Raw genomic sequence first — 122399 nt, 5'->3', positions numbered from 1 at the left:
GACCATCGTGCAGCCTCTCTAGAACATAATGCAGCATCTCTGGACCATCATGTAGCCCCTCTAGACCATTATGCAGTCTCTCTAAACCATCATGCACCCCCACTAGATCATTCTTCAGCCTCTCTAAACCATCATGCACCACCACTAGATCATTCTTCAGCTTCTCAAAACCATCATGCACCCCCACTAGACCATCATGCAGCCTCTCTAAACCATCATGCCGCCTCTCTAGACCATCCTACAGCCTCTCTAAACCATCATGCCGCCTCTCTAGACCATCCTACAGCCTCTCTAAACCATCTTGCCGCCTCTCTAGACCATCCTACAGCCTCTCTAAACCATCATGCCGCCTCTCTGGACCATCATGTCTAGCCTCTCTAAACCATCATGTAGCCTCTCCAGACCACGATGCAGCCTCTCTAGACGGGCGGCGCGTGGCCGCGGCGCACGCGCGCCAATACAGGGCCGCGCCAATGCTACACGTACGCACGGCGGAGGAAAAGGAGGAAGAGGGGCGGGGAAGACCGCAGGGAAGACGAGGCGGACGGACGAACAACTCGTCAGAAAATAAAGTTATTTGGAGGAGGAAATGCGGCGTGATGTAATGTTGCGTGTGAACAGCGAGCAGCGCAGTGCGGGGCAGTGAACTTGAAAACCGCTGGCGGCACTTTCAGGGCGTGTGCAGTGCAGTGGAAGGCGAACGCACTCCGCCCTGCGGTCCAGTCGCTCCAGTCGCTCCAGCCGCCGGATTCCGAAGGACCGTTTCGTCGCTCTGTCTCTCTCGCACCTTCACGGAACACCCGACGAGTGCGAGAGAGACAGAACGGTCCTCCGGAATCGGGCGGCTGTCATCCGGGAGTCCGAGGCTTTAATTTCTGTTTCGTGTTGTTTCTCATTTCGAGGGGCCGGGCGGGCCGGTGCAGCAGGTGTAATGTCTTGACGAGCAGATTCCCACAGGCTGCCCTCGCTGACCGCCGGACGCGCGCTCCTCCTTGTCGCTGGCCGTCGCTCTGTCTCTCTCGCTCCCATGGGGCGTCCCGAAGGGGTGCGAGAGAGACAGAGCGACGGTCCTCGGCCTGCAGGACGGCGAGGGCGGGGCGGCCGGCCATACCGCGGGGCGGGGTCCGCGGCGGGAGGGGCAAGCGGCGGGGCGGGGCGGGGCGGGTCTGGCCGCGTGGCGTAGCGGCCCAGTCTACCCATCAGGAACTCGCGCTATATAACGAAGGTGCAGCCGCCACCGCCGCAGTCCGCTCGAATCATTTGACCGGCCAGCACCGCGCCACTGCCGTCACTGCGTGCGTCGCCGCAGCGCGCCCAGTGCAAGCAGAGCGAGCAGAGCAAGAACTAGCAGTGCACCGCCACAAAGGGGATTAACGCCACCACCATGCTCGCCGTAAGTGTCCACGCGACCTGCCTGCTACGCGGTTGCGAGTGTGTGTGTGTGTGTGTGTGTGTGTGTGTGTGGTGTGTGTGTGTGTGTGTTGTGATCTTCTTGTGTTTGGATCGGAACCCCCGCCATTGCGAACAACAGTGAAAAACAAAGGATCGACCCTTAAAAGGATTAAGGGTAGGTTGAGGTAGAAAAGTTCACCCCTTCTGCTCAAAATCCATTTAACAAGGATCTCGCTCTCAAATTTGTATGTTAAATTTGAATAAAAAATGAAATATTTGATCGATGATCAAAAAGCCAGGATATCAGCTCCATAAGGGTTGTATTGTACTTTTGCAACCCTGCATTTTTTTCCCCACCTTCCCCCTGTGGAGGTGGGGCGGTGACTGCGTTTTTCTTTATCAACTCTTATTTATAGTTGAACCAATAACATTATGAATTCACTAGTTTCATAGGCTTAACTTTTTTCATTTTTTTTATTTTTAATGATTTCCAATGATTTTTTTTATGATTCAGGATTTTTGTTGTTTTGATTCACGCCAATTACCGGTGGCGAAACGAGCGTATCTCCCCCCCCCCAATCGCCCAAAAAATCCCCTGGATATTCGCATGGCGTGCTCACCGTCCTCCTAATTCCCAATCTGGACCTCTCAGCGCCGGGAGCTTCGGCGCGCCGTCCTCGGAACCATTGAACCACCCCTTGTCGCGTCCCGTCTCGCCTCTCTCTCTCTCTCTCTCCCCTCCCCCCCCCCCCCCCCCCCCCCCTTGTAGGAGGATCTTCCATCATTACCTCCAGATTATCGTCTTTCTAAGCCGCCGCGTCTGCTTCCTGGCGCGTATTGGCACTGCAGGCAGTCCCCGCGGCAGCACTGCAAAATCCCGCCAAGCCGCGTCAAGCCATAACGGACCACCACACCGTTAAAGCCGAGACAAAAGACGATCGCGTCGTCTGCTCGATCCGCTTCACAATACGCCGGCCTTCGCGAACCCGCCGCTCCTCGATTCGGAGGGGCCGTGCCGTGGTGTGCCGTGCCGTGGCGTGCCGTACCACGCCGTGCCGTCGTGCCGCGCCGTGCCCTGCCGTTCGGCGAAACGTCTTTGAGGCGAAAAGTAAAAGGGGGTCCTTGAAGGTCCTTGGGACGGTCCGGTCAGCCAATCGGCCGCTGGAAAGTGAATTGGACGGTGTCATCCCCGCACCACGCCACGCCACGCCACGCCGCGCCGTGGGGTCGCGACTCGCGACGCGAGGTGAGCGGACGGCGGCCTGTCACCCGCCACCCGCGGCCCGGCCGGCCAGCTACACGACGGTCTACACGACGGCCAGGACGGGCACGACGCCGCGGGGGTCAAAGTGCGTGCCGCGTCGGCCGCGGACCGGCCGGAGTGGTCGCCGACGCCGGTCTCTCCACTCCAGGGCTATTCGCTCGTTTTCGCGCGGACTATCTCGACCGAGAGCAGAACACTGATGAAACTTGAAGCGCGCTTGTGTGCTTCATTCGAGCATACAACTACGCTTGAAGACGGTTTAGGTCAAGCGTAGAAGAAATTCTCCCATGATGGAGGAGCGGAACGGGAGGCTCGAAGCCGAGCATACTAGCATACACGCTTAAAACCTTACGAAGTATTTTGAGCATACATATAACAAACTAATTTACTTTGTTATACGAAGAAATAGTTCGTAAATTACGATCAAGTATTTTCTTTGTAAGCTTATGCTCAAAATACTTTGTTTCAACAAACTGATTGCCTTTGTAAGGCCCAAAATAGTTTGTAAGGTTTTCTCGGTGTAGCAACCACTCAGCTTGGAGAGAGGCATAAAGGTATCGCTCTAGTTCTGCCGGTGAATTTCGAAATTTTGAACACCAACAAAGTTTCGCGTGCCCATTATTTTCATGTTCGCACCAAGGCACCGAAAAAAAAAATAGTTTTCGTTTCAATCTTTGAAAATTGACGGTCTCGTTTCAATTTTCGCGTCGGCGCGGCCGTGAAAGCGAGGCTGGCCGCAAACACAGTCATCGCGCGCATCCTCGCGCTCCGCTCGCGCGCCCGGAATGGCCGGACGGGCCGAACGCAGCTCAGCTGCTTTCGTCGCTCTGTCTCTCTCGCACCCACGGGGCGGGCCGTGTCGGTGCGAGAGAGACAGAGCGACGAAAAAGGTGCGTTGAGGCTGCCGCCGCGTACTCGCTCCGCGGCCCCGCGTACTCGTGGACCGCGCCGTGGGCCACGCCCCCTCGTTGCCGCCTCGCCTCGCCGCCCCGTGATTGAGTGCGGTGTCTTCGTGAAGCGCGGCCACTCTGCTTAGCAGGCCTTGGCTCGCCTTGGTCCGTTTTTGGGCGCGGCGCGGCGTGGCGTGCGATTCGGATTGAGGTTCAAATTGGCTGGGCTGGCCGCGCCAGGCCGCGTCGAGGACGGACACCGCGGGACTCCGCGGCGACGGCCTTTCTGTGTGCTCCAGCAGACTGATTCCGAGAGTCGTTTTCGCCGCTCTGTCTCTCTCGCACCTGAAGGGTGTGTGTGAGTGCGGGAGGGACGGGGCGACGAAAACGACTCTCGGAATCAGTCTGCAGCGCCCGAGCCAAGCCCAGCCGCCGCGGCCTGCAGCCCCTCGGGGCACCCGCAACCCGCACTCGATCGCGTCAACGTGACCAAGGCCCCCAGTAATGTCTTCGAGTCGTCCTCCGCATCCTCCGCGCCGCCCGCCTGGAGTCCGCTGCTGTCTCTCTCGCACCCCTACGTGCCGCGTCGTGGGTGCGAGGGAGACAGAGCGACGACATCGCTGTCTCTCTCGCACCCTTATGGGGACGCGCCTTGCGTGCGAGAGAGACAGAGCGACGACGTGGCCGTCTGTCACACCCCTCGGCAGTTGGGTGAAAGGCTGGCGTGATCCTTACCGGCCGCCACAGGCCACCATTAAGCCTCTGGAACCCGCTGACCGGCCACCGGCCGGACTAGACTCCTGCACACTGATTCCGAGAGTCGTTTTCGTCGCTCCGTCTCTCTCGCACCTACACGGGACGCCCCATGAGTGCGAGAGAGACAGAGCGACGAAAACGACTCTCGGAATCAGTGTGCAGCCCCACGGCGCGACGCGACACACCGCGTGTCGTACACGGCGCTACTTGTTAGCACACGCTTTTTACGAGAAATTCCGCGGCCTGCCTTTTCTCTCGCCCCCGCCAACGCCGCCGTCAAACCCAAAAGGCGCTACACTGTGTTCGCGCTTTCGGATTTCGGGCGTCGCGTCACGCGTCGACGGCGATGGATGTGTGAACGGTTTCTCTCTCTCTCTCTCGCTCTCTCTCTCTTTCTCTCTCTCTCTCTCCCTCTCTCTCTCTCCCTCTCTCTCCCGCGACAACGCCGCGGGCGACCGTGGGGCGGCGTGGTCGCTTCCTGCCACACTTTTGTCTCCGCGTTCCTTTCTTTCTGTCCGCGCGTCAGCCGGCATGGATCCGGGAATCCGGGATAAGAGCACCGCCCGCCAAAGTTGTTTGCTTTTATTGTTGTTGTTGTTGGTTCGCGGACCCACTGCACTGCAAAGTGGTCCGGACTGCCCCTTGTAGGGGTGCCGGCGCACCGTTGTTGTTGTTGTTGCGTCCGCGGCCAAGTTGCAGTGCAGTCTCGGCGTGACACGCGGCCCGGTTTGGTGTGCACTAAACGCCCCCACCGCACGGCGGCGCCAGAAGACTGATTCCGAGCGTCGTCGCTCTGTCTCTCTCGCACTCATGGGGCGCTCCGTATAGGTGCGAGAGAGACAGAGCGACGAAAACGACTCTCGGAATCAGTGTGCTGGCTGTAAGGACTCGCGACCGGCCGGCCGGCCGGGCGGATCGAGCCACCCCTGTCCCACGATGTTGTACAACGCCGCTATCGTTCCATCTGCAGAGATGCTCGGCGTGCGACGCGACTGTTTTACGACCCCCCTCCCCTTTCTCTCTTGTTGCTCTCTTGTTGTTGTTGTTTGTAATTTCTAGAGTCTCATTATTGCCAGGGCGCTACGGGCAGGGGCGCGCGGCCGGTCTCGGGGGTGTTTTATTGGGCCTGCCTTGGCCAGGTCGGCCTATGGCTGGCCCACAGTGCAGCGCGCGTGCGACGGCCCGAGCGAGCCTTGCAAGCGTTGCAATCGCGCCACAATCGCGGTGCAATCGGCCGGCATTGCGCGAGAACAACCGGACCAGATTTGCGCACGACGGACATGTGAGCGGCCGTCTGCGTGCGGTCGTGGCGGGTCGTGGGTTCGAGTGCGGCTACCTGCAAAAGTGTTGTGGCGTTTTCGGTTTCTCGCCGGTTGCTTTCCGCGGCGGTGCCGGCGAAGGAAGGTGTGACGCTGCATCAATGTGTCGCCCCGCGGCGCTGCGCTCTCTGAGCCCGAGAGTCGTTTTCGTCGCCCCGTCTCTCCCGCACTCATGCGGCGCTTCGTGTGGGTGAGAGAGACAGAGCGACGAAAACGACTCTCGGAATCAGTCTGCTGGGCGGGGTCGGTCGGGTCCAGCTGGACCACCGGGCCCTGGGAAAGAGACGGCCAGGATAAGAAGGCACCAGTGGGGCGGCGACGGCCACCTTCGCCCGCTCCTCTAACAAGCTCATTCATGAGGCTAAACTGGGCCACCCCCACCCCCGGCTCTCTTCAGGTGCTAACGGTGTGCGAAACTTCCAAGTCCCCCAGAGCGCCGAAGCGGCGCGCGCGCCGCCCTGCGGGGGACAGTCGTCGCTCTGTCTCTCTCGCACTCATGAGGCGAACCCTATGGGTGCGAGAGAGACAGAGCGACGGTGCTCGGAATCAGTCTCCGGCACGGCAATCACGAGCCGAAAACGAAAACGAAAGGAGTGCGCGTACTTGAACCGAGGACCCGGGACCCTGGAAGGACGAGGGCGAGGACGCGCGCGGCAAGGCACGCAGGGCCTGACTCCTTTCAGTCTCGTCCGCAGGGTCCTCTCTCCGAATCGCGTGCGACCTTGGCCGTGCCCTGGAGTCCAACTGGAGTCGCCCCTGTCCCCCCGTGCGTCCACTCCGCTCCAGTCGGCCCGCCGCCAGCCCGCTCCAGCGGACTGATTCCGAGAGTCGTTTTCGTCGCTCTGTCTCTCTCGCACTCATAGGGCGTCCCGTTTCGACGTGAGGGAGGCAAAACCGGGCAGGACGAACTCAGTCTTGCAGTAAGTTAGCTCGGCCGCGCGCCCTGGATTTGTTTGAACACGGAGTGCACACTGTGTGCGTGCCGCGTCCTCCAGCCCTGAGGCCGGAACCCTCCGCGCTGCTCCAGGGACCTCCAGCAGGCTGATTCCGAGAGTCGTTCTCGTCGCTCTGTCTCTCTCGCACCCGTACGGGGCATCCCATGAGTGCGAGAGAGACAGAGCGACGTAAACAACTCTCTGGAATCAACCCCGGCCGCGCTGGAACGCGAGACAGACGCGAGGCGGCAGATGTAACCAGTTGTTAGCGGCGTCTTTTTTCCAGCCGCCTCCGAAGGCCTGTGGCCGCACTCATCGCCCGCGCTCCTCCCTCTGTCTCTCTCGCTCTTGCGGAGTGTGTCGTTGAGGTGCGAGAGAGACAGAGCGAGGAGTGCGGGCGGCGGCACCGCTCGACTGGTCGGTACGCGCCGAGTGAAGGGACGGATGACTCGCCGATAATTACCAGCCGGCTGCAGTCGTCTTCGTCGCTCTGTCTCTCTCGCACCTATACGGGACGCCCCATGAGTGCGAGAGAGACAGAGCGACGAGAACGACTGACTGGTCGCCTGTCGCCCTGCAACACGCCCTGCATGACAAGCTGCGCGTTGAACGGGCTTCGCTGCAGTCGCCGTGGATTTGCATGTTCGGCGAGTTTCTCGGTGATATTCCAAGTTTTGGCGCCTCGCGCGCTGCAACTAACTTGGGCGTCGCGCAGTCACGGAGTTGTGCGCAGGGAAAGGGGGAGTAGGGGAGGGGGGGGAGGGAGAAATCCGATTATTCGGGGGCTAGTTTGCGAAGCGCGGTTCCCACACACCTGCTAGGCCCTTCCCCTCTCCCCCTCCCCTCCCCTCTCCCGCACCTTTTCGGCGGTGGCGGCTGCTGGTGGGATTCGAACCCGCAGCCCGCACCGCCGCCACTCTCCCCCGCCCGCGCCGCCCGCGCCCTGGGCCATCACGTGCGCATGCGTCTCTGTCTGGGAATTAAATTGGAGGGATCCGAATCGACGAGCAGAATCGGCGGGGCGGGGCGCGTGTGGGTGGAGCGGTATGCAGTAGTCGTGGCGTAATGCGTGTGTGTGTGTGTGTGTGTGTGTCTAGATTGAGACAATGACCCAATTCCCGTGCTACGAGCGGTCCGAGGATTATTGGAGGCGATCAGTACGCCACACATGTGTGCGTGTGTTCCTTTTTATTACATGAGTTTATTTATCTATCCCTTCTGTTTCTCTCTCTCTCTCTTTCTCTCTCTCTCTCTCTCTCTCTCTCTCTCTCTCTCTCTCTCTCTCTCTCTCTCTCTCTCGCTGACGGACTGCTGCTAATGTGGCTGTCCCCGTTTACCTGTGCGGGTTGTGCATCGTTAGCGAGGCGTTGCAGTAAATCCGAACGTACACACGTGCTCCCTATTTGTTTTGGTAGCCCGTTGATCATCGTGTCCAGCGCTACTTTACACTAACGCGAACACACATGCGCACTCACAGACACACACACACACACCACACACACACACACACACACACACACACACACGGGCGAGAGGCGTGACGTGCCCCGGGACGGTAGCGCCGCCCCCCGCTGCGCCCGGCCGGCCTGGCCGCTCGCCGCACTTGTTCCACGGTGCCCCACACTGGACGACGAATAATCATAATTATTCCCGTCGAGCTGGGCTATAGGCTGGCCAGGCTGCGCAGACCGATTCCGAGAGTCGTTTTCGTCGCTCTGTCTCTCTCGCACCCTTACGGGACGCCCCATGAGTGCGAGAGAGACAGAGCGACGAAAGCGACTCTCGGAATCAGTCTGCTGGCCTGCCGCTTGACCCTCCCGTCCCCTCGCCGCTGCAACCACCGACTAGATCGCGGACACTTTGAGCAGGCGCCCCCGCGGCCGCGCCGCGCCTGCGGGCTGGTACTTTATTCCAAACACACGCCGCTGTCGTCGCTCTGTCTCTCTCGCACCCGCGGGGCGTCCCGTAAGGGTGCGAGAGAGACAGAGCGGCGAGCCCCCGCCGGCTGACCCCGCGGCGAGCGTGGCGCATTGGAAACTCGTTGAAAACGCGCGTGACATCGCCGGCAAAATGATGATCGTCATCGACGCTGGGTTGGCGGCGGCAATCCCTCCACGGTGTGCAGTGCAGAGCCTTTGCAGTGCAGTGCCTCCCAGTGCAGTGCCTCGCAGTGTAGCGACGGCGTGGCCGTTAGTTTGAGACTTAGACACGCTACCGCCCCGCCAGTGCCGCAGCCTGCAGCGTGCTCCCGGGGCAGAAGACTGAACGGGGGTCGCTCTGTCTCTCTCGCACCCATTCGGCGTGCCCCACGAGTGCGAGAGAGACAGAGCGACGAAAACGACTCTCGGAATCGGTGTACAGGTCGAGCAGGGCGCTCTCCCAGCCATCCTCCTTCAGCAGGGCTGCCGAGCGATTCCGAACAGTCGCTCTATCTCTCTCGCACCCCTACGGAACGCCATATAAGTGCGACAGAGACAGAACGACGCTCCGGCATCAGTCTGCCGCCGCTGCTGTTCTGTCTAATGAACATGCCCCTATAATTCGATCGCTCGACGCCGAGCTCGCCGTCGTCGCTGTCCAGGTCGCCGACGACGCCGTGACGGACGAGACTAGGCCTCTCCAGCCCCCTAGACAAGACGAGCCGCGCCCTGTTCTTCCACGCTCCACGACTAGGAAAACAGTTCCGCTACTGTTTCTTTTTCCCTTCGCATATTTATTTTTTCCATTTGCGAACGTAATCGCTCCGGTGCGTTTTGCGTGCACGCCGCGCGCTTGGCAGCGACCATTGTTGCCGCCGTGATTAATTTGGGGCGCGTGGCGCTCGATCTGTTTTACGGTGCCGTATCACTGTCGGACAGAGTCTACTCCGTCATGCGCCATGCCGGCAACACAGTGCTGCACGTCCGGAGTCTTATTCTAATGTGTGTTTGTGTGTGTGTGTGTGTGTGTGTGTGTGTGTGTGTGTGTGTGTGTGTGTGCGTGCCATATTGCTTTCGGGCCGCACGGCATTCCATATCAATTTCGAAAACGGGTGCGTGTGTGAGTGTGTGTGCGTGTGTGCCCAGCGGGTACGCAATGTTGGTGGCCTGGCACACCTTAGACACGACAGCCGGTCAGTAGGGCGGGGGGCAGGGGGGGGCAGGGCGGGGCAGTGCGGTTGCAGGGCGAGGGGCAGTGCGGGGGCGGGGCGCTGGACAGGGGGATTCCAAAGCACAGTGGGCCAGAAGACCGGTGGAGGCGGCCAAAACTCTAGACGCGTTTTGAGCTCCAGAGTCGCTAAACAGGGCTCGAACGGAACGTGTGACCCCACAAATGAATTCCTCGTTCGGAGAGCAATCCATTGGTGGGGTCACACGTTCGGTTCGAGTCCAATTCAGCGACTCCGGAGCTCAAAACGCGTCTAGAGTTTTGGCCGCCTCCACTGGTCTTCTGGCCCACTGTGCAAAGCCTCGTTTCGTCGCTCTGTCTCTGTCGCACTCACAGGGCAGCCCGCAGGGTGAGAAGGAGACCGAGCGACGATTCGGAATTGCCCCGCATGGTGTGGCGGGGGCGGGCCGGCTGCCTGATGGATACGCCCTGGCCAGGCCTTGCCCGGCCGGGCGAGGCGGTCCTCAGCACGATCCACATTGCATGCCCATTACCCCTAATGCGGGCAGAGTGGCGCGGCTTTGGCGTGCCTAGCGTGCCTTAGCGCCCGACGGCCGCGGGGTGGGCCGGCCCGCCGAACCGGGCTGTACCGCGTGGTGGCCTACCCTCTGTTCGTCAGGCGCTCCGCCGCGCGCCGCCCCGCCCGGCCACGCCCGGGACGGCAGCGCTCACCAGGCTGTGTCGCGCTGCTCGCAGCGCGTCTCTAGATCCCCCCCCCCCCTCTCTCTCCCTCTGCCCACGGGTATGTGTAACACGCGTCTCTCTCTGTCTACAGGCATGGGCCCTCCTGCTGGCCGCGGCCGCGGGGCTCGCGTCCGCCGACCGTCTGGAGAACACGTACCTGCCGCCCGCCAACGCCGCCACCGCCGGGGGCTCCGGGCTCGCCCCGCCTTCTTACAGGCCGCCTTCTCCTCCTCAGAACTCGTACCTTCCCCCGAGGAACAACCCCCCACCACCCCCTCAGAACTCCTACCTTCCCCCTAGAAACAACCCCCCGCCACCCCCGCAGAACTCGTACCTGCCCCCCAGGAGAAACAACCCTCCTCCCCCGCCCCCGTCCCCTCCGCGTAGACCCATCAGCTCGTACCTGCCCCCCAACAGGGCGCCTACCCCTTCATACGGACCCCCCGCCGCGCCGCCCCCACCTCCCCCACCCCCGCCAAGGCGGCCCGCCCCCGCCCCCACCAACAGCTACCTGCCCCCGACCTCCGGCGGCAACGGCGGCTACAGCAGCAACGGCGGCTACAGCAGCGGCGGCGGCGGCGGTTTCAGCAGCGGCGGCGGTAGCTTCGGCGGCAGCGGCGGCGGCTACAACGGCGGCGGCTTCGGCGGCGGCAACGGAGGGTCCGGCGGACGGCCCGTCGCCATCATCAAGCAGGTCAACGAGAACAACGGCGACGGCACCTACACCTTCAGGTACGACTCGCACTTCTCTTGTCGACGGTCGCTGCAGACTGATTCCGAAAGTCGTTTTCGTCGCTCTGTCTCTCTCGCGCCTATACGGGGTGCGCATGAGTGCGAGAGAGACAGAGCGACGAAAACGACTCTCGGAATCAGCCTCCTGATCGGGCGGTAGCGCGCCGCGTTCGCCTCGCCGCGCGCGGGTATGACGAACGGGCCACGCCGGGCCACGCTGGGCCGCTGCCAGGATTCGTTGTTAGCTAAGAGCCGCGAACAAAAGCTTCATTTGAACGAGTTTGGCGCGGCGCGGCGAGGCGGTGCACTTGCGCGCCCCCGCTGCGTCCAGCACTCGATGCAACACTCGTGCGGCGAGCAGCAGGACGGTGCCAATTGCTCCTCGCGCGCCCGCAGGCTGATTCCGAGAGTCGTTCTCTGTCTCTCTCGCACCCTTGCGGGACGCACCGCGAGTGCGAGAGAGACAGGGCGACAGTTCGGAATCAGTCTCCTTGCGCGGGCGCCCCGCGTGCTCGCCTCGCCACCACACTGGGCACATCGCGGCGCCGCGACGCCGCGGGCGAGGACGCGCGAGACGCTCCCGCAGGACGTAGTGCAGTCCGATAGCGCGGCCGGCAGGCCGAGTCCGAAAAACTGTCGCTCTGTCTCTCTCGCACTCACACAAGGGTGTGAGTATGAGTGCGAGGGGGACAGACAGAGCGGTGGAATGGAGCGTTCGGAACCGGCGTGCGGTGCGTGCGCGCGGCGCGCGGCAAAGGTGATGCGGTCCAATTAGAAGCAGGTGGCGCGGCGCGGTGCGGTCCCTCGCAAGGCCGCGGTCTGCAGCCGCAGCAGACCGATTCCGAGCGTCGTCCCCGTCGCTCTGTCTCTCTCGCACCTTTATGGAACGCCCCATGAGTGCGAGAGAGACAGAGCGACGAAAACGACTCTCGGAGTCAGTCTGCTTAGTGCGGCGCCATCTCGCGGCTTTGTACCGCACCGCGAGGGATGGGATGGGCCGCGCGTCCGCGGTCCCCTTATCCCCTTATCGCGTTTATGACTGCCGTCAGGCCGGCCAGGTTGCGGCCCTGATTTATTTAACGGCCCTGACGCCTCTTATACCCCGCGGCCAAGGAGGTCAGCAGAGCGCCGACCATGCCGAATAATTGGACTAATTCTCGCGTATAGCGCTTGTTGTTGTTGTTGTTAGTGATGTTAGTGCTGTTGTTGTTGCTGCTGCTTTTTTCGCAGTGCCCTTTCGGTGTGCATTCCGGGCCGTCGTCGCTTTGTGGCGCCCAGTGACTGGGCCCCAGTCGACCCTCGGCCGCCATAGGCGCGGCTGGGGCGTGTACGTCTTTGCGCCTTATGCCAGTGCAGTGCGCAGCGCGCGCATATTTGAACATTTGAACTTTTCCCGCGCGCGCGCGCGAGTCTCGGTCGCTCGGCCGCGGAGTCCAGTTGTTCCTTGGCAGCGTCCCAGGCCATCCGTCATGTCAACAAGTCGAGCTGGGGGGGGGGGGGTCATGCGGGCGGGCTACGCGGAGGGGCGTAAGAGCAAGAGCTGCTTTGTCGCAGAGTGTTGGCTTTGCTGGACGGAGGAAAAAAAGAAAGGGTGTAGTGGAGCGAAGGCGGAAGCCCTGCGCCTATTAGTGTGCTGGCTTGCAGGGCAGTGCCTCTGTCTCTCTCGCACTCACGGGGCGTGCCGCAAGGGCGCACGGGTGCGAGAGAGACAGCGCGCTGCTTCTGTCCAGCGCGGAGATGAATGGACGAGATCGGCGTCAGCGCTGCCCGCTGCCCGTTACCGCAGCGTAAGCGTGCCCCACGCCAGGCACCGCCGCTCCGTCTCTCTCGCGGCCCAGCGGCACGCCCCGCGAGTGCGAGAGAGACAGAGGCTCTGTTTGGCGTCGAGCTGCGGGCAGTGCGGGCCTCCCCTCCCAGTCCATTAGCAGGCAGGACGGCCGGGTCACGAGAGCGGCCCGGAGTAGGGCAAACACACACAGACACACGTCCACCTGTCAAAACGCCGCGCGATTCGCTTATATTTAGACCGGCTTGGCTCGCGGCCGCCAGCGTTAGTAATTCACGGTTTCTACCCGGCAAAAACAAAACGCCGACCAGGACTCGAACCGGGAACCTTAATATCAGCATGCAGATGCGCTGTGCGCTCGGCTAATGTGACATCGCCTTTTTCATGCCGCAGCTACGAGACCGACAACGGCATCCAGGCCGAGGAGCGCGGCGAGCTGAAGCCCGACGGCGGCGAGGGCATCCAGAGCGCCCAGGGCTCCTTCTCCTTCACGGCGCCCGACGACGGCCAGCGCTACTCCGTGCAGTACACCGCCGACGAGCGCGGCTTCCTGGCGTACGGCGACCACCTGCCCACGCCGCCGCCCATCCCCGAGGCCATCCAGCGCGCCCTGGCGCAGAACGCGGCGGACGAGGCCAACGGTGTGGTGGACGACGGCAGCTACAACGGCATCGGCGCGGGCGGCGGTAACGGCGGCTACCCGTCCGGCCCGGCCGGCGGCGGCAACGGCGGCTACCCCTCCGGCCGCCCCAGCAACGGCGGCTACCAGTACTGAGCACCACCGACTGACTGTTCGTTGGGCTGCAGTGTAGGTCCGGGTGGGTGCGCCTCCAGGGCCTCGCAGGGAGGGAGACGACGACGCGGTGACGTCAGCGCGCTCTCATTGGATGGATCAGCCGCCTCAGCACTGTGATTGGCAGTGGCGGATCCAGAGTCGACCTGAGGGGAGGTTTAAGTAGCATCTTCTGCCTACTTCCAGGGGCAAAGTGTGGCTCTTTGCCTACTTCCAGGGGCAAAGCGTGGCTCTTTGCCTACTTCCAGGGGCAAAGCGTGGCTCTTTGCCTACTTCCAGGGGCAAAGCGTGGCTCTTTGCCTACTTCCAGGGGCAAAGTGTGGCTCTTTGCCTACTTCCAGGGGCGAAGCGTGGCTCTTTGCCTACCTTTCTGGCGACCTGTCTAGAGGCCATAAGGGGCGGAGGGGTCAATTGTCCTTTCGCCCTACACTGGATCCGCGCCTGATGATTCGATGTTTCCGCCAAAGCCTGCCGAGTTGTCACCTCTCTCCCTGCGAGTCTCTCTGCTCCGGGTGCCCCAAGTGGGGGCGTCGGAGCCTGCCTGAGAAATGGCTTCCCGAACACGGCGCCCGCGTCGGTATGAAAAATCGCTGCGATGCCAAACGCCATTACTCGTTCGGGCATTTCCGCTCGGCTCGGCCGCACTGGACGCGAGCAGCCTTGAAGCGGGGCTTACGCCTCAATCTTATCTCTCTCTCTCTCCCCGCGCAACGACTCGCCCCGACACGACTTTCCACTTTGTCATAGAAAGTTGTCATCTTCGGTTTTGTAATTGCGAAAGCGAGTTGTCGAAACGGACCAACATTATTCGCGGGGGAGGCGATCCATTTCGGCCGAGAAGCTCCGAGTGGCGCGCTGCAGCCGCGATGGCGGATCTCAAGAAGCAGAAAAGTTACCATTTTTTTGTGAAATGTCTGTCCTTAGCCTTAGTCATAGTGTCGTTGGCGCTATCAGACGAGTATCTAAAGCTTGGCAGACCTTGGCACTGTGTTCAAATCCCTGTACATTCCGTTTTATAATGTGTTCATCGGAGGCCGTCGGAGGGTCTGATAGTGTTAATTTATTCGATTGTTACCTGACGCCGGAGTTACCAGCCTACAAATAAGAGCTCAATAAAGACGTAATTTTTTTTGTATAATTGGCCACGCTCTTATGTTTGCATTCCCTGCTTACCCTGCACCGCACTGTACTGATCCCTCAATTTATAAACTGGACGGTTTGTTCAACTATCACCATTCCCAAACAACACTCCATTCTCTGGACCCAACTCAAGAAATGCCCTCGTTTCTCGGACCCTATTCAAGCTCCCCGACAAAACGTTCAAGTTAGATGGACCAAAACGAAGGTGGTCGAGAGACCAAAAAGGCTGAGGTCAGCAATCGGAAGGACCGGCGTTCGATGCACAGCGTTTCTTTACCTTTACCTACTCCCTCCCACCTCTCCGCCCCCTCATGATACGCTCGAAGTAAAACAAAGTCCTAGTTCAAATGAAAGGCAGACCTCCCCCCCCTCTCTTCCTTTATGATGTGTGCGATCCGAATAGCTCGGACTAACAACCCGTGCGAACAAACCCTCTTACGTATCGCCTTTTCTCGGAGCCCATCTCTGCAGACCAATCCTGAGAGTCGTCGCTCTGTCTCTCTCGCACCCATGGAGGGTCCGTTCAGGTGCGAGAGAGACAGAGCGACGTAAACGACTCTCGGAATCAGTCCGCTGTCTTGCTTTACGCCCGGCCGATTATCTGATGAGTGCCTGAAAAGCCCCACCGCAACGGTTCCCGCGATTCCCCGACCTTATAGGCGGCCTCCCCGCGTGGAGAAATCATTAGAGAAGATTCCCGTATTTTTCATATTTCCGCACTTCATTCATTCCAACGTATTGCTCCTTCAAACTTAGTGGGCAATTAGTTCTAAGTCCTACCCTAGAGCGAAAGACCATTTCAGTCGTCGTCAAGAGAAGGAAAACCGTGATCAAAAATCGGGAACTGGCAGCGCGCCACCTGGCGGCCCGCACTGTAAACTGCCCTAATCTGAAGTTTGGTTTGGAAGACGTTCACAGCAACGGCCGCGCTGCTGGTTTCTTCTGTTTGATCCTTCTGTTTTGACGAAGAAAAGGTTTCATTCGTAACATCGTGTTCGTCGCTCTGTCTCTCTCGCACTCACGGGCGTCCCGTTGGGTTGCGAGAGAGACCGAGCGACGAGGCGCTGTGTGTGCGGAATCAGGCGCCCGTACACTGTAACAGGGAGGAGCCGAGGGAGTGGTCTGCGCGGTGGAGCCGAACGGACGGCGATAGCGCTGCGGCAGCCGTCTGATTCCGAGCACTGCTTTCGTCGCTCTGTCTCTCTCGCACTCATGTGGCGGTCCGTAGGGGTGCGAGAGAGACAGAGCGACGAAGCAGTGTTCGGAATCAGACGGCAGCTTGTTGAGGTTAGAACGGCCGCGTCTCGTCTCGCCGCGTCCAGGCGGTCGACGTCGTCGTCGTCGTCGTCAGCCATCACGGATCGCGGACCACCGGCGAGCTGCAGCGCGGCAGGCCGGCACCGCGCACTGCTTTCATCGCTCCGTCTCTCTCGCACTCGAGGGGCGTCCCGTAAGGGAGCGAGAGAGACAGCGAGACCTGCGTTCGGAATCAGCCCGCAGCAGCGTACGCCGCACTACTACGACTTTGTGAGCTAAGCTCCGATACAAAGTCTCCACTGCGCTGTAAACTGAGCCAACGGCTCGGCTGATTTACCGGCGTTTTACTTTAATAACAGCGTAGTGGACGCCAGACGCACACTGGTGCGGCGCGAGGCCTCCACGACGTGGACCTCGTCGTCTCCGCGGGGGGCAGCCCCCTTGGCCCCCTAGGCCGTGGCTTGCTTGGTGGTGACACTGTCACTGGTATGGGTCACGGCGGCGCCCAGTGGGCCAGCGGAAGACTGGAGGAGGCGGTCAAAATCCCGGACGCTTTTTGAGCTCCTGAATCCCCAAATGGGGACTCGAACAGAGCGTGTGACCCCACCAATGGGTAGCTCTCCGAACGAGGAGTCCATTGGTGGGGTCACACGCTCGGTTCGAGTCCTGTTTAGCGACTCTGGAGCTCAAAACGCTTGCAGCCGCCTGCGCTCTTGGCACTGTGCGACGTCGCTCGGATGACTGATCCAGGATGATTTCGACGCTGCTTTGGCCATTCGGATGCGCCATGAGTGTGGTAGAGACAGAGCGATGAAAGCAGTACTCGGAATCAGGCTGCTGACGGCGCTCGTCGCGTGAAGTTCAGTCGCGAGGATCTAGTCCCCTTCGAAAGAAAATTAATCAGGTCCAGTTACGTTTATTAAGCGTATTGAGCACTCCCGTTTTCGGCGGGACACCGACAATAAATTACTCCACCGCGGCGCCCTCAGTAGCGGTAGCCGCCGTTGGCGGGCGCGGGCCCGCTGGGCGGCCCGCCCTGGGGGTAGCCCGCGCCGTCGCCGCCGTCGTCGGACGCGCCGCCGCCGGCAGCCTCCTCGGCGGCGTTCTGCGCGAGGGCCTTGAGGATGGCCTCCGGGATGGGGGGCGGCGTGGGCAGGTGGGCGCCCTTGGGCACGAAGCCGTTCTCGTCGGCGGTGTAGGAGAGCTCGATGCGCTGGCCGTCGGGGGCGGTGTACGAGAAGGAGCCCACGGCGCTCTGGATGCCCTCGCCGCCCTCGCCGCCCGGCTTCAGCTCGCCCTTCTCCTCGGCCTGGATGCCGTTCTCCGTCTCGTAGCTGCAAGTGTCCAGGACGCGTTAGTTGGGTGCCGAACCACGGCCGAAGTTAACACTACACAGTGGGTCAGCGAACACCGGCGCCAAAAACTCTGGACGCGTTTTGAGCTCCAGAGTCGCCAAACAGCACCCGAACCGAACGCGTGACCCCACCAATGGATTCCTCGTTCGGAGAGCAAGCCATTGGTGGGGTCACAGGTTCAGTTCGAGCCCCATTAGCGACTCTGGAGCTCAAAACGCGTCCGGGATTTTGGCCGCCTCCACCGGTCTTCTGGTCCACTGGGCTCTGCACAGCAGACTGATTCCGAGATACGTTTTCGTCGCTCTGTCACTCCGGCACCCATACAGCGGACGCCCCATGATTGCGAGAGATGCGTACAGAGCGATGAAACGAATCTGGGAATCAGGTCTTCTGTTCCGCTTTCTTTCAAACCTGAACATGTAGGAGCCGTCGCCGTTGTTGACGTTCTCCAGCTTGATGATGCCGATGGGCTTGGCGTTGCCGCCGCCCGGCGCCGCGCCGCCGCCGTTGCTGCCTGCGAGGTTGGCCCCGCCGTTGTAGCCGCCGACTCCTCCACCGCCGCCACCACCACCGCCACCGTTCCTGGACGGGGGCAGGTAGCTGTTCTGCGGGGGCGGCGCGGGGGCGGCCAGGTTGGCGCCGCCGGCGGTGCCTGCGCTGGCGGGCGGCAGGTAGGTCTGGTCCAGCTTGGCGGGGGCGGCGCTGGCGCAGCCCGCCAGCACGATGCAGGCGGCGAGCTGCGAATAGCCAAAGCGAGTCAATCCAGGGCTGCAGTGCAGACTGATTCCGAGAGTCGTCGCTCTGTCTCTCTCGCACCTGCACGGGACGCCCCATGAGTGCGAGAGAGACAGAGCGACGATGACGACTCTTGGAATCAGTCCGCCGGCCGCTCATCACCTCACCTTGGACGGCCTTGGTCGCAATGCGCCCGGTGCGCGAGGGAGACTACCGGTCGCGGGCCGCGGGGCGCATAGCGTTGCGCAGCGCGTCGACGCGGTACGGCACTGCAAGGCACCCACACTGTGCGTCCAGCGCCGCCATATAAGGCAGCGCGCCTCCAGCCGCCTCATTCCGAGGGATCCGTTTCGTCGCTCTGTCTCTGTCGCACCCATGGGGCGGCCCGTAGGGGTGCGAGAGAGACAGAGCGACGAAACGAGCCTCCGGCACGAGGCCCGCCAGGTGCGTGGCCGAGCCGTCCGCCGTCCGTCCGCACCGGTTCAATTCATTCCCAGACGACGCGCGGCCATCCATCTTCACTCTTCTTTTACGAGTGTGCTCGCGCCGCCAATCCGAATCCCAATCCGAACGCGAGCCACGCGCTTCGAAGCGGCCCGAAGGCTGCCGATGATGCCTTTGCGGGCCTCCGTCAAGAGACTCGACGCGACCCCACTGGGAAAACTACAGCGTGATGCTTCGTTTCGATTGATTTCCATAGACCCGAGTGCTTTGGAAGTGCCCCGCACCTGTCGAGGAGAGCGTGGTGAGGCGTCTGCCGCCGGTCCACCCTGACCCTGAAGACTGATTCCGAGAGTGGCTTTCGTCGCTCTGTCTCTCTCCCACACCTGTAAGTTCTGTAAGTAACGCCCTGTGAGTGCGGGCCGGTGCGGGCGAGACACAGCGACGGGCATGACTCACAGTGGGCCAGAAACCGGCGAAGGCGGCCAAAATTCTAGACGCGTTTTGAGCTCCAGAGTCGCTAAATGGGACTCGAACCGACCGTGTGGCCTCACCAATGGATTGCTCTCAGGACGAGGAATCCATTGGTGGGGTCACACGTTCGGTTCGAGTCCTATTTAGTGACTCGGGAGCTCAAAACGCGTCTAGAATTTTGGCCGCCTTCGCCGGTTTCTGGCCCACTGTGCGTCTCTCGGAATCAGTATACTGGTGCGCCGCGCGGGTGGGCAACCAAGCGGGCGGCCGCGCCTGACGGGAGGCATCGCGCAGCCGCAGGCGCTCGCCCCGGACGGCAACGGACTGATTCCGAGAGTCGTTTCCGTTGATCTGTCTCTTTCGCACTCATGGGGCGTCCCGTATAGGAGTGAGAGTGACAGAGCGACGAAAATGACTCTCGGAATCAGATTTCTGGTCTGTCTAGGGAGTCTCGGAGAGAGAGAGAGAGAGAGAGAGAGAGAGAGAGAGAGAGAGAGAGAGAGAGAGAGAGAGAGAGAGAGAGAGAGACAGAGACAGAGACAGAGAGAGAGACATGGAGGGAGGGAGAGAGAGAGAGGGGGGGGGGGAGACAACTCAGTGACTTGAGCGCGCTATCATTGGATGGTTCATCCGTGAGCGCTGTGACCGCAATAGTTCAGCCCGGTTCAGCCAAAGCCTGTCTCCGATTGTCACCTCTCTCCCTACGAGTCTCTCTCCTGGCTGTGCTTGAAGAAAACTGATAAGGGAATTCCATGAAGTGACAAAGTCACTAACCACCAGGCGATAGTGACGGGTTTTGCACAAGAATTCGGGGAAACTTGACTTTTTTTCTCAGCGGGTCCTACTTTGTACTCGGGTCCTGTGGACAGCTGCTAGTTTGGTAGAAAGGTAAAAGTGTGTCCATCAATGCGAAAAGGCAAGTGATTCTGCTGTCTTCCGCATGCCTCTTGTCCTGGACTTGTGCCTCTCAATCTCGATATACGAAAAAAAAACACAACATGAAGGTCGCGGAGTACTTTATGAGCCTTTGGATTGTTCTTTGGACCCATCTGATCCTTCCGTCGAATTTAGCGAGTATATTCGCCGAGAGAGACATAGGACAGATCAACATCGGTTTCGACCTGAAAATATTTTTCTTTCCGGACCCTTCTTATAAATAAAAACAAATCAAAAACTAAAATTTACTTGAAATTTAAAATTTGATTATTTTTTTAAAGTTTGAACTTAATATTAAATTTGAATTGTGTTTTTGACTGGAATTGGGAAACTCCATCGTTGCTCGACTTTTGAAAGCGTGAGGCGATAGATCTAAAGAATGGAAGTATACAAAATTCAGAAACCAGCAGCACTGTGAAAATTTGTTGTCACTTTATGACTAAAACGCGGATGACATTTTCATCACTTTCAAATCATGGTAATCTCATCACAAATTGATGACATTTTCATCAAAGCTCCTATACTTATTGCATGGGCGTGACAACAATGTCATCAATTTTTTTGATGACATTGTTGTAAGGAAAATTAGCCTTTTAACTGTCATCAAGTGACGACTCAAATTTTCACAGTGCGGGGCACACAGGTTTCAGCTTTTGACCGTTCACACTAACGGCCGAAACTGGCTCCTCGCTTTTTTGATCACTTTTGTTCTTCACTGGGCCACGGGTGAAAGGGTTCTGCGTCGCGGTTTCCGATGCGAATGGGGCGATACACTGGCGCTCACTGGAGAGCCCCGCGAGTGTCACTTCACTTCAATTTTTCAATCTAGGTCACTAGCACTCACCAGTCTCATGGCGCGGGGGGAAGTGCTGTCGAATGGATGTGCAATGATACTGGTATCATCCCGCCGGAGGCTGCCTTTAAATAGAGGTACATGTGGCGCACCGCACCGCGCCGCACCGCGCAACCCCCACCACCCTTCCAGTCGCCGTAGAGTCTTCCAGTGTGTCGGTCGTCGGGGCTCCTCGGCCTTCCCTCCTCCGCTCCAGAGGACTCCAGGGGACTTCAGGACAGAAGCATCCAGGTGACTTATGCTCCTAGACACACAGACACACTCTCTCACACACAGACACACATTCATACGCACCACACACACACACACACACACACACACACACACACACACACACACACACACACACAACTGAGGCGCTCCTCTCGCGGCGACGAACGGTGCATATACAGCACCCGTGAACGCCGACTTGACACGAAATTTCACAACGAGAAATGGAATCAAAATGCGCACAACGTAGTGTTGCAGGAGGGCGAGGAGGGTCACGAGCGGGCCGGGGTGTCAACGAGGGGAAGGGGTGGGGGGTAATGGCTTCGGGACGGCACGGGACGGGGCATCTTTCTGGAAGAGAAACATATCTAAGCCGCGAGCCGGGCAACCCGCCAGGCACGCGTCGTTTCTTTTTTATTCGGGAGAGGGAGAGAGAAAGAGAGAGAGAGAGAGAGAGAGAGAGAGAGAGAGAGGTGTTGTTTTCGTTCGTTCTATAACGCCGTTCGTTGCGGGGTTGTATGTTCAGATGCGGGCTTCACGTGGGAAGTGTGACAAATTTGGTATGCAGCTGCTTGGGTGCCTGAGCACCGCCCGGTGCAGCAAGACGATCCGAGAGGTGGCGCTGCTGCAGGAGCATAGAGACGACATGAGGGCGAGGAGGATTTCGCGCAACCGGATCAGCTTGCGGGCACGTAGGAGGTAATGGAAGGGTCGCGGACTAGGAATGTGCAGTCAAGGCTCGCGTAAGAAGGGGCCGCGGGTCACCGCCCCGCGGCGGTACTGATTCCGAGATGTCTTTCGTCGTCCTTCTCTCTGCATCCTTAGAACGCCCCATGAGTGCGAGAGAGACAGAGCGATGAACATCTCGGATCTTGCTGCACCTGCGCCGAGGACCAAGCAAGCCTGCGCGTCGGGACAGGCGAACGGGCACGTTGCGTCGGAGTGCAGCGGGACGGGCCAAGTCAGCCCGATTATGACGCCGCCTACCTTTTCGCTGTGTCTATTCGTAGGACGAGAACGCCATGAGGCGAGCAGAGAAGAGGAGTGAGACGGCAGTGGCCGCTGGTGGTTTCTCTCACTCTCGCGCGCGGGAAAGGCTGCCTTGCTGCGTGGGAAGGGAAGGTGCACGTGCGTACGGGTCCTTTCAGTCGTCGCCAGTGAAGAACAAAAGCAGTCAAAAAGTGAGGAGCCGGCAGCGCGCCACCTCGCGGCAGTTACAGTAAACTGTAAACAGCTGAGCGCTGATTGGTCAGGAAGAAGTTGAGCGCAGTGGCCGCTAGGTGGCGCGTTCTCGTCCCAGCGGTGTGACCCAGGTTTGATCACTTTTGTTCCTTCACTCGGCGAAGACTGAATGGTTCATTGACAGTGAAGAAGAAAGATTTGCGACACTTTGCCCTTGAATAGCACCAGTGCTACTTTGCCCCCATCCGATTGTGGAGCTGCAATTGGCCAGCGCGACATTGACCCTGGTAGCCGAAAGCAACACTTTACACGTAAGTATGGACCAAAAACAGACCCTGCGGTCTAGCGCGGTCCGAGGGCACCTGCAATCTCCAGCGGCAAAAGCAACACTTTCCCTGTAGTAGCAAAGGCTACTTACGTTTCTGGTCAGAGTATAGGCAAAAGGCGACACTGTGCCCCTGCATGCAGGCAAAACGCACCGCTTCGCCCCTCCCCCACGCCGTGTCTGGATCCGCCCTTGCGGCGCGGCGGTCTTAATGGCCTCCTGCATGTTTTCCCGGTGCGCGTACTGCGTACTCCCGTCCCGGCCCGTCCCGGCCCCGGCCTGCTATATGGTCATGAGTCGCACATAAACGTCGTCTCGATTCCAAGATCGCCGCGCGCGAAAACCGAACGGCCGGCCGGCCGGACAACCCCGCGGCCCGCGGGTCGGGCTTCGGGTCGGCAGGGTCGGACGCCTGGGGTCGGGATCGCGGCGGGTCGGCCTGGGCCGAGGCCTGGGCCGTTTGAGGAATAGGGGACGTTGCTGCCGACAAGGTCCTTCTCCACGCCACGCCACGCCATGCCACGCCACGCCACGCCACGCCACGCCACGCTCGGCCGCGGATCGCGATGCCAGGCGGAGCGCATGACCGACGTGTTTACCTCCTAGGCCGCATCATTGACTGCAACTCCACTTATGAAATTTGCTCGTGATGGAAGCGCATCTGCAGCGGGGCGGCGGGGCGGCGGGGCGGCGCGACGCGGACCTCGCCTTGGCGGCGGCCTGGGTCAGTCTTCTTCCGGCCGGCCGCCCGGAAGATTTGCCAAACCGCGGAACCTCCGCTCGACGAAGGTTCGTCTTTGCCTCGTGCCAACATTTTTTTATGTTTCAGTTTTGACGTTGCTAAAGCGCGGGGCGCCGGGTGGGCGCGCAGTGACCGCGGGAAGGCTGACGTCGACCTAGGCCCAGCGGTCCACGCGGTCAGCTTCTGCTGCCGAAGGATGTTTTCATCGCTCTGTCTCTCTCGCACCTCTACGGACCGTCCCATGAGTGCGAGAGAGACAGAGCGACGAAACCTTCCTTCGGATTCTGGCTGCTGCTGGTCGTGGTCCTGGCGGAGGTCACGGGTTGTGGGTGGCCCGGCCGACGGCCCGGCGGGCATGGCGGCTGGGCCGGCCGGCGGGTGTCGCCGCGAGTCAGGGCCCTCTGAGGACACGCTCCGGCTCGAGCATAGGGTTGCGTCCTCTTTCCTCTGTGCCAACAGGCTTTTTTACTTCAGTTTTAGACGTTGCAAAAAGAGCGAGGAACTGCCGGGATGGGCGACGCAGTAGTGACCGCGGGAGGCTGTGCGTGCGTACCTAGGTGCCCAGCGATCGTGACGCGGGTCAGTTTCTGAACTTGCCGACATGATGGCTCGTGACTGTGGTCATACTTGACGTCTGGTGAATGGGATGAGTGCGAGGAGATGACGGCGATGAAGTATCATCGTGATTCGGTGTGTTGGTCATGGGTGAGTCGACGGGTGTGGTGTCCGGCTCGACGGCATGGCGGCAGGCGGCTGGGCGGGACCGGCGGGTGTGCCGCGATGCGTGATCCCTGTGGCACGAGCTCCAGCCGAGCCACTCCGAGGAGTCGTGGCGTCGCTCTGCCTCTGTCGCACTCACGGGCCTTCCGTAGGGGTGCGAGAGAGACAGAGCGAAGCAACGAAACCTGCCGGGCACATGGCGACCAAGGCCCTGCCCTGGGCTGTGTCGTGCCTCGCTTTGGTGCGGACCACGATGATGGCGATGACGTCGTCGGGCGTTGTCAGTGATGATGGTGACGACGACGATGACGGTGATGAAGGCGATGATGGTGATGACGGTGATGACGGTGATGATGGTGATGATGGTGATGATGGTGATGACGGCGATGATGGTGATGATGGTGATGACGGTGATGATGGTGATGATGGTGATGACGGTGATGATGGTGATCGGCGATGACGGCGATGGCGGCGAAAGCGGTGATGATGGTGATGATGGTGACGATGGTGATGACGGCGATGATGGCGATGATGGTGATGTCGGCGACGACAGCGATGACGGCACAGCGAGCCGCTCCGCGGAAAGCTGCTGAGGAAGGATCGAAGCCAGCCGGCCCCGCGGCTCCGCAGCCCCGACAGGGCACCCGCGGCCCCGTCCCGTCCCGTCCCGCTCGAAACCACATCTTGGAGAGGAGAGCACTCAACATGACTCGTCGCCCCGCCGCTCCGCACCATGCCACTCGGTGACCATGGCAGGGGCTCGCTACCGGCTAATAGACGTATGTTGCCTGCACTGCCCTGCCCCCGCCTTCGGCCCCTTGAGGGCACGGCCAGGCCGAGGACCAGGAGCCCAAGGACGGGGACCCCAGTTGATTCTTTTATTGTCATTTCTCACCAGTGTCTCACGTTTGTTTGTCACTGCGGCCGAGGGCGCTGAGGAGTCAACTTTTAACCAGGACAAGTTTTTCAGCCTCACCCACCATTTCCATTCATTCTTCAACAGGCTCGTGCAAGTGTGATTTGGTCCCGGTGACAAACACCCCACATCACTGGTCAAGATCTCGTTGAGGACGTAGCCGTGGTTCCACTGTCCTGGGTACAGTAGCGGATCCAGAGACAGGTTCAGAGGAGGACATTTCGTCTTTCGAGGATACTCGAATGGCAGCGCAGCCATTCTCCCTCGAGGACCCAACGGGCCTAGGTGGCCTTGCCAGGTGCGGATCCAGTGTGTGTCTGTGTGCAGGGGGGATGGATTGGCTTCTCTTTTGCCTCAGAACCACGCATACGATCATGTGTGGTCTAGCCCTTAATGGTAATGGTAACGAAGGTCGGCCAAAAGTCACACTGTAAATGGGCAAAACGCACTACTTTGCCGCCCCTCCCTCAGGCCTGCTCTGGATCCGACACAGGGCCTAGCCCGGGTGCGGCAGGAACCGGAACCGGCAGGCTGGGCGCAGTGCAGGCACCTTGGCGACGGCGGCTTAGCCGGCGCGATAAGCCGAAAATAAAAACAACAACAAAACGGCGGCCCTTAATGATCGATTGCAGCGCGCGTCCTTATCAGTGGCTCGGCAGGACAGCGCGTCGCTGCAGCCTGTACCTCGGCGAGCCCTGCGCCGTACTCGGCGGCACCGCGCAGCACAGGACAGTGTGTGTCGGCGCCGAGCCGCGAGACGACAGGCCGCGACCGCCGCGACCAGCCGACCCGACCCGTGAGGCCCGTGGGGGAGGCCCAGAGACACTGACGAGCGGAGCGCGGGCGACGACCGAGCGCAGCCGGGCCATGGGGTCGACGCGGCCGCTCGGCGGGACGACGCCGCCGGTGCCCTCGACGAGGCCCTCGATGTGGGGCGTCGCGGCCGCGCTGCTGTGCCTGACGGCGGCCTCCGACGCCAAGCCACACGACGACGTCGAAGACGACCTGGCCAGCTTTTTCGGTGAGGGACATGGACTTGAGGCCCGCCGCGGTCGCCCCCCGGCACCTCTGGGAACACGCCCCGGCTCAGTGCGCGAGTGCCGGGAGTGGACAGTGGACCAGAAGGCGGGCGTAGGCGGCCGAAACGCGTTTTGAGCTTCAGAGTCGCTGAATGGGACTCGAACTGAGCGTGTGACCCCACCAATGGATTGCTCTTCGAACGAGGAGTCGATTGGTGGGGTCACACGTTCGGTTCGAGTCCCATTTAGCGACTCTGGAGCTCAAAACCCGTCAGGGATTTTGACCACCTCCGCCTCCACACTGGTCTTCTGGGCCCACTGTGCGAAGGGAGGGGACGGACACCTGTGTCACTGGGGCCGTACAGGACTCTGCAGACTGAGAGTCGCTTTCGTCGCTCTGTCTTACTCGCACCTAAACGGGGCGCCCCGCGAGTGCGAGAGAGACAGAGCGAGGACTCTCCGAGGGACGACGACCCAGCCTACCACACCGGATGCAAGTCCGCACTGTTTGGCAGCCTTAGGGACGGACACGGCGCGTGGGTCTACGGATTGGCTCGCCTGTCTTCGGCCGCAGATAGCGCCTATCGGACAGCAGGCGGCAGGGAATGACAGGACTAGACACATTTGGCCACATGATGTAACTCTTGCGAACGACTGGCACCTTTCTTCTTCCGCGCGGAGTTGTTGTTGTTGTTGTGATGATGAGTACTAATCCCTATGCTGACGCTTCGGAATCGAAAACATCGTCCACTTTACGGAGGCAAAACTAAGGCGTGACGTTACAACACTTTCTTCAAGCGGCCAGGAGCGTTACCACCCTTTTCCTCCTATCTAAATGCACGGGGAAGTTTCCTCTGTACGTACACTTCAAGAAAGGAGCACGACCGACCAGTACGCCCTTCTCGGAGCGTAATGTTACGCATTAGTTAGTTTTACCAGGAAGCGCGGTGACTCTAGGCGGACTAGAGCGCACAGTGCAGGGGCTTGATGCGGGGTGCACGAGCCCCGCAGCGTTGGACTGCCTTCGAACGGCCCGCCGAGGGAATCCCCGCCACTGCCGCCACCGCACTGCAAACTGGAACAACAAACGCAGCGACCTGCTCGAAGACGGAGAAGGCGAAGGCAGGCGGCCGTCTTTGTTTTGAGATTAAGCGTAATGACTTGACTGATAAAGTAACCGCTGACGTGCCGCACGGTGCGGGGCGAGGTGGGGCGGGGCGGGGCGGGGCGCTGGCGGAGGGGGGAGTCGGCCGTCCTCACGGGCGTGTCACACGTTTTGCCTTCTTACAGGTGGACTGCACTGTTGGTTGCCTATCTTCATCCCAGGTAACTTCTGCAATCCAGTGCGATGAGTGTCAGTTCGGGCGCCTTGCAGCAAGTGCTGCGCTCTGGTGCTGCGGTGGCTCGGTTGCTTGAGGTCATGACGGCCACGAAAACATCATGTGTTCAAATCCCGCCATGATTAATATTTTTCCCAGTTTACCTCTCAAATATCGTACCATTATTCTAAAATTGGCGGACTTTCATATCGAGTGTCTGTTATTGTCCTGATTTGGTGCGTCATCAATCAAAGAATTCTGGTATATGTTCAACGGACTTGAACGACGGCTCTATGCGCCGACTGTGGACGACACAGCGTAGCCGCTGTTGGCCCTACAGGATTTTCGGTACTGACGTCACAACAATAGCAAGAACAAGAACAAAACCAGTGCCAGTCTTGGCCGCTCAGTTCACCCCCGCTGGCGTAGCCCTGGAGCATCTCTCATGCTGCAAGAGAACAGTCACGGAGCGCTGCGGAGCGCTGCCCCCCACCGACAATGGTTCAAAATTACACTCGTGGACTACAACTCCTCTGGAGCAAACTGGGGACACCCCAAACTGGCCGGTCCACGGGGCAGACCCGCGAGCGGCCGACCACAAGGCACTCGCAGCGCCATCTGCCGTGCTCGATGTCGAAGCTGCCCTCTAGGCCAGGCAAGGGCCAGCTGATTCCGAGAGTCGTTTTCGTCTTTCTGTCTCTCTCGCACTGATGGGGCGTCCCGTAGAAGTGCGAGAGAGACATGTCTCTGCAGCTCTGCAAACTCAAGTGTGTGCCAGGCATGCACTTCCTGGTGCATGCCTGCAGGCACACACTTCCTGGTGCATGCCTGCAGGCACACACTTGCCGTCGCTTGTGCGTGTATACAAGCACGTGTGTGCCTGAGGCATGCACCAGGAAGTGTGTGCCTGCAGGCATGCACCAAGAAGTGCATGCCTGGCACACACTTGAGTTTGCAGAGAGAGCGACGAATACAACTCTCGGAATCTAGTTGTTGACGAGTGGGCTTCTTTTGGCAGGCTGGAGACTGGACTACGACCTCTGCGAGGGGCACGCCGAGTGCCTGGCCCGCCGCCCCTGCGAGTGGAGGTCCGACTGCGACGTCCTGCAGGACTGCGTCAACGGCTTCTGCGCCTGCGACTACCCCCTGCCGACCAACTACAAGTGCTACATTCCTACAGGTACGCCCCCAAAACGTGAATCTCTACCCTCCTCTCTCGCATCAAAAATCTCGACGCGCCTTGGAAAATCTCACAGACCTAACTTGGGGTTTGTTTTGCAGATAATGGGACGTTCGAAGAATATTCTTGCGAAGATGGGTAAGTACATTGTGGGGGTGATGCCACAGGTTGGCGCCCTGTCGGGCGTGTGTGTGTATGTGTGTGTGTGTGCGTGCGTGCGGGCGGGCGCGGGCGCTTGTGGGGGGGGGGAGGAGGAGGAGGTGTACCTGAACAAATGTAGGCGCTATACTTCACCCTTAGTAGACAAAAAGTGCTACTCCATCTCCACCCTACCGATCGAGTCCTCCCTCCTCCGGCCCACAGTGGAGGCGACCCTACCAATGGATTGCTCTCGGAACGAGGAATCCATTGGTGGGGTCACAAGTTCGGTTCGAGTCCTGTGCAGCGACTCTGGAGCTCAAGACGCGTCTAGAGTTTTGGCCGCGTCCTCTACGCAGATAATCCGCGATTTCTTTCCACCAAGTTGGCAGGACTTGAGTTCGTCCTTGCTCGCGTCCGCGTTGTGCACGACGCGGCCCTTTCCTCGTGTGACGTCACGCCACCGCGGCCGGCATTAATAATCTTATCGACGTTGCGATTATTGGCGGGCGGCCCTGCGGGGCGGTCGGACTCGCGGGGAGATGGCCGCTCCAAAAAAACAGGTGCAAAACGCACTGCCACTTTTCACCGCGTTTTTTCGTTGTTGTATTCCAGGACGTGCTCTCTCAAGCCCAGCCCCATGGCCGAGCTCATGCCGCTGGCCCTCACCATCGGCGTGTGCTTCGTGGTCGCGGTGACGGCCATGCTGGCCTGCAAGATGCTCATCAAGTAAGCCACCTCACTGCACAGAGGGCGAGAAGACCGGCGCAGACGGCCAGAAATCTCTAGACGCGTTTTGAGCTCCAGAGTCACCAAACAGGGCTCGAACCAAACTTGTGGCCCCACCAATGCACCCAAAATTGAAAGGCGGTACACATGGCGTTACAAAGGCAGTAAAAAAAATTACCGCCCTCTACGGGCGGAATCCATTTTTTACCGCCTTTCCAAGTGCGGTAAAAAATTACCACCCTTTTTAAAGGCGGTTAATTTACCATCTTTCACAGCTGTACCACCTTAAATGTTCCCTCCAAAAGGAATATTCAAGGCGATACAACTGTGAAAGGTGGTAAATTTACTGCCTTCAAAGGGTGGTAATTTTTGTACCGCCCTTGGAAAGGTGGTAAAAAATGGATCCCGCCCGTAGCAATATTACCGCCCTCGAAAGTGGTAATTTTACCGCCCTTAGGTTTTCAGTGTGGATTCCTCGTTCGGAGAGCAATCTACTAGTGGGGTCACACGTTCGGTTCAGGTCCCATTTAGCTACTGAGCTCAAAACGCGTGCAGAATTTTAGCTGCCTCCACCGGTCTTCTGGAACCCACTGCACAGTGGGCCAGAAGACCGGTGGAGCGGCCAAAATTCGAGACGCGTTTTGAGCTCCAGAGTCGCTGAAAAGGACTCGAACCGACCATGTGACCCCACCAATGGATTCCTCGTTCCGAGAGCAATCCATTGGTGGTGTCACACGTTCGGTTCGAGTCCCATTTAGCGACTTTAAAGCTCAAAACGCGTCTCGAATTTTCGCCGCTCCACCGGTCTTCTGTCCCACTGTGCACTGTGCCCCGCCCCGCCCCGCCCCGCCCGGTGCCCGGTCGCTGACGGGCGTTGTGCTGTGTGATTCCAGGCGCATGCACGCCGCCAACCCCGCGAGGCGGCTCGGCGACGGCGACGCGGACAGCGTCAGCTCCATGCAGCGCTGGATCAACGAGCGCCTCCGCGACCGGCCGCCGCGCTACGAGGAGATGGTGTCGGCGGCCTCCTCGTCGTCCGCGCACACCGCGCCCTCGCAGCCCGCCGCCGGCCCGGCCACCATCTCGGCCGCCGTCACGGAGGCAGAGAAGCCCCCCGCCTACGAGGTCGTCGTCAACGAGAGGCAGATGGCCGGCCCCTACTGCCCGAGGGTAAGCGCCGCGCCCTTCCGCGCAGCAGACTGATTCCGAGACTCCTTCTGTCGCTCTGTCTCTCTCGCACCTATACGGGATGCCTCATGAGTGCGAGAGAGACAGAGCGACGAAAACGACTCTCGGAATCAGTCTGCAGGAGCTACAAGTCGACAAACAAATGACGGTGCCTTTGCTGCCTCGCAGACCAGGGCTGCGGCCTCGGCCGTGGCCGACAACATCCCGCCGCCGCTGTACTCCGCGGAGGCCATGGCGGACGGCGCGGAGGCGGGCTGCTACAGGAACCCCTGCTTCCTGGGCGACGCCGAGGACCCGCCGCCGTACTCGGCCTCGGCGTACGCGGCCTCGGGCGCGCGCAGCACGCGCTCCGCCTCGCTGCCGGACCCCATCTGCCCCTCGCTGTTCGACCCGTTCGAACCCTCGCCGGAGATCTCGGACTCCTCGTTCGCGGCCTCGTCCTCGGGCTGCCCCTCGACCTTCGCCACCGCCTCGACGCCTCCCTCCTCGCCCACGTCGTCCATGACGTCCTTCGCCTCCTGCGACTCCTCCTCGTCTTCCTCGTTCCTGCCCTTGGCCGCGGGCGCCGGCGTGGACCTGCTGACGGTGTCGCAGGCCGTGGCTCTCAAGGAGATGATGCTGGCCGAGGGGGACCCCGCGGCCGCCGCCGTCGACAGACCAGTCCTGTGGACCAGTACTTGTTGACGACGGCCACGAGCCTCACGCAGTACACTGATTCCGAGAGTCGTTTTCGTCGCTCTGTCTTTCTCGCACTTACGGGACGCCCCATGAGTGCGAGAGAGACAGAGCGACGAAAACGACTTTCGGAGTCAGTCTGCAGCTCGGCCCGGTGTCCTCCGGATCCGGCCACCTCGGGCTCTCTGACTGTGTCAACATGGCCCAGCCGCGCGGAACCTGGCCGGGCCGAAGTTTGACGTTTCGGGTGGAATGTTGACCCCGTTGGGAGGACGTGCAAACGTCTGGCTTAAAGCTTTGAAGGGGTCTTGAACGTATTCTGTGATGATCTCTCGTGCGCCCGCGCCCCGTCCGTCCACCGCAAGACGCGGGAAGGAGGCGCCCACGCCGCGACGAGCCTCAAGCCACAGAGCAGAGGTGTTAGTTGGGTGGCCTACCCAGCAGGCGACTCTCGCGCAGCGAAGCGCAGCAGCGCTCTCTAGTACTCCTTCTCCTTTTCTTCTCTCGTCCTCGTCACCCTGCCAGAACCCTAGTCTTCCCCCAAAGCGACTGTGATTTTAAAGCGGGCTGGACCCTCCAAACGGACCTATGGACTTTTAAGTCCAATATGAATGTGTTGACTTCAGTATTTGTTTACCTCAAAAATCTTTTTGAGATTAGCTTAGGTATTAGAATTCTTCAACAAGTGAAAAATGAATACTTAATGTGAGCCCAAGGTAGCCTCTTCAGTTTATGTAAGATCATTTTTTTCTTTAATGATCCTAATCCCTCTACTATTTTTGTATCCCAAAGTTGTCCACCCCGTTGCAACTATTGTGATTGTCTGATTGTACTAAAGACTATTAAATGTGATAATGTGCTACTTCGCAGTGTGTTACTTTGCAATTATAAATCATTATTGTTAAAATTAATTAAAATAAGGAAATTTTGTGATCATAGTATAGCTTAAAGAAATAAGATGATGCAAAAGGTCTCTAATAAAACCTTGTTTATAACCATGTTTCATTTCTTTTTCTTATTGAGTGTATCCTATTGAAGGTAAGTAAAAAGGCATAAATACAGTGAATGTTCATTTTTTTTTAATTCACACTTAAATCTAAAATTTCAAACATTACTTTGCACAGTGAAAATCCCACACAGCAGACAATTTATTCACTTAGTGCTGCCGTGATACCGACATTTTAACGGAAGTTATGTCGAGGTGGGCATTTACTTACAATGAACAAGGAAACAAATCCAGTTTAAGAGGAAAAAATAAAACGGTTATCACAGTACATGTTATGGCATACAGGTGTTTTTGGGCAGGCCATTGCAACAATGGGGAACGGTTTCCAACAAGGGCAGAGATGCTGCATTTACTGCTCAGCAAGCTTGGATGCAAGTCCTGCCTCATGTTTAAGAGCAGTACTCCATTTAGCAGGGAACTTCTCCTTGAATCATTACAATCTGTGTTCTCAATCAAAAATACATCAGTTGACAAGGCTGCTGGTTACCGTAACATTTCATCATCAACAGCGGTAATATTCACATTTCACTTTGAATCTTTGGTAATTCATGGATAATGGCTAAGCCACTTCCACTAAGGTACAATGTGAATGTCAACCAATTCATTCTAATACTCGTAATATATACATCAGAGAACACTTTGTGACAATTGTAAATTAATAAGTAGCCATACGGCTATGGTTGAATCAAATATACCAGCTGGAAACCAACAACCTTGCAATCGAACTTGGGAAAGGAAATTCATTTATTCTAATAGTGACTGAAAATTGACTGTTTACAAATCACTCTGGAGCAGCTGCTCATACCATGAATTGTTTGGCGCTGATGCCACCGCGTGCCAACACTTAATCTACTCAGACCAAATCAAAGTATTCGAAAAAAAAAGGAAAAAAAAAGAAGGGAAACAACAAGGCTAACTTTCACAAACCTACTCAGATGCAAAAAGCCCATTCGAACACATGTATACATGGGAACCATTTACAACTCTCGTTTGCAAATTTGTAAAAACACAGATGTGATATCAGAAATTAGACTAATTGACACAGCCATGTTTTGACATATATGCAGATAAACAAACAATCAATGAACGAAGTGATCATTGAATGAGTCAATACTAGAGAGTAGTAATGCACACACACGCATTCACACACACAGACACTCTCTACATACTCTACATCTGACATTCACACCCACTTTTTGCAGCTCACTCTATGTCCTTAGGAAAGTCACAAGCATTTTACAGCAAAAAAAAAAGAAAAAAAAAACATTAAAAAATTGAACAAATATAATGTTTAATGTTGTGAGGTAACATTGATTGATTACACTCCTGAATCAAATTGGAGGCAAAACTGGTTAAGAGATCAATGGTTGGTTTATGTATTCTATTGAGCAAAGATGCATTCTGAATTGTTATTTACAGGGCATGAAAAAAGGCCAAAAGGGGCCCCAGCTCAAATTAGGATGCACCTTTGCTAACTATATACAGTTTATTTAACACAGGCTGCCTCCACCAAATCGCACTCGTTCTGCCTCATCATTCTACATGGAACAGATGACCAGCCCTCAAAAGACCCTCTCAAAATCATGTGCCTACTTGCAATGGACGGGCCCCTGAACACTTTGAGCCCTTCACAATGTCCACGCAAGCATTTACTTATGAAAAGCTTTTGATTATCAACAGCTTTCAAATTAGTAATCTCTTCTTTAAACTACATTAAATCACAGAAATTTTCAATGTAAGCAGTGAGGTGATTAAAATAAACCACTACACCATTAACATGTTTCCACTTGCTACAAATGATGTTCTGTTCTGAGCACTTTAGAAATTTGGACAAAATGAAACTCACATACATAAATGCACTTTGAATGTCCATTAAACTGAAACTGTCTTCACAAATTTAGCGAATAAAAAAACATTGGAACACAGGAATTCCTAAGAATAAAAACATTATGCCAAACAACAATTTTGAAAACTAATGTCAATACAGCTAAAACAAGTGAAGTACATGCCACCATTGATATATCACACACAATGCAGTAAGATCTGGTCCAGACGGCCAGGGAGCCACAGGCTGGGGAAACATACCCACAGCCATATCTCTGCTGCCTGACTTCATTCGAAAGACCACAGTTCCTCCTCAGAAAACTGCACCTCAATGCTAACGAAAGGCGCATGGCTAGCATTCGCAGTCATGGGATACAGCAGTCTGTACTGGGGCCATGTTAAGACATTTAAAAAGGAAGATAAGGCTTTGGCAGAGAGAGGATTTACAAATAAGTTGGAACACTATTCCTTAAATACAGGTGGCGCCTTAAACAAAAAACAAAACAAAAAGTTCATACAGGAAAAAAATAATTTGTGATTCTTACACAGGTGTGCTAGTCACACAGTTGTACTCAAAAGCAAGAGGTCCACAATAGAGATGTTTTATTGCTTGGGGAGATCTAGCACAGGTCTAGGGAGGTCAGCATCACACGGATGCCAGCACTACTGGCAATAAGTGGCACTGAACAGTCCAGTAAGGCCACATCTGGGGTGGAGGGTAGAGTTGCTTGGACGGTGCAGCTGCAAGACGAACATCAGGCTTTGGCCCACAGCTCATCGTCCGAGAAGAGTCAACACTTTTTGGGGTCCCCCACCACAGACGGCTGCCTTCAGCTGGATTTGACACGTTTTCGTGGAGGGCCGACAGGGGGTATTTGTTGTGTTGCAAGAGCTCGAAATGCTTCTGCGATAAGGTGGGGATGTGACTGGATCATTGCCTTCCAGCCTGATGTGTCCATGACATCTGTTGCGTGCCTGCATTAAGAAAAGCATTTTGAGTAAGATAAAAATTTTGAAAGTGACACCTGTGAATAGATTAAAATTTGGAACTAGATATGAAAATTCTGAATACTCACGTATTGATAAAATCAATGGCTTGTGCTTTTAATTGGTCTGCACTATGCAGATCTGCAAGTATTAGGGTATCTGCAGCATTGTCTATTGACAAATTTGTACACAAGGCTTCTTCACACATAACTTTTAGCCTTTCTAGTGCATACTGCAAAGTCAAAAGAATATGTCAGTACAATCTAGCAGAATGAATTTAAATGCTAATTGAAAAGAAAAAAACAAAATACCTTGTCTGCAGCAGCTAATAAATCATCAGCCATTTTTTCAAGATTGGTGGCTTTGCCAGTGTATATGAACCTGAGCATTTCTCTCAACACTTCGTGGTCCACATCCATTATGGCAACACGGTTATGCTTCCTCTCCTCCATTTCATGCTCAAACATGGCAGCAAACACTGGACTCCGTGCTACAATAAAATCAATTTTTTAAGGTTTAATACAACATAATCAGGTAATTACAACAAAGGTCGTGTGCTAAAAGAAATTGTGTAACTACCTGCTAGTATGGCTTTGTGTGCCTGGAATTCCCTCCCACACACAGAGAGAGTGACATCACTAAACTTTTGGTTCTCGAATAAAAGGCCCATGTCATCAGACAACCGACATTCTGGAACCTTGAACTGTACTGTATTTGATTGTCCAGAGATGTTAACACTGTCTGCTACAACGCTCACCTGCAAATGCAAAGTTTCATCAGTAAATTAAAAAAAACCCTTTAATAAATTTAAGTTTTGATGGAGAAAATATGACATGAAAAGAACCATTGCTATTTACCTCACAGAAAATTGTTAGCTTGTCATCTGGGAGCAACCCATTAGCTTCATCTAACAGAAAATCTCTACGGATGAACTTCTTGAAACCCCAGTCTTTCCCTTGTACAAATCTGTATGCCCGTTGGCTCTCTGCAATGAAAAATTTGAATATTACTAAATATTGCTAAGAATGTCCAAGTGATGAGTAAATGTTGTCCGTAAAACTCCTGTATATGACACAGGGGAAACAAGTACAAAAATCATAAGAAACTTACCCATTGCTTTGGTCTCTTCTCTCTTAGCATTCAATATGGAGAATTTAAACTTTGCTCGAACTTCTGATTTGTTACATGAGACTAGGAGTAAATATAATGATAGATAGTCTTTACTTTCTTCATCTAATCCTTTAGGATTTACTCGTAAACACCTGAAATAAATAAGCACAACAATTATAAACTAGTTATGATAAAAAATAAAAGCAATGTGTCGGCAAATTGTTGTGGTCATCCTTACCATTTTAGTTTATCATTAGCTCCTGCTGAGAAAGTTGATGATTTAAGGACTTCTCCCATCTCCTCTCTACAGAAACTGAAATTATTGATGGTCCACATGTAGCTAAATTTGACCACCTTGACCTGCAACACACAATTCAATTTCAAAAATTAGTACAACACATCAAGCTACAAAGAGCACCACACTTAGTGTTTTTTAAAAAAAACTTTTTTTTCTAAGAAATACTGAGGGGAGCAGTTAAGTTGGAACTTTGCCAGCACAGCAAAGTAACGACAACATGAATTGACTGGAAGGGTGGCATTTGCATCGGATTCATTCGTATTGAAAAAAGAGTCAAATAAAATCCCGAGGACAATGCCCCCTGGAGAGCATCGGCCAACCCCAGCCCCAGCCAACCCCGCGCCCCGCCGAGTACAGTGAGGGTGCCCCCGCCGGCGTGCACCCTCACCCCGCCCCTCCATTCCAGCCTTTATTGCTGCACCACAACAAGGGCCTCCACCTCCACCAGCACAGAGCCGCGTCTATCCCCAGCCCGCCAATTCTTCTAGCTAGCTTCTAACCGCTTTGCTTCAAACATGCCGGCCCTCTATGCATCTCGGCGCAGCCATAAATACCGAGGACACGCCCCCCTCAATCGGTCTAGGGAGGGGAGGGGAGGGGAGGGGAGGGGAGGGGAGGGCGCGTCGGCTGCTTCTATCCGCGGCGGCGCGGCGCGCCTCACTATGTCTATCCCGCTTCGCCTTATCGGCTAGAAGGAGACGGCCGCCGGGTTGAAGACCCCAGCCCGGCCAGAGTAAAGGCCAGTGTCAAGGCCAGTGCAACAAAGTGCTGCATCGCGGCGCCGACGCCAGGACGTCGCTTTTCTTTCCGGGGAGAAAACCCGAGGGAAACACCGCGAGGCGGACACGCAGTTTGGCCCCGCGGCGGACTGATTCCGAGAGTCGTTTTCGTCGCGCTGTCTCTCTCTCGCACCCAAACGGGATGCCTCATGAATGCGAAAGAAACAACGCGCCGCTGAAAGTCTTTTCGGAATCAGTCTGCAGGGGACCGAGTCGGTGTGCGACCGGCCAGCACGCCAGGCAGCAGGCTGATTCTGAACACGATGCCGTCGCTCTGTCTCTCTCGCACTCATGAGACGTCCCGTTTGAATGCGAGAGAGACGACGTCAGGGGCACTGCGCGGAATCAGCCTGCAGCCATTGATGAATGGGCCTTGCCAGGCAGCCAGGAGGGGAGACCCCGTGCGCGTGGGCCGCGCTATGGACGCCGTCCTGGGCCGCCCGCGCCCGGGCCTGTAGACTGATTCCGAGAGTCGTTCTCGTCGCTCTGTCTCACTCACACATGCACGGGACGCCCCACGAGTGCGAGAGAGACAGACAGAGCGACGAAAACGACTCTTGGAATCAGTCTGCTGGACTCTGGCTGGCTGGACGCCCTCCGACCGTGTCACTGCGACGCCCTCGCCGCCCTTGCCGCCGGACCAGCCTAGGCCAGGCCAGCCTGCCGCCGGGGCCTTCCTTCTGTCTCTCTCGCATTCATGGCCCTCATGGCGCGTCCCGTAGGAGCGCGAGAGAGACAGAGCGACCGAGCGATCGGAAGGCCGGGGTGCATCCCGACGCCGGGGAAAGAGATGCCGCGTGTACCGCGTGCGGGTTCATCGACCCGGGACCGCGCCGCGCCCCGCCCGCCCGCCCCGCGCCTCCACCCCCGCACCCCCGCCGCCCTCGCCCCAGGCGCGGCACGGCGTGGCCCTGAAGGCCGCGGGGGACTGAAGGGACTGAAACACACTCACAACGCCGCGCCCTGCCCTGCCCCTGCCCCGCCACTGCCCCGCCACTGATCGTGACAGCGGCAGCCCGCAGCGAAGGGGCGGAGCGTGAAGGGGTGCAGCCGTCACGCCACACGCCAGTCGCTCTGTCTCTCTCGCACTCACAGCGCGTGCCATACAGGCGCGAGAGAGACAGAGCGACTCGCAGCAACGGCCAGCAAGGGGGCGAAGCGACTTGCCAATACACTGTGCAACCATCGTTCCATAACCTCACCTGTGTGTAACACCAGTTCTCGGCCACCGGCGTGTTGACTTCAGGGGGCGCTGGGCTCGGTACGCGGGACACAGCCATGCTGGATCCCGTATGGTTGGAGGTGACGCGAGCCGTCGGCGGCGAACAGTCGCTCACCACCGGCAGCCTGCAACAAGCAGAAGCAGAGAAGGGCCCGGTTAGTGTCTTGGCGCCGCAACAACGATGATAACACTCACACAGACACACACAACACACGGACACGCACGCACACAGAGACACAAGAACACGGGCGTGATCCCAATCCCCCCGTCGGGCCGCGACGGCCGCGGCATCTACGCGCGTCGCGTCTACCCGCGTCTACCAGCGCCTAGCAGCGCCGAGGGGAGCGTCTATTTACGACCCCCGTCCCGCCGTGGTCTACCCCCCGGCTTTTCCAACGCACCGCAGGAGAGAGAGAGAAAGGCCCATCTTTACTCTAAGGGGAGGGAGCACCGTGACGGCCGACCATGACTTGGTGAAGATCACGTCCAAACTTCGAGAAAGAATGGTGGTTAGACAGGGTTGCCACAATAATGAAATTTTCATTTTCCCTGACTTTTCCCTGACTTCCAGACCCTTTTTCCCTGTTTTTCCCTGACTTTTTTGGGCCCTTTTTAAGCAGTCGGGTAGAATAAATAATGAATTTTACGAACGAAATAGGTGTCTAGAGGTGTCTAGTCCGTTTTTCCCTGACTCCATTTCATTTTCCCTGACTTTTCCCTGACTTCCCTGACCGTTTTCAAAATAACTGACTTTTCCAGGTTTTCAAGGTTTTCCAGGCTTGTGGCAACCCTGTTAGAGACCAAAATAACACTTCGAGGCCGCGACGAACGATGCACGAAAATCCTGAATAGAGAACTACTTCGACGAATAGCGGGGACATCAATCAGAAGAAAGGATGGAAAATTCGAGAGTTCTGGATTTTCGTTCACCGTGTGGTCATCCTGCAGACTCCCGCAGAGAGTCGTTTTCGTCGCTCCGTCTCTCTCTCACTCATGGGGCGTACCGTGTAGGTGCGAGAGAGACAGAGCGACGGGTCTCCTCCACGCAGGACCCCGCGGCGTGACGCGCGCAGCGCAGCCGCGGCAGGACTCTACGCGGAGAAGCGGCGGCAGCGGGGCGATTTGCCGGTCGTTGACCGGGCACCCTGTTGCCCCCTCTCCGTCTCCCTCTCTCTCCCTCTCTCTCCCTCTCTCTCTCTCTCTCTCTCTGTCTCTCTCTCCCTCTCTCTCTCCCTCTCTCTCTCCGCGCTGCGCCCTCGCTGCGCTCCTCGCCCATTCAATCTCCGCTCTAAAGCCCGGGGCCCGGGCGGTGGCGCGCCGTGGCGGTGGAGGCGCGGACAAGAAAATAATTGTGTGATAACGCGGGGAAAACAGAGAATAAGAAAGAAGCGCAAGCAGCGGAGAAAGGAGTCACGAGTTTCGCCAAACGCGCGCGCGCACTCTCACTCTCTCTCTCTCTCTCACTCGCTCGGTACCTGTGCGGGACGCCCCACGAGTGCGGGAGAGACAGAGCGACGAGAGCGCGGTTCGGCCCCGGGCGGCTGGAAATGCAAATGGAGGCGTCACGGCGCAGCTTTCCCGGACCGTCGCGGACGTCGCGGGCCCCAAGGGTCTGCAGGCTGATTCCGGGAGTCGTTTTCGTCGCTCTGTCTCTCTCGCACTCGCGGGGCGTCCTGCACAGGTGCGAGAGAGACAGAGCGACGGAAACGACTCTCGGAATCAGCCTACCGGCCGGCATGCTCGCTCTGCTAGACGTAACCGCCAGAAAAGAGCTTTCTTCGCCGTCTCTCTCGCACCGTACACGGGCCGCGTCGGAAGCAGAAGAGAGACAGACAACCGGCCTGCCGGCCACGCCGGGAAAATAGTCAGTCCAGTCATTATCCGGCACCAGGACGACCGACGACCGCCGGGAGGGGAAATTATTACAGGGTGGGGGAGGGGGGGGCGATAAAAGTGGAGGGTGAAAGGGGGACTGCACAAAGCGAGGCGAAGGGGGCGGAGGCCGCGGCAGCCGTCACGCGCAGAGGGGAGCGGAGCGCGGGGCGGCAGCAGACTGATTCCGAGAGTCGTTTCCGTCGCTCTGTCTCTCCCGCACTCATGTGGCGTCCCGTACAGGTGCGAGAGAGACAGAGCGACGAAAACGACTCTCGGAATCAGTCCGCTCCGCAGGCAGGGAGCCCGACAGGGACCGACAGGGAAAGCCGCAGACCGCTCCGAACCCGATAACGCCGTCGGTCTGGGCCTGGGCGCGTCGGTCCCGACGCCGTCGTCCAGCCGCGACACGTGTCACAGTGTGTCACACGGCGGCTTGCTGACTGATTCCCAGAGTCCCTGTCGTCGCTCCGTCTCTCTCGCACCCACACAGCGCGCCGTACGAGGGCGACGCTGGGAATGAGTGTGCCGGCCGCGGCGCCGCTGGTCTTGGCGAGGATGCGTGGATCGGCCCCGTGGGCGTCGTCATCGGCGGCCCGCGCCGCCCACACGGCACGCGCCTGCCGACGGGAGGAGCCCCGCGCCGCCCGCAACGCCCCGCAGAGGTAGAGCACCGAGGTCACCCCCGCCAGGCCGCGCCTCGCCGCGCCTCGCCGCGCCATCCACGCGACCTGCAGCACGAGGCAGCGGTCATCGCGGACGTCCGACACTCCGACCGCCACGGCGCGCCAGCGCCGGCAGCAGGCGATACCCGCGCCCCGCCCCGCGCCCCGCCGCGACCTTCACACGAGCCGTTACGCCTGCCGGCCCCCTCCACTCGCCCTGCCCCCTCCCGGGCCCCCTCCCGCTGGCGGGGCCCAGCGCCTCACCACCGCGGCACCGCGCCGCCGCTCGCGGTCCAAGCAGTACGGTCCACGCGGACCTCCACGTCGCGTTTTGCCGGCAGGCGTGCCGCCGCGCCGCCACACCGCGAGGCGGCGAGCACGTCGCGGTGCAGCGCGGCAAGGCAACCGCGACGCGAAGCGCGAAGCAGCCGACGGCATGCCAGCGGACTCATTCCGAGAGTCGTTTTCGTCGCTCTGTCCCTCCCGCACTCATGCGGCGTCCCGTAAGGGTGCGAGAGAGACAGAGCGACGCACAGCCCGCAGCGGCCGCGACATCGCCAACAAAGCCAAACACACCAACACAACCAGCGGCAGTACGGTGACGACGGCGACGGCGAGCGCGTCCATGGCAGTGTACCGCCACGCCGGGGCGCCCCGATTCGCAGTCGGAGCGGAATAAAATACCGCCACTGCGCGCCCCGCGTCGCTCCGCTCGCACCGCACCGCCAGCCGCCCTCCTGCGCGGGGCGCGGCGGCGCGGCCACCTCCACGCGCCCTCTGCTGCAGCAGCTCATGATCGATACCAGCGTCTCTCTCCCGCCTTCCCCTCCGAGCGAGAGCAAGGAAAGGACAAAGGACGAGGAAATCCCGCGGCGAAGGGCGAAGGGAGCGGGGCGGCCGGGGCAGCGCCAGGGGCGGCACCAACTAGTCTGCAAACTCAATAGACGGGTACGCGGGCCGGGCGTGGAGATGGCGCGGAGCGAGGCACGCCGGTTGCAAGCCACTTGACGCACAGACACACACAGCAGCAGACTGATTCCGAGAGTCGTTTTCGTCGCGCTGACTCTCTTGTACTCATTGGGCGTCCCCTATGGGTGCGAGAGAGACAGAGCGACGAAAACGACTCTCGGAATCAGTCTGCAGAGAAACACGCGCCCTCTGAAACGAAGGGGCGGAAACGAGGAACGAACGAGGCGAGCGGAGAGGACGCACGCGGCGCGCCATACCGCCGCGCGCTCTCGAGAGCACCGCGTCGCAGGGGAGGCGATCTCCAACGGTCGCGCCGCCGGCAAGCGGGCAGGCCGGCGGAGAAGGCACTCCTCCGACTCCTCCCCGCACCACGTCCTTGATCACGGACTCGTCGGGGTGGGCTGGCGAGTCCCCGTCAGCATGCTGATTCCGAGAGTCGAGTCGTTTATCGCCCTGACTCCCTCGCACTCATAAGGAGTCCCGTCAAAGCGCGAGAGAGACAGAGCGACGAAAACGACTCTCAGAATCAGTCTGCAGCAGGGCAGCCTTGCCGACGGGGAAGGCCTCGGCGGCGTTTCACCGACATCCCGGCAGCCCGGCCGACGGCTTGCCTTGCCGCGGGTCTCGACCACCACAGGCTGGCCGTCAGGCAGCCAGGCCGCGCCACGCTTTCACCACGGCCGCGGTCTCGTCGGTCGCGGAACGCGGAAAAGCCGCGACAGCTTCACGCTCCGCTACACTGCCGCCGCTCCACGCCTCTCGCGCCACCGGGAAGTCCTTGGCCGAGCCCAGCTGGCGCGCCGGTCCGATGCCGTGGGAGGCCACCTCGGCGATCAGGGCGTGGCGCGGCGTGGCGTGGCGTGGCGTGGCGCGGCGTGGCGCGGCGTGGCGCGCCGCGGCTGGAGGCCACTACTTTCCCCGCTCCACAAGTCCGGCAAGTCCTGGACGAGGGCGAAGGGACGACGGCCAGACTGACGCATAGCCAACGGCCAGTCGCCGCCCTCGCCGGCGAAGGGAGGCGGGGGAAGCCGCCGACCCTGGGCATCCCCAACGCGCGCCCGTTGCGTCCGTTATCGGCGCGGCAGGACGGCGCCGCTGAGGACGATGCCGCGGCCGCCCACCACGCCGACGACGACGTGGAGGACGCCGACGACGTGGAGGACGCCGACGACGTGGAGGACGCCGACGACGTGGAGGACGCCGACGACGTGGAGAACGCCGCAGCCGACGACGACAACGGCGACGCACAGGACCACCACAAACACCAGCCATTTGTCAGTGCAGCGGCAGGGCAGGGCCATGGCAGGGCGGCCCACTTTCCACGGCACGCGTGCTAATGGATCGCACACGCCGGCCGCGCCGAGCGCAAATACCTCAAATACCCCAAACGGCCGCAGTCCCCGGATTCCAGCAGAAAAGGGGCAAGCCAAAGTGCCCCACAGTGGAGTGGCCAGACGCCTGGCTGTCCAGCGTCCAGCAGACTGATTCCGAGAGTCGTTTTCGTCGCTGCGTCTCCCTCACACCCAGGAGGGCACCCTATGAGTGCGAGAGGGACAAACGGACGAAGACGCCTCTCGGTTTCCAGGGGCGGGGCGGGAATTCTAAAAGTGCGTACGACGCCGCCTACACCCAGTGTATAACAACGCACGCTTGCCACGACGGGCCCCCAGGGAGGGGAGGGGAGGGAGAGGAGAGGGGAGGGAGAGGGGAGGGAGAGGAGACGGGAGGGGAGAGGAGGGAAAGGAGAGGAGGAGGGGAGGGGGAGAAAGCTGCCGCCGCGCGTTGCATCACCGGGCCTACCGGTGAGGTGCCCCGCCGCCGGAAGGCGAAGACGACCGTGTTCCGTAACCCGAGCAAAACGCGGCGCCCGGCGGCCGTCGCTCCGTCTCTCTCGCACTCATGGCGCGTCCCGTTTGGGCGCGAGAGAGACGGAGCGACGAAAGCGACTCTCGGAATCAGTCCGCTGCTGCTGAGCCAGCCGAACGGCAACGCGGGGCGCCAAATACTGCAGGAGTAGGACAACGCCGACCTGTCAATGGGCCGCGGCGCCGCGGCGAGCATCGCGGCCACGACGTCGCAACCGACGGGCACGCCGTGGGGGAGGGGGAGGGGCCGCCGCGGTGGGGACGGCGGCACGACTTGGCCGAAATACCTACTTCGCGGCGGCACGGCGGCCGCGGCAGCGCAGCGCGACCAATTACCCAACACACCACACTGCAAGGGCCCAGACGGGGCCGCGCCACTGGCAGAAACGGACAGTGGCGGCAAAACAACCCCCAAACAGAAAACGAAAAACGAGGAAAACGCCGACGCACTTTGCGCTCGACAACCCAAACGCGTACGTGCACTCCGTAAAGTGCAGTGCAAAGGAGCGGCACCGCCCCACATGCGCGACGCCGAGCATCAAAGGGTCCTCCTCTGTCTGCACTGCCCACCTTCCGTACCTACTTCGCGGGGCACGGCGGCGCGGGTCGGGTCGTAACCATACCGCACACCCCCTGCACCCCGAGGCGGGGCCGCGCGCTGGCAAAACGGACGGGGGCAAGAGCAACCCAGATATATCATTAGCCGGCCGGGAAAACCCCGAGCGACTCCTGCGCTCGACACCAAAGGAGTGCACCCGTAAAGTCCCGGGAAAGGAGCGGTTTGAGCCCACACGCGACCCGAATCTAAGGTCTCGTTCATTTGTCCCAGTTCTTCCTACCCGTCATTCCCGTTTCCTGTCGTACGGCGTGCTGTGATCCGGGTCAGGTGTTCAACCGCGGACCCTCCCCGACACACGTGGTTTGACGCCGCTGGCCGAAGACTGCAAATCAGGCCAACACGGCGATATACTTCCATTATCACAGTGAACACTGAACCGGCCCTGGGGAACAGTTCAGAAAAACCGCTGTAAGTGGCCGAAACATAGAACGTTTAAGCTCCGGGAAGTTGAAAAGAGTGCGAGCGTAAGCACTCCACCAACGTGGATCCCCCAATGGTTCCTCGGAGAGCTCATTGAGGGGGCAGTTCGGTCAGTCCCATTTGGCGACTCTGGAGCTCAAAATGCGTCTAGAGTATTGGCCGCCTCCACCGGACTTCCGGCCCACTGTGGGACGCCAGCGCAGGAGGGGTGTGAAGGTGGTGCGAACCGCGCCGCCAATTCCAGGGAATTCCAGGGCAGACAGAGTCCCTCTCGCACTGCTAACTCAATCGCCCGCCAACATGGACAAGCACACCACCAACACACACTAACACACACCCACACGAACAAACGCTCACACATCGCGCGCACCGCCAGGCCGCCAGGGGGCTTGGCCGGCTTGGCTAACTCTTTCGGACCTTGGCCGGCCGCGGCAGACGACCTTCTCCAAAGCCCCATTCTTGGGGGGCCGCCTGGCCGCTTGGCCGCGGGGCCGCGTGGGGGTGGCAGCGCGCCGCGGGGTCACGCGCCCACGCGAGAGTGTGTGCGTATGTGTGCGTAGTGTGTGTGTGTGTGTGTGCCCGCGGCCCTTCAAGAAGGCCGCGTGTCCCACTTAGTCGCGCGTTTCGCTTTCGCCGCGCCGCAGTCTTGCACAAATGGGGCTCGGCCGGCCTTTGCAGCGGACTGATTCCGAGAGTCGTCGTCGTCGTCGCTCTGTCTCTCTCGCACCCGTACGGCACGCCCCACGAGTGCGAGAGAGACAGAGCGACGACAACGACTCTCGGAATCAGCCTGCGAGTGTCCGAGCAGTGCAGCCTTTGCCACAAACGCGGAACACGACAGCAGGCTGATGCCAATCTCAGCCTGGGGCGCCCCGCCGCGCCCCGCCGCGCCCCGCCGCGCCCCGCCGCGCCCCGCCGCGCCCCGCCGCGCCCCGCCGCGCCCCGCCGCCCCCCGGTGCACAATGCAAGGACTGCGAGGTAAGAGTCAGGTCCTGGCGCGCGCCCCATTCCGAAGGCACGTTCCCGTCGCTGCGTCCCCTTCGCACCCCTTCGACCAAACTGCGCACCACGTGAGCGACGAAGACGCATTCCCTCGGAACCGGGCCGAGGCAGGCCGCTGGCGGCGCGTGCGGCAAGTGCACTCGCAGTGCAGGTCCATCAGCAGACCGAGTCCGAAACTCACTTTCGTCGCTCTACCTCCCTCGCCCCGAGAACGGGGACACCCGAAGAGTGCGAGAGAGAGACGACGACGAAAAACGAGTCTCGGAATCGGTGTGCAGGCTGGGTGCACCGCGCCCCGCCCCGCGCCGCCCCGAGCCGCTCACGGCCGATCACAGCGGGCCGTGTGCCATTTGCCTACTTGCAACCCGACGCTCTCGTTCCAGGCAAACGCCAAGGCGGGCGCCAAGGCGTCAAGGCGCGGCAGGCGCGGCCAGAGGCGACCCGGCCTCGGCCCCGCGGCCCCAGCGCGGCCACGCGGCCCGGCGGGCCGGTGTGAGGTGTTGAGTTTACCCACTACCCTCGGTAAAATGGTCCCGGGACCGTTCTACCCCCCGGTTCAACGGTCCGGGACCATCTTACCCCCGGGTAGAACGGTCATGGGACCACATTACCCTCTGGCAGGAGGGTAAAACTGTCACGGGACGAGTTTACCCCTAATATGAGGGTAACACAGTCCCGGATGACATTACCCTCCGACCCGAGGGTAGAATGGTCCCGTGACTACATTACCCTCCCATATGGGAGTAACATGGACCCGGGACCATTTTACCCCCCTTTTACAGGGGAGTAATGTGTTCCCGGGACCACATTACCCCCTTGAAAAATGAAATTCAGTCGACATTTGACAGCACTATTCAGATACGGGAGTAAGACTGTCCCGGGACCAGGTTACCCCCCGCCAATGTCACCCGCTAGAGAGTACGCTGGGGGGTAAAACCGTCCCGGGACCAGGTTACCCCCCTGCCTTTTTCCCTCCCAGCCCGTGACCATTCTACTCCCTGGCGGGACACGAAGGCCGAGGGGGGTAGCCTGGTCCCAGGACAATTTTACACCCCCCCCCCCCCCGGCTACCCGGCTACTCTCTACCGGGCCACAAAGACGGGGGGTAACCTGGTCCCGGGACGGTTTTACCCCCCAGCGTACTCTCTAGCGGGTGACATTGGCGGGGGGTAACCTGGTCCCGGGACAGTCTTACTCCCGTATCTGAATAGTGCTGTCAAATGTCGACTGAATTTCATTTTTCAAGGGGGTAATGTGGTCCCGGGAACACATTACTCCCCTGTCAAAGGGGGTAAAATGGTCCCGGGTCCATGTTACTCTCCATATGGGAGGGTAATGTAGTCACGGGACCATTCTACCCTCTGGTCGGAGGGTAATGTCATCCCGGGACTGTGTTACCCTCATATTAGGGGGTAAACTCGTCCCGTGACAGTTTTACCCTCCTGCCAGAGGGTAATGTGGTCCCATGACCGTTCTACCCGGGGGTAAGATGGTCCCGGGACTATCTTACCCACGGTAAACTGGTCATGGGGGTAACATAGTCACCTCACACCGGCCAAGCGCTGCGTCGCGGCGGCGGGCGAGGACGCACAGCACAGGCCGAGCCGGCCCGACTACACTAGGGACGCGACGCGGCCCTCTAAACTAGGCCCCCGCAGACTGATGCCGAGAGTCGCTTTCGTCGCTCTGTCTCTCTCGCACTCACGGGGCGTCCCATTGAGGTGCGAGAGAGACAGAGCGACGATCTCAGCCTGCTGGTCGTGACGGAAGCGGGGATGGCCGCCAGGACGGCGACGACGGCCGGGTCATCGGCCTGCTGCTGCACCGCCACCGCGGCGCGGGCCGCGCATACCGACGCGGACCCAAATACGCGGCCTGCCCCCCGGCCAAGCAGTGTGCCGGCCCCGCGAGGAACGAGCACACTACACTGGCAACGCGATAGTGGTGCATTCGATGGAACTGCAGTAACGCGGTCGTTCAACAGCCTTCCCCGGCCCCGCCCCGCCACGCCCCGGCAGGCGTTACGGCCCCACCCACTTGTTGCCCTAGGGCCGGGACTGCCGGCGCGGTGCCGCGACAGGACAACGACCCGGGTAGCAGTGGCGGGGCGGGGCGGGGCGGGGCGTGGCCCACTCGGCGAGCGCGGCATGGCAGTGCAGCCCGCGGCGACGCGGCGAAGGCGAACTAGATCAGCTTATTAGGGCAGGTCGATAGTCGATAGTGATCGGTGTGACCCGCGAGGACCCGGCCTGGCCGACCCGGCCGGAGGCAGCGCGACCACGCGGCACCTGCTACACGTGTAGATACTGTAGCGATTATGCGGAGAAGGCGCTTTCGTCTTCGCGCTCTCTCTCTTCTCTCTCTGTCGCACTCACGGGGCACTCCGAAAAGGTGCGAGAGAGACAGAGCGACAAACGGCTGCCGACGGCAAATCGATCGCCGACAAATCAAGCAGCACAGAGCTGCCAATTTGTCTCATTTTTCGTTTCGACCCTCTGCAGGACCGGGCGCCCTCCGACTGGCCCGCCCCGCCACGCCCCGCCACGCCGCAACCCGATTACAAAATGAGCTACTTTACATGATACAGGCCCGGCCTGGGTCGCGAAGGGAAAAGGGGGCGCGTGGAGGGGGGCGCCGCGGGGTCATGAGGGGGAGGGGGAAGGGGGGATGGCCTACTCCGCTGCCCCGGCTGGCTGCAGCGCGCCGCGCCGCGCCCGCCAGAGCACCAGCCTATAGGCCACCCTGTCAGGGACGGATCCAGAGCGGGACAACCCAGATAGATCCAACGCCCCACATCAAGTGGGAGGGAGGGGGGAGCAAAAAGAAACGTGACCGAATACTAGTGTAGGTGCCCGAGGCGCTGTGCGTGTTGCGGTGCCTATGTACACGGCGTCGTGGCGTTAGCCTTGCGCTACACATAAAGAAAGAAAAAGGAGCAAGGTGCGATGCGCAAAACAAAATCACGGAGGCTCGATAAACAAAGAGAGTCACTTTTTGTACAAAATTGACACATCGCCGAGCTCAGGGCGCATAGAGCCCCAGGAGGACGGGTCGGTCCAGCGTCGCGAGAAAAATGAAAAGCAGAAGGGGAGGGCGAGAAAGAGTGAGACAGAGAGAGCGGACCTCGCGGGGTGAACGATAGGGTTTAAAGTCAGGCAGCCCACCACCTCGCACCCACACTGGCACACTGTGTGGCTGTGTTACTCACATCGGGCCTCTCAGTTGAGGACTCTTGGGCGGCAGCCTCCTGAAGACAAGAGAAAAGGTCGTCTTTTACAAGGGCATCACAACATATGACCATCTCACTCCCGCTCATGACCACGCTCTCCTCATCTCCTACAAGCTCGCCGCGAGCCTCCGCGGTCGCCGTGCTGCAATAAGCCGCTGCACCTGCACTGGAAAACAGTGGCGGAGCCAATCGCAGCGCAGCAGCAGCAGCGACCGCCGAACCGAGCGGCCGCCAGGGGCGGACACAGAACACACAACATGGACATGGTAGGCTAGGCCCTACGGACTGGGGCAAGAGGGGTAACGGCACACCTAGACAGCCGCCTGAAAGGTAGGCAAAGTGCCATACTTAGTCAAAAAGTACTCCTCCCCCTCCGAAAAGGTTCCTCTGGATCCGCCACTGGCGGCATCGCCTGTGCCGCATCGCACAGGCCGGGCAACGGGGTCACTGGGACAAGGCCGGCCGTGCGCCAGGAAGGCAGGACACTGGCAGGACATCCCCCGCCCCTGCACCGCCCCTGCCACGGCGAGAAGGACGAGCAGACGACAATGCCGAAGGGGCACGTCACGTCGACGCCACTGTCAAACGGCCGAAACGGGACCACCGCACTGCAAACGCGCGACTCGTGTGTCTCGTTACGCGCCGCGCCATTTTTCATACGCAGTGGCGGCCAGCGGACTGATGCCGTCTCCGTCGCTCCGTCCTGCTCGCACTCGTGGGGCGGCCCCTGCAGGTGCGAGAGAGACAGAGCGACGAAAGCGACTCGCGGCACGAGCTTGCCGCCAGGCCAGGCGCTTCCGACACAGCCTTGCACAATGCAACCCACTTACTGCCCATTGTGGGGCCGCGACTCTGCACCGCGAGGCACCGCGAGCACGCCGTGAGCACCGCCAGCCTTTACGACACGCCAAAGGTTACGACGGCGTCGCTTTTGCGTGCGCCGCGCGCCGGATAGTGCACTGGCAGAGGCCTGGCAGTGGCGAGGACGGCCTCCCATCCTCGCCAGGCCGCCGTCAGAGGCCGATCGTGCAATAGTGCCACGCAGCAGCAGACTGATTCCGAGAGTCGTTTTCGTCGCTCTCGTCTTTCACGCACCTGTATAGGGGACGTCCCATGAGTGCGAGAGAGACAGAGCGACGAAAGCGACTCTCGGAATCAGTCAGTCGTCAGCGCACTGGGAATGGCGTCGCCCTGCAGCCGGCAGCCCCACGTGGGGGACCACCACGTGCAGCGCGGCGAAAGCAGTGCAAGCGGCCCCGACCGGCCGCAGCAGACTCATTCCGATAGTCGTCTTCGTCGCTCTGTCTCTCTCGCACTCATGGGACGTCCCGCACAGGTGCGAGAGAGACAGAGCGACGAAAACGACTCTCGGAATCAGTCTGCTGGGAAAAAGTCACCCCGTGCCGAGGGAGGGCCTCGTTGGCGGAGGGGAGGAGCGGCGAGTAATCCAGGGAGGGGCGGCCGCCGTGGGGAGGGAGGGCCAGTACGCAGACTCATTCCGAGTGGGAGGTCTCTCTCTCTCTCGCACTCAAGGGGCGCTCCATACCGGTGCGAGAGAGATGGCCCGACGGCCGCACCGCGCGGAATCGGTCTACAGCCATCCAGGGCCCCTGCAGAGGGGTGCATCCGGACCGACCCGGACGGCCAGCGGGGAGGCTGCCGGCTTGGGGCACCCGGAGCGCCGCCGGGCCAGAGAGCAGAGCAGGGGACCCAAAACCACCCTTCCCCTCCGGCAGGGCGAGCAAGGGCGAGCGGGGTGTGGCAAACGCAAACGCTAAGGGGGTGGAATTTTCGATACACATTCGCAGACACGCCACTAGGCAACACACACACAAGCATCATCAAACACGGCACACGATAAGCACTCACACACACACACACACACTCACACAGGCACACACACAAACGCGCAGCCGCGACACGTGACGTACCTGCGGCAGACTTGGTTCAAATTTTATTCGACCGCGACCCCCTTTCAGACCTTTCAGGCCACCACGTCACGTGTCCATTTCGAAAGACCCTTTCTCCGCACCGGGCAGTGGCGTGGCGGGGCGTGGCGTGGCGGGGCGTGGCGGGGCGTGGCGGGGCGTGGCGACCTCAGAGGCGAAAGCTGTTCAATTTACACAACGCAGAGGGTGCCGCGCGTTTCCCCGGCCGGACGGCTAGCCGGACCGCCGCCGCCACATCGCCCCACGCGCACACGTGTGGTCTGGGCCCCACGGCCACACACACACACACACACACACACACACACGAACACCTGCCCACTAATCACACACGCTCATACACAGAGCTTCCAACTTTTATCACCTCCTTCCTGGCGGCAAGTGCCGGCAACGTGTGTGTGTTCTATCTGTGTTGTGTGTGTGTGTGTGTGTGTGTGTGTGTAAAACGTGAGTAAACGTGTAAACCAAACGAACACGACGGCAACGAGCGGCGTCGTCCACATTGAACCGAGCCCCGCACCGCCTGTAGCGGACTGATTCCGAGAGTCGTTTTCGTCGCTCCGTCGCTCTCGCACCAACACGGGACGCCGCATGAGTGCGAGAGAGACAGGGCGACGGAAACGACTCTCGGAGTCAGTCCGCTGCCCGAATACCTCACCCGCTTTCTTTCCGAGACCTTCAAAAATCAGAAAGTCATAGTGCTGTAGGGCCCGAGACAGAGCGAGAGGGCCGGGCCCACGCCTTGCCGCCACGCGGACGGGCGTACGGCGACAGCGCGCCAGAGCGAGACAGAGAGAGAGAGGGAACCCAGTAAACGCTTCCACGGTGGGAAAGCGACCTACAACACTTCGAGGAGCATGCTACACAGTCTCGCGGGGGGCCCAACGCACCGAGACCCTCCTCCCCCTTCCTCTCTCTTTCTCTCTATCCCGGTCACTCGTCCACCTGCTTTCTCGCTCGCTCCCGAGCAGAAGCGCGCCGCGCTGTTACAGCACAGCGTGCCCTACAGGGAAAGGCCTCTGCGCAGTCGCCGACCCGGTGACGGGGGCAAAGGAACAATTACTACTAAACCCACTTGGTCGACAGATAGCCGCCTGAAAGGTAGGCAAAACGCCACACTTTGCCCCTGAAGGTAGGCAAAGAGTGCTATTTTGCCCCTGAAAGTAGGCAAAGAGTGCTATTTTGCCCCTGAAAATAGGCAAAAAGTGCTACTTTGACCCTGAACGTAGGCAAAGAGTGCTATTTTGCCCCTGAGAGTAGGCGAAAAGTGCTACTTTGACCCTGAAAGTAGGCAAAGAGTGATAATTTGCCCCCGAAAGAAGGCAAAAAGTGATATTTTGCCCCTGAAAGTGGGCAAATAATGCTATTCTGCCTATCCCCCGGCTCTGCATCCGCATGGCGAATATCGGTCTCTGTCTGTCTCTCTCACACCCGTTTGGCCTTACTTACCGCTCGACGGCGGGCGGGGCGTGCGGGGCGGCTTGCACCAAGGGTTGCACCAAGGGTTGCACTCTGTACAGTGTACGCGGGGACGCGGCCGCCGAGTCGGCAGAGCAGGGGCACAAATCGGGCCGCTGGCATGAGCACACCAAAGTGCTAAAAAATAAAACAGAAGGGAAAAAGATTGTAGCGCTTGGCTCTGCTTTAACTTTGGATCTGCTTCGGTTTGCTAACGTTCATGGGCGTGGTAATCAAGGAGGCTTGGGGACACTGGCAGAACTGAGGCGTCCGTCTTCAAGAGTAGTAATGGTTTCTGCTGAGCTTGGCTTCAAGCCTTCAGTTTTCCTCTCCGCCAGCCTACATATCTAAATGCACAAGAGATTTTCTTGACTGGGTTTTTGACTTCAATCGTATGTGCAAGCTTGCTTCAAGCTTAGGACTGCTTCGCTTCAGTTTCACCAGTGGACCGACCCAGGAAGTGGCTAACCCTGACGACCTTGCGCGAGCGCCTCCAAGTCACAAACACCAGAGTCTTTTTCTGCGCCTCTCTTTTTGGCTGGCACTGTACAGGGTTGAAAAGAGGACTCTCCCCGGCCTCTCTTTTTGGTTGGCACTGTACTCGCCTCGACGACACGGGGTGAAAAGAGAACTCTCCCCCCGGCCGGTCAGCCACGGCCAGCCGTTCAGATAATAGGAGACAAAGCTTGCCTCCCACGAGAAGACGAACAAGACGATGACCTACTTGCAGTGGGCTGTGTGACCCCCGGCTGCAGCAGCACTACCTGGCCGGCCCAGGAGGATGCACCACGACGATCAACGAGAAAAATAATCACAGAGTGCCCGGCGGGGGAAAAACGAGGTAAAATGAAAAGGAAATAAAAACGAGATGGTGCGGCGCGGCCTCGAAAAACTAAACGGAGGTGGGAGAGGGAAGCGAGACAAAGACTTGTCTGGCCGGCCAGTGGAGTGACGACGTGAAGAAGCGACTATAACGAATAAGCAGAGCATCGGGGCCCAAGGCGCCCAAGGCCGATGCGGGGCCCACGCCGCCGACGCGGCCACGCTTGGCAGTGTACCTGCGGGGCAGGCAGGCAGGCACATGTGAAAACCCAGGGATCACAGGGACGTGAATACGCCCCCGGAGCCGGGCGGGCATGTGTGCCGCACTGCAGCAGCTGCAGCAGGCAGCCAGAAAAAGCGAAAAAGCGTCGCCCCGGCCTGCAGGCAGCAGACTGATTCCGAGAGCAGTTTTCGTCTCTCCGTCTCTCGCGCAGTCTAAAGGGGTGCGAGAGAGACAGAGCGACGAAAACGACTCTCGGAATCAGTCTGCTGGATGCGCTTCGGCTCGCCACGCACGGCTGCGCCCCGGTCCACATGGCCACAAAACGACACCGTATTTTTCCTTTTTGCAGTGCAGTGCCGCGCTACAAATAAGGATTAGAGTGTACGAACTGCACGGCAAGTGGCGCGGCGCGATTGCGCCATTGCGTCACCGCGACACGCGCGCCGCCGGCAGACTGATTCCGAGAGTCGTTTTCGTCGCTCTGTCTCTCTCGCACCCACAGGCAGTACCCTTTGAGTCTGAGAGAGACAGAGCGACGAAAACGACTCTCGGAATCAGTCTGCCTGCAGGCAGGCAGGCAGGCACACTTCACACACACCGACGGCAGTGCTGCGAGTCCGACGCCGCCGTCGTTCTGTCGCTCTCACACACTGCGGGACGCCCAAAGAGGGCGAGAGAGACAGAGCGACGTTGGAAAATCAGGCTGCAGTGAAGTCAAGGTGGCCGCGTGTGTTTGACGCCAAGCGACGGAGCCGCCAAGACGAGCGCCAAGCCGCGGGCAGTCATCAAGACTCGCTTCGTTTCCGCCTCGCCTCCGCCACTGGTATTCCCCGACCGATTCATTCATTCGATAGCGCGGCTCTGTCTCTCTCGCACTCATGGAGCGGCCCGTGGCGGTGCGAGAGAGACAGGGTCGGAATCTGCCCGCATGCACAACGGCCACGTGAAGCGACTTTTCCGGCGGAACGCGACTGATTCCGAAAGTCGTTTTCGTCGCGCTGTCTCTCTCGCACTCATGGGGCGTCCTGCACAGGTGCGAGAGAGACAGAGCGACGAAAACGACTCTCGGAATCAGTCTGCTGAACAAACCGCGGGCGCCGTCGCGGCGTTGGCGTCGACGAAGGCCTCGGCCAGCTACAGCCTCATGCCTCCCAGTGCAGCAGCACGCCAAGCACGCCTCAGCGCGCCCCGTCACCGCCCCACCACGCTCAGGACCATCTTGGAGCTGCTTGGCGTCGCAGCGCAGCCAGACGAGAGCGACAGCTGCCGCGTCTAAAGAATGCACCCCTCCGCTCCCCGCGCGCCGCACCCCCTTGGCACCGAGAAAGAAACAGAAAAGTGTTTCAAGGCGCTGCACGGGACGCCACCGCCGCACCGGGGAGGAATAAATATAAGTACACACTAAAATAAGACGCAGCCGCCGCGACGCGGCGAGGACGTCGAGGACGCCGTCAAGTCGTCTGCATACGCGCCGCGCTGCCGCCGAACCGATTTTTCTTTGTGAGGGAGGGCGACTCCCACACGACAAGGCCAGACGGGAGGATCAACAAGACCCCTTCCCTCGTCCTCCCCCGACAACGACAAAAAAGAAGTAAAGAGACGGGTGGCGAGCATAGCCGGCGAGCAGGCTGCAGCCGAACAGTGGATCAGCCCCTCTCGCTCCCACGGGGTTGTTCCGAAGGGGAGCGAGAGAGACAGCTGCTTCAGGGGCAAGCCGGCGACGCAGACGGGTAGTACATAGAGGGGTCCGCGCCACACACCCACGCCAGACGGGTACGACTGAGGAAATCTGGGATCCTGGAATCGAACCCCTTCCAAAGCAAACACCACCACAACACCTGGTCCGGCCCGAAGTCTATCCAGAGCCTGTGTATAGACAGATTCCGAGAGTCGGTCTCCTAGCGCTGTCTCTCTCGCACCTGTACGGAACGCCCCATGAGTGAGAGAGAGAGACAGAGCGACAAAAACGACTCGGAATCAGTCTGCGGCCCATGACTGCGCCGGAAAGCAGGGGCACGCATCCCACACGTCGTCTCTCGCACCCCGTCGAGGCCACGCGTCAGGTCAGGTCAGGTAGCCCAAACCATCCAGCAGACCGATTCCGAAGAGTGTCGCCGCTCTGTCTCTCTCGCACCTACAAGCAACGTCCCATGAGTGCGAGACAGAGAGCGACGGAAACGACTCTCGGAATCGGTCTTACTGGTCGAAGGCCGGTCGAAGGCGGTCCTGCGCGGCAGTGCCTGGAGGACGACATCCACATCCTCCAGCTCCTGCGCGCCCACCTCAGGTAGGCCGGCCGTCCGCGGCGACCTCGCCGCCGTCACAGTGCGCGTACTTTATGTAGTTTTTGGAGGACGGCGGCGCGGCCGTTCGTTGCCCCGCGCGGTCCACGGCGCGGTCCACGCACAAGGCCGACGGGAAGGTGCGCGGGGAGGTCAACAACGGCGAGCTTCACGGAGCGAGCCAACGGCCATTCTTCGGGCACCCCTTGGTCCACGCCCCCCCCCCCTTCCCCATTCCAGACCAGTGAGTCTCCTCGACGCATGCAGGCAGCCTGCTGCAGCCCGGCAGGTACACTGGAAGACACCCAACAAGAACAAAAAGGCGGCGCGACCGACCAAGGACGACGGGCACGCTTGCACCGGGGCGACGGACGGGACGGAACGGCCTGCAGGACCAGGGCCTCGACGAGCACGGCCAGCACAGCGGGGAGCACGCCGTCGATTCCAGCCGCCTTTTCCCAACAGTGTAGCGTGTCGGCGATGACCGTGCTGCTGGCCGTCTGGCGCGCAGACGCAACCCTTCCCCACACGGCTACACTGCCAGGAACGCACACACACATCGACCTAGCCTAAACTAACCCTTCCCACTGGGCTACTACCAGGAAAACCCACACACACATACACGTGCACAGACACGGCACTAACACTGCACGCGCTGCCGAAGGAGGGCAGGTCGAACCAAAGTTCACGACCACGTCGACACCCACGCCACCGACCGCGGCGGCCGCGGCCGCGCCAGGCCATCGCACATTCCGCGCGCCGCCGCCACGGCACGGCATGGCGCGGCACGGCCAGCAACTTGCTACGCCCGGTGACGCGGCGCGTCCGGGCGTTAGCGCGCCGGGGCGGCGGGGACGGGGAAGGCCGGGGGGGGGGGGGGGGGGGGGGGAGTCGGGAGCAGCGGCCGCGCGCCTTGCCCTCCGCCAGACAAGGTTGGCGCACGCCGCCGCGCCGCACCGCACTGCCCCCTCCAGGCACCGTCCGCCCGCCGCGCTGGCCGCCGCCACGCCGTGGAACTGGAAGCGAGGTGCAGCACGCCGCGCCGGTGCAGGCCGCACCGCGGGCCGCAGGGCGTGCACGCCGCCGCGGTGGTCGCGGACTCGCGGACCGAGGCACCTTGACCGCCACGCCACGTCCGCGAAGTCCGCGACACCAATCTGAATAGCGGTCAAAGTCAGGCGAGCGGCGGCAGGCATTCGCTGCGCCTTCAGGTTCCACGAGGCCGGGCCGAGTGGATTGGAATGGCACACTGCCACCGGCTGCCGGGGAACCACGTCATTCAAATGCCGCCGCCCAACCGCCAAATCCAGCCCACCCCAGCCGGCGTGCCCCGCCGCCCGGACGGCCCGGACCACACAGGTAAAGGTAAAGGTCGTCGTCGGCGTCCCCGCCGTCTGCTGCACTCTGCTGCACGCCGGCCGGAGCAAACACGATTATGGACGGCAGCTGACGCCCCGCGCCCCGCCAGGGCCCTGCCAGTGCACCGCCCCGACGCCCTGGAGGGGCCGACGGACCACACGGCAACTCACCACTGTTAAACGGATTCCGCATCGCCCAAAAGTGCCCCCTTTTCGCTTTCAAAGCGACGGCTCGAACTTGGCGCGCGAACGCTCATTTAGAGTCTTTACAGTGCGGTGGGAAAGTCTCGAAAACCTAGTCACGCCACTCGGAAATCAGTTGCGGGTGCGGGCCCCTGTCGGCATGCCCAGACGGCGGGCAGCCCGCCTCACCCAAGGGCACTAAGGAAGGGTGCAGCCCGGCCAGGTAGGCTGACCTCGGCCGCCCAGGGCCCGGCCTAGGGCCTTACACGCCCTGCGCCTACTGTCGTGTACACTGTACGGCAGGGCGGCGCAGGGTCACCCCGCCACACACACAGCCAGACACACTCACACTGGATGCACGCCAAGGCAGACAGTGTCGCGTCGGGCGCGCCCCGCCGCCGGGCCCGCCAGGTAATACAAACACATTCGATCAATGGCGGCGGGGCGGGGAGTCCCAGACGGCAAGGCGACTGCGGGGCGCGGCGCGCCACGCCCGCACACACAGTGCACCACCGGTGCACACACTCAGTGCACCGCGAAGTACGACAGCACCGAGTGCACGGAGGGGAGCCTTCCTCGCGCATCGATTGGCAGATTGTCTCCGCATTTCCAACACGCTAGAAACACGCACCGGCCTGGGGCTCATTACGAAGAGTGGCGTCGTCGTCCTGCCTCTCTCGCACGGGTCCGCGGTGCGCCACGAGCACGAGAGAGACGCAGCGACACTCGTCGGCTCTGTGTTCCGGTCGTCGGCCCATGGCAACGACAGCGACAAAAAGCCCAGCCCGATCATCAAACAGCGCGCGGCGCGGCGCCACCGCTCGAGGCGGTCGAGGCCGTCTCCAAGACAACATGCCCACCAAAGCCGGATAATCGCCCAAATGGCCGAGGCCGCGCCAAGGTCGGCCCATGGCGCCCCGCCTCGCGCCGCTTAGGCCCCAGTGGCGCCGGCGCGGTGCCGGTACACTGGTACGGCCCCGAACATTGCATAACGGCCTCGGCCGCTCGGGTGGCCGGCCGGTGCCCGTCCCCGCGCCGCCGCGCCCCGCCCTGCAGCGCCAAGCAGCGCCCGGCCGGCATGGGTGGTCCGGGTGGCTCGGGACGGAGGCCGCCGGGGTGGTCCGCCACGCCTCGCTACGCCCTGCCGCCGCCGCAGGCCCGCAGGCCCGCCGTCAGCGGAGAAGATGCGACCCTGGTGGCCCCGGGGGGACCTGGGGGACCCGGGGGACCCCGCCGGAGGGCGTCCGCCACTAATGAAGCGCTACCGGACACCATGCGGCCATGAGGGTGGCCCTGATGGTGGCCGCCGCAGCCCCGCCGGAGGGGCCGCGCTGCTGTGGCCGCGGCCGCCACGGTCACCCCGGCGGCCGGGCAGCGCGGTCACCGCCAAGGCCCCGCCGCCACGCCCAGCCAAGATGACAGTGTGTGCTCGGCGCAAACGCGCACCGCGCCAAAAACAGACAGAACGAAATGGCGCACACGCGCGCCTCGCCGGCGAGGGGAGTCGAACCGCGGCGCGGCGTCGCCGTGGGAGGTCAGGTTCACAGACCACCCAGCCGCAAGGCACGCGCTGCAGTGGCGTGGCCAGGCGCGCTGGACGAGGGAACGACCAATGTCAGCCGACCGCCACTACACTGCCCGTCCGGCAGGCCGTCCGGCTCGACGCAACGCAGAACAGGAAGCGCGCCGACCTCGCCTCGCACAGTGGGCCAGAAGACCGGTGGAGGCGGCCAAAACTCTAGACGCGTTTTGAGCTCCAGAGTCGCTAAATGGGACTCGAACGGCACGTGTGACCCCACCAATGGATTGCTCTCCGAACGAGGTATCCATTGGTGGGGTCACACGTTCGGTTCGAGCCCTGTTTAGCGACTCTGCAGCCCAAAACGCGTCTAGAGTTTTGGCCGCCTCCACCGGTCTTCTGGCCCACTGTGCCGCGGCAGACCTCGACTCCATAAGCTCGCCAGTCCGCCGGGCCGGCCAGGCCGAGGGCCAGGCCCTTCGCCCCGCCGGCAGACTCATTCCGAGAGTCGTTTTCGTCGCTCTGTCTCTCTCGCAGCCGCACGGGGCGCCCACGAGTGCGAGAGCGACCCAGCGGCCAAAACGACTCTCGGAGTCCGCCTGCCGCTCCCTCCTCTCCTCCCACAAGACCCTGCTTCCCCCCGTCCCGTCCCCCTCGGACGGCCCCGGCTTGGCACGCCGGCGAGGCCACGGCCGGCGAGGCTATGCCCTCCGCGCCGCCGCGCCCCGCCCTGCCAGTGCAATGCCCCCGCGTGGCGGCGCGGCCGGGCGGCGCGCGCGGTGCAGCAACCGATGATGCACCCGGCGGAACGAGAGACAACAAAGCGACCAAGGGTTCAAACACCCGCACGGGCGGCACGCTTTTCCACCGGCACGCGACGAGTGCAGTGACACATCAGGGAAGTGCAGCGGCGGCACGATGGCGAAGTGCAGAGCGATAAGGTCCGAGCTATCGCCGCCGATGCAGTGGGCGTGCCCGAGGAGTCGTCGCTATTTCTCTGTCGCACTCGTGGGGCTCTCCGAGAGGGCGTGAGAGAGACAGACCGCTCCTTTGAACCGCTTCGCAGTGCGGGCACTGCACCGTAGGCCCATCCGCACGCATTCGAACACTGTTCAATCCCCGTCGCCGACCCCGCCGGCGGCGGCGGCGCAGTACGACTGCCGCGTGCAGTGTACTTCTATCTCGGATGACCTTGAGTGATAAAGACTCGTTTTCCCCGTGCGTCCATTCTTCGCCGCCGGGCTGCCCGGCCGCCAGCAACAGGCGGGCCGGGGCCGAGCGAGCGACCCAAGCTGACAAACTATCCATCCCCCGGCGGCGGAGGACTGGCGGACAGCTGCGCCGCCAGACACGGCAGGCACAGTGCAGGCACCCTGGGGCGGCCGGGGAGGTTGCCACCCCTCCGTCCAGGTGCAGCTGCCGCGCCGGTGCGCGACGCGGCAGTCGGCCTCCACGACGGGGGGCTCCACCCCGGCCGGTTGGCAACCCTAGAGCCGCCCCCCGAGGCCGCAGTGCCGCAGGCCGCCGCACGCGTGCGAGCACGGGGGCCCCAGCGCTCTGATTCCGAGAGTCGTTTTCGTCGCTCTGTCTCTCTCGCAACTACACTGGACGCACTATGAGTGCGAGAGGAACAGAGCGACGAAAACGACTCTCGGAGTCAGTCCACAGCGCTCGCTCCGCGGAGCTCCGCGACGCTCCGCGGCCACGGGGGCGGCCTAGAGGCCCTCGGCGCTGCTGGCGCTGCTAGCGTTGCCACTTCCTGGCGCGTGGCAACGCTTACGTGACGCAGATCGACGGCGTGACACCATCAGCTGAGAGGCGCCGCGCCGCGCCTGGCCGCGCTGGCGGTCTCGACCAAGGTCGCCAGGGAGGCCGCGGCGGCCGCGTGCCGTTCGGCCAGTCACGCCGCGCCTCACTCTAGCACCTCTGTGACATTGTACTCACCTCGCCAGGGCCATCCTAACATTGAAATCCAATTTGAACAAGTCCACTGTTACGGCCTTGAGGGGGGCGGCGTAGGTCGTGACAACGTCGCGCTGCGGGGCGGGGCCGCAGGGGGCAGGGCCGCAGGGCCGTGGGGGGCAGGGCTGGGCCCCGAGGGCTGCGCGAGGCAGCGGGGCGCCCCGGAGTGGTAATCCAAAAAGGGTCCGGGGGGAAGGCAGAGCCGCCCTCCGTCGTCACTTTTGGCACTTGCACTTTTTTATATCACCAACACAATCATCACTGAGTGGAGCACTGCACAACACTGAGGCACTTTGCTTGAGGGCGAGGCACCACACCACAAGACGGCACACGGCGTCGGGAGTCCGGGCGCCGACACGGCCGACTCCAACGAGCGCGAGCAGCACGCTGCGCGACGAGACACTGTAGTGGCGGAGCGAGGAGCGCGCTGCCGACGAACGTGTCCGCTCTCTGCGCCGTCCCGAGCCGCACTGGCACGCCACCGCCGGAGTGGAGTGGGAGAAGCCAGGCCAGCCGGCCAGCCAGCCAGCCAGGCAGCCAGGGCGAGGAAGCAGGAAGGCCAGGCCAGCCGAGCGGCACCCGAGTGGGAGGGGGCGGAGCGGAGCGACGGACTCGGGACCACTTCGGCAGCTCGCGGCCCGCGCCATGCCCCCCCTGGGCCTTCCCTCGCGCGTCGCCGCCATGCTCGCCGTGCCAACCCGCGCCCCGGTCAGGGCTTCAGGCGGCTTCAGGGGTACAGCAGCTGGGTGCTCTCCCCCGCCACCCCCAGCGCACCCCTTCGGGAGGCCCCAGGCTCCCCCGCCGCCCCTGGAGGGGCCCTGGCCGCTTTTCTGGGTTCAGGGTTCTTCTCCCTCCGACGCGGCAGGACGGGGACGGCACAGGCAGGCCCTGCCTGGCCCTGGCCCCCTTGGCCCTGGCCGTTTTTTGCCCCTTGGGCGAAAAAAGGGGCGAAGGGATGGGGGGGAAAAGGGGGAAGAAAGGGAGGGGAGGAGGAGGGGGGAGAGGGGGGAGAGAGAGGGAGAGGGAGAGGGAGAGGAGAGGGAGAGAGAGAGAGGGAGAGAGAGGGGAGAGAGGGAGGGAGAGAGAGAGAGGGGGAGAGAGAGGGAGAGAGGGAGAGAGAGGGGAGAGAGGAGAGGGGAGGAGAGAGAGAGGGAGAGAGAGAGGGAGAGAGAGAGAGGGAGAGGAGAGAGAGAGAGAGGAGAGAGAGAGAGAGAGAGAGAGAGGGAGAGAGGGAGAGAGAGAGATAGGCGGAAAAGTTTTTGAGGATGCGACGAGGTCCCGAAAAGTGGGGGGGAGGGAAGGCCCCCGAAAGGTGCCCGCCGGCGGCCCCCCCCGGGCCCTGGGACGGTGTAGGGGGGTCCTCCAGGCCGCTGGAGTGGCGGCCCTGGCAGGGCTGGCAGCGCCGTGGCGCGCCCTTCACCCCCCCCCCCTCCCCCACCCCCGCCACCGCAGAGGGTCCCGGAAAAGAAGGGCAAGTATTTGGCCGCGTCGCGCCGCGCCGCCGATCCGGATTTACTCCCACTCCCGAAAAACCGCGCGGGAAAGGAGAGCGGATTCCCGAGGGGAAGTCCTCTTGTCCTTCCGCGCCGCGGCGACCGCACCGCATTGATCCCCCATTCGCAATCGACTTGGCCAAAGCGCGCGCACTCGGGCGGCCAGCAAGGCGATTAAAAAACAAAAACACCAAAAAATAGCCCGCATCAGCAACAAAAACAAAGATTAGCGGCACAGGGCGCAGAAGTAGGCCAGGACGCGGCGGATGAACATGTACAGTAATCCACATCGATCTAAATAAATTGGCACTGCAACAATGCTCGCGGAGACGACGCGGGCCACCTTCGACAAACGTTCACTAACTTGCAAGAAGTGAAGGGCTGAAGAGAAGAAACGTGCCTAGTGAGCGTGCACGCGTGTTTTTCCTAGTGCAGCTGCAAGCCGACGCAGCTGCATGGGCCGCTGCAGGCCGCAGCCGCAAGGGCGGCGCAGGGCCCACCAGACAGCTGGACTAAGCAGGCCAGACCGCATTGACGTGCACTTTCGGCTCAAACAAACAGCCAACACGTGTGTGAGCCGCCCCGCCCCGCCCCGCCCCGCCGTCAAGAGAGCCGCCGCGGTCACACTTCTTTCGGCGCACTCCGCCCCTACACTGGCCGCCATGCCGCCGCGCCCCGCAAACCTTATTTTAGCCCCCGGGCTTTGCACAGTGGCGCGATACGAATCTTAAGAAACAAACACCACCCCCAGCAACAACCCGCGCGCCGACTCGAAAAAACGACCATTAGACCAAAAGCGAAAGAGAAGAGAAGTAAAAATTCGCAGTTGCAAAGGCCGCGTGTGGTGGGGGTGTGTCGTGCACCAGGGAGACATTGTAAATTTTCTGAACTGCGCACTGGGTCACACACACACACACACACACAGAGAGAGAGAGAGAGAGAGAGAGAGAGAGAGAGAGAGAGAGAGAGAGAGAGAGAGAGAGAGAGAGAGAGAGAGAGAGAGAGAGAGAGAGACAGAGAGAGACAGAGAGAGAGGCAGACACACACACACACGCGGAGCGAGCTGCAGCGTACAGCAGGCCTTGGCGCCTTGGCCTCAAATATTTTAATTGCTAATCCTTCCCCAGGTGAGGGATGGCGGGCGGCGCACCACTTCACCAGAGAGACCAGGCAGCAGCAGCAGACTGATTCCGAGAGTCGCATTCGTCGCTCTGTCTCTCTCGCACTGACGTGGCGTCCCGTATGGGTGCGAGAGAGACAGAGCGACGAAAACGACTCTCAGTCTGCAGGCCAAGGGCCGCAAGGGCCTCTTGCTGCACGTCGGCGAGCGCCGGGGCGACAGCGAGCGGGTCGTTGCAGCGCCTGGATTGCCTGCATCGCCCACGCCGCCGGTTGCAGACACCGATATCTGTCATCTCTCTTACTCTCCGACCGCGGCGCGGGGCGGCGGGGCCCCGCCGCGTTGCACCGTTTGCTCCCGTATACAGGCCCCCTGCCCCGCCGCCGTGCCCCGCAGCCTGCATGGCCTGCACGGCCTGCACCCCGACCGACCGTCTTGCCCCAATTCGCGAATCGCGCCGAGTGTTTCTGCAACAAGACACACTGCCAGCCGCATTGCCCGCATCGCCACACGGCAGGCACGCCACGCCACGAACGGTCCACATCGGCAAAGCGGGCAGAGCGAACACTCCACTGCCGCCCCCGCCGGGCTATCCCACTGCATCTGATAACAGCCCATGGCGGACCATGACGACTTATGACATGTCTTAAGGTGACGACTCATGGCGACCTATGGTGACGACTCATGACCGAGGGGGTAAACACTTGCGTAATACCCTGTACACAAAAGTCGGGTATTACGCCGTAATACGCGTAATAGTAATACATTTTGGGACCGAAAGTATCAAAAAATGGCATTTTTCCATGAAATCGAGGCGTAATACATGCGTAATACGAGTGTGATACCCCGTAATAGGGAGTAGTCTGTACAAGCTTCAACGGAGTGTTTACCCCCTCGCTCATGACTATACCCATGACGACTCGGTGACCCATGGCGGCCCACGACGACCCATAGCACTGGACCCATAGCACTCGACCCCACGATGACTGACTCATGGCGGCCCATGATGACTTATGGCAGCCCATGGTTACAACCCACGGCGACCCATGGCGGTCCATGGCGACGAATCATGGCGACCAGCACCCCATGGTGACTCTTGACAGCCTATGGCGGCCCATGACGACTTATGACGACCCATGGCGGTCCAGGGTAACGCCTCATGGCGACCCATGGCACCCCATGGTGACTCTTGACAGCCCATGGCGACCCACGGCACGGCAGGGCCCCATGGCCGTTTCATGCGCCCTGCAGGGCATGCGACACCGCGACTTGGACGTTTGGCTCCAATGGGATTACCGCATTGCTCCACTTTCCTTTCGGGGCGCGGCAAGGCAGAGCAAGGCAGAGCGGCACGGCCCAGCGCCCTACAAACCTCTCCCAATCCAATTTCCGCTCGGACGACACGGCGCCACAAACACACACACACACACACCCACACACACACACACCCACACCCACACAGACACACACACACATGCGCGCGCGCGCACAGGTCGGCGAGGTTCATCCTCCCAGCTCATTTTCCTGCGGCACTACGCACACGACGGCGGGGGCGGCTGGCTGGATCTCCGCGTGCGTATACGCGAATGCGTATGTGTGTGTGTGTGTGTGCGAGTGTGTGTGTATGCCTTGCTGGGTAACTGCTTCGCAACTAGGTTACCGCCACCGCCGCCGCCCCGCGCGCTCGGCCTCCCAAATCAGAACGCCCCTCCCACCCGGCACCGCCCGGCCCGGCCCCGCCCCGCCGCTGTTAGGCCCAGCAGGCCCCACGCGACCCGGCAGTATGGCTGGCCGGCCGCGCCGTTCGCCGAGCCGCCGGCCCAGCCGCCCAGCCCATACGGCCCAGCCAGACTGCACCCTGACCTAGATAAGGACTCCGATGTGGACCAGAACCGCCAAAGACACACACACACACACTCGTGCTTGTAAAAGGGAGGGCAGATGCAAAAAAAAGTAATCGAGGTCGCGAAGGCCCGAGCAACAGACACGCGTCGTGTACATGCACACTCTCACATACACACGGGTACTCACACTCACTAATACACACACACACACACACAGAGCCTATTTTAGGCTGGGTCCTCTACCTGGTAGCACTGTGCGGCGCTGCTGCGAGGTCACCGCGATAAGCGACTCTCTTTGAACGCGCTATCAGGGCCATCCCGGCCGGCCGCGCTAGGCTCTGCTTCGCCATGCCCGGCCATGCCGCACGCCGCGCCGGGCCCACCATCGGCCCACCATGGCGCAACCGCGCGACGCGTGTGCGACGCAAAGTGTGTCACAGTTCGTCACCGCGCGTCGCGACAGGCCGTCACGTTGCCCGGGCGTCGTCACCTCGGTCGTCGCGCGTGTGTGGTTTGAAATTTCGTGTTCTGTGTCCGTCCGGGCCGTCCGGACGGAGAGGTGCATGGAAGCAGGTGCAACTATGCGTCGTCTCCGGCGCGCGCAAGGACTTAGGCTTTAGGACCTCGGGGAGCAGTTGCTTACTGGAACGCTTAAGGTCTGTTGAAGCCTGACAGCGCGGATGATGATGAGTTTTTCTTTGAACATCGCGGAGGTGCTTTGGACATCGGGAAGGTGCTTTGGACATCGGGAAGGTGCTTTGGACATCGGGAAGGTGCTTTGGATCTCGAGGAGGTGCTTTGGATCTCGAGGAGGTGCTTCAGACATCGGGAAGGTGCTTTAGACATCGGGACGGTGCTTTGGACATCGGAAAGGTGATTTGGACATCGAGAAGGTGCTTTGGACATCGAGAAGGTGCTTTGGATCTCGAGGAGGTGCTTCAGACATCGGGAAGGTGCTTTAGACATCGGGAAGGTGCTTTAGACATCGGGAAGGTGCTTTGGACAACGCGAAGGTGCTTGAACCTCGCCGAGGACGTCGTCCTCGCCGTTGGCTTGGTGGCCGCTATACAGCGCGCGGTGCTCGGCCGAGGGGCCGCCTCCACAAACACGGAGAGTCAGTGACCGGCCGCGACAAACGGAGGGCATTAATCGGACGCGAATCCGGTCGAGTGGTTAGGGACGGTTCACTGCAAAACAGGGGGCAAAGGGGTGGGGGCACCCCGGGCCGCCGGTCGACTTTGAGAACTAACTCAATAAAGTCCATGAGGCTAAAGTGTTACGGGCCCGCTGTCCTCAGGAAAAGCAATCGCCGCAAAAGTAGGTAGGTGGCCTGTAGCCTGGTTCAGAGCGTCGTTTTCATCGCTCTGTCTCTCTCGCACCTGCACGGGACAATCCGCGGGCGCGAGAGAGACAGAGCGAATCAGTCCGCTGGCACCGCGCGGCACACTGGCAGACGGACGCCGGCGAGGCAGTGCCGCTGCAGTGGCGCGGTCCGAGGCGAGCACCAATAGCACCAATCGCATTCAGTTGACTTGAGTTGTGTTTTGTGTCGAGGCTGGCTTGGCCGCGCGGCGACCGCTTTGCCGCTTTGCCAGGCGCAGCAGGCTGTCTCTCTCGCACTCAGGGAGCGCGCGTGTCCGGGGAGTGCGCGCCCCGTGAGTGCGAGAGAGAGACAGGGCGACGCGCGGGCTGCAGGCAGGCGCCCTCCTTTCACGACGCGATTGCCTAAAAGTAAGCCAAACGCATACACGCAGCCGAGCCAGGCACAGCCAGGCCGTCACCTGCGCGGCCTTGCCGCCCTGCGCCTCGCCTTGCCCCACACCGCCGCCATGCACTTTCCGAATGTAGAACGCGCTGGCCGCGCGGCCCTAGCCCCGCCACAAGACAGCCAAGTCGTCCTCAAAAAGCAGATTCGCACCTCGGTGCCGTCTCGCGTCGCGCCGCCACGCGCGGCGTGCAAAGTCATGTCCACACCTGCCCTCTAGGGGGGAACCGCTGCACAGTGGGCCAGAAGCCGGTCGATACTCCCCTGCAACAAGCAGCTATCTACGCTCACTGTCTCGATAACCGGCTATCTCCGGGCGCTCTCCGGACAACCGGCTATCTACATGGGCTGTCTGGATAACCGACTATCCAACATCGTAGCGAGGTTAGGGTTGTCGTATAACGAAGTATTTTTCTCCATGACACTTAAAGCGACCCGTTTACACCATACTTAATCTTGCTTTGACAAACTTTTGACAAGTTTTTGTAAAGGTTTTGCGAGGGCAACTTAATTGGTTGGATAAATAAAGCTTCAATCTCGCGAGGTGGAGAAAGCAGATAGTCGGTTATCCAGACAGCCCGTGTAGATAGCCGGTTGTCGGGAGAGCGCGCGTAGATAGTCGGTTATCGAGACAGTGAGCGTAGATAGCTGCTTGTTGCAGGGGGGTATCGCGGTGGAGGCGGCCAAAACTCTAGACGCGTTTTGAGCTCCAGAGTCGCTAAATGGGACTCGAACCGAGCGCGTGACCCCACCAATGGATTCCTTGTTCGGAGAGCAATCCATTGGTGGGGTCACACGTTCGGTTCGAGTCCCATTTAGTGACTCTGGAGCTCAAAACGCGTCTTCAGTTTTGGCCGCCTCCACCGGCTTCTGGCCCACTGTGCGCTGGGGTAAACGGGGTCTGCGTGTCGACGTTTCGTGTCCTCCCGGCTGCCCTGGAGTCGTCTGCCGCCCGTCTGTCTGTCTGCCTGCCCGGCCGCGACCCCAAAGTGGCCGCGACAGTCCCCGGCCATTTCCTGCACCGGCGAGACGGAGACAACGCGACGCGACGGGAGCCGCTGGGTCGGGCTGGGCGCCGTGGCGCGGCGTGTCGCGTCGCCCGAGCCTCATCGTCCTCGTGCCCAATGCCATAGATCGGGCCGGGGCCGGCCGACGGATCCGGAACACCATATGTGCCCTTCGCGCAAACGGGGACGCCACAACAACAGCCCACCAGGTCCACGACCCCAGCCCGCTGCCCCCGCGGCCCCCGGCCCGGCCAGCCCTGCGCCGGCACGGGTCCGAGCCAAAAAAAACAACAGCAGCAACAACATCGGGACAAGGTGCTGGCGGGCGTGGCGGTGCGACGCGCGGCTGGCGGCGGTAGAGGACGCCGAGACGAGCCGCGCCGAGCTCGGCCGGCCGGCCGGGCCTGCAGCGCCTGACCTCCCCGAAGATGCCCTCCACCTATAAACCGCCACGGCGCGGCACAGCGCGCGGCGCAGCCTACTTCCGGCCCGGTCGTCCAGCGTGTCCGGCAGCCCGATCGCCGCCGCGCCCAAGAGCGCCAGCACGGCGCACAGTGGGCCAGAAGACCGGCGGAGGCGGTCCAAACTCCAGACACGTTTTGAGTCACTCAACTGGACTCGAAACGAACGTGTGACCCCATCAATGGATTCCTCGTTCAGAGAGCAATCCATTGGTGGGGTCACACGTTCGGTTCGATGCCCATTCAGCGACTCTAGGGCTTGAAACGCGTCCGGGATTGTGACCGCCTCCACCGGTCTTCCGGCCCACTGTGCGGCGTCGACGCCGCCCGCGGCCCAGCAGACTGATCCTGTCGCTTTATCCCTCCCACCTAAAGGGAACGCCCCATGAGTGCGAGAGAGACAGAGCGACGGAAAACGTCTCTCGGAATCCGTGGCCCAGCAGGGGCTTCGGCGAGCTTGGCTGCTTCGCGACCCCGGCCGTCGGGAACCTTGTTCCCTTTAACGCGGTGCTGCACGACCCTCGGCGCGCCGCTACGCCGCTGCAGCCGGCCGGGCCGACAGGGCGTCCCTGATACGTCCCGGCGGCCAAGGCGCACCAAGGCGCCGACCCGCTGAGCCCGGCGGAGCACCGCGCCGCGCGCCGCCAACGAGTCCAGCGTCGTCGTCGCCAAGCCAACGGCGGACAAGCCAAAGGCAGCCAAAGGCTGGGGCGGCGGCGCGTGCCGCGCGACCTGCAGGCTCGCCGCGCTGTCTCTCTCGCACTCCCTGCGGACTTGCGGAGCGCCCCGCGAGTGCGAGAGAGACAGAGCGACGGGAGCACTGTTCGGCCTGCAGCAGCGCCTCTCGAGCTGGCGCCAAGCCGCGAACGAGGAGCGCGGGAGAGAGAGAGAGAGAGAGAGAGAAGGGGGGGGGGGGGAAGGCGCCGGCCGGCCCTGTGCAGTGGGTCCGCGGGTCCCGCGGCGGGTCCGCGAGGGGACGGCCCTGGGAAAGTGGCACAGGACGGCACGCCGCGCGGCACGCCGTGCGCCGTGGGCCTCTAACCTCACCGGCGGGGCCACGACGACTCGTCGACGAGGAGGCAGGCAAGCAGGCGGAGAAAAAGCGGGCTGCGTGCCGGCCGGGCCGGGGCGAGGCGGGGCGGGGCGGCCAGGACACTGATGTGACCCGGCGCCGATGAGGGTCAGTGGGCGCGCCGCGCGCGAACGCCACCGAGCGAAAAAATGGGACTCGGACGGGGATTCGAAGCCGCCCCCACGCCAGCCAACCGGCAGTAGACCGACTCCGAGAGCCGTTCTCATCCCTCTCGCACCTACACGGGACGCCCATGAGTGCGAGAGAGACAGAGCGACGGAAACGACTCTCGGAATCGGTCTGCAGGTGCAACAGCAGCGCCGGCTCGCTTTAGTTTTAGGGTGCCGGCACCCTTCACTTCCACCCGCCAAGTTTCACCTCGCCACTGTAACCGACCGCATTCCCCGCAGCCACACTGGCAGCCACGCGGAGGGCGTCGAGTCTCGCGGCAGTGCCGCGCCACTGCCGCGCCAGTGCAGTGGCAGGCGGCGGCCAAAAGGAAAACCGAGCAGCGCGCGGCGGCATTCCGATTTCGAACAACAGTCGGGCGGGCATGCGCCGGCCCCGTCACCATTCGTCGGTCTGCCACCACCTTCCCGCCACCGGGAGACCGATCCCGAGAGTCGTTTTCGTCGCTCTGTCTCTCTCGCACTCGTGGGACGTCCCGTAGGTGCGAGAGAGACAGAGCGACGGTCTGCGGGGGGCGCTGGCGGCGGGCGCGGCTCCAGCAGCGGGAGGGAGACAGAGGATTGCGTAAAGGCCCCAAAACGCAATGCCCTGGGCAAGCGGCAAGCCCAGGGCCGCGATCCAGTTACCGGCCCAAATGCAACGCCGTTCCCAGGCCGGACAGCCAGGCAGGCAGGCAGCCAGCCGGCCCGGTGAATGCAGGCCGGCATCGACGCCCTGCCCGCGCACAGTGGGCCAGAAGACCAGTGGAGGCGGCCAAAACTCCAGACGCGTTTTGAGCTCCAGAGTGGCTAAGCAGGACTCGAATCGAACGTGTGACCCCACCAATGGATTCCTCGTTCGGAGAGCAATCCGTTGGTGGGGTCACACGTTCGGTTCGGGTCCCATCTAGCGACTCTGGAGCTTAAAACGCGTCTGGAGTTTTGGCCGCCTCCACTTGTCTTCTGGCCCACTGTGCCGCGGCCCGCGGCGGACGGGCTGGACACGACACGACGACACAGAGGCCGGGCTAATGAGACAAACCGTCACCAGCAGACCGATTCCGAGGGTCGTTCTCGTCGCTCTGCGAGGGGGGACCCACTAGGCACATTCGTTGTACATCCTGAGACCCAACTCCCGAAAAACTCACTCACATTCAAGACACATTCCACACATTCTCATAGAATCAAAACAATCAGCCACAATCCAGCACACTCTTACACATTCGCTAACATTCCCTAACATTCTCACACAATCACTGTACATTCTCTGACATTCTCATACATTCAGTCACATTCTGGACACATTCTTAACACATTCTCTGCACATTCCTTACACATTCTCAATGACAGTCCCCTAAAAAATATTTATTTTAGTCTAATAACTTCGATTTAGGTTTACGTTCCTTTCAGCTCTAGCAGTACTTCCCTCCCTCCAGTGCGGTAGTGCGGTAGTTCGTGTCCATCCCGAATCCGAACGAAGCCGCTGTCCCGTGCTCGCGTCGGGATCGTCCCTGGAAGCGCGCGAAACTGTCGAAGTCGGTCGAAGTCGAGTCAGCCAAGCCCCAGCCTAGTCCCAGCCCCAGGTCGAGGACAGGATATAGTTTACTCGAGTTTACTGGTTATGGATAAGGTTTGTCACTTGAAAGTGTTAATTTACATTGCCCTTTGCTTAAGTTCAGTTTTCTTTTCATTCAAATTTGAATCCTTTCATAACGTAAGCCAGAGCACGACTAGTGTCGTTTACAACTACCCAAAAAAATAAAAAAAAACCGTTTGGAACTGGCAGTTTGAGATAATGCTTATTAAACTGTGCGTTACTTGAACACTAGCCGCTCTGCGTGTTTGTGACTAAATCTGACGTCCTCCGCAGTTTCTCAGGGGGGCCAGCCACCCTGGATGAGCACGTCATATGGAAGATAGGTCGGCGGATTTGGGCAGTTGCAAAAATTTCTTACATTATGCCCTGGAGCACGACTAAGGAATGAAAGGAGTTGTCCAAAATCTGGCAACTTCATGCGACAAAGCAAGATTTATAGAAGCAAAGAAACACCACTATGATGAACGGTTGACTACCTCAGGCGTGAAATTGGTTGCCTACCTTCACGGCGCTATGTAGAGACGTCGGCCGCACGCCCATTCAGCACACAATCTTCACACATTCTCACACATTCTCGCACTTTTTCTTACATTCTCACACATTCTCATACAATCTCTAACATTCCTGACACATTCTGTCACATTCTCACTACAATCTGTAACATTCACACACATTCTAGACAATCTTTACAATCAGTACATTCCATTACAATCTTTACATTCTCACACATTCAACACATTCTACACATTCTACACTCAGTTGTACACTTTTTGGGGCAGTGGGTCCCCCCTCGTCGCTCTGTCTCTCTCGAACCTGGCCGGGACGCCCCATGAGTGCGAGAGAGACAGAGCGACGAAAGCGACTCTCGGAATCAGTCAGCAAGCAACTCCTCTGCAAATAAGGGCTCGAGGGAAAGCCAATCAGCGCGCCCTGCCTGCCGGCCTGCCCACGCCACGGCCGGCGGCGCATAATGGGGTGACCCATACCGCCAGCCGAGCCGAGCCGAGCCGAGCCGAGCCGGGGCACGGCGGCGCGGGGCCGGGCGGGGAGCCGTCACACAACAGGGACGCGCTACAGCGCCGCCGCGGCGCCGCCGCTGGAAAGGCTTACCTCACACCAGTCAAAGTAAACCGGGTTACTGGGCGCGGGGCGGGAGGGGGGGGGGCGCAGCGGGGCGGGATGGCTCTGGCAATACAGGGTCCTTCTGCTGCTGTCCTCGGGGGGGGGGGGGCCTCCCTCCCTCGACGGGGTCGCCGCCAGAGTAGCCCACAACGAGGCCGCGAGCGATGGAAACAGGGAAAAGGCAGTGGCGGTATTTGAACCCGAGGCCGCCACTTGACCCGATCACAACTGGAGGGAGGAGGGTCTGGACCGCGGCAGAGAGAGCGCGCAGCGCGCGGAGATATTGCACGCCGATTTCTCTGCTGCTATCTAGTGCGGGCCGAGTGGGTGGGAACCGCCGCGGGGGTGGGGGTGGGGGGCGTGCCCCGACGTGACTTCCGGCCAGCGGCCCCGGCATCTGGAGCGCCTCCGGGACCAAATCGAGCCACCGAGTCCGACCGAGTCGCGCTGCTGCCGCCGATGCAAAGGCGACTGCAGACTGATTCCGAGAGTCGTCGCTCTGCCTCTCTCGCACCTGTGCGGAACACCCTTCGAGTGCGAGAGAGACAGAGCGACGAAAACGACTCTCGGAATCGGTCCGCTGGCTGCGCTCCAGTCTGCCAGACGCGCGTCCGGATCCGCCGGCAGAAGCAGCACACTTTCCACGCGGCGGCGTCGCCACCACACTGCAGGGCGTCGGGTCGGGTCAGCAGCATGCGACAGCATGAACAGCCCGGAGATCCGGCGCAGCCGCGCCCAGTGCTGCCAGAGCGCAGCGCCGGGATGGGCCGGCCGGCAGGAGCAGGCACACTTCCAGCGGCAGGCCGCGGCAGCCACCGGCGAGGGCGCGGGCGGGCGTCAGCAGCATGCGACAGGCATTTTGCAACAGGCCGGAGAGGGAGCCGGCGCACCGGCCGCACAGTAGCAGCCACTGACGAGAGCGCAATCAGATAGCAACACCATTGGGGAATAGGGCCGGCGGCCCAGGTAGCAACACGTGCCCATGCGAACTCGGGCTAGCCAGCCCAGCCCCGCCACCGGCGAGCGGAGCCCACCGGGGCGCAGGCCGCGGCGGCACGGTGGCACCCGTCCGGCTGCAACGACAGGGTAGGCACCGACCGCCTGCGGAACACAGGTAGGCAACCGCCGCTGCGACAAACAGGGTAGGCAACCGACGGCCTGGAAACACAGGGTAGGCACGAGCCGCGCACACAGGCTAGGCAACACGTTGCCCTGCGCGAACACAGGGGCTATCGGGCCCACCGCCGCCACCGGGTAGCGGAGCCCCACCGGAGTGGGCCACGACGCCTGGCCCGGGTAGGCAACCGTCCGCCTGCGCAACACAGGGTAGGCCACCGTCCGCCTGCGAACCACAGGGTAGGCAACCGTCCGCCTGCGAAACACAGGGTAGGCAACCGTCCGCCTGCGCAACACAGGGTAGGCACCGTCCGCCTGGAATACAGAGTAGGCCACCAGCGTAGGCCTGCGGCCTGCGATACACGGGCTGGCTATCGGGCGCGGCTAAGCCGTTGGGTCGCTTTAATCCCTCGCCCTCGCGTCCCCGAAGGCCGCACGGCCGCACTGCCACGCCGCGCCGATCAAACTGTGTCATGGAAGGACGCATGCGGGGCTGAGCGAACCGAGTACAGTGTAGTGTGCGACACGGTGGCGGCGCACAGTGGGCCAGACGGCCGGCGCAGGCGGCCCAAAATCAAGACGCGTTTCGATAGCTCCAGAGTCGCTAAGTGGAACTCGAACAGAACGTGTGACCCCACCAATGGATTCCTCGTTCGGAGAGCAATCCATTGGTGGGGTCACACGTTCGGTTCGAGTCCTGTTTAACGACTCTGGAGCTCAAAACGCGTCCGGGATTTTGGCCGACTCCACCGGTCCTCTGGCCCACTGTGCGGCGAGGCGGTGCGGTGACACACGCCAGCAGCCAGACCCACCCTGTCCCACAAACGGGGCGCCCCGCCCCCGTTTCGTGTGTTTCCGTGTTGCCCTTCCCTTCCCAATGATTATTTCGTCAGGATCATTATTCTTCCTAATGGATTTCCTCCCTCTTTTCCGCGCTTCCATTTCCATTATTTCCCCCCGCTTTTCCGCGGATGGGGCTCCTTAATTACACCATGGCGCAGTGCTGCTGCTTCCCTTAGTCTCTGATTTGCATCAGCAGCAGCATCAGCCTCTCTTTCTCCCCGTCGGAACCGAGGGGCCGGGGAACCAGGGGGCCGGAACACTGCAGTAGAAAACACCCTGCCAGGCGGCCGCCAGCGAGAGCCAGGCAGCCGGCCAGGCAGGGAGAGCCGGGCGCACGACGCCACAACGGCAGAAAGCAGGGCTGCAAACATTCCCCCGTCCGCCTCATCTGCAGATGTTACTTCCTTTTCCCACTACGGCGTCTGCTGCAGGCTTGCAGCACGGCGGGGGCGACGGAGAAAAGCGCCCGGCCGAGCGGCGGCGGGGCGTGGTGGGGCGGGCGTGGTGCGGCGGGGCGGGGTGGGGCGGGGCGGGGTGGGGGCGGGGTGGCAGGACAGGAAAGCCGACAAGCACGCCAGCAGATGCCACCAATTACCATCCGATTCGATTTATCGATTAAGGATCTCGCTGACCCGATCCTCTTCGCGGATCCCCTCCACCACTCCCTTTCACCGCCCAAACCGAGGAGAGAGGGGGAGGAGGAGAGGGGGGGGGCACATTTATCAATTGATTGGAGAAGGTCAGCGGCGGCGCCGGTAAACGAAAGCAAAGTGAAAACGAACCCGCCGACATGGAGCACGGCGAGGGAGAAACGAGAAACCAAGACGCGACATCGACGTCGCAGGCGAGGCGGCGAGTCGCGGCAAAACCCTTTCCTTTCCCGGCGACGCACAGTGGGCCAGACAACCGGTGGAGGCGGCCAAAACTCTAGACGCGTTTTGAGCTCCAGTGTCGCTAAGCAGGACTCGAACCGAACAAGTGACCCCACCAATGGATTCCTCGTTAGGAGAGCAATCCATTGGTGGGGTCACACGTTCGGTTCGAGTCCATTTTAGCGACTCTGGAAGCTCAAAACGCTTCTAAAATTTTTGCCACCGCCACCGGTCTTTTTCCTATACCGACAGAGCCGGCCGCGGCGGACAGATTTACACTAATCAGGAATCGAGCTCGCGATCGGAATGCCCGCGTTCGAAGTGCAGTACTGCAGACGGGTACCCCACGTACTACTCGTCAGGGCAAACGGATGGTTGCCGTTGTCATCGAGTGGCGGGGCAGCGGACTGATTCCGAGAGTCGTTTTCGTCGCTCTGTCTCTCTCACACCTATACGGTACGCCCCGCCAGTGCGAGAGAGACAGAGCGACGAAAACGACTCTCGGAATCAGTCTGCTGGTGGCGCGGCACTTTCTCGATCGGCAGTACACGGAGGCGGGCGGCAAGGCAGGCGAGGCGAATCGAGGGGGAATGCAGTGGGGTGGACCTCGGGGTCACAAAGTCACGGGGCCCGGTGTCCCGAGCGGAGTGTGCACATGTACCGACACGGCAATCACCGGGCCGTCGTTGCTACTCGCCGCGTGCCAGTGTGCCAGCGCCACACGTGGAAGCGACGCGGAGGTCCATGGCCATTACTGCCTGCTGACCCAGGGATCACATTTTGTCCCCCCCCCCCTGCGTCACAAAAGTGAAAAATGCGACACTTCGGAACCAAGGGCGGATCTAAAATTGGTCTGAGGAAAGCGAACAGTAGCGCTTTTAGACTACTTGCAGGGGAAAAGTGTTGCCTTTTTCCTTTCTTTCAGGCGGCTCTCTGGAGGCCAAAGGGGCAACGCTGCCAGGATTCGCGAGTTACTAATTTTTTGCAGTGCAGGGCCGTGCCACTGACGCGGCCTATCGGCGGCTAATTCTCGACCAGCCAAATGACATCCGCCACGCCACGGCGAGCCGCGCCGTCGGCCAGGCCAGCCGGCCAGCAGACTGATTCCGAGAGTCGTTCTCGTCGCTCTGCCTCTCTCGCACTCACGGGGCGCACCGTGCGGCTGCGAGAGAGACAGAGCGACGAAAACGCCTCTCGGAATGGCGTCCGCCGCCGCGCGTTCGAAGCGCGACCTTGCGCTGCGGCCGGCCAGCCAAACGCGGCTGGCGGCACCCCGCGTCACCACACCAGTCGACTGATTCCGAGGGCCGCCTTCGTCGCTCTGTCTCTCTCGCACCGATACGGGACGCCCCACGAGTGCGAGAGAGACAGAGCGACGAAGGCGGCCCTCGGAATCAGTCGACAGAGCGGACGCGGCGCGGACGCGCCCGCTCGCTCACTCACTCCCATTCGATGCATATCGCCCCCGGGGAGAAAGCTGTGGCCGGCCGGCGCGCCCGGCGGCCGAGACACCTCCCAAGACGAGATAATCGAGTGGAACTCGAAAACGAGAATGTGAGAACGAACAGCGAACACCGGAAGTGGTGCACGCTGCAGGCAGGCCAGGCAGGCCGCCGCGCTGATGCACATTTTATTTACTGCCGTTCGCCGCAACCCCTCCGGGGGCGGTGGCGGGGGCGGGGTCGCACAGTGGGCCAGAAGACCGGTGGAGGCGGACAAAACTCTAGACGCGTTTGGAGCTCCAGAGTCGCTAGATGGGACTCGAACCGAACGTGTGACCCCACCAATGGATTGCTCTCCGAACGAGGAATCCATTGGTGGGGTCACACGTTCGGTTAGCCCTGTTTAGAGTCGCTGGAGCTGAAAACGCGTCTAGAGTTTTGTCCGCCTCCACCGGTCTTCTGGCCCACTGTGGGGCGGCAGCGGGGGCGGCGGCGTTGTCGTTACGCCACGAGGCGAGTCACGACCCCCTGCAAGAAATACGTCGTCGTCGTCGTGAGTCGCCGGTTCAATCAGCCATCGATCCATTGGCGTCCATTGCGCTGTCGGCCAATCGATAGTCGCGAGTACGAAGAGCGCCACGCCGCGCCACGCTTCGCGCCTCGCCGTGCCTCGCCTTCGCACTGCCCGCTTTCTTCGGTCTTTTCTGCCAATCTACGAGAAAAACCAAACACCATCCGGGTGAAACATCCGAGAAAAACATCCCCCAAACATGTGTGTCTGAACCGACAAATTTCAGCTTTCTATCTCAAAATCTATTTCACAGCGATGCCGACGTTTTGAAGCCCGAAGGACGTGTCGCTCTGCGTTCTCATGTACGTAACTTACACACGACAAGAGTACAGGTGGGTGCACCTTTAAAATACTCAAAGCCCTCGCATTGAAACGTTTTGGGGCAGAATTTAGCATTAAAAGACGCCAAACAAGGCAACAAATCGTGCTAATTTTTCGCTCTTTCAAAACGTGTTGGTACACTGGGTAACCGCCGCACGGGGCCAAAGTACGCGAGTGATTCACCCCCTCGGTCGCGACGACGCCCGCTCAGATTCAAAGCGTGTCGTTTATGCCCTGCTGTCTCTCTCGCACCTGTGAAGGGACGCGCCATGAACGCGAGAGAGACAGAGCGACGAAAAACGACTCTCGGCGTCAGTCTACTGCTGCAGCAGAGACACCTCGACGCATGCAGACGACGCCGTGCCGCGCCGTGCCGCACACGGAACAATGCAGTGGCGTGGCGCGGGGCGTCGCCGCTTTCCCATCCTATGCCGCGCCGTGCCGCGCCGCGCCGGGCGAACAGTGGAGGTGAAAACTGTGTCCGAACACAATCATCGGTCGGAGGAGGAAGGCTGCTGCTGCAGCGGCGCCGCGCCGGCAGGCCAACAGGCCGGCACACAGTGGGCACAAAACTCTATAGACGCGTTTTGAGCTCCAGAGTCGCTGAATGGGACTCGAACCGAACGTGTGAACCCACCAATGGATTGCTCTCCGAACGAGGAATCCACTGGTGGGGTCACACGTTCGATTAGGGTCCCATTTAGCGACTCTGGAGCTCAAAACGCGTCCGGAGTTTTGTCCGCTTCCACCGGTCTTCTGGCCCACTGTGCGGCATCCCCGTGGAAAGTAAGTCCCGAACGAACGAGGCCGCTCGCCGCCGTCGCAGCACCCACCTTTACGTAATGTCGCAGCACGCACACTCTCACACATTCACTCTCTCGCACGCACACACACACACACACACACTCACTCACTCTTTCACACACACACACTAGCACCAATCGAAAGTTCGAAAAGGGTCGCCGTAATGCAGATCAGCCCGTCGTCGACGACGCGATCAAGAGTGCATAATCACTGACACTTGTGCACCGAGAGCGAAGAGAGCAGGCCGGGCGAGGGAGAGAGAGAGGAAGAGAGAGGGGGACAGGGAGAGTGAGGGAGAGAGGGCGCGCCGGGCGGGGGCATCATTTAGATGGCCTCCAAGAAAGCAGTTAGAGAGCAGAGCGGGGCAGGCCGTCAGTTTCACCCGCATCCACTCCACAGTGGCGCGGCGGCGCGGCCTGCAGGCCGATTCCGCACATCGTTCGTCTCTCTCGCACCTGTGCGCGACGCCCCACGCGAGAGACAGAGACGGAGAGACGAAAGCGCTTTTTTTCGGAATAGTCGAGCGCTCTTGCAGTTTGCAAGGCACAAACCCCGCAGCAGCCCAGAGAATCCACAATCCACACCCACACGACCCGCCGGGCGAGGCGGTGCACGAAAGCGGCTTGTTGCTCTGTCTCTCTCGCGCTCTTGGGCACTCCATGAGTGAGACAGGGACACACAGTGGGCGCAAGTGTCCAACATACCGAAAGCGTTTTTGAGCTCCTAGGTCGCTAAAGGGGACTCGAACCGATCGTGTGACCCCACCAATGGATTCCTCGTTCGGAGAGGAATCCATTGGTGGGGTCACACGATCAGATCGAGCCCCATGTGGCGACTCTGGAGCTCCAAACGCGTTCAGAATTTTGGCCGCCGCCTCCTTTGGTCTTCTGGCCCACTGTGCGACTCTCTCACATCGAGGGCACGCCAGAGTCACAGTCACACTCGCGTTACGCGCCCTCCGGCGGCAAAGCAATAGCACCCCGTCGACGTCGTCGTCCGCCAACCCGTGCGCGCCACCCGCCGAGGGGCAGGGCAGGGTCGCAAGGCGACAGCAGCCAGACGGAAACTAGGACAATGCGAAAAAGGGCTCCGCAGCCTCGCGTCCAGAGGCGGATCCAGGGTGGGTGGCGGGCCAGGTTCCCTCCCTAGATAGCCGCTTGAAAAGGTGGACAAAAGGCCCTACTTTGCCTCCTGTGACAAAAAGTGTTACCACATAAGACCGCCGCAGGATCTGGCCAAAATTCTGTGTGCCCTCACCAATGGATTGCTCTCCCAACGAGGAATCCATTGATGGGGTCACACGTTCCGTTTGAGTGCTGTTTGGCGACTCTAGAGCCCAAAACGCGTCTGGAGTTTTGGCCGCCTCCACCGGTCTTCTGGCCCACTGTGCGCCCAAAACGCGTCTAGGAGTGTTGGCCGCCTCCACCGGTCTTCTGGCCCACTGTGCGTGCGGATACAAAAAGTGTTACGCGACCCCATGCACCCCAAAGGCCGCCACTAGATCCGCCACCGCCCACATCGCCATCTGGGATCAAAGCCGCGTCAAAATCCATCACGGGCCCGGGAGCCTCAAAGGGAGCGGGGCGGTCCTTCCCCGCGACCTACATGACGGCCAACACGGCCTCGACGGCCACCGGGGAGAAACGGCGCGCGCGACGCCGCCGCCCGCAGCCTCATTCCGAGAGTCGTTTTCGTCGCTCTGCCTCTCTCGCACTCACGGGACGTCCCGTGTGGGTGCGAGAGAGACAGAGCGACGAAAACGACCCTCAGTCTGCAGGCCCGCCGCCCCAGCCGGCCGTTTATTAAGACGCCTTCGAGCGGGAAAAAGCGAGTCCGGCTTGCAGGACTAGGCCGGCCGGGCCGAGGCGGACCAAGCCCGAGCTTTCGCCGACTACTCTCCGCACGATGTGTCAGCAAGGGGGCTGTGGCGCCGGGCCGCGCCGCGCCGCGCCGGTGAACAGTGGAGGTGAAAAACTGTGTCCGAACACAATCATCGGTCGGAGGAGGAAGGCTGCTGCTGCAGCGGCGCCGCGCCGGCAGGCCAACAGGCCGGCACACAGTGGGCCAGAAGACCGGTGGAGGCGGACAAACTCTATAGACGCGTTTTGAGCTCCAGAGTCGCTGAATGGGACTCGAACCGAACGTGTGAACCCACCAATGGATTGCTCTCCGAACGAGGAATCCACTGGTGGGGTCACACGTTCGATTAGGGTCCCATTTAGCGACTCTGGAGCTCAAAACGCGTCCGGAGTTTTGTCCGCTTCCACCGGTCTTCTGGCCCACTGTGCGGCATCCCCGTGGAAAGTAAGTCCCGCCCGAACGAACGAGGCCGCTCGCCGCCGTCGCAGCACCCACCTTTACGTAATGTCGCAGCACGCACACTCTCACACACTCTCTCGCACGCACGCACGCGCACACACACCAACACACACACACACACACACACACACACACTCACTCACACACACACACACACACTAGCACCAATCGAAAGTTCGAAAAGGGTCGCCGTAATGCAGATCAGCCCGTCGTCGACGACGCGATCAAGAGTGCATAATCACCGACACTTGTGCACCGAGAGCGAAGAGAGCAGGCCGGGCCAGGGAGAGAGAGAGGAAGAGAGAGGGGGACAGGGAGAGTGAGGCGGGGGCATCATTTAGATGGCCTCCAAGAAAGCAGTTAGAGAGCAGAGCGGGGCAGGCCGTCAGTTTCACCCGCATCCACTCCACAGTGGCGCGGCGGCGCGGCCTGCGGGCCGATTCCGCACATCGTTCGTCTCTCTCGCACCTGTGCGCGACGCCCCACGAGAAAGACAGAGACGGAGAGACGAAAGCGCTTTTTTCGGAATAGTCGAGCGCTCTTGCAGTTTGCAAGGCACACGCCCCGCAGCAGCCCAGCGGATCCATACCCACACGACCCCAGGCGATGCGGTGCACGAAAGCGGCTTGTTGCTCTGTCTCTCTCGCGCTCTTGGGCACGCCATGAGTGAGACAGGGACACACAGTGGGCGCAAGCGTCCAACATACCGAAAGCGTTTTTGAGCTCCTAGGTCGCTAAAGGGGACTCGAACCGATCGTGTGACCCCACCAATGGATTCCTCGTTCGGAGAGGAATCCATTGGTGGGGTCACACGATCAGATCGAGCCCCATGTGGCGACTCTGGAGCTCCAAACGCGTTCAGAATTTTGGCCGCCGCCTCCTTTGGTCTTCTGGCCCACTGTGCGACTCTCTCACATCGAGGGCACGCCAGAGTCACAGTCACACTCGCGTTACGCGCCCTCCGGCGGCAAAGCAATAGCACCCCGTCGACGTCGTCGTCCGCCAACCCGTGCGCGCCACCCGCCGAGGGGCAGGGCAGGGTCGCAAGGCGACAGCAGCCAGACGGAAACTAGGACGGCGCGAAAAAGGGCTTCGCAGCCTCGCGTCCAGAGGCGGATCCAGGGTGGGTGGCGGGCCAGGTTCCCTCCCTAGATAGCCGCTTGAAAAGGTGGACAAAAGGCCCTGTGACAAAAAGTGTTACCCATAAGACCGCCGCAGGATCTGGCCAAAATTCTGTGTGCCACACACAATGGATTGCTCTCCAACGAGGAATCCATTGATGGGGTCCACACGTTCCGTTTGAGTGCTGTTGGCGACTCTAGAGCGAGGGGTGGATACTCTGTACTCATGGTGTACACGGCACGTACTCTGGTTGTACTCATAATACTCTCTTGTGTATATCGTAATCTCTGTACTCATTCACATCCGCAGGTACTCGCTGTACTCAGGGTACTCGCTGTACTCTTACCAATCACGTGTATTCTGTGTGAACTCTTGGTGTATCCCATGTACTCGTCTGTACTCACTTGTACTCATCTATGTACTCATGCCTGTACTCATCATACTCCCACAGCTTTGTACTAAGCACACATTTGATTTTATGGTGTAGGCCACCCTGTCGTCACTAGTGCGTTGCAGGTCTGCTGGTTGTTGGCCTACCTGACAGGCGCTTGGGTCCAGCGACCGCGGAAGTGGGCTGCAGGGGGGGCGGTTGGCCCCCCCTGTTTTTACCATTGTGGCGTCGCAAATTTCTGCATAGTGTCTAAATTTAACCAAAACACGCTAATATTTTCGTAACTCGCTGGCTTTCAGCTCGCTTCGCTCGCCTTTCTTGGTGCTTTCCACTATTTGATGCCTTTTAACTGTATGCGCTCCATTATAGCTTGTACTTTTCATATTTCGATGGCGTTTAGCTCGCTTCGCTCGCATTTCACTGACTTTGAGGGTCAAAAGCGGCCTCTAACTAATGTAAATTCACATTACACGCATCTTATTAGCCCCCTTTTTATTCTCCTGACCCCCCCCCCTAGTCTTGCCCCCCCTGTCATGAACTACTTCCGCGGTCCCTGCTTGGGTCCCCTGACCTTAGAAAAGCAACCCGGAAACTTGCTTTGAGCCGAAAACACCGAAGAGAGCGTCCAGTGTAGTATCGACAGGGGCGTGCACAGCTCGCCTCCTCGGGAGGGGCGGTGGAACCTTTTTTTGAGGGACTTTGCCTAACTTCCAGGAGTTAGACGCCAAAACCTGCCTCAAAAGTATACCTTTTGGGGTCCTTCGGGGAGGGGCAATTCCCCCCCCCCTTTTGTGCACGCCCGTGGGTATCGAGTGCGGCCGTCACAACAATTTGGTGAAATACGTGGTTGCAGGGGTTCACGAAAATGGCTCGTTCTCCGGAACGAAGCCGAACACATTTTTTGATTAACATTTTCGTTTAAGGAAGGGTTTAAGCTATCTTTTAAGCCCAGATTGGTCAAAATCGGTTGAGGATCTAGGAAATGGCGCTAATTTGAAAACTTCACTAAAGTTTTAAAGTTATAAAAAGTTTTTGGTCATAAAAACTTCAAAGACAAAACAGATTTAGTTTTTCATCCTCTTTCCAAATCTGGTCTTGGATTTGACCTACGAGCAATGGTTGCTGAGATATTGCCCTCCAAAGTTGCGTTGTTCCAATATTTAGCAAAAAAGTAAATTGGCCATAGCCCAGCCCCTGGGGGGCCGGGCCCCAAACCAAGTACCGATTATTTCATGGGACCATAGGGGTAACAAACCCTGAAAACGAGAACCGGATCGGAGCCCATGGTGGCTAAGGCCTGGTTGACTTCACATGGAATGTCCCTACTGCTAACGAATGTAAACAGTTTTGAGGATATGGTAATTTTTCATGGTTTTCCTGTTAATTTCTCATACTTCATAAGCGGGAAATTTGAACCCGAACTTTTGCTTTCCGATGGAGCCCTGCTCAACTGTACTCACACATATTTTTACCGTACCCAGTGTACTCCTTTTGTACTCACAATAAATTCAACTGTATTCATGCGTACTCTATCCGTACTCACAGTAATTGTACTGTACTCATGTGTACTCCAGTGTACTCTTTGTACTCTTTCCGTACTCAGATGTATTCTTTTGTACTCCATTGTACTCCCGTGTACTCTCGTGTACTCAGCGTATTCGATTGAGTACAGTACTCATGTGTACATCAAAATCTTGAGTCATCCACCCCTCGCTCTAGAGCCCAAAACGCGTCTGGAGTTTTGGCCGCCTCCACCGGTCTTCTGGCCCACTGTGCGCCCAAAACGCGTCTAGAGTGTGGCCGCCTCCGGCCGCCTCCACCGGTCTTCTGGCCCACTGTGCGTGCGGATACAAAAAGTGTTACGCGACCCCTGCACCCCAAAGGCCGCCACTGGATCCGCCACCGCCCACATCGCCATCTGGGATCAAAGCCGCGTCAAAATCCATCACGGGCCCGGGCGCCTCAAAGGGAGCGGGGCGGTCCTTCCCCGCGACCTACATGACGGCCAACACGGCCTCGACGGCCACCGGGGAGAAACGGCGCGCGCGACGCCGCCGCCCGCAGCCTCATTCCGAGAGTCGTTTTCGTCGCTCTGCCTCTCTCGCACTCACGGGACGTCCCGTGTGGGTGCGAGAGAGACAGAGCGACGAAAACGACTCTCGGGATCAGCCTGCAGGCCCGCCGCCCCAGCCGGCCGTTTATTAAGACGCCTGGGAGCGGGAAAAAGCGAGTCCGGCTTGCAGGACTAGGCCGGCCGGGCCGAGGCGGACCAAGCCCGAGCTTTCGCCGACTACTCTCCGCACGATGTGTCAGCAAGGGGGCTGTGGCGCCGGGCCGCGCTGCGCCGCGCCGGGCAGTGGTCTCATTCCTCCGAACAGCGCGCTTTCGTATCGCTCCGTCTCTCTCGCACCCGCACGGGACGCCCCGCGAGTGCGAGAGAGACAGAGCCACAGCCTGTGCGCAGGTGGGGCCCCGTTTTCCTTCCATCACGAAGTAAGAGCGTGTCGCGAGGGCCGCTTTTCTGGTGCATGCCAATTCGCCAGGTGAGATGGAAAAGAAAAGAAAGAGTGGGAGGAAAAGAAAATCGGCCGGAGCGGGTGTTTGAACCCACGGCCGCCGGCGCCACCGCGCGTGTGCCACGTGTGAAGCAGTAGTGGCTGCCCCTTCGCCTTCTGCCACTTCGGGGCGGCGACCAGGCAATTCAGTGCCGCGACATGGTCGACAGCTCAATGGCCACGACACACACAAACACGCGCGCGCGCGCGCGCGCGCGCGCACACACACACCACACAACACACAACAACACACACCACACACACACACACACACAACACCACACACACACACACACACACACACTCACGCACGCACACACCGACGCGTGCGCGCGCATTCACGGCGCTCACACAGCGTTCACGTCGACGTGTGACCGCCTTTCACTTTAGACACACATTTCATCGAATCGCCACCGCCAGGCCGCCGCCCCCCACCACGCGTCTATATTTCTAGACGAATATCGGGCCGACCCACTCCTTTCTGTATCCGCCACCTCCGTTCGGCCCAACAGGCATGCGCGGCGCAGGGTGCAGAGGGCCAGTCGACCGGTGGAGGCGGTCCAAATCCCGGACGCGATATGAGCTCCAGAGTCGCTGAATGAGACTCGAACCAAACGTGTGACCCCACCAATGGATTGCTCTTCGCACGAGGAATCCATTGGAGGGGTCACACGCTAGGTTCGAGTCCTGTTTAGCGACTCTGGAGCTCAAAACGCGTCTAGAGTTTCGGTCTTAACCCGGGTGGAAAGAAGTTTAGTTTTGACTAAGTCTGGACTGTAGTCGTAGACTGTAGTGCCCAAACTGCAATTCTTATAGCAGTCAAAATAGAGAAAAACCAAAGATTTTATTTATATTTTGGACCGCAGTCTGGAAAGTAGTTAGGAATGCAGTTCGGATGTACTTTACAAGAAGTTTCGTTTAGACTCCTCACTAGACTTCAAACGATGACTCAATTTTAAGTTTAACTTGCTTCTGTCTGCATTTCCGAAACGTAATTTGGACGGGAGGCTATACAGTAGTTCTCATTTTAGAATTTTATCGGTTTGGCTGCAGTTTTATCTCTACGTTCCAAGCTCAGTCGCAACTGTGCTCTTCTCTGCATTAGTTTTTGCACATATCCAGTATACTTGAAAGGTGCTTTTTCGATTATTGATTGAATTGCAAAAATATTATTCTTAGGTTACAGTTTCGTATTGCGTACAAGATTTGCAGACCCAACGTTAGATGGGAACGTCAATCGACTGCAGTAGTTCTTTGGGGGTTCTTACGGGGTTTCCAATTTTGTCTTGTTTACCCGTGGAAACGAAAACAACCCCGCAATGAGACAGAAATTAGCTACTCTGTCATTTTTCACAACCCCTTTTTCGAAAAATTTCTGCCTTACCGGCACACGGTGGACGTCACTTAAAGGATGACAATGGCGAAGAAAAACGATGTGGAAAGGATCGAGTGCAAATAATCTATTGTAAAACTGCAATGAAACTGCAGTTAAACTGCACCATCCGACCGGTGTGCCCCGAGAACAGGCCTTATCATGTGGTCCAGGTCGGATGCAGCAGCTCGCATGCCCGCTTGCTAGCGTAGTGGATAACACACCTGACTCGCAACCCAAAGGACCGACGATCGAGTACCGCCCAAGTCCAACAACTTCAACATCGAAAAACAGTTTCTCTACAGAATGAGAGGCGACGGGGTTCAAAAAAGCTTCCCAAAAAGGAAAAAAAAAATATTTTTTAATTTTGCGATTGAAATTTGAACACTATACTCGCAACTACAGCTACCATTATAATTGTCGCATACACTTGCGACCCTACTTTAAATAGGGTCGAAACTGCAACCGAAACTGCAGTGTTCGAAAATACTACCAGAATATCTGTATTCAAACTGCAGTCAAACTGTAGTTTCACTAAAAAAAATACACTCTAAGTGTAGTTTACTGTAGTTTAACTGCATGAAACTGCATTGATCCATCTGCAGTCTGACTACCATTGTTGCAAACAGTTTAAACTCAGAAAGAATACATTTACTTCACTTCATCTCGAGACGTTCAATAGTTGTCCTGCAGTCTTAAACTGAGTTAAGTTGCACTTTACAAGTACAGAAAAAATTACAGATCTTTCCACCCGGGTTTCAACCACTGTGCAGTGCAGTGGTCGGTCAGACAGCAGCACCTCGGCGGGACAAGACGAGCGATTGGAAGGACAAAAAAAACTAGGAGTAGCGGACAAACCCAGCAGGGAAAGGAAAAATCCACCTTTTTCAGCCGATAAACGACGAATTGAAACAAGTTACGGCGGCCGCGGGCTGCGAACTAGATGTATACACAGGAAGCGCGACACGCGAGCATGCAGAGGTCTCGAAATAGCCGCGAGCGTCGGGCGCGAGGCGAAAAAAAAAATATATCACCGCAACGCCCTTGGAAGGTACAGCATGGCGGCGGCAGCATGGATTATCGTATGTCGGCGAAACGACTTTCAGCACGCCGTGCGGACGGGGCATGCACTGAGAAAATTTGAGTCGTCACTTGATGACAATTTCAAGGCTAATTTTCCTTACAACAATGTCATCAAAACAATTGATGACATTGTTGTCACGCCCATGTAATAAGTATAGGAGCTTTGATGAAAATGTCATAAATTTGTGATGAGATTGTCATAACTTGTAAGTGATGAAAATATCATCCACCTTTTTGTCATAAAGTGACAACAAATTTTCACAGTGTGGGGGCCACGCGGAGAGGAAGGGAGCGCGTTTGACTGTTTCAGCGAAAAAAGTAGAAAAATATAGGAAAGCGTCGGCGGAGCACTCTTAAGCCGTCAGCAACTCCGTCATCGAAAAACCGCGACGCGTCATTTTCCCGTATTTTTTTTCGTCTTCCTCGTTTTTTAAAAAAGCTTTTCGGCTGGCAAGCGGGCAGCAGCAGCAGCAGACTGAATCCGAGAGTCGTCTTCGTCTCTCTGTCACTCTCGCCCCCGTAGGGAACTCCCCACGAGTGCGAGAGAGACAGAGCGACGAAAGCGACCCTCGGAATCAGTGCGCAGAGGCCGCTGCGCGGCACGGCCGCACACCGAGTGCCACGCCAGTGCGCCACGCCAGTGTGCCAGTCCAGGGCGGCTGCCAGTGTGCCCGCGGTGCTCGCTGCTCGTCGCGTTATGTAGCCCAAGGCTGGCCAATGCAATGCCACGATTAAATCTCGCCAACAAGCCCTGCCCTGTCCGCGCCGAACGGAACACGGTAACCGTATCCGAGGCCCCCGCCGCCGCCGTCGAGGCCGGGAGGCCGTGTCACCAGGACGCCGCCGAGGCCGAGGCCGACCCCGGCATGCCCCGGCCCAGGCGCCGAGCTTTTTACTCCCCGCCCTACATCGGGTCCACAGTTTACAACCAGTGCGCACCTTGGCTGCTGCAAGACTGATGCCGAGAGTCGTTCTCGCCGCTCTGTCTCCCTCACACCTGTACGGGGGGCGCCCGTGAGTGCGAGAGAGAGGCAGAGCGACTCTCGGAATCAGTCGCCTGCTGACGCTGCATCGCCAATCGGGGTCCAACGCGGGGCAACTCGGCTCCGCGCTCCGCGCGCACTCACCTGGAAGAAAGAGAAAAGAAAACGTTAAAACATTCGGTCGATCGAGGTGCACGGGGGACCGACGGGGAAGCGACGCGGGGAGGAAGGGCGAATGCAAAGTGAGAGTGTCTTGTCCTTTTCTCGCCACGCGCGAGGTGGCGCGAGGCGCAGGGGCCTTACGGCGCCTCAGCAGGCCGCGGGGGAAAGGGGGGGGGGCAGCGCGGGGTTCCGTCGGGGGTTCCGCATTCTAGAGCGGGAGCCAGAGGCGAGGCCTGGCCATCCCTGCGCCGCACCACCCCGCCCGGAACCTTGAGCCACCCGCCCGTGTGCCCCCACCCCACCCTGCCGTACCGCCCCGCCCCGCCCCGCACGCCCCGCTTCGAGCAAGGCCAAACCCGTCGTGCGAACGACAAAGTTTAGAACACCCCCGACCGCCCCCAGTCCGGCCCGGCGCGCTGCAGCCACTTGAGCCCCGCGCGCGGCGCGCCCCCATTGGACGGTTCGTTCTTGGAGGAGGGCATTTGTATGGAGTAGCAATTCCCTCAGACATGGCTTGAGCTGTCTGGAAGTTCGTTCAACGGCTTCTACAACTGCCCGAAAACGGCCTCTTCTTCTTCTTCTTCTTCCCTTTGTGCTACCAAACTTTGGAGCCGTGAAAGTGGTTTCAAACGAGACCAAATAATCAATGACACATGCTTTTAGAAATTTTGCGAAATACTTTTCTACATAATTAGCGAAATAGAAGGCAATACTTTCGTGATTTACGCCTCTGCGTTGGTACATGAGTGTGGTCTGATAACAGTTCGGTTGGTATGAGTTCAGGTCGTCTGCTGACAGTTCGCGACGGCTATAGGTTAGGTTCCGTGGGATATGCTGAATACGTAAGAATAATTAGAACTAGGGCATGAATCAGTTAAATTCAAGTGCCAGTATCGTGGCAATGCGTTCAAAACAGACAGTTGAAAGGATCAATAAACAAATCGAAGAGAACTGATTGGTAACTAGAGGAAACTAGCCGGTCGATCAAAAACATAGCCGTCGCACGACTTTTGTCATGGTACTACTAGCAAAAGACATTAGTAAGATAAAAACATTGGGCATATTTCAAAGCTGCATAAGCATACGAATGACGGTTCGCAAGCCATTTGGCAAATCATGAGTTGATTTACTCACAAAAAGCAGGTAAAGTGGAGAACTGTCACCAACGCCTCTGTCCGCCGTTCGCCATGACACCCCGCCGCGCCGACCGGGCCGTGGTGAGCCGCGCCAAAACAGAGTCTGTCTCTCTCTACAATCTTCCAGACAGCTCGAGCTACTGAGTTATTCGGGATTTAAAGGTGAAATATGAAAGTAATGGTCGGAAAGGGGTGCAAATCGTTCATCCGTGGTCCTTATGGAGCAATATAAGCTACGGCATTGCTTTCTATGTAACATATTAAGGGCGCTAGAGACTGACAAACAGGAAGGTGCACCAGGGAATCACCACTCCATACAAATGCCCTCCTCCAGGGTTCGTTCGTTCGATGGACCGCGGCCTCGATTGGTCCGATCCACTGAGCCAGAACGGGGCGGGGCGGGGCGGGCAGGGCGGGCCACAAAACGGGCCGGCGTTAAAAGCCCATAACGACGCCGTCGGCATGTGTACGGACGAATGTTCGTTCGCCTACGACGGCGGCGCGTGCAAGGACGCCGTCGTCAACCGCGTCAACTCCACGAGGCACGCCGCCGACGAGACGGCTCCGTCCGTCCACCAAGCCGGACCGCCACCGCCGCGCCACCGCCGCAGACTGATTCCGAGAGTCGTTTTCGCCGCTTCTGTCTCTCTCGCACTCACGGGCGTCCCGCACATGTGGGAGACAGACAGAGCGACGAAACCGACTCTCGGAATCAGCCTGCTGCTACCGCGCTGCCCTCTGGCAGGGTCGCGGTGCGACACGCCGCCGCGCCACTGCCAAAATCAACCACCATAAAAACGGCGCGCGATCCCGGAAAGAGGATCGAGGAGCGCGAGCGAGGCGTGGCGGCCGCGGCCCCGCGCGCCGGGTCGGGGCCACTGGGGCCACTGGGGCCGCGGAGCAAGAAAAGGGGGCAGTGGGGGCCGCGGCCAGAGCGACGCGGGGCCATGTGCAGGGATCGGGCCGGCCGCGCCGGTCGCTGCAGGCTGAATCCGAGAGGGATGTCCCGTCGGCCTGTCTCTCTCGCACCTGTACGGGACGCCCCGTGAGTGCGAGAGAGAGAGACCTCCCACTCGGAATCGACCTGCTGCCGTGGATGCCCTGATGGGATGGGCCGGCCTCGATTATACACGTTTGTAAACAAAACGCCCAGCAAAGGGAGTCCTTGGCCGCGCAGGCCGGCGACCGCCGCGGAGCCGCGCACAGGAAGGCGGCGTTCATCGCGTTGCCAAGGATCGATTTGCGCGCCGGCCGCGCCACGCCTCACTTGCCGCGCGCCCTCGCCGGCCAGCAGACTGATTCCGAGGGTCGTTTTCGTCGCTCTGCCTCTGTCGTACCCATGGAGCGTACGTGTAGGAGCGAGAGAGACAGAGCGACGAAAACGACTCTCGGAATCAGTCTGCATGGCAGGCTGGGCCAGGTGGAGGGCAAACAGTGTCACGCCAACGCCGCCACAGCCCGTGCCACAGCCTCGGCGTCGCGGCCACGCGGCCTCGGCCCAGCCAATCCGCCACGGCGCGGCACGGCCTCGGCGGCGACAGTGCACGCACGCGCGCGCCAGCGCCGCGACCGCGAGAGCCCGTCTCTCTCTCCCTCTCCCTCCAGAGCGCGAGGCGAGGCAGCGAGGCTCCGAGCAGCGGATGCCCGGCAAGGCGATGCATGATGCATTGACCCCCGGGCCGGCGGTGCCCGGATCGACCGCAAGCGCGGATCCAGGGGGGGGGCACCGGGGGCGAGTGCCCCCCCCAAAACCTCAGCCGCGCAGGAAAAAATAGGGGAAAGAGAAGAGAGGGAGAGAAAAGAAGGGGAAAGGGAAGGAGAAAGGGGAGAAAAAAGGAGAGAGAGAAAGGGAAAGGGAAGGAAAAGAGGAAAAGGCTGTCATTGTGTGTATAGGTAGTGCGTCGATAGTGTCATAGTGAAGTGCACAAGAATTTTAGGTTTATCATCCGTCGTTTATTAATCAACAGATTGTGCAGCATTCCATTAGCATTGATGACTCAATTTTAAGTTTAACTTGCTTCTGTCTGCATTTCCGAAACGTATTTGGACGGGAGGCTATACAGTAGTTCTCATTTTAGAATTTTATCGGTTTGGCTGCATTTTTATCTCTACGTTCCAAGCTCAGTCGCAACTGTGCTCTTCTCTGCATTAGTTTTTGCACATATCCAGTATACTTGAAAGGTGCTTTTTCGATTATTGATTGAATTGCAAAAAATTATTCTTAGGTTACAGTTTCGTATTGCGTACAAGATTTGCAGACCCAACGTTAGATGGGAACGTCAATCGACTGCAGTAGTTTTTTGGGGGTTCTTACGGGGTTTCCAATTTTGTCTTGTTTACCCGTGGAAACGAAAAAAACCCCGCAATGAGACAGAAATTAGCTACTCTGTCTTTTTTCCCCAACCCCTTTTTCGAAAAATTTCTGCCTTACCGGCACACGGTGGACGTCACTTAAAGGATGACAATGGCGAAGAAAAACGATGTGGAAAGGATCGAGTGCAAATAATCTATTGTAAACTGCAATGAAACTGCAGTTAAACTGCACCATCCGACCGGTGTGCCCCGAGAACGGGCCTTATCATGTGGTCCAGGTCGGATGCAGCAGCTCGCATGCCCGCTTGCTAGCGTAGTGGATAACACACCTGACTCGCAACCCAAAGGACCGACGATCGAGTACCGCCCAAGTCCAACAACTTCAACATCGAAAAACAGTTTCTCTACAGAATGAGAGGCGACGGGGTTAAAAAAAGTTTCCCCAAAAAAAGGAAAAAAAAATTTTTTAATTTTGCGATTGAAATTTGAACACTATACTCGCAACTACAGTACCATTATAATTGTCGCATACACTTGCGACCCTATTTAAAAATTAGGGTCGAAACTGCAACCGAAACTGCAGTGTTCGAAAATACCCAGAATATCTGTATTCAAACTGCAGTAAAACTGTAGTTTCACTAAAAAAATACACTCTAAGTGTAGTTTACTGTAGTTTAACTGCATGAAACTGCATTGATCCATCTGCAGTCTGACTACCATTTTTTTGCAAACATTTTAAACTCAGAAAGAATACATTTACTTCACTTCATCTCGAGACGTTCAATATTTGTCCTGCAGTCTTAAACTGAGTTAAGTTGCACTTTACAAGTACAAAAAAAAATTACGATTTTTCCCCCCGGGAACCACTGTGCAGTGCAGTGGTGGGTCAGACAGCAGCACCTCGGCGGGACAAGACGAGCGATTGGAAGGAAAAAAAAAAACTAGGAGTAGCGGAAAAACCCCAGCAGGGAAAGGAAAAATCCCCCTTTTTTCACCCGATAAACGACGAATTGAAACAATTACGGCGGCCCGGGCTGCGAACTAGATGTATACACAGGAAGCGGACACGCGAGCATGCAGAGGTCTCGAAATAGCCGCGAGCGTCGGGCGCGAGGCGAAAAAAAAAATATATCACCGCAACGCCCTTGGAAGGTACAGCATGGCGGCGGCAGCATGGATTATCGTATGTCGGCGAAACGACTTTCAGCACGCCGTGCGGACGGGGCATGCACTGAAAAAATTTGAGTCGTCACTTGATGACAATTTCAAGGCAAATTTTTCCTTACAACAATGTCATCAAAACAATTGATGACATTGTTTCACGCCCATGTAATAAGTATAGGAGCTTTGATGAAAATGTCATAAATTTGTGATGAGATTGTCATAACTTGTAAGTGATGAAAATATCATCCACCTTTTTGTCATAAAGTGACAACAAATTTTCACAGTGTGGGGGCCACGCGGAGAGGAAGGGAGCCGTTTGACTGTTTCAGCGAAAAAAGTAAAAAAATATAGGAAAGCGTCGGCGGAGCACTCTTAAGCCGTCAGCAACTCCGTCATCGAAAAACCGCGACGCGTCGTCATTTTCCCGTATTTTTCGCCTTCCTCTTTTTTTATAAAGCTTTTCGGCTGGCAAGCGGGCAGCAGCAGCAGCAGACTGAATCCGAGAGTCGTCTTCGTCTCTCTGTCACTCTCGCCCCCGTGGGGAACTCCCCACGAGTGCGAGAGAGACAGAGCGACGAAAACGACCCTCGGAATCAGTGCGCAGAGGCCGCTGCGCGGCACGGCCGCACACCGAGTGCCACGCCAGTGCGCCACGCCAGTGTGCCAGTCCAGGGCGGCTGCCAGTGTGCCCGCGGTGCTCGCTGCTCGTCGCGTTATGTAGCCCAAGGCTGGCCAATGCAATGCCACGATTAAATCTCGCCAACAAGCCCTGCCCTGTCCGCGCCGAACGGAACACGGTAACCGTATCCGAGGCCCCCGCCGCCGCCGTCGAGGCCCGGGGGGCCGTGTCACCAGGACGCCGCCGAGGCCGAGGCCGACCCCCGGGATGCCCCGGCCCAGGCGCCGAGCTTTTTACTCCCCCCCTACATCGGGTCCACAGTTTACAACCAGTGCGCACCTTGGCTGCTGCAAGACTGATGCCCAGAGTCGTTCTCGCCGCTCTGTCTCCCTCACACCTGTACGGGGGCGCCCCTGAGTGCGAGAGAGAGGCAGAGCGACTCTCGGAATCATCGCCTGCTGACGCTGCATCGCCAATCGGGGGCCAACGCGGGGCAACTCGGGTCCGCGCTCCGCGCGCACTCACCCGGAAGAAAGAGAAAAGAAAAAGTTAAAACATTCGGTCGATCGAGGTGCACGGGGGACCGACGGGGGAAACGACGCGGGGAGGAAGGGCGAATGCAAAGTGAGAGTGTCTTGTCCTTTTCTCGCCACGCGCGAGGTGGCGCGAGGCGCAGGGGCCTTACGGGGCCTCAGCAGGCCGCGGGGGAAAGGGGGGGGGGGGAGCGCGGGGTTTCCCTCGGGGGTTCCGCATTCTAGAGCGGGAGCCAGAGGGGAGGCCGGCCATCCCCGCGCCGCACCACCCCGCCCGGAACCTTGAGCCACCCGCCCCTGTGCCCCCACCCCACCCTGCCGTACCGCCCCCCCCCGCCCCGCCCCGCCCCGCTTCGAGCAAGGCCAAACCCGTCGTGCGAACGACAAAGTTTAGAACACCCCGACCGCCCCCAGTCCGGCCCGGCGCGCTGCAGCCACTTGAGCCCCCCGCGCGGCGCGCCCCCATTGGACGGTTCGTTCTTTGGGGGAGGGCATTTTTATGGAGTAGCAATTCCCTCAGACATGGCTTGAGCTGTCTGGAAGTTCGTTCAACGGCTTCTACAACTGCCGAAAAAGGCCTCTTTTCTTCCCTTTTTCTTTCCCCTTTTTGCTACCAACTTTGGAGCCGTGAAAGTGGTTTTAAACGAGACCAAATAATCAATGACACATGCTTTTAGAAAATTTTTCGAAATACTTTTCTACATAATTAGCGAAATAGAAGGCAATACTTTCGTGATTTACGCCTCTGCGTTGGTACATGAGTGTGGTCTGATAACAGTTCGGTTGGGATGAGTTCGGGGCGTCTGCTGACAGTTCGCGACGGCTATAGGTTAGGTTCCGGGGGGATATGCTGAATACGTAAGAATAATTAGAACTAGGGCAATGAATCAGTTAAATTCAAGTGCCAGTATCGTGGCAATGCGTTCAAAACAGACAGTTGAAAGGATCAATAAACAAATCGAAGAGAACTGATTGGTAACTAGAGGAAACTAGCCGGTCGATCAAAAACATAGCCGTCGCACGACTTTTGTCATGGTACTACTAGCAAAAGACATTAGTAAGATAAAAAATTGGGCATATTTCAAAGCTGCATAAGCATACGAATGACGGTTCGCAAGCCATTTGGCAAATCATGAGTTGATTTACTCACAAAAAGCAGGTAAAGTGGAGAACTGTCACCAACGCCTCTGTCCGCCGTTCGCCATGACACCCCGCCGCGCCGACCGGGCCGTGGTGAGCCGCGCCAAAACAGAGTCTGTCTCTCTCTACAATCTTCCAGACAGCTCGAGCTACTGAGTTATTCGGGATTTAAAGGTGAAATATGAAAGTAATGGTGGGAAAAGGGGTGCAAATCGTTCATCCGTGGTCCTTATGGAGCAATATAAGCTACGGCATTGCTTTCTATGTAACATATTAAGGTCGCTAGAGACTGACAAACAGGAAGGTGCACCAGGGAATCACCACTCCATACAAATGCCCTCCTCCAAGGTTCGTTCGTTCGATGGACCGCGGCCTCGATTGGTCCGATACCACTGAGCCAGAACGGGGCGGGGCGGGGCGGGCAGGGCGGGCGCCGGCCACAAAACGGGCCCGGCGTTAAAAGCCCATAACGACGCCGTCGGCCATGTGTACGGACGAATGTTCGCCTACGACGGCGGCGCGTGCAAGGACGCCGTCGTCAACCGCGTCAACTCCACGAGGCACGCCGCCGACGAGACGGCTCCGTCCGTCCACCAAGCCGGACCGCCACCGCCGCGCCACCGCCGCAGACTGATTCCGAGAGTCGTTTTCGCCGCTTCTGTCTCTCTCGCACTCACGGGCGTCCCGCACAGGTGGGAGACAGACAGAGCGACGAAACCGACTCTCGGAATCAGCCTGCTGCTACCGCGCTGCCCTCTGGCAGGGTCGCGGTGCGACACGCCGCCGCGCCACTGCCAAAATCAACCACCATAAAAACGGCGCGCGATCCCGGAAAGAGGATCGAGGAGCGCGAGCGAGGCGTGGCGGCCGCGGCCCCGCGCGCCGGGTCGGGGCCACTGGGGCCACTGGGGCCGCGGAGCAAGAAAAGGGGGCAGTGGGGGCCGCGGCCAGAGCGACGCGGGGCCATGTGCAGGGATCGGGCCGGCCGCGCCGGTCGCTGCAGGCTGAATCCGAGAGGGATGTCCCGTGGGCCCTGTCTCTCTCGCACCTGTACGGGACGCCCCGTGAGTGCGAGAGAGAGAGACCCCCCACTCGGAATCGACCTGCTGCCGTGGATGCCCTGATGGGATGGGGCCCGGCCTCGATTATACACGTTTGTAAACAAAACGCCCAGCAAAGGGAGTCCTTGGCCGCGCAGGCCGGCGACCGCCGCGGAGCCGCGCACAGGAAGGCGGCGTTCATCGCGTTGCCAAGGATCGATTTGCGCGCCGGCCGCGCCACGCCTCACTTGCCGCGCCCCTCGCCGGCCAGCAGACTGATTCCGAGGGTCGTTTTCGTCGCTCTGTCCTCTGTCGTACCCATGGAGCGTCCCGTGTAGGAGCGAGAGAGACAGAGCGACGAAAACGACTCTCGGAATCAGTCTGCATGGCGGGCTGGCCAGGTGGAGGGCCAACAGTGTCACGCCCCCCCACAGCCCGTGCCACAGCCTCGGCGTCGCGGCCACGGGGCCTCGGCCACCCAAATCCCCCACGGCGCGGCACGGCCTCGGCGGCGACAGTGCACGCACGGCGCGCCGCGCCGCGACCGCGAGAGCCCGTCTCTCTCCCCCCTCCCCCTCCAGAGCGCGAGGCGAGGCAGCGAGGCTCCGAGCAGCGGATGCCCGGCAAGGGATGCATGATGCTTTGACCCCGGGCCGGCGGTGCCCGGCTCGACCGCAAGCGCGGATCCAGGGGGGGGCCCCGGGGGGCGAGTCCCCCCCCCAAAACCTCAGCCGCGCAGGAAAAAATAGGGGAAAGAAAGAGAGGGAGAGAAAAGAAGGGGAAAGGGAAGGAGAAAGGGGAGAAAAAAGGAGAGAGAGAAAGGGAAAGGAAGGAAAAGAGGAGAAAAGGCTGTCATTGTGTGTATAGGTAGGTGCGTCGATAGTGTCATAGTGAAGTGCACAAGAATTTTAGGTTTATCATCCGTCGTTTATTTAATCAACAGATTGTGCAGCATTCCATTAGGCATTGCAAGACGTGCACGGCGTAAGTTGTTCTGGTGTTCTCAAGTCAAGTCACACTAGGGTACTGTGGACAGGAGCTGAGCTGGAACGGGGAAGAAATCAAGAAGAACAAAGTGCGCTAAATTTGTGAGAATGAACATCTGCGTCGCCGATCTGCCGCTTCCGTAGAGTTATATTATAGAAGTCTAGCGTTTGTTATTCTTGATTTCTGCTCCACGCTCCGCTCCACTTCCGGTCCAGTCCAGTCCACCTCTTCTCCGAAGTACCCTATGACGAACGAATAGCTGACGCTCTTCCGTTGTTGTGAATGTGAACAGCGGAGAGTCACTGTATATATTTGTCCATAACACTCCAAACCGGAAGTCAATTAGACAACGAGAGAAACACAACAGCAGCGTCGCGCGGCCGTACTTTGTTAGTCGTGCGTGATCGTGATACATTTATTTTGTCTCTCCAGCTAAATCGATGACTTCCGGTCTCCACCGGTCTGGATCTTTCCACTTTTCCGAAGTACTATAGTACCAGTATTTTATTGGTGCACACCTCGCTTCTTCTTCTTCTCACCTTGGTCCTACACCAAAGATTGTTTGTCATACGGACGTAGCATACCGCCACATCGGCTTTTCGTTGCTATTGGTTGTTGATTTGATCCTGATCCTCTATCGATTGCTTTGTTAGGCGTGCCGAGTCGAGTGCTCCTGGCGCGCATTCGTCTCGTCGTTAGCTCGTTAGCTGCTCTCCTCCTTCCACTACTAGGACTTCGCTTCTTAGTGTCTTCTTGAAGAGAGATCAGTCGACAAGACGTGTGGCGTTTTGCACTTGCACTGCACCGCCATTTAAGTTTTGATTTGTTCTGGGTGTTTGGGTGTTGGAATCTTTTAGTTTTGAGCTTCCTTCCTTGTTTCGTTTCCTTTTATCTCCAACATGGATCACCTTGATCCTCCTGATAAAAAGCGGCCAAAGCTGAAACAAAAAAATCCACATCCACAAAGTCTCATTAGTTCTTTCTTTTCACCTTCAACTGCTGCTTCTGGCCAACAGAAGCAGCAGATTGAAGCATCAGTGACAGTGACAGTAGTACCTTCCTGTCTGCCGCGTCCTGTCACGGAGTCTGGTGTTGTACCGGAAGTAGATGACAACGTAGTTAAAGCAGCACACTTACCAACAACTGCTTCTGACGGCGCCAGGCCTTTGAAATCTCCTTCCTCTTCCTCTCTTCTCGTTGAAGTGGAAGCCGATGATTGCTTAGGATCTGTTGAATCTGTAAAAGCTCCTCCAGTTGTTCAGCCGGTGCCTGAGCCTGTACCTGAAACACACCAAAAAACATATGACGTTGGCCAATTTGTAGGTAAGACTGTTGATGATTTCACCAAATATCAGCTGCTCACAAACCCATGGACTCCTCCAAACCTGTTCAAATTTCCCTATTCCACACATGGCACCAAGCGGCGCTTTATGAGCAGCAAGTATCTCATGCAACATGAATGGCTTGTGTACTCTCCATGCAAAGAGGGCCTGTTTTGTAAATATTGCGTGTGGTTCACAGTCCAAGGACAAGGTGGCTACAACCACAATGCTTCCCTTGGCTTTTTGGTCCGAACTGCCCTGACGTCCTTTAAAGATTTAAGTGGAGCTTCAGGCGATCTCATGACTCACTGCCAAACTGAATACCACAAAACATCTGTTCTAAAGGCTCAAAGTTTCATGAATGCGTACAAAAATCCTGCTAAAGATGTGGTGAATCAGTTAAATGAGCACCGGTTGTCCCAAATTGAAGACAATAAATCAAGGCTAAGACCTGTTGTGGAGACGGTTATCCTGTGTGGTCGCAACAATCTTCCTCTTCGTGGCCACAGGGATGATGGAGTGCTGTGTGATGATGATAGTGATGGAGCATCTTCTGAAACTGATGCGCAGACACCTCACCCTCAGGAGGGCGTCTTCAGGCAATTGCTGAGGTACCGCGCATCTGGTGACGGAGTCCTTGCTCTTCATCTGAAAAATAAGAATAAGAATGCAACATATATTAGCAAAACGATTCAAAATGAATTAATATATTGCTGCGGGAAGGAAATCCAAGAACAAATCGTCGGAAGGGTGAATCAAGCCAAATGGTATTCTGCCATGTTTGATGAAACAACTGATTCTTCTCATACCTCTCAATTAACCTTGGTCTTAAGATATGTCTTCAGTGGCTGCATTTATGAGGATTTCATAACTTTCTTGGATGGTTTCGAGGAATTGGCAGAAATGAAAGCAGAAGATGCCTTGTATTCAGATGAGGAGGAAGAATGGTTGGAGTTTCAGCGCACACATGCAGCTGAGATGCGCCAAGCAGCAAAAAATGGACCTGAAACAGAACTGTCAATGACAGGTAAAGCTTTCGGTAGGATAGTCGTTCGTGCCATCAGGAAACTTGGCTTACGTCTTACCAACTGCGTTGGTCTGGGCGCTGATGGTTGTATGGTGATGATGTCCGAAGAAAGAGGGGCTCTGGCTGAAATACAAAAGGAGGCTGTGAATGCAGTTAGGTGTCCATGTTCAAGTCACAAGCTAAACCTGTCCATATCACGCTCTAACAACGTCCCAGCAATTGTATCTTCTGTTCATGTCATGAAAGAGGTTATTAGCTTCTTCAATTTTCCTAAACGACGTGTGGTACTTATGCAAACACTTGATGGAGGCCTTTCGGGTCTTTGTGAAACCCGTTGGATTGAAAGACACGATGGTGTTCTTCAATTTTCAACAGATTTGCCCAAGATAGTTGGTGCGTTGAACAAGATTTCTCAGTGGAGAGATAAAGCTACCGCTACCAAGGCTGAATCACTGGCTACGGCTCTGTGTCAGCCTCAATTTTTAGTAGCCATGGTGTCACTTAGTGACCTGCTGTCAGTTACCTTGCCTCTGAGTCGCAGTCTGCAGACTGTATCCCTGGACTTGCAGGAGGCAACTTCCCAAGTGGAGGAGACTATAGCTGTTCTCTCTCGACGTCGAAGCGAATGTGAAAGTCACTTTGCTCAAGTCTGGAAGAAAGTCACTGATCTGGCAAACATGATGGACCCTCCTGTCGAAATGTCAATTCCGCGGAGGTGTGGGCGTCAATTACACAGGGCTAATTATGAGACAGACTCACCTGAAACATACTTTCGCTTGTCCATCTTCGTCCCTCTCTATGATAATGTTCTGAGTGATATGCAGTCAAGGTTCTCTTCCCAATCGTTGGAACTCTTCAGTCTCTTTTCTCTGCTCCCTGAAAAAATAATTAGCCAAGATGAAGCTGCAATCAAAAAATCAGCTGATATTATGGTAAAGAAATTTGCCCCTTTGCTGGAACTTGACTTACCTCTTATGACTCAAATCCTTGAGGGTGAACTGGCCTTGTGGAGGGAACACTGGATTCGGACGAAAAATATGGGAACCAAGACCAAGCTTCCCGGTTCTGTCCTTGAAGCACTCGGACGGAGGTCGCCGTCAGCCGCGCGAGGCGGAAACAGAGGGGCCGTTTTTGCAGTGTAGTTATACGGCCCGATGACCGCGCCAACCTTGTTGAACTTTCTAGGTCGGGAAAGAGGAGGAGGTGGCGGCGGTCCTCCCCCCGCGCCCCGCCCCGCCCGGCGGGCAGGTGGCGGACGGGTGCACCGGGCAGGTGCGTGCACCGCAATGGTCAAGCAAGTGCACGTGCGCAGGGCAGGTGCGGCGACGGTTACCCAAATTGGGCGGACGGGACGGCGAAAGCAAATAAATAAACGATTCAAGAGCCGCAAAAAAAAAACAACCAACGAAAAACGAGCTGCTGTCTGAAACCGGCGTCGCCGTAAGTCAAGAAGTCGTGTGCCGTGCTGGCCGTGCTCGTTCGAGGGGGGCAGCACGACGACAAGGTGCGGGGCGATCGACCTCGTGCCGTTCCGCCGTTACGCGGCCCTGGAGGCCCTGGAGGCCGTGGACGTGGAAGTCCACTGCGGTGGGCACCTCATCACATCATCGGCCGGCCGGCACAGAGAAGCCCCCCCCCCCCCCTCCCCCCTCGGTCGAGCCGCCCCGCGACCCACGGCACAGCACCGGTTTATACGCTGATACCGTTTTCGCTCCGTCGGTACCATCCGTCTTGTTCGTGCAGCCAGCCAAGCCCAGGCCCCCTAGAGTCAGACACACACACACAAACACACACACACAACAGTTAGTCATTCACCGCAGCGGGCCAGTCATGCTGGTGCTGGTGGGAGGCACGGCAGCGGGCTGTAAAACGATCCGTCCGCGAGCATCAAAATTCGCCCGGCTCCCCCCCCCCCCTCTCTCTCTCTCCCCTCCGGCCCTCGGGCCTTTCATTAGTCGGCCGAAGCGTGTCACCAGCAGACGCCAAAAAAAAAAATGACGCGAGGCCTGCTGCCGCAAAAGTAGGGCAAGCCCGCCGGCCGGCCGGCCGCGCGCCCCGCCACCAATGACCGCCAGGGCTGGCCGCCGCCAGCGTGAGCCACGCCACTGCAGGGGCTTGATGCAGAGCTACGCCACTGGGCAGCGCACCTTGACAATGGTATCAATTAGCAGTGGGCTGCATCGGCCGGCACCGCCAGGCGGCCAGCCAGTGGCGGTCACGTCCCGGCGTCCCACGTCCCCGCCAGGACGCGGCCAGGACGCGGTCAGGAGGTCGCCGTGAAGGTGATCCCGGAGCGGGCGGTGGCTGCGGCCACTCCAGAGAGGCGGGGAGGGACGCGGCGGGGCGGGGCGATCTCCAGACGCCGTGTCGGTGCGGGCGCGGACGGTATGGGGGTCACCTTCCCGTTAAGCAGGCCGGCGTCGTCGCGGGCCTCGTTCGGCGCCACCTTGGGTACCACCTTCGGTATAGCCTTAGAGACCACCTTCAGCAGCACCTTTAAGAGCACCTTCGACACCACCTTTAAGAGCACCTTCGACACCACCTTAAAGAGCACCAGGGCCGTAGCTGCCGGGGGGGGCAGGGGGGGCAATGCCCTCCCCCCCCCAACTTTTGGCCAGGGGGGCAAGGAATCTGGCCAGGTGCAAGCAATGTAGACACAGAAATGTACGAGAATACCTTTTAAAAAAGTGTAAATAACCCAAAGAACTGCAAATTTTCTCAGCTCGCTTCGCTCGCAAATAATTTACATTTACCAGCCTATATATCCCTAAGAACCGCAAATTTTCTCAGCTCTCGGACAAACACTGACCACCCTAGTAAGTCGTAAGAACCGCAGATTTTCTCTCTTCCCGCGCGAGCTCTGTTTGCTCGCAAACAAATTACGCCGTTTACCACTCTAAAAAGTCCTAAGAACCGCAAATTTTCTCAGCTCGCTTCGCTCGCACACGTTTACCACCAAGTAACCCTTAGAACCGCAAATTTTCTGAGCTCGCTTTAATTGCAAACAAATTACGTTTTCCACCCTAAAGCCCTAAGAACCGCAAATTTTCTCAGCTCGCTTCGCTCGCACACGTTAGAACCGCAAATTTTCTGAGCTCGCTTCGCTCGCTAACAATTTACATTTACCACCCTTTTAATACATTCAATCGTGTGTTAAAAATTGAAAAAGCACCTGCGGGACCCCCTGATAGGTAGGCAACCTTCAATGCAGACAAAAATTTGCCCCCCCCCCTGGCGCGAGGAGGCGGCTACGGCCCTGAAGAGCACCTTCGGCACCACCTTCGGCACCACCTTCAGCACCACCTTCACGAGCACCGTCAGTACCACCTTCAAGAGCACCTTCAGCACCAACTTCACGAAAACACCTTCAAGAGCACCTTCAGCACCACCTTAAGGAGAACCTTCGGCAGCACCTTCAGGAGCACCTTCGGTACCACCTTTAAGAGCACCTTCGGCACCAAGAGCAACTTCAGCACCACCTAAAGGAGCACCTTTGGCACCACACCTTTAAGCAGGGTGGCCACTCAATTCCAAAAATGAAATTCCCGTTTTTTTTCCGGTATTTCCCGGTCAAAATTAAGGCTTTTCTAGGTTATTTTAGTGGTTCAAAGGCGCTTTTTCAGGGCGCGGCAGCGCCTCGGGAAGGCTTTGACCGCTGATAGTTTGGGAGTATGGTCTTGCAAAAGGTCAACAGTGAATAAATTCAGAAAATCACCGTTTTTGCTGACTTTGAGTGGTCACTGAATCCAATTTAGTTGCGGTCAAAGGCCTCCCTCGACGCTTACTATTCTAAAGACCTATCTTTCATGGCCGCCTCGGGAAGGCTTTGACCGCTGATAGTTTGGGAGCAGTGGTCTTGCAAAAATGGTCAAACAGTGAATGAATTTCAGAAAATCATCGATTTTGCTGACTTGAGCGGTCACTGCATCCAATTAGTTGCGGTCAAAGGCCTCCCTCGACGCCTTACTATTCTAAAGACCCTACTCTTTCATGGCCCGCCTCGGGAAGGCTTTGACCGCTGATAGTTTGGGAGCAGTGGTCTTGCAAAAATGGTCAAACAGTGAATGAATTTCAGAAAATCACCGATTTTGCTGACTTTGAGCGGTCACTGCATCCAATTTAGTTGCGGTCAAAGGCCTCCCTCGACGCCTTACTATTCTAAAGACCCTACTCTTTCATGGCCCGCCTCCACACTTAAAACTCTACAAAGAACTGCTCTTTGTAATACGAAGAAAACGGCGGCTTCGCAGCCTGCGAAGGAAATCGTTTGTAATACGAACGATTTTCTTTGTAATACAAAGAAAAATTTTTTCGTAGCCTACGAAGAACTTCTTCGCAGCCTGCAAAGGATTTTTCCTTTGTATTACGAAGAAAATCGTTTGTATTACAAACGATTTCCTTCGCAGGATGCGAAGACGCTGTTTTCTTCGTATTACAAAGAGCGGTTCTTTGCAGGAATTTATCTGTGTCGGGAAGGCTTTGACCGCTGATAGTTTGGGAGCAGTGGTCTCGCAAAAATGGTCAAAAGTGATGAATCCCGAAAGTATGATTGTCATTCATTGATGATGTGATTGTTTCACTGATTACCACTAGACGTGCAATGATTATCTTGAGTTGAGTACCCTTGCTGCGGCGCCGACGACTACGACTGAACCTTCAGAAGAAATTGACCTACAGGCAGCGCAGGCCTTTTCGCCTTTTCCCGGTTTCAATATGAAATTCCGGTTTTTTCCCGGTTTTTCAAGGAGATTTCATTTTCCCGGGTTTTTCCCGGTTTTCCCGGTTTTCCCGGTCGGTGGCACCCTGCTTTAAGAGCACCTTCAGCACCACCTTTAACGGCACCAACTTCAGGGACCACCTTCAGGGAGCACCTTCAGGACCACCTTGGCCACCACGCGCGGCGATAAGGCGCATTAAACAAGCGCGGCGATGACGTTGACGGCGACGGCAGGAAGTACCCGCGGCGGCGCGGAGGAAGCAGCACGGCGCGGCGCGGCGGAACACACAGTCGGCCTGTTACGTGGCGCCGAGTTTCACACTCTCAAGGCGTCCAAACGTTACGTCACGGCGCCGACGCCGCGGCACCGCGGTGGCGGCGCTGGCGCTAGCGCCGGCCGTTTCGGCGGCGCCACGCATTTGCATTAACGTCACAAAAAAAGTCTAATTACAGTTTTTAGCCCCCAAAAATTTGAACTATACTCTGACCAGAAAACGAAGAGCCCTGAGTTCTCGCGTTTATGGTATCGCCGCCTTGGCTAGCATTGCAGGCAGCCCTCGACCGCGAGCGAGGACCCAGGACTCTTCGTTTTGGTCAGATAATAAAGTCGATTTGTTGACGATTTTTTCCCCGAAAGGAGGCAGTGCGTGCACGTTGCACGTGACGGGCCACACGCCACGAGAAGACATTCAAATGACTTTCGTACATGCATGCCGTCTTTAGCTCTTCGGGCTGTCATGCCATGCCAAAGTGCACGGTCGCTGCGCTGGTAGAATTCCACCGTTCCGCGAACGCTTCGCCCGCCGGGCCGCGCCGCGCATCCCATCGTCAGCAGTCAGTCGCACAGTGGGCCAGAAGACCGGTGGAGACGGCCTAAACTCTGGACGCATTTGAGCTCCTCCAGAGTCGCTAAACAGGACTCGAATCGAACGTGTGACCCCCACCAATACATTGCTCTCCGACCGAGGAATCCATTGGTGGGGTCACACGTTCGGTTCGAGTCCTGTTTAGCGACTTGGAGCTCAAAACGCGTCTCGAGTTTTGTCCGCCTCCACCGGTCTTCTGGCCCACTGTGAGTCGGCAACGGGGGTCATTCAGACACACGGCCAGCGACGCGCGTAGCCGCGCCTAGGCAAGGCATTGCTACGCTCGCTGTGGGCTTTCGGGACCTCGGGCGCGCCGTGCCGTCCGTCCGTCCCGTCAGCCCGCGCACCAGTAGTTTGACTTTCCCGCGCCCTCTGTGCGACACGAAGCGGCGGAGGGGAAAGGGGGGGGGGGGGGAGGTGGCACTCGGCGGATAACGACGAAGGCGGCACCATAGGAAAGGACGCCTAGGAAAGGACGCACACCGCGACGCCCGATCCAAACTTCGCGGGAGGGGGGGAGGGGGGAGGTCACTGCGAAGGCACTAGGGCCAGGCGCGGATCCAGCAGCGACTGATTCCGAGAGTCGTCTTCGTCGCTCTGTCTCTCTCGCGGCCATGAGGACGCCCCATGAGTGCGACGGGGACGGGAGACAGAGCGGCGCGTGGGTGAGCAAAAGCAAAAGGACATTTGACCCCGTCTTGGTCCATAGATATCCGCTGAAAGGGAGGACAACAACGAAAAAGAGCCAAACTTTGGCCCTGTAAGTAAGCAAGACCTGCTGTTTTGCCCTCCTTCAGGGCGACTCTGAGTGTAGGGCAGCAGTGGCGTAGCAGAGAGGAGCCAGTCCAACCGAACCGACCTCAAACAACAACAACTGCAGCAGCAACAACAACACCACCACAAAAGGCTCAAATGAAAGCGATTCAGACCAACTCGGGGCTTCTTTCTCCGCCGGCTCGGCTCACTAACGACCCAGAGGTGTTAACGACCAAGAAGAGGCCGCCGCGGTGGCAAAACGGCGAAACAGAACGGCGGACAAAAGACGCAGCGCGAGAAATGAGCGAAAAACCGGAGCGAATCGGAGGAAAGCGCGCAGCGGCTCGCGTGCCGCCAATCAGAAACAAAACGGCAAAACGGCGCCTGCTTCACGGCTGTGTTGCTGCAGACCGATTCCGTCTGTCTCTCTCGCACTCATGGGGCGTGCCGTATGGGTGCGAGAGAGACAGAGCGACGAGAACGACTCTCGGAACCAGTCTGCCGCCGCTGCAGCGAGGCGGCCGGGGCGCGCACCGCCGCCACCGCGTGCGTGCACGTGCAGCAGCAGCACAGTGCCCTCGCGTCGCGCCGTCCCTCTCGCACTCGCGGGGCGTCGCGTGGGGGCGCGAGAGAGACGGGGCCGCACGGTGGCCGCGACGCCGGCAGCCAGGATGTGGCAACACGCGGCCTGGCCTCATACCGCACGCAAGCTCTCGTGGGCCGCCCCTCCCCTCCCCTCCCCTTCCCGCGCCATCCTCCATGGCTTCCGACCTGGATCGGATCAAGATGAGTGTGCCGGCAATGGCGGTGCCGTCCCCCCCCCCCCATCCCCCTTCCCGCCGTCCGGCATTGTGCACAAGGCTAGCGGCCGGCATTTGCACTAGAAGTAAGCCAGCCGAGCCTCGGCCGGCACGATTCCGCCAATTGGCCGGTGTCAGCGTGAACCTATACCCCTTACCCAGGGTACTATTCACTAGGAGGAAAGTACCTTGCCTAAGGGAGGGTAATAATTCCCTAGGGATATCATACTCATGCAGGGTGGGGGGTAATATTTTCCTAGGTAACTTTACCCCTCTAGGGGGGGTAATAATCCACTAGGGAAAAATACCCTCTCTCTGGGGGGGTAAAAATTCCCTAGGAAAAAAATACCCATCACAGGGGGGTTATCATACACTAGTAATTCTTACCCTCCTCCGGAGAGAGGTACATGCCCACTAGGTTAAGTTACCCAGGGGATCATAATTTACTAGTGAATTCGTACTTCCCCACCAGAAAAACGAGTGTGAAGATGAAAAAAAAATCCACAAGCATTCGAGAAAGCAAGTCATATACAAATGAGTCAAAATAAATTCTTAACACAGAAAACAACTTGATTCACGAATTTTAATGTTTTCAGCACCATAGGTCATTTTTTTCTAATTTAAACTTTGCGAATAAACGATGAGTAGTCAGGTAGGTAGACGAATCCCAAACTCAGGAATGGGCGCCCGCTTTGGCTTATCCTTGGATTATGTAAAAATCCAATTTACTTTTTTTTAATTTGATTTTCTGAAATTGCGTGTGGAACGGTCTTTCAACCACCTTAATGCTCGTTTTCTGGTGAGGGAGTACAAATGCCCTAGTAATTATTAACCCATTTTACCTAGTGGCCATGTACCCTCTCAGGAGAGAGGGTAAGAAATTACTAGTGGATTACCCCCCTGTGATAGGTACTTTTTCTAGGGATTTTCCCCCTCCAGAGAGAGGGTATTTTTCCACTAGTGGATTATTACCCCCCCTAGAGGGGATAAAGTTACCCTAGGAAATATTACCCCCCCCTGCATGAGTATGATATCCTAGGGAATTATACCCTCCCCTAGGGCAAGGTACTTCCTCCTAGTGAATAGTACCCTAGGTAAGGGGTAAAGATACACGCTTACACCGGCGAGGTGTGAGGCGAGGCGCGCCGCGCAGCGCCCCGCGGCAGACTCAAGAGTCGTTCTCTCTCGCACCCACGCGGCACGCCCCATGAGTGCGAGGGGACGGAGCGACGAAAGCGACTCAGCCTCGCGGACGGCGAAAGCCCGAGTCCGGCCAAGCCGACTCCCGCCACCGCGACGGAAAGGAAAGGAAACGAAGACGAAACAATGAGTTTCTTCATCACCCGCTCGCCTCGACGCCGCCCCGCCCCGCCCCGCCGCCGGCCGCCCAAAACGAGGACAGTCGTGGACAGCCCAGGATGGCGGCGGACAGGCCGAGGCCCCGCGAGGGCGGCGAGGGCCGCGTGGGACCGCAGGCGCACAGTGGGCCAGAAGACCGGTGGAGGCGGTCAAAATCCCGGACGCGTTGTGAGCTCCAGAGTCGCTAACTGGGACTCGAACCGAGCGTGTGACCCCACCAATGGATTCCTCGTTCGGAGAACAATCCAATGGTGGGGTCACAAGTCGGCTCCAGTCCCATTTAGCGACTCTGGAGCTCAAAGCGCGTCGGATTTTGACCGCCTCCACCGATCTTCTGGCCCACTGTGAGGCGGGCAGGACCGTCGCGCGCGCTCCGATATGAAATTAGTTCTGAGCCGCGCCGCGCCTGCCGGAGCATCACGGACAAATCCGAGTCCGCCCGTCTCGTCTCCGCCGCCGATCGTCCACCGTTTACTCCCATTGTTCATGGAGTCCTTTGTCCGGCAGAGCTGACCCAAAACGCGGTCCGGGCGAAGGGGGCGAGGAGGAGTGGGTAGGTGGCCTCGTCAAGTCGCTCAATGCTGCATGCCAGCGCCCGGCCCTCGGCCCGGCCCGGCCCGCCCCCTCCCGCAGGGCCGCCCGCCGTGCCCCGCCCGTGCCCTGGCCAAGGGTAGTGATGGAGTCCTCCGGGGGCGGGGGTGGAGGGGGAGGTGCCGAGGCCACCGCGGAGCGAGGCAGGGTGGGGCGGGACACCAGAGATTGGGGCTCAAGGGGAAAAATAGGGCGCCCGACCCCCCTTGTAGGCTCGTGGGCCCCGCGGGGGGCATGGCGTGACCGCCACAGCGACCGAGGGGCGGTCTGCGCCCGCCACGCCACCCGCTCGAACAGGTGTCTCGGATGCGCACTCACGGCCGCGGCTGGCCGAGCGTGGCCATTACAAGAACCAACTGGAGCCGCGGCACACGTGGCCGCGGCGAACGCAATACGCACAGTGGGCCAGAAGACCGGTGAGGCGGCCAAAACTCTAGACGCGTTTTGAGCTCCAGAGTCGCTGAATGGGACTCGAACCGAATGTTTGACCCCACCAATGGATTGCTCTCCGAACGAGGAATCTATTGGTGGGGTCGCACGTTCGGTTCGAGTCCCATTTAGCGACTCTGGAGCTCAAAACGCGTCTAAGGTTTCGGCCGCCTCCACCGGTCTTCTGGCCCACTGTGATACGCCCTCGTCGACCTATCCCACGTGGCAAAATCAAGTTTCCGTTATTTTCAACCCCCTTGCTCGCTCGCCGCTAACGAACCTCGGGGCCGCGCTGTGCTGCGCGCGCCAATTCGTCGAGTTGCCTCACGGAGGGGAATGTTCGCTCGGCGGCGGCGGCTCGGGCACACACGTGTTGCCGAGGTATCGCACGGACGGCATGCCAAAATAATTTAATTGAATTCCTGTCCGGGCATGCCGGGCCGGCGGGGCGGGCGGGGTGGGTGAGGCGGGGTGAGGCGGGGTGAGGCGGGGCGGGTGAGGCGGGGCGGGGCCTTTGGAAGGGCCGCCGCACGCCGCCCAACGAGGTGGCCGAAGGCTGACCCAGTAACCCGGCGTGTACAGCAACACGCCGCCGCCGGCCTGCCTGCCCTGCCCTGCCGTGCCCTGCCGTGCCCGCCAATGCAAATCGATCACCGCGAACAATAACACGGCGGTCATCACTTCGGCCCGGACTCGAACACCAGCACCGGCCGCGGCCTGCGAGTGGTGGTATGACCCACTGTGAAAATTTTGCGCCCACTGATTGATTTGATTGTCAGAATGTGCCAAGTGCAACAGTTCTGGAGTATTTGCCAAAAATGTTTCACTGCTTGCTGCCGTTTCCGTCACCTTAATGTGAAATGCGTTCAATTTTGTGCAATCAGTGTGGAAAACTGCTGCTCCCCCTCTAACGCGACTGGAACACATCTATCCGTGCCGTATGAGACCGGGGCTTCACACTCTCAAGGCGTCCAAACGTTACGTCACGGCGCGGACGCCGCGGCACCGCGGTGGCGGCGCTGGCGCTAGCGCCGGCCGTTTCGGCGGCGCCACGCATTTGCATTAACGTCACAAAAAAAAGTCTAATTACAGTTTTTAGCCCCCAAAAATTTGAACTATACTCTGACCAGAAAACGAAGAGCCCTGAGTTCTCGCGGTTTATGGTATCTGCCGCCTTGGCTAGCATTGCAGGCAGCCCTCGACCGCGAGGCGAGGACCCAGGACTCTTCGTTTTCTGGTCAGATAATAAAAGTCGATTTGTTGACGATTTTTTCCCCGAAAGGAGGCAGTGCGTGCACGTTGCACGTGACGGGCCACACGCCACGAGAAGACATTCAAATGACTTTCGTACATGCATGCCGTCTTTAGCTCTTCGAGCTGTCATGCCATGCCAAAGTGCACGGTCGCTGCGCTGGTAGAATTCCACCGTTCCGCGAACGCTTCGCCCCGCCGGGCCGCGCCGCGCATCCCATCGTCAGCAGTCAGTCGCACAGTGGGCCAGAAGACCGGTGGAGGCGGCCTAAACTCTGGACGCATTTTGAGCTCCTCCACACTGAGAAAATCCCTTCGGCGCCCGCATCAAACATTTGGTCGCAGCAACCAAACACATAATGAAATACGGCCGGATGAAAGTTGGTCGCGGCGGCAAAGGCGGTGGGCGCAGCAGCGGGTTTTCAGTACTCGAACCTTTTTCGAGACCTCCAAAAGTTTCAATGCCGCGTCCAAAGTTACGTCACGTGCATCGAATTTCGCCATAAAAAGTTGCACAGATCTCGGATCCTTCCTTTCCTACCGGTTTCGAATACGTATTCCATTACGTCACAACCAGTCTAATACAGTTTTAGAAAACTGTGGAACTGTTTCCCCTCTGGAGTAAACCCACCCGGTCCCGGTTTAGCATCCAGCCTCCGGCACGGATCGCAGCCCTCCGGCAACGAAAGGGAGGGAAGTGGCTGTTTGTCTACATCGCATGTCGATTTGTCACTCATTTTTTCCCAAACGCGCTGCGTAAAAGTTGCACGTGAAGTGTCTGGCGACTGTTGAACATTTAATGTTTGTAGAAATGCCGTTTTGTCCGGGGCGCGCTTGCCAACGGTGCACGGTCGCTGAGGATCAGACCCGAAACGCTTTGGCCGTGGGCAGCTTCGATGTCTACGTAGCGGGTTCGGTGAGCAATTTTGGGGAAGACCGAAGGTTCGATGCTGAAGCCGAAAATTTTCTCCTGCAGAGTCGCTAAACAGGACTCGAATCGAACGTGTGACCCCACCAATACATTGCTCTCCGACCGAGGAATCCATTGGTGGGGTCACACGTTCGGTTCGAGTCCTGTTTAGCGACTTTGGAGCTCAAAACGCGTCTCGAGTTTTGTCCGCCTCCACCGGTCTTCTGGCCCACTGTGAGTCGGCAACGGGGGTCATATTCAAGACACACGGCCAGCGACGCGCGTAGCCGCGCCTAGGCAAGGCATTGGCTACGCTCGCTGTGGGCTTTCGGGCGACCTCGGGCGCGCCGTGCCGTCCGTCCGTCCCGTCAGCCCGCGCACCAAGTAGTTTGACTTTCCCGCGCCCTCTGTGCGACACGACGCGGCGGAGGGGAAAGGGGGGGGGAGGTGGCACTCGGCGGATAACGACGAAGGCGGCACGACGCCTAGGAAAGGACGCACACCGCGACGCCCGATCCAAACTTCGCGGGAGGGGGGGGGGAGGGGGGAGGTCACTGCGAAGGCACTAGGGCCAGGCGCGGATCCAGCAGCGACTGATTCCGAGAGTCGTCTTCGTCGCTCTGTCTCTCTCGCGGCCATGAGGACGCCCCATGAGTGCGACGGGGACGGGAGACAGAGCGGCGCGTGGGTGAGCAAAAGCAAAAGGACATTTGACCCCGTCTTGGTCCATAGATATCCGCCTGAAAGGGAGGACAACAACGAAAAAGAGCCAAACTTTGGCCCTGTAAGTAAGCAAGACCTGCTGTTTTGCCCTCCTTCAGGGCGACTCTGAGTGTAGGGCAGCAGTGGCGTAGCAGAGAGGAGCCAGTCCAACCGAACCGACCTCAAACAACAACAACTGCAGCAGCAACAACAACACCACCACAAAAGGCTCAAATGAAAGCGATTCAGACCAACTCGGGGCTTCTTTCTCCGCCGGCTCGGCTCACTAACGACCCAGAGGTGTTAACGACCAAGAAGAGGCCGCCGCGGTGGCAAAACGGCAAAACAGAACGGCGGACAAAAGACGCAGCGCGCGAGAAATGAGCGAAAAACCGGAGCGAATCGGAGGAAAGCGCGCAGCGGCTCGCGTGCCGCCAATCAGAAACAAAACGGCAAAACGGCGCCTGCTTCACGGCTGTGTTGCTGCAGACCGATTCCGTCTGTCTCTCTCGCACTCATGGGGCGTGCCGTATGGGTGCGAGAGAGACAGAGCGACGAGAACGACTCTCGGAATCAGTCTGCCGCCGCTGCAGCGGGCACCGCCACCACCGCGTGCGTGCACGTGCAGCAGCAGCACAGTGCCCTCGCGTCGCGCCGTCCCTCTCGCACTCGCGGGGCGTCGCGTGGGGGCGCGAGAGAGACGGAGCCGCACGGTGGCCGCGACGCCGGCAGCCAGGATGTGGCAACACGCGGCCTGGCCTCATACCGCACGCAAGCTCTCGTGGGCCGCCCCCTCCCCTACCCTTCCCGCGCCATCCTCCATGGCTTCCGACCTGGATCGGATCAAGATGAGTGTGCCGGCAGTGGCGGTGCCGTCCCCCCCCCCCTCCCGCCGTCCGGCATTGTGCACAAGGCTAGCGGCCGGCATTTGCACTAGAAGTAAGCCAGCCGAGCCTCGGCCGGCACGATTCCGCCAATTGGCCGGCGAGGTGTGAGGCGAGGCGCGCCGCGCAGCGCCCCGCGGCAAGAGTCGTTCTCTCTCGCACCCACGCGGCACGCCCCATGAGTGCGAGAGAGACGGAGCGACGAAAGCGACTCAGCCTCGCGGACGGCGAAAGCCCGAGTCCGGCCAAGCCGACTCCCCGCCACCGCGACGGAAAGGAAAGGAAACGAAGACGAAACAATGAGTTTCTTCATCACCCGCTCGCCTCGACGCCGCCCCGCCCCGCCCCGCCCCACCGCCGGCCGCCCAAAACGAGGACAGTCGTGGACAGCCCAGGATGGCGGCGGACAGGCCGAGGCCCCGCGAGGGCGGCGAGGGCCGCGTAGGGACCGCAGGCGCACAGTGGGCCAGAAGACCGGTGGAGGCGGTCAAAATCCCGGACGCGTTGTGAGCTCCAGAGTCGCTAACTGGGACTCGAACCGAGCGTGTGACCCCACCAATGGATTCCTCGTTCGGAGAACAATCCAATGGTGGGGTCACAAGTTCGGCTCCAGTCCCATTTAGCGACTCTGGAGCTCAAAGCGCGTCCGGGATTTTGACCGCCTCCACCGATCTTCTGGCCCACTGTGAGGCGGGCAGGACCGTCGCGCGCGCTCCGATATGAAATTAGTTCTGAGCCGCGCCGCGCCTGCCGGAGCATCACGGACAAATCCGAGTCCGCCCGTCTCGTCTCCGCCGCGATCGTCCACCGTTTTTACTCCCATTGTTCATGGAGTCCTTTGTCCGGCAGAGCTGACCCAAAACGCGGTGCCGGGCGAAGGGGGCGAGGGGGAGTGGGGTTAGGTGGCCTCGTCAAGTCGCTCAATGCTGCATGCCAGCGCCCGGCCCTCGGCCCGGCCCGGCCCGCCCCCTCCCGCAGGGCCGCCCCGCCGTGCCCCGCCCGTGCCCTTGGCCAAAGGGGTAGTGATGGAGTCCTCCGGGTGGCGGGGGTGGAGGGGGAGGTGCCGAGGCCACCGCGGAGCGAGGCAGGGTGGGGGCGGGACACCAGAGATTGGGGCTCAAGGGGAAAAATAGGGCGCCCGACCCCCCCTTGTAGGCTCGTGGGCCCCGCGGGGGGCATGGCGTGACCGCCACAGCGACCGAGGGGCGGTCTGCGCCCCGCCCCGCCACGCCACCCGCTCGAACAGGTGTCTCGGATGCGCACTCACGGCCGCGGCTGGCCGAGCGCGGCCATTACAAGAACCAAACTGGAGCCGCGGCACACGTGGCCGCGGCGAACGCAATACGCACAGTGGGCCAGAAGACCGGTGGAGGCGGCCAAAACTCTAGACGCGTTTTGAGCTCCAGAGTCGCTGAATGGGACTCGAACCGAATGTTTGACCCCACCAATGGATTGCTCTCCGAACGAGGAATCCATTGGTGGGGTCGCACGTTCGTTTCGAGTCCCATTTAGCGACTCTGGAGCTCAAAACGCGTCTAGAGTTTCGGCCGCCTCCACCGGTCTTCTGGCCCACTGTGATACGCCCTCGTCGAACTATCCCACGTGGCAAAATCAAGTTTCCGTTATTTTCACCCCCCTTGCTCGCTCGCCGCTAACGAACCTCGGGGCCGCGCTGTGCTGCGCGCGCCAATTCGTCGAGTTGCCTCACGGAGGGGAATGTTCGCTAGGCGGCGGCGGCGGCGGCTCGGGCACACACGTGTTGCCGAGGTATCGCACGGACGGCATGCCAAAATAATTTAATTGAATTCCTGTCCGGGCATGCCAGGGGCCGGGCGGGGCGGGCGGGGTGGGGTGGGGCGGGGTGAGGCGGGGTGAGGCGGGGCGGGGTGAGGCGGGGCGGGGCCTTTGGAAGGGCCGCCGCACGCCGCCCAACGAGGTGGCCGAAGGCTGACCCAGTAACCCGGCGTGTACAGCAACACGCCGCCGCCGGCCTGCCGTGCCCTGCCGTGCCCGCCAATGCAAATCGATCACCGCGAACAATAACACGGCGGTCATCACTTCGGCCCGGACTCGAACACCAGCACCGGCCGCGGCCTGCGAGTGGTATGACCCACTGTGAAAATTTTGCGCCCACTGATTGATTTGATTGTCAGAATGTGCCAAGTGCAACAGTTCTGGAGTATTTGCCAAAAATGTTTCACTGCTTGCTGCCGTTTCCGTCACCTTAATGTGAAATGCGTTCAATTTTGTGCAATCAGTGTGGAAAGTTGCTGCTCCCCCTCTAACGCGACTGGAACACATCTATCCGTGCCGTTTGAGACCGGGTCGGCGCCATACGGACTTGCTACCCATCTCACCATGATCCTGGCGTCGACGCCGCGCGGACCATAGGCCTGCCCGGCCTGCGGCCCGCCCACGCCAGGCCATCGCTTTAATGAGCAGAATATGCAAGCCTTGCCCGACGCCCCGCCCCGCCTCCCCCTTACAGCGCCCGCCCACCCGCTCTGGGTGTCCTGTCCCCGTGGCCCACATCGTGCGCGCAGACACCAGCGGGGCGGGGCGGGGCGGGGCCCCCGAGACGTTGAATCTGTTCATGGCATTACTCCGCCGAGCAGAGCTCGCAGCGCCAACCCGCGTGTGGGGACCTGCTACCACCAACTACCACCACGCCGCCGTGCCCCCGGACCGCGCCCCGGCCTGCCTGCCTGCCAGGCCCCGGCTCCAGTGCGATATTGCGCGCGGACTTTATGTAGGCCAAAACACTTTGCCGCACAGAAAAGCCTCCGGGCTGCGCGCGCACGAACACACACACACACACACACACACACACACAACACACAACACACACACACACACACACACACACACACACACACACACACACGTGCGTGTGTCTCCACGTGTGCTTGTCTCCCTCGCACACCACAACAAGGCCCAAGGGGAGGTGGTGGTGGTGGATATCGATTGCGCGGGGAAAGCAGGGGGTCCCTTTCCCTCCCCTCTCCCCGCATAGGTGTGTCAGGACAAGTGGCGCGTACGCAGCGAGCGCGCGCCCGGCAAACGGGGCGTACTGGCGTAGTATGTAGTACTATGGAAGCGGCTGGAATTACAAAGAAATCGGCGAGAAACGCACATGGAGGTGCGTGCGCGGCTGCGCGGCGGCGCACACAGCATCGCGGAGCACGGCGGCGGGCAAACAAGGGATTCCTTCCAGCGGCACGGCGACGACGCGCGCGTGCCGAGGACAAAGAGGCCCTGCTGGGGGGAGCGGGGGGGGGGAGGGGGGGGAGCCGGAGGGGGCGTAACGCTTTTGGCTCGCCGGAGAGGAGAAGGGGGCGCGCGGTGCGGATCGCTCTGAAAACCATTTCGAAATCGGCAACCAGGTCGCAGCGGCCCAGCCAGGCCCAGCCAGGCCCAGCACGCTGCAGCAGGCCATCCCAGCCGTTCTCGTTCTTCTCGTCGGCCTGCTGGATAACGGCCACGGGGTCATCGAGGCCCTGAGCGAGCCCCTCCGGCCGGGGCCGCCAAGCCATGGCCATTGAAAGCCGCTTTAATATTCAGTCCATATTTTCCTTTCATTTTTATTTTTCCCCCCTTCAACGTTCCACTGAGCCTGCATTCTCTTTTGCGAAACGCAACGGCGGGGCGGAGGGCACCCCCACCGACGGCACGGCCAGAGGGCGGCAGGGCAGCCCCCTTAACGGCCAGAGGGCGTTAGACGCTGCTCGAAAGCCGAGCCGAGCCGAGCCGAGCCAAAAGGGCCGCGGGGGATGAAATTCGCGCCATAAATCCTTTCAGTTAAAGCGCGGGGGCGTCCTAGGGCGGCCGCGGCCATGCAGGGCTCAAAGCAGCCAGGCAGCCCGCCGCCACCGCGCCGCAGCACGCCGACAGGGCCGTAAAGCACACCAACTTCGGCGAGGGCCCCGCCACCGAGGGCCGCCGAGGAGGTGCGATACGCTGTCCTTTTTCAGCTTTCAGCCTCAAGGGCCGAGGAGGGCGCGGGCGGCGCCGAACAGTGGGCCAGAAGACCGGTGGAGGCGGCCAAAACTCTAGAGGCGTTTTGAGCTCCAGAGTCGCTGAACAGGACTCGACCCGAGCGTTGTGACCCCCACCAATGGATTCCTCGTTCGGGGAGCAATCCATTGATGGGGTCACACGTTCGGTTTGAGGCCTATTTAGCGACTCTAGAGCTCAAAACGCGTCCGGGGTTTTGACCGCCTTCACCGGTCTTCTGGCCCACTGTGCGCCGTGGCCCTACGGCCCTACGGGACGGGGCGCCAGTCCAGCGCCAAACTTGTCTCATCACCGCGGCCAACTTCCAGTCACCTTCCCCGGCAAAAGCTGAGCCTCTCCGTACCGCCAAACGCACCAACGGGACTCTCATGCAAATTCGGCGCGGCCGCCCCACATCCAATTGGTCGCGTTGCTTCGGGTCGCCCCGCCCCTCCCTGGACCCACTTTTCATCACCTGGCCGACCTGTAAGAGTGTTTGACCTCCTCCGCCAGTGAAGCGCGCGCCCTGCCTCGCCTGGGCCACGGGCCTGGGCCCTGCCGAGCGGCGGCGGCAAGGCGGAGCAGCGGTCGGGTCAAGTAGGTCGGCACCGCCCCGCCTCGCCCCGCCCCGCCCCGCCCGTGGCCCGGCGGACTGCAATGGTCTGGAAAACTCACATCCATAAAGCCCAGAGCCCAGCCCGGCTGTCCGTGCGTCCGTCGCCCTGTCTGTCTGTCTGTCTGTCCGTCGGCACGGCTCACTTCACCCCCGTACTCCACCGCACCGCGCCTCGCCCAGAGGCCGCCCTGTCCGAGGCCGTCCCGGTTCGTCTGCCCTACTCCGTCTGGGGCCGAGGCCAGTCATTTGTCTGGCCGCAAGGCCGGTGAGGCCGCCAGGGGGTGGAGGCCAGCGGGGCCGGGCCGTCGGCCCGGGGGCCTCGTCGGGGGCCCAGGCGTCGTCGCGCCGGTGCACAGTGGGTGGAGGCGGCCAAAACTGAAGACGCGTTTTGAGCTCCAGAGTCGCTAAATGGGACTCGAACCGAACGTGTGACCCCACCAATGGATTGCTCTCCGAACGAGGAATCCATTGGTGGGGTCACACGTTCGGTTCGAGGCCTGTCTAGCGACTCTGAAGCACAAAACGCGCCTAGAGTTTTGGCCGCCTCCACCGGTCTTCTGACACACTGTGCGGTGGCGGCGGTGCACTGTGCACCCCGCGCTGCAGTCCTGGGACTGGGATTGAAACCCGGCGTCGCCCCGCCCCGCCACGCCCCCTTCCCCGGCTGCATTGTCCCCACCGACACGTCCGTCTCGAAGCGGTGAGAGAGAAAGAGAGAGAGAGAGAGAGAGAGAGAGAGAGAGAGAGAGAGAGAGAGAGAGAGAGAGAGAGAGAGAGAGAGAGGGAGAGGGGGGCAGTGAGATGACCCAGTATGCATGCTGCTGCGCGGTGGCGGCGGCGACCGCGACGCGTTGTAGCGCCTGCTGCTGCTGCTGCTGCTGCGCGGCGGCGGCGCTCGGAGTCAACGGAGCGGGAAGGAGTGAGGCCGCGTGGGGGCGACGCCCGCCCCGCCCCGCCCCGCCCCCCCGCCCCCCCCGCCCCGCCTAGCAGGTCACCCAAAGTGTGTTAGGTCACACGGACTCAATGTTTGGGCAACGCGCGGCTAATGAAAGGCAAGGCGTGGAAGGGCAGCCACAGCCACAGCGGCAAGCCGCGGCCAGGGTCCACCTTCTTCGAGGCCTCGTTCGAGGCGGCCAGCACGGCGGCCAGCACACCCAGGGGCTTTCACCGTCGCATCGCCGCATCGTCCCGGAAACGGCCAAGGAAATACAGCAGCAGCCGGACCAAGTTTCCAATACGCAGCAACCGACCAAAACCCCAAAAATTGCATACTAGCCACTAAAGTAGATGTGTTTTCTTTTCCAGGTCCCTTCAATTAAACAGGAAAAAATACAGCAAAGACCCGAGTAAAACAAGCGCGATGAAACTCGAAAATGAGGCAAACGGCCCATCGCGCCCACGCATGCGCACAGCGGCGGCGGCAGTGGGGCAACAAGGCGACACACATGTAGAGGCGCCAGAGGCCCCGCCACGCCGCGCCGCCGCTACGCGCCAGAGTGGGATGGAAGGATGGAAAAGGAGAGGGAGGCGGTGACACAGTTGGAAATTGGGACAATTGAAGGCCTCCACCAACACGCCGCCGGCCGCCCCGGCCCCCGCGGCCCCCGGCCCGGACTGAGTGGGGCCTCTCGCTCGCGGTCAGCCGCCGCCGCCGCCGCTGCTGCCTCCGCTGCGGCGGTTGCAGTGGCGTGCCGCCGAGCCTTAACCCGATTCAGAGCCGATCTCCAGGCACAGGCAAAGCCAGGCAAAGCCCATGAAGAAGCAAGACGGCGGCTGGACGCCGCACAGTGGGCCAGAAGACCGGTGGAGGCGGCCAAAACTCTAGACGCGTTTTGAGCTCCAGAGTCACTAAACAGGCCTCGAACCGAGCGTGTGACCCCACCAATGGATTCCTCGTTCGGAGAGCAATCCATTGGTGGGGTCACATGTTCGGTTCGAGGCCTGCTTAGCGACTCTGGAGCTCAAAACGCGTCTAGAGTTTTGGCCGCCTCCGTCAGTCCTCTGGCCCACTGTGCGCCGCTGCAGGCCGATGCCGAGCTCGCTGTCTCCCTCGCACCCAGACGGGACGCCCCACGAGTGCGAGGGAGACAGAGCGACGCTCTCGGAATCAGTCCGCTGGACGCTGCTTCGACCGCTGCTGCTGCTGGGAAATAAATGAGTGGATCTCATTATTCACTCGGCTCGACTCGACACGGCGCGGCTCGGCTGCGGTTTCGGGGTCAGGTCAGGCCTCGTTCGAATTCTCTTTTTGTGGCGCGTCGCCGGAAACACGAGGCGGCCGCTCCGATCGGCCCAGCAGACCGTCCGCCCCCCGTCTCTCTCGCACTCGTGGGGCGTGCCGTACAGGTGCGAGAGGGACAGGGCGACGACAACGACTCTCGGAATCAGTCTACAACAGCCGGGCAGCGGGGCCCAGTGGGTCCTCCCTTCCCTTCCCTTCCCTTCCCTCGCCCCAGAAGGGCTGGCCGTCGGCTGGCCGTGTGAGCTAACCTCCAGGCCGCCGGGCGAACGGGGTCAGGCTCCGGCCGCGCCGTGGGCCACACAGTGGGCCGCGCGGCGAACGGCTTCGCTTTGACACTCACTTGGCCGAGCGGCACGCCGCACTCCACTCCCAGGCCGTCCACCACGCCAGTGTGGTGGTGGTGGTGAAAGACACAAAGGCTGAACATGCACCCGCCACTGGAGCTCCACATTGTGTGGCTCGGCCCATTTACACACACACACACACACACACACACACACACACACAGCGCGCGCAGAGACAGGGGCAGTGAGTCAGTTTCCAATGGAGCCTTGGGCGTAGGTACGTACGCCTCATAAACATCCCATAGCCCTTATTGCCGGACAGATGCGCAAGGGACTCGGAGAGAGAGAGAGAGAGAGAGAGAGAGAGAGAGAGAGAGAGAGAGAGAGAGAGAGAGAGAGGAGAGAGAGAGAGAGAGAGAGAGAGAGAGAGAGAGAGAGAGAGAGGAGAAGGAGAGAGAGGGAGAGCGGGCAAGAGAGAGGGGCACCGGTGGAGGGGCAGCCATTCTGTGTCAGGGCCGAGGTGGCGGGGCGGGGCGGGGCGGGGCGGGGTGGGGCGCGGCGACAGGGCTGGGCATCGCCTGTCTGCATGCACACGCCCCGCCCCGCCCTGCCCCGCCCCGCCCCGCCTGCACCGGGCCACCGCCAACGAGGGCATCGCCGTCCTAACTAGACCGCCCACAACCACACTCAATTCCACGTACTACTTTTATTTCATTTCGTTTGTCGGTCTGGGCTGCGCGGGGCTGCGGCTGCTCATGACCCGAAGGACGCGGCGCGGCGCGCGCTACGCACAGGACAACGAGGTCAGTGTTCGACCCGCGTCCCCGTTGCCGCGTCGGCGGCGTACCCTGCAGACTGATTCCGAGAGTCGCTTTTCGTCGCTCCGCCTCTCTCGCACCCACACGGGCGCCCCGCGAGCGCGAGAGAGACAGAGCGACCCGGCGGGCCCTGAAAACGGCATTGCGAGTTTCGTCAAGCCACGGTGTGGCGGAGCGCCCCGGCGGCGTGCCGCCATGGTGCCGCCCTGCCCGCCGCGGCCTGCCTACCCTTTGCAGCAGCGAGGCGGGCCGAGGCAGCGGCCGACCCACTTGGCGTTGCACAAGGGGCAGTGCAGGCGGCGAGGCAGTGGCGCGGCGAGGCGTGCTGGAGCCCTCCGTTGCAAAACCGCCGCCGCCGCCGCCGCCGTCCTCGTCGGCAGCGAGAGGGGAGGCACATCCGGGCCAGGGAGAAGAAGGCCGCGTCTCAAGTGTCGACCTGCAGCCCGATTCCGAGAGGGAGTCGTTTTCGTCGCTCCGTCCCTCCCGCACTCGTGGCGCGTCCCGTCTGGGTGCGAGGGACACAGAGTGACGAAAACGACTCTCGGAATCAGTCTACTGCATCGGCGCACCGCAGCGTTTAAGCCGCCCGGCCGCGAAGCCCTGCGAGTGGAGGAAGCTCGTCGCCGACCGTGTCACTCCCACGGCAATCCAATCCGCTTTCCCGCGCAAATATCCGCACCAATATCGGGGGGAAAGGCGGCGGCGGCGGCGGCAGGGGGATCTCGACCGGGGCGGGGCGGGGCGAGGTGCGGCGGGGGCGGGGCGCACAGGAAATTGGAAAGGGACTTTCACGTGAGGCGTCTGCTGCGAAACGGCGCGCGCGGTACAGATCACCGCCTGCCTAACAGACGTTTTCACTCCGGCCGGCCACGGCTGCGTGCGTGCGCCGTGCGCGGCCGCCCGCTGACCCTTGTCCTGTAACAGCGCCCCGGTCCTTGGGGCCCTTCAGGGGGCCCTCCAGGACGCTCGCGTGCAGGGCGGCCGGGCCCAGTCCCATGGCGACCCGGGGGCCGTCCCGGAGGACGCCGCGTCCACCCCGTGCTGGCCGACATCGCGATGAGCGCCTCCCTGCAGACCGATTCCGAGAGTTGTTTTCGTCGCTCTGTCTCTCTCGCACTCGTGGGGCGTCCCATACGGTTGCGAGAGAGACAGAGCGACGAAGACGACTCTCGGAATCAGTCCGCTGGCGGCCCCGTTGGCCAGGAACGCGTTGCCGGTAAGCGCCTGGCGGGTAGGCCAACCTCCCCTGCCGCCGCGCACGCGTGTCGTGCGTGGCTGCCTACCGCCAGTTCGCAGGCGCTCCAGTGGTCTGACTCCCAGCAGCGCTTCGTCGCTCTGTCTCTCTCGCACTCGTGGGCGTCGCGCAGGGGTGCGAGAGAGACAGAGGGGGAAGAAAGCAGTGCAGGTCGCACTGCACACCGCGTTGCCATGCCAATCTCGGCCT

At 59.6% G+C, this 122399-nt stretch overlaps 4 protein-coding genes across 7 annotated transcripts; 2 read left to right on the top strand and 2 right to left on the bottom strand.

The window, feature by feature from the left end:
- Positions 1-1258: 1258 nt before the first annotated feature.
- LOC117650107 (pupal cuticle protein 36a-like) lies at positions 1259-14836 on the top strand. The gene is made up of 3 exons (XM_034393421.1): positions 1259-1393; positions 10479-11119; positions 13299-14836. Exons 1-3 carry the CDS (start codon positions 1385-1387, stop codon positions 13678-13680), a joined length of 1032 nt encoding a protein of 343 aa, XP_034249312.1. The 5' UTR covers positions 1259-1384; the 3' UTR covers positions 13681-14836.
- Positions 14770-18093, bottom strand: LOC117649623 (pupal cuticle protein 20-like; the record flags this gene model as incomplete). The annotated part of the gene is given in 4 exon segments (XM_034392522.1): positions 14770-14793; positions 17183-17429; positions 17862-18069; positions 18072-18093. Coding segments are annotated over 4 exon segments (501 nt in total), but the record flags the coding sequence as incomplete, so codon positions are not given.
- Positions 18094-25716: 7623 nt separating this feature from the next.
- LOC117650104 lies at positions 25717-32232 on the top strand. Of its 2 annotated transcripts, XM_034393418.1 has the most exons (7): positions 25717-26005; positions 28341-28502; positions 28604-28640; positions 29256-29369; positions 30263-30539; positions 30726-31275; positions 31332-32232. In XM_034393418.1, the coding sequence occupies exons 1-6, from the start codon at positions 25852-25854 to the stop codon at positions 31239-31241; spliced, it is 1260 nt and encodes a 419-aa protein (XP_034249309.1). In that variant the 5' UTR covers positions 25717-25851; the 3' UTR covers positions 31242-31275; positions 31332-32232. The 2 variants fall into 2 exon arrangements, with proteins under 2 accessions (XP_034249309.1, XP_034249307.1); XM_034393416.1 differs by having other exon boundaries at positions 30726-32232.
- Positions 32233-32289: 57 nt separating this feature from the next.
- Positions 32290-61331, bottom strand: LOC117650103 (protein roadkill). Of its 3 annotated transcripts, none has more exons than XM_034393414.1 (10): positions 60835-61331; positions 49079-49117; positions 38439-38583; positions 36398-36519; positions 36160-36311; positions 35907-36034; positions 35629-35806; positions 35361-35539; positions 35139-35281; positions 32290-35037 (listed from the first exon to the last, which is right to left on the bottom strand). In XM_034393414.1, the coding sequence occupies exons 1-10, from the start codon at positions 60846-60848 to the stop codon at positions 34893-34895; spliced, it is 1245 nt and encodes a 414-aa protein (XP_034249305.1). In that variant the 5' UTR covers positions 60849-61331; the 3' UTR covers positions 32290-34892. The 3 variants fall into 3 exon arrangements, with proteins under 3 accessions (XP_034249305.1, XP_034249304.1, XP_034249306.1); XM_034393413.1 differs by lacking the exon at positions 60835-61331 and adding an exon at positions 52495-52514; XM_034393415.1 differs by lacking the exon at positions 49079-49117.
- Between the last annotated feature and the right edge of the window lie 61068 nt (positions 61332-122399).

Source organism: Thrips palmi, unplaced genomic scaffold (genome assembly GCF_012932325.1).
Source record: "Thrips palmi isolate BJ-2018 unplaced genomic scaffold, TpBJ-2018v1 HiC_scaffold_4, whole genome shotgun sequence".
NCBI lineage: Eukaryota > Metazoa > Arthropoda > Insecta > Thysanoptera > Thripidae > Thrips > Thrips palmi.
This window is presented reverse-complemented; position numbering and strand designations above follow the sequence as displayed.

Bases quoted from the DNA above. Each gene is read 5' to 3' on its own strand.
- LOC117650104 (XM_034393418.1), top strand. From the start codon at position 25,852: ATGGGGTCGACGCGGCCGCTCGGCGGGACGACGCCGCCGGTGCCCTCG. The intron at 29,370-30,262 runs GTAAGCCACCTC...GTGTGATTCCAG, and splicing joins GCCTGCAAGATGCTCATCAA to GCGCATGCACGCCGCCAACC. The intron at 30,540-30,725 runs GTAAGCGCCGCG...GCTGCCTCGCAG, and splicing joins CCGGCCCCTACTGCCCGAGG to ACCAGGGCTGCGGCCTCGGC.
- LOC117650103 (XM_034393414.1), bottom strand. The intron at 38,584-49,078 runs GTGAGTAACACA...TGCTTGTTGCAG, and splicing joins CCTCAACTGAGAGGCCCGAT to GCTGCCGGTGGTGAGCGACT. The intron at 35,038-35,138 runs GTGAGTATTCAG...TTCTTAATGCAG, and splicing joins GCCATTGATTTTATCAATAC to GCACGCAACAGATGTCATGG.
- LOC117650107 (XM_034393421.1), top strand. The intron at 11,120-13,298 runs GTACGACTCGCA...TTCATGCCGCAG, and splicing joins GACGGCACCTACACCTTCAG to CTACGAGACCGACAACGGCA.